Source organism: Staurois parvus, unplaced genomic scaffold, assembly GCF_062004578.1.
Source record: "Staurois parvus isolate SC_StPar_1 unplaced genomic scaffold, SC_StPar_1.0 ptg001045l, whole genome shotgun sequence".
NCBI classification, from domain to species: Eukaryota; Metazoa; Chordata; class Amphibia; order Anura; family Ranidae; genus Staurois; species Staurois parvus.
Genome location: NW_028318841.1, coordinates 3,335,282 through 3,479,460, shown reverse-complemented (window position 1 = coordinate 3,479,460; position 144,179 = coordinate 3,335,282). Strand labels below are relative to the sequence as shown.

The 144,179-nt window shown below is 42.0% G+C and overlaps 2 protein-coding genes across 2 annotated transcripts in view; one reads left to right on the top strand and one right to left on the bottom strand.

The window, feature by feature from the left end:
• The window catches only part of LOC149440926 (interleukin-13 receptor subunit alpha-1-like), a 148,231-nt gene extending 134,348 nt beyond the window's left edge, over positions 1 to 13,883 (top strand). Inside the window, exon 11 of the mRNA XM_089657958.1 lies at positions 4,240 to 13,883. Within this exon, the coding sequence (XP_089514084.1) occupies positions 4,240 to 4,344 (105 nt within the window). The 3' untranslated portion in view covers positions 4,345 to 13,883. The remainder of the gene's footprint in view (positions 1 to 4,239) is intronic.
• Positions 13,884 to 34,755: 20,872 nt separating this feature from the next.
• Positions 34,756 to 143,834, bottom strand: LOC149440925 (interleukin-13 receptor subunit alpha-1-like). The gene is made up of 11 exons (XM_089657957.1): positions 143,508 to 143,834; positions 97,443 to 97,582; positions 92,442 to 92,586; positions 85,350 to 85,470; positions 76,049 to 76,093; positions 72,229 to 72,413; positions 63,935 to 64,080; positions 50,867 to 51,008; positions 41,135 to 41,231; positions 39,125 to 39,188; positions 34,756 to 36,737 (listed from the first exon to the last, which is right to left on the bottom strand). The coding sequence occupies exons 1-11, from the start codon at positions 143,581 to 143,583 to the stop codon at positions 36,639 to 36,641; spliced, it is 1,260 nt and encodes a 419-aa protein (XP_089514083.1). The 5' UTR covers positions 143,584 to 143,834; the 3' UTR covers positions 34,756 to 36,638.
• Between the last annotated feature and the right edge of the window lie 345 nt (positions 143,835 to 144,179).

The window sequence follows — 144,179 nt, the reverse complement described above, 5'->3', positions numbered from 1 at the left end:
AGAACAAATTAACCTCAAATTGGCAGACCTAGAAGACCGCTCCAGGCGGAATAATATCAAATTTTGCGGAATTCCGGAAACTATCACTATGGACGCCATAGTGCCTTACATACAACAATACATGAAGCACCTCATTACCTCTCTAACAGATGTGGAGCTCGCTATAGACCGTGCGCACAGAATAACAAAACCATCATTCCTACCGGACGCAATACCCACGCATACACTTCTACCACGTGAAAAAAAAAATGATAGCTGCAAGAAACACTACCTCAATACCATCAGCTCAAGCGAATATAAAATTATTCGCAGACCTATCCAAAGCCACTGCTCAACTGCAAGAAACTTGTCACCATTACAAAAGCGTTGCGGAACCACAAAATAGCTTACCAATGGGGTTTCCCCACAAAGCTCATTGTTAAACAGCAAGGAAGGCTCTTTACAATCAAAACTCTAAAACTCCTGAAAACATGGAACATCATACCAGTGGACTCCCACCAATCCACCTCTACTCGACCACAACAAATGGACGCAGAATGGTCATGAACCAGTAGTCCCTAGCGTTATTCATCACCCAACAAGCTGGGTAACTATTCACGAATCACTAAAGGCTGGCCGATGGCCCCTATACGAAAATTTCTAAACCCCAAGTTTCTTGTCAACATGACTTCTCTCATGAGTCATGTACGTTTAAAATCCCCCGTTACACAGTAGCAAAATGTGCTATACATTTCACTTGTATTTTCCACAAGTTCTTTTTACCCCTCTACCCTCCTACCACCACCAGTCGCTCAAGTCAACCCCTCTTCTCTCAAAAATCTGCATTACAAGATGGAACGCCCTCATCAAACCAGCAACCACATCAAGCGCATTACTCCTTCTCTATGGAAACTTCCCACCTACAGCAAAAGGTAACCTACCTTTCTACACAATCTATGAATTACCTCGCTCCAATCTCCATTACTCTAGACCACAATCAACATTCCACAATTCCTCGAATTTGGAGACTGAACTCGACCCTATTGAAGAATCCAGATCACAAGAAACATATATTGGATGCTCATAATATGTTCTTTGACATAAATGAATCACCTGAGATCTCGATACCTACACTATGGTCCACTTATAAGGCATACATGAGAGGTATTCTTATACAACTAAATTCCCGTATCACCAAACAAAGAAACCAACAAATTGACGAACTCCTCATCTCAATTAAAACAAAAGAAGAATTAAACAAAAAATCCCTAAATCCCACAACTTCTGCCCACCTCACAACAGACAGAAACAAACTCAGAACCCTACTACTTTATAAATATGACCTCAACCTTCAAAAAAACGAAAACTAAATTTTACTCCCTTAGCAACAAAGCCAAATCCCTATTAACCAAAATGATTAAACAACGACGCCTAAAATCCAAAATATCTTCAGTTCATCACCGAACCTCACATACCTTAACCACAAACCCACAAGAAATAGCCATTGCCTTTGCGACCTATTACCAACAACTATATAACCTTAAAAATGACTATGACACTATCCAACCAACACCAACGTCCATACAATTCCTCCACACAATTAAACTCCCCCAACTCTCTCCATCCCAACTTGACGCTATATCCACCCTGATCTCTCCCACAGAAATAGAAATTACCATCAAAACGCTCCCTCTTAACAAGTCTCCAGGTAACGACGGATATATACGAACGAATTTTACAAACAATTTGCCCCTTACCTATCACCATACTTGACTAAACTCTTTAACCATGCAGCCACCACCGGTACATTCCACAAAGACATGCTACAATCGATAATAACGAGTATTAACAGACGGAACGCTATCAGATCCCTTTGATATTACCAATGGTACTAGACAAGGCTGCCCACTATCTCCCGTCATATTTGCACTACTCATTGAACCCTTAGCCTCTAAACTTAGGGACGATCCGATATTCTCCGGCATCAAACACCTTAATACTGAACACAAAATTAGCTTATTTGCAGACAACATCATATTGATGATTACCCAACCAAATCCCTCAAAACAATCCGCACACATCTTCAACAGTACACAACGGTCTCTTACTACAAACTTAATGAGCCCAAATCCTCAATCTTAAATCTCCACACACTATATCAAACCTAGATACTACTTGCTAAACAATTCCCTTTCTCCTCAGAAAAAAAAAACATCCTCTACTTAGGAATCAAACTCACCGCAACAACAGACCAATTATTCACCTCAAATCACAAAAGACTACTTGAAACTATACCCCAAAAAATTGCCAACCTTCGTACCTCAGAACTTTCTAAATTAGGCCGAGTTGCGACATTAAAAATGTACATCCTACCAAAAATTCTATACATTTCCCGCACACTTCCCATACCAGTTCCTAATACTTTTTTCTCCAAACTACAATCGATTCTCACCAGATTTTTATGGAACTCTAAAAAACCGAGATGTACCACCAATCTCTTAATACAACCACCTTCTAAAGGAGGCGCAGGCCTCCCACATCTAAAATCCTACTATAATGCTACTCTTCTGGACCAAATATATTTTTGGTGGAACCCAACCAGAGAAAAAATCTGGTCTACTATGGAAACCTTACCCTTCCTTCCACTCAAACACCAAAATTTATTTCTAATTCCAACAATTTCACAAACAAACTACCAACTAAAACATCCATGCATCCAAGCCGCTCTTCAAGCCTGGAGCAATCTTTTGTCCATGGAATACACGGATCCCAAACAAATCCTTATCCCAATTGATATACTACACTCCATTACAACCTCTCTAGATCTATCTCAATGGGAAAAACGAAACATACATAAAATAACAGACCTCTATAAAGACCACACCCTACACTCATTTCAAAATCTCCAAACCAAATTCAAATCCCTACCACTGAATACTTCACTTACTTACGAATCATCCACTGTATGCAAACAAAAAACATACCTCATACCATACAGATTCCAACTACAGCCCATCTCTTCTTTTCCAGACCACAATATCCAGGTAAAGGCATTTCCACTTTCTACAAGTACGTAATGGACCTACAATTCGTTCTAAAATCTACCTCCCTATCCAATTGGGAAAAAACCCTTTCAGAAACAATTACGACACACACAAGGAACACTACGTTTAACTCTACCTACAAATCCTTCCAATGCAGTTCGCATTGGGAATCATACTTAAAAAATCTCCACCAATGGTACCTAACCCCTATCAAACTAGCCATCTATTACCCAAACCATTCCCCCTCTTGCTGGCGACAATGCGGAGACATAGGCTTCACACTACACATATTATGGGCCTGTAAATCTATTAAATCCTTTTGGAACAGTGTTTTCCAACTAATCTCTGAAGTATCCAAAATAATGATAACCCCAAATCCTTCACTCTCGCTTCTACACATTAGGATTGAAAAAATCCCATATAATTCTCGTACCACCATTGTCCACATACTTTTCACAGCAAAAATCAATATAACTAGATTATGGAATACCACCACCCACTGCTCCTTCCCTCAAATCTCTAATTACTGATCTTAACTTCCAATGCAAAATGGAAAAAAAGATTGGCTCTTCACAACTCCACCCAACATAAATTTAATTCCCAATGGTCTAACTGGTTACAAAATCAAAACTGCTAAGTAAAATCCTGATATCTCACAAACAATTGAATTACCCATCCATCTCAGACTGGTACTCCTTCCCCTACCCTCCTCATTATCCCCCCCTTGGTTAATACCCCTTTACCATTTTCTACACCTCACCAAGGTTCAGCTTAAACCCAAGTCTACCTCTGATGCTAATGCCTCAACCCCAATTTCAACCCCAGCCAAATGGTGGGGTGAATCCTTACCAATGTTATACTGTATGAGTATACTTTCTACTGAACCAAATTATATCATTTTGTTATGTTATTGAAATTCTTCAATAAAAATTATTGAAATTAAACACTTCATGAACTCTTCAGAACCTGTTGTACAGAGACTTACCAACAAAGAGTCTCTGTGTATGATAACTGGACATACTCCTGATTGGCAATCAGGGATACCCTACAATACTCAATCAGTTGTTTTGGACTGTAACTAAATCTGTTTAAATAAATGTATAAACATTGTTAACGTTCACACTGTTCATGGAAATTTACTAATTTTTATTATCCATCTCTATTAACAAATATTACAGCATTTACTGTATTTTCTCTTTTTTGTTTTAACTTACAGCAGTGGCTAAAGAATGGCAGAATTGTATACAATGAGCCCAGGAAGGAGGAGATATGTCCTGTTTCAATGTTGGAAACCCCTCTAACATCCCCGTCCATGGAATAGCTCTACGTTCTTCAAACAAATGGAAAATGTGAAGACAATTTCTATTCTGGTCTTTAGGTTTACATCTGATGACAGCTGAAAGTTAAACACAAGCTTTGTTGTGACTGCTCACATGCATGGGTTTTGGACTGTGGACCCAGGTGATGAAGAAAAGAACTCCACTTTGTGTATTTATATCCATTAAGTAGAGCTAATGCTCATGACCTTTTATCAACAGCTGGGGACGCTTTCCTATGTTCAGCATCATTTTGTCACCTTCTGATGGCTTTGTGTTACGAAAAGCTGATAAGGTAGCCAGTCTCAGTACTTGAGGTCATGCCTGCTTATATACTATAAAATACTCAGGAAAAAATGTCTGGCCACCTCTATTCATTTTCAGATGAATCCAACAGCAGAAATTAAAGAGAGGTGTAGAATTTGCTAAGAGGAAACACAGGACACTATAGCTCTGGTAGCATACAGCCATCTTCTCTTTCTCAACGGGCTCATGGCTAGTATACTGTACATATTATACATACTATTATACATAGTGTATTGTACATACTGTACTGTCTATTGGTGACTTTATATATAGAGCAAATAGCATACTGCCCCCCAGTAGCACATTCCTGCTATTACTTTCAGATACAAAATAGGGTTCACTTAGAGGGTACCTTGGGTGGAAAGGCTTTGTCGTCCAGGTGTGATATCCAAATACAACCTTGCTTGAAGAAAAATGTTTTCACTAGTTCAAGGGAGATTAAACTTGATATAAAAATGACCCCCGTGGCAGGGCTTCCTTCCCCCTGCAATGGTTAAATGCTCATTTTTGCCCAGGGTACCATTTAAAAGCACTTTCACTTACTTTATCCTTTGTACCTGCCTCTTCCTCCTCTCCATGAAACTTGTCCCCCGCAGCTGCTTTTCTTTGGCATGTTGTCTATTTGGTCACACTTTAACATTATCAAGGTAGGACCAGCAGTCCTGCATTATAATTGAGGACACAGATGGTCTAGATAAGTAACAGTGCATTTAATTGGTACCATAGGCAAAAACAAGCAATTACATTTGCTAGTGTGGGGGTGTATTTTTTTTTTAAATTTCTCCAGAATCGCGCTTTAATAATTCCTTTTTTTTTTTTTCATAATTTTACCCCAGTTCATTAGATTTGCAAAAACCCTCTTCAAAAGTTGTGATTTTTTTCACATTAGTGTGTGCTACATATATTATCAGCAAAAGTTTACATTGTACAATGCTGTACCTGAGCAGAATAGTAGAGAATTTGTAACAGATGCTGCTGATAAGCACAGCATCTTCTGAAACTAACCACCACTCATCAGTTTTGTATGTTGTTTCATAAAGCTTTTCTTAGAATTTCCATTATATGAATCTCAGAACTGTGGTGGGAAAAATTGCCTTTTTATATGTGAAATGTGTACTTTTTTGACAAACACTATTTAAAATTTACTGTGACCCTGCAATGAAAAAGGTTATTACTTTACCTGTCCCGCTGCTCACACTGCCAGACTTTGCTGCATTAAAGATCTAGGCTTGCTGAGGATTAATCAGCATTCAACACATCATGTATTGTCGAAATGGCAGTGTCCCTTGCTGCACTTTGTTATTCCCTCCACCAGCCCCTGCACCACTACAGCACAAAGTAGTGATGTAGGGTTTGGAGGAAGGAACCACAGAGCACACTGGAGGTCCAGACATCCAAAACATCCAAAAGAGAGACGAAGATCTTTCAGCAAGCTTAATTCTTCAGTGCAGCAGAGGTCAATGCCATGGTGAAGGGAGGAGGTAAGTAGTAATCATTTTCTTTGCAGGGATGTCTTTTTTGGTTTTAAAAGAGAAGTTTGGGAATTGGGAAAAAAAAAACTCACCTAGATGGCTGAAGCACCGAACCCAGCTGCAGTTGTCCCCCAATGGCTGTACACCAAGAACTGAGCAATCAAGGACTACTGATTGCTCCATTCTCAGTCTTCACTGAGCAGAGAGCCAGTGACTATCAGTCTCACTGTAGTTGTGGGCTGTGCAGGGGGCAGGAGTGGCTGGCTCAGGCTCTCAGCTGCACTTTGAGAGGCTGAGCCATCTGCCTGTCAGGCTTCTGGGTGGATCCTGACATATAGACTGGACTGGCTCTATGACATATAGACTAAAGATTATGCAAACAGCCTGGTTGACTACACAAGCTGACATTGTGTCCATGATGAATCTATAATGAATGATGCTCACATTTATACAACCAAATGGTGTATCACAAAAAATACCCAAGGAGCACCTACGTTCCTGTAAAAGTAATTTTGGAAATTAACAACCAATTCTCAATAGTGCTACATGTACTAGAAAAAAAGGCTACATAGCAAGAAAAGCTAAGTTAAAAAAATGTTGATTGGTTGGATGGAAATTGTTGCTGAAATTCCTTTTACTGTTCATAGTGCAAAAGGGTATTTGCTACTATTATGTGGAGTTATAGATTAGTTATTGTTATAAATCCCAGAGAATGTCAAACTAAACAGAGGAGCAGGTAATCATCCCAGCTATGTGTATGATTTATATTAAGAGAGTATGGAATCTTTCATTGTTAAATTCTCCAGTTTCATGCCTGTCATTCCAGTGGTTTCAATAGTCACTGGTCTGGAACAGATATGCGGGTCAGGACTTCAGTCTGCATTTAATCTACATGTCTGTTCTTGGTCAGCATCCTAGGAATCATTAAAACCAGAGACAGCCAGGCATGTTTTTAGAAAGAGATCAGTAGCCCCTGTTTTCCTCTCAGTACTGGTTTACATTACAGTGAACCTGTGTTCAGACTATGGATATTCAATTATTTACCTATCATTAGTAAGCTATTAAACAAGCCCTCATGTAGCTGCAGGCACTGTGGAGCAATTCATTTTCAAACTTCATAGCAGAAGCACTGAAGTTGAGAGAAGTAATTCTCTCAACAGTTCTGCCCACCCTGTTTTACACTGCTGGAGCACCTGTTTACATTAGAGATTAAAAAACGAGAAGGCTGCTCAGTTACTGCTGGGAGGGGGAGCAGAGCTGGTGAGGTGATTGACGTAGACAACTTCAGTGCTTCCACTGTAAACTTGAATGAATTTTTCTACAGTGTCTGCCTCTACAGAGGTCAGTGAGGAATTGTTTTTAAGCTCATTTACTGTTGGTTAAGAATTTTTAGATGTTTTATTATTCATAGTATGGCAACAGAATCAATTTAAACACAGTTTGCACATGTGATTATCCAGATTCATAACAATTGTAAAAATTTAAGCTATTTCAAGCACTATCAAGCAACTTGCAACCATGAAATGTAACTCTTGATGGTAGGTCACATAGATTTTGGTATATTGGTGAAAAACTGTTATACAGTGGTTTAAATGTGGAAATTGCCATGTTAATGTTCAGCTTTAGAGCAAAGACTGCTGCAGAGCGTCAATTAACTTGGTAATATGTGTAGTTGGTGAAATGTGAATGTCTGCCCCATAACAGCCAATTATGTTCTTTTTTCTACTTTTAAACTGCTCTAGATGACGACTAGTTTGGTTTTATGTCTGCTCAAACCTTGACTTTATGATGTGTACTGTTATGTTTATAGGAGCAATATAATTAATCCAAGATCTGGCACAATTCTGACAAACAATACTAATTAAAGTGGTTGTAAATGCTTACGTTTTTTTTTTACCTTAATACATTCTCTGTATTGAGGTAAAAAATCTTCCATGATCAGCTCCTCCCAGCCTCCCCAAACACTTCCTCGAGCCCAATCTCAATACAGTGTTGTACTGCTCTCTCTCCTATGTAGACATAGAGGCTGTCAATTAAATCCTGTGAGGAGGGAATGGGGGCAGGGCTGAGCATGTCTATAGACACACACAGCCCAGTTTGGGATTAAACCCCCATGTATGCCACTTTAGGAAACAGCTTCCAGTGGTGGCACACACAGAAGAGGAGGAGCCCAGAGAGCCTGCGGGAGACCCCAGAACAGAAAATTCAGGCCTTCTCTGTTCAAAACCATTGCACAGAGCAGGTAAATACAACATATTTGTCATTTTATTAAAAAAAAAAAGCATTTTTAATATTAAAGTCACTCTAACTTATTCAGACTTGCAGGCATGTTTGACCCAGTTACTTGATGCCAAAAGTTGATTTCATTCAGATGAAATTACGACAAGCTGTAACTATCAGGAAGCTTCTAAGGACTTTGTTCTATGTGTAGTTGTTTACATGTAATTGATTCAATGAATATCGAACTCTTACAACATGAACTGCTTGACTAGAAATTTAAAGGGTACTCCACTTTTGTGAGAAAAAAAATGAGCAAATAAAAAATTCTAATAATTTAGCGTTTACAATTGCGACTCAAATCATATTACAATTGAATGTTATTAAAAATGACCTTTCCTTTTCAATCTGCTTTGCTTTAATTTTCTGTAAAATGCAATATGGCTACCTGGAGGTATTCTGTACAGAACACTCCCTCAAAGTATCATTTCCTGCTTGTGTAATTAGTTTACTGATTTTCCCAGAAGTCTGCACTAAGATACAAGTCAGATTTTTGGCATCCCCTGCAGCAAAAATGTAATTTTTTTGTAAAATACTCCCAAAGGGAAATTACATCTAAAGGGATGCAGACTTTTCCATTTTCCTGATTAGTTCCCTCCAGGTGCAGCAGCTGGTTAATAATTAATCAGTCACTCCCATACAGATCTTTTCCGTACATGGACACAGGAAGGCAAACATCTACTTCTTCAGAATGACAAAGGGTATGAACCTGCAACAAAGTTTGTTAAAATCCTTGCAATATACATAGATCACCCAGAGGGAAATGTTTATTTCTCAACAAAAGTGGAGTTACTCTTTAAAGTCCCTTTACTCAATTATGTATACATTGAACCATAGAAATATGTTTCGTGTTAATGCATTTTTTTTTAAAGATAGGCAGTGATTTACTAAAGGTAGGTTCACACTTGTGGGCATAAAAAATACAGGTAAAAACACATATGCATTCACCTGCTTTTACATGTGTTTTATATGCATTTACCTGGGGGTTTTTTTTTTGTTTGTTTTTGTGTTGTTTTTTTTTTTGTACATATCACATTTAGCTGCATTTTATTTTTGTGAGTTTTCAGAAAGCCAGGAATCTGTCACTGTACAGGTCAATCATCTACCAGTCATCTATTTGTTTTCTTCTTTACTTAATGCTGCATTGGTTTATTATGTGTTTTTGATAAGTTCAACTGCTTTTACTTGTGGAGTTGATTTGAAAAATGCAGACATGTTGCAGTTTTCCGCACCACTTTGCCCTGCAGATGGCAACTGTGTTAAAAGTGTGGACTGAAGACATAAAACTATTGCTGAGAGCTGTATTTTTGTTTGCAAAAACTCAACTCTCTGCTCAAGTGTGAACCTGCCTTAAGGTCCATGCATGATGGCTTAAAAAAAAACAAAAAACGCTGCTCTTAGAGGCATTTAGCATTTTTTAAATGCTTCTAGAAGAAGCTAATGGTATCCTATGTGTCCATGCACATTAGATAGTCTAAAGGCGTTTTTAGAGGCAGAAAAAGAATTTTTGGCATAAAAATAGCTAAATGCTCCTAAACACTGCTAATTGCTTCTAAACGCCAACCCTCTGCATTTTTTTTCTTCTAATGCATTGTTGTAAAAAATGCTTCTAAGCACTTATGCTCCTAAACACTCTTAAATGCTGCTAAACGCTAGCAACAAAAATCACCTAGGTGATCGCAGCGGAAGTGGGTACCTGTCAAATTTGGGTACCAATCCCTAATGAGGAGCGGGGGATTAAGCTTTAAAGCGGAATTTACCCTTTTGGGTGGAGCTCCACTTTAAGTATGACATGTTTATTTTTAAAAAATTCCTTTAGTATCACTTTAAGTATAACTACTGCTATAGTCTCCAGGGGTTCTTATTCAGATGGCAGTCACTTACTGGACTTTTCTGAGCTTAGTGCCAGGAGCTACAATATCACTTTCACGTTTAAAGGATTGCAAAGTTTTAAAGTAGAATATTTTATACACAATTACATTGGTCCACCACACCTCTCCACTTCATCCAATCAGAGACTGCTTTGCATTCATTTAAATAATAAAAAGCATTCTCTGAGAAATGCCCATGCTGAGTGGCTGGCCAGCTGCATTCCCAATGCAGCATGGAAGCCGCTTGGCACAGGACCCAAAAATTAGCGGAGATCACTGGAGCAGTGGTGTCTACTTCATTGATCTCTAGCTTCCAGGTATGGTGTATGCCGAGTTATATTGGTCCAAGCAGGAACAATGTAACTGTGTTTGAATATCCATACCTGGAATTCATCTTTAAAGCAGTTTCAACTAACAGCTAACGCTTTGTGAGTTCTAAGATTTCCCAAGTGTGTCTTTTGTGGTTTGTTGGTCTCACTTTGCAAGATTGAGTCTAGCTTCAAGTGAAAATAAGTTATTATTGAATTTTGGCATGTGCAAACTAAATCCTTAGACAGCAATATGGGATTTTTAAAAAATGTTTCTGTGTATTTTTATTGCTCCCTGTGCTAGCTGCAGTATGCAGAAATGCTGCTCCAAATTAGGACACAAAAGTTTCATAAATTGATATGAGATATTCAACAGGAGAAATAGAATCCCACACAACAGAAGGACAGATCTTCATCCTATCTCCCAATGCAGCCCTTAATAATGTTTTCATTCTCTTTTTGTAAAGCAAACCATATTGATAATCCTCAGACATTTCAATCACCATATCCTGACAGTTTTATCAGGGTTGGGCGATGATCATCTAATGTCTATGGATACCTTATATTGATGATTATTATTATACAGGATTTATATAGCGCCAACAGTTTGCTCAGCGCTTTACATTATAATGGGAGACAATACACGAGACAGTACAGTAACAATACCATTCAACACACAGGGGGTTTGAGGGCTCTGCTCCTTGGAGCTTAGAGTATATTGAAAAGTTTATTGATTATATACTGATTAGCTTAGGTTTATATTGAAAAGTTGACTGCACTATCACAATAAATCTTATTTTAGCACTTTTCTTATTAGTCTATGAGAAAAAGCAGTGGTATATGTTACCTTTACTGAAAATAGCTTGAGTTTCATTTAGTTCAGCTTGCACAATCCTAAAATAGGGGTTATATTTTTTTTTTTTGGCTGGTGAAAAACCCATTCTCAGTTCAAAACACACTGCAGTTGCTGTCAATGTTAACAGCGCCCCAAACACAGCTCACAAACACAGTGCGTTTGCCTGCACCAGATCGCATGGTATAAATGTACCATGTGATCTGGTTGCAGTGTGTTTCCATAAGTAGTGCATGCACTACTTTCGGTGCGATGCAATGTGAATGGACTTAAATTGCACGTAAATCAGTCAGGAACATGCAGTTTGTACCTTTGCAATCCATAGTGTGAACCGACCCGTTACCGTGGAAGTGATTGATTCAATAAAGAGAAACTTTACACAAAAAAATTTTATGAATTAGGCAAATAAATGGTGAATTTTATTGAACATGTACCCCTGTTGCATCAGTATGTTGATTAAAGCTACTGAGCAATTTCTAGGGCTTCTCATTCTGTGCTTTCACAATCATTGCTCAAACAAATTAAGACACAGTTGAGAAGTTCAACTGTACAAAATTATGGAAGTTATTTTCTTAGCACTGAGAGTTAATCTTCTACTTAAAGCTGCATTAAACCCAAAAGCAAACATTTATTGCAGCTTGTCAGTTCTTAGATGTGATGGCTGCATTAGTTTCCTTTTTTAAACTTTTTTTTCTTGTTTCTTCATCTGGTCATCCAGCCAGTAAGTCTGTTGTTTTTCAACAGAAAAGCTCTCTTGCAGTTACAAGGATGGGACAGACTATTTAACACTGGCAAGCGTGCCTAAAATGATTGAATTTTCGTTATTTATGTAAAACCTTTATCCTAAAAAGAAAAAAACTGTTTGCTGTACCTGATTATAAAGTATTGGAGTTCACCTTCAATTTGTTAGTGTATTCAAATCTGCCAGTCCATCTAACACTCCCCCCCCCCCCCCCCCCCCAGATTGGCATTGCTGCTGTCTAAATGTTCCCCCTGTGCTCATCCAAAGTGCAGGCACTCTAATACAGGAGTTTTGTTACTGGCCAGATCACCACAGAAAAGCAGGGTGAAAGAAAGAAAACGGTTTCAGGTACCACATCTAGTGATTGGTAAGCTGCAATATATTACATTTTTGGTTTGGGGTTTAATACTGCTTTAAGGTATTATGGTTATTCTGCAGTAACATTTGATGGTCATTTAGTCATTGGTCAACATACAGTAAAAGGAAGGGCATGGCATTTGATAATTAGCAAAATGTACATAAATTTGGGTGATACTTTCACTAAATCCAAAAGCCAAACTACAGTCAGATATAATACAAATCACAGTCCTATTCAGTTATGCTCAGTAAGTCCCCTACATACGAACAGTCAAGTTGTGAACTTTCCGGCTACATTCACACCTCCTAAAAAAAAATAGTGATTTTTAGGAGTTTTTATATGTGCTTTTTTGAGCATGTTTGCAATTCTATACAGACATTTTTAGAAGAGTATTACAGACATTTTACATGTGTATTCAAGTTTCAGGCTTTTTGTTTTAGCAATGGAAATCACTAGGAGGAAGAGATTAGTTATTATAAGCTAAAAAAATGCTCCAATCAAGCATTGAAGTTTATGGGGGACAAAAACACTCAATTCTGCCTGAAAGGTAACTCATGTACTTTTTGGAGCGACAGACATTTTGTTACAGGCAACAGAATGCTCAGATGTGAACATGGGTCATTGAGATGAATAGGATTTTACTTGTTGAGTGTTTTTGAGCTTCAAGCTACAATTTACAAAACACTCAAGTGTGATTGGGGCCTCAAAGATGCAAACATCATGCAAACACACTCCCAGCGCACTGAACAAAAAAAAACTGAGAGATCACCATACCAAGACAAACTATATTAGTGCAATTATCTTCGGCACTGTGCCTTTGTGTTCCGACAGAGGGACTTCCCCTGCCAGAACACACTGATCAGCACTTGCAGCCATTGCCTGCGAGCGTTGAGCTTTGTTGGACGAATGTGCTCCCAGAATATAACTCGTTTGTAAGTAGGGGGACTTCTGTAGTTTCTGTCCATTTGGTGTCCAACCACAGGATGGGGTGGACTGGTGAGTAAGCTGTAGGAAACCAGTCTTGCAGTGCTTTGTCAGGGATGCTAGATCACAGGAGTGGCTGACCAGAAATACAACTATTTTTGGAGGTAAAACAGTTCACAAATATGTATATAAACTTTGCCTGGAGTTAAAACTTCAAGCAGCACTTTAAAAAATGTTCGCACATTTTTACTTTATTATTCCTTTGTAAATAAGTACTTTTTAGGACAATGTGTTTTGCATTTGTTTTAAAATGACGCTCTTTATAATTACACACAGACCATGATGTAATTGCTGAAAATGTGAGATGTATATATTCTGTACTATCTGAGCTTTTAACACAGAGTTTATGATAATAAAGTATCTATTTTTCTCATTTGCAGTTATTACAGTACTATTCTTTAACTATAAATACATTTTGGAAAATACTACATGTGCTTGATGCTGGAGGGCATAAAGAAAAAAGCCCGCACTCTGCAATGAAAACAGGCAAATAGATGTGCATCATTGTTGTGTCAATGCCCCTTATAGCTGCACAACTTATTTATGCCAGTAGGTGGTTGCACTACTTATTAATGCAAGTTTTTTTCAACCTGAGCAGCAAGGGACAGACTGACATTACTCAGGTTTTATTTATCAACCAGGGGCGGACTGACCATTTGGAAACTCAGGCACTGCCCAAGGGCTCGGGGTCAGTAGGGGGCCCCATGAGATGCCCCTGGTACCTTTTTTATAGGCTTTTTTGAGTTTGGGCAAGGACACAGGGGCCCCATGATCCCCTATTGCCCGGGGGCCCCATGAGTTGTCAGTCTGCCCCTGTTATCAACTATCAATTTTTTTATACATAAAACATCAGAAAATCCTCAAATGAGCTGAAAAACCAACACCCCTTTCAATGCTCTACACACTATGGCCAGCCTGTGCGGAAGCCAGTTAGCCAACCAGTGTAATTTGGGACATGGATGAAACTGGAGAACATACGAAGTCCATGAAGACAGTTTCACTGGTATATCAAAACCATTACACTGTTTCTGCAAGGCAAAAAGGTTAACCTCTTAAAGCTGGTTCACACCAGATGCAGACCAGTAAATTTTTATTCTGCATCAAAAACGCATGGATAACGATCAACATGGATTCCTATGGCCCTAGTTCACACCAGTGCAGTGCGTTCCAGAGCAGGAAACAAAAGTATAACATGTTGCGCTTTTTTTTTTTGTATGGAACGCACCTGGAATGTGGGAAAATGCATCAAAAATACTGGAACTCGTGTCCTCAAGATGCAAAAATGAAAAAAAGGGGAAAAACACACTAGGATGCATAAAAAATGCACTGGAGCACATTAAAAACATTCAGGCAGAAACGCATCCAGAACACAGAAGGTGTGGTGTGAATTGACCCTTAGGCTAGGTTCGCACTATTGTAGGTGGTTGTAGGTGAAGGAATCGCAGTTGTTCCCACACCTGCAACTACCCACAGCCAAAATATGCTGCTCTTTACAGACGCGTGGGGCTGCCATTCTTCCTTAATAGCACCCCCACACATCTAAAATTGCAGCACATGTGAGCATCTGTGGGGCATCCTCAAACGGAAGGTGGTAGAGCGCAAGGTCTCTAACATCCACCAGCTCCATGATGTCATCATGGAGGACTGGAAGAGGACTCCAGTGACAACCTGTGAAGCTCCGGTGAACTCCATGCCCAAGAGGGTTAAGGCAGTGCTGGAAAATAATGGTGGCCACACAAAATATTGACACTTTGGGCTAAATTTGGAGATTTAAACTTAGGGGTGTTCTCACGTTTGTTGCCAATGGTTTAGACATTAATGGCTGTGTTATTTTGAGGGGACAGCAAATTTACACTGTTATATAAGCTGTACGCTGACTACTTTTACATTTTAGTAAAGTGTCATTTCTTCAGTGTTGTCACATGAAAAGATATAATGAAATATTTACAAAAATGTGAGGGGTGTACTCACTTCTGTGAGATACTGTATATGTAAAGCATTGCATAAATTGTCTGTGCTAAATAAGTACCTGTAATAATATATAATATAAGTGTAGCAATGTAAAGGGGTAAAGAAAGATATAGATTATGTAATGTGTACCCATGTAGCATATGGAGGGACTCTTAACTAGCATTTGTCTGGACTGATGCGGTGGGTATATGGGGGCAGGGCTGAACCAGCTAGGGGTCTGCTTTCCAAAAAGGGGTCATTTGGGGGGGTATTTGTACTGTCTTGGCATTTTAGGGCCTCAAGAAATGAATAGGCTGTCAGTACATCAGGATTAACCAATTTTCAAATATATATGCCAGGGTTTCTCAACCAGAGTTCCTTGGAACCCTAGGATTCCTCCAGGGGTTGTTAGGGGTTTCTTGGGCAATGAACAATTTCTGCCTGTTAAATACACTATATTGCTAAAAGTATTGGGAGGCCTGCCTTTATATGCACATGAACTTCAATGATATCCCAGTCTTGGTCCACAAGGTTCAATATTTAGTTGGTCCACCCTTTGCAGCTATAATAGCTCCTGGGAAAGCTGTCCACAAGGTTTAGGAGTGTTTCTATAGGAATGTTTGACCATTCTTCCAGAAGTGCATTTGTGAGGTCAGGTACTGATGTCGGACGAGAAGGCCTGGCTTGCAGTCTCCGCTCTAATTCATCCCAAAGGCTGATATATCCCATAGTTTGTAGATGCTATAACTTTCACACAAGCCAATTATTAATATACACTTATTGGGATTTTACCAAAGACATGTAGCAGAATACATTTTGGCCCAAATTTATTATTACATTTTATTTCTTTATTCATTTCTATAGTAAAAAATTAACAACCCAGTGGTGGGTTCAAATACCACAAAAAAAGCTCTGTTTCTCTGAATAAAAAAAAATGATAAAGAAAACCTATATCATTTCATTTGGACATGATTGAGGGTACAGCATTGCATGACCATGCAATTGCCAGTTAAAGTAGTGCAGTGCTGAATAGCAAAAATTGGCCTGGTCATGGGGAGGGGAAGTAAAACCTTTCAGAGTGCAAGTGGTTAAAATGGTTATAAGCCCTTAAAATACCCAGTGAAGCGACTGGCCTCAGGTGATACACAGAGATGAAACAAATCCTTCTATATAAGCTGTACCTGTTTATCTGCAGCCTTCTCTTCTCTACAGCCGTTCAAAGTCCAGAATTTTATAAATCAGGTTTGAGCTTTCAGAAATCAGGGGCAGAGAGCTGAAGTTACACTCTGCAGAGCTCAGTGAGGAGAGCTCTGAGAGATGACTGGAGGGAAGAAACAAGCCCCCCCCCCCCCTTTCAAATGGCACACAGGATCAGAACTGAGGCTGTCAGCCTACTGGAGGTCCCTTCCCTGTCTCAACTTTTCTCTTGGTGTCAGGAAAACTTTCAGAGCACTCAGTGCTCTCAGTTGAGTGCACACTATAGAGAACTATGCATTGTTCAATGGTCTGACCTCTTTAAGTTGATGGTCAGTGGAAATAATGCGTCTTACAATCGTGGTCATTGGGAAGAATCCTGCTCTTACAAGAGGTGCTACTGGGATGTTTTCTGAGTGGCAGAACTTTCTCCTTAATCAAGGAACCCCTTTCAACCTCTGGAGGAACCCTAGGACTTCACATAATCCTTGTTGAGTGCCCTGGTGGGTGCATAGAATTAAGAGGCTGCTGGAGTGAGGGGCAAGCTGGAGTGAGTTGGCTGTTCCAGAAGTTATGTTGCTAAGAGTGAAGAACATTATTACAAGAGTATGAGATGAGGCCTTGGCAAGACATCTCCGGACTTCTGTGCAGAAGCAATAGACATTGAGACATTACAAATGACAAATGAAAGTTCTTGAGACAGTTTCATACTAACAGTGGTGCTGACGTCTATTATTCCTCTATTATAGACTTGTTATTTATGCCAGGCACTTGAATATTACATCACCTGTAGACACTGTTGTTGCGTACATGGCCTCAGTGAACTGTTTGCTCAGTCTTAGCCTACGCAGAGTCAATGATCTTCCCCTTTTGGACTCTGAAGTAAACCCTATCAGTCTGTGTTTGTGCCTTTCTTGCCAAGAGGGCATTATTTGCCACACCTATGTAGGGTGAGCTGAGGTTGCGATATTGGAGTGTCTGTAATAGTGGTATAGCCTTTTCACTCCCTGTTTCAGTTGGTTTTTATATGCACAATTTAGTTGGTAAGATTACACATTATATAACCTACATAACAAGGTACTGTAGGTTATATAACCAATACTAATGTCTGGGCAACTAAGAAAATTATTATTGACTTAGGTACATAAAATTAATATGACAATCAAACATTTCGGTAAGCAAAAAACTTAACCACTTACCGACCGCAGATAGCCGAATGACGGCTGCACTGCGGCCGGCCAGTTCTGGGTGGGCGTCATATGACGTCCTCCCAGAACCCGCTCTCCTGCGTGCCCCTGGGGGCGCGCACCCGGCGATCTCCATGATCGCTGTGTCCTACAGACACAGCTGATCACGTGATGTGGTAAAAGGCCAATCACAGCGGCCTTTTACCACGTGATCAGCCATGTCCAATGACACGCTGGTCACAGGGAAATGCAATTGCCAGTTCTCGGCTGCACTTTCCTCACGCTGTCAGATCGTGAGGAAAGTACTGCTGAGAACCTGCAGTTGTTAGAGCAGGGATCAGCACTGATCATCAGGGCACTGATGATCAGTGCCCTGATGATCGGTGCCCAGCAGTGCCACCCACAAGTTCCCCCCACCTGTGCCCAGCAGTGCGCCCACTAACTCTGCCCACCTGTGCCCAGCAGTGCATCCACCTGTGCCAAGCAGTGCACCCACCTGTGCCACCCAGCAGTGTCACACAAGTGTGCCCACCAGTGCCACCCACCTTTGCCCAGCAGTGCTGCCAGTCAGTGGCCAGCGATTGTGCCAGGCAGTGCCACCAGTCAGTGTCACCTATCAGTGCCGCCTATCCGCGACACCTCATTAGTGCTGCCTATCAGTGCCGCCTCTCAGTGCCCGTCAGTGCTGCCTCATCAATGCACATCAGTGAAGGAGAAAAATTACCTGTTTGAAAAATTTTATAATAGAAACAAAGAAACTTTTTTTTTTTTTTTTTTCAAATTTATGGCAATTTTTTGTTTATAGCGCAAAAAGTAAAGTGCCCAGCGGCGATTAAATACCACCAAAAGAAAGCTCTATTTGTGAGAAAAAAATGATAAAAGTTTCATATGGGTACAATCTTGCATGACTGCGCAATTGTCAAAGTGCGACAGCGCTGAAAGCTGAAAATTGGCCTGGTAAAGAAGGGGGTATAAGTGCCCGGTAGGCAAGTGGTTAATAAAAATGATATTGTACATGGAGAAATGAACACAGGCACAGTTTAAAAACATGTCTACTGTAACTCCTACATGGTTCGATTTTCGAACGATTTTTTGTTCGAAAATCGGACCTAAGAATAATCGGCCGATTTTCACTCTGTTGGTGAAGCAATGGCACCGGCTGATTTTCGTAGTTTCTCCCAATTTCATTTATCGGGCATGCTGAAAAATTTGTGAAACACGATTGATTTTCTAAATCATTGGTGGCACCATCGGATTACAGAACGAACCATGTTTTCGATGTTCGATCGAAATTAGACCCATGTATGGCCTGCTTAAGTGTATCTGGTATTGTGCTGGGTGTGCAATCAATTGTGCGCCATCAGCACTGTGACTGAGTTGTCACCTACAGCTCCTGGTCATGGTGTAAAAATCAGGAGCCAGTAGGAAGGGTTCCACAGTCACATGAATACTGTGACAGCCAATCACAATGATCACATGATTGAAAGACTAATAAAACATTTACCACCAAATAAAGGTGCAATTTGTCCTTAAAAGGGATTCACTAAGGGATATATTAAAAAATAAAAAGTGCTGTATGAGTGTGAGAAACATTTGCACAGCTGCAAAGAAAAATTGCAGTATTTTCTCTGATATAATCATTTCTAATAATCATAGGTGTCATCTAGTGGCCAAAATGCAGTATTTTTCTAAAATACCTCAATTAGGAAAATACTGCATTGTGGCCACTGGACGGAGCTGACAATCTTAGGACATATTAGCCTAAATATGATGATTGTTTTGGTTGTGTAAATGTTTGTTACATTCACGCAGCAATTTTTTTTATAAACAGATATGTATAGTTTTAACAACACATGCCAACATTGCAAAACTGGGTTCACTTGATAAGGTGTGTTTTTGCCTTACATCAACACAACAAATTAATCAAAGCCAAATCTTATGGGACAAACAATATATAAATACAATATATCCAGCTGTACACCAAACCTATTTTCCCCTTAATAATTCCTCAAAGATCCTTACCCTGTCCCATCTACAGCCCAACTTCAGGCCTTTCCCTGGGTCTATTTCTCCCAGCCAAAAGGTCAGCTCTCATGAGGTAGCAATTTTTTTTAAAAATCCCCAACAACACACTTAGACCTTGTTTACACCTGTTTTGCTCTTTGGAGAGCGATCTGCATCCTATAGCATTATATAGGCAATGGGCAGGCATTGTATTGCCTGCATGTGTTGTGTAAGGCTGTGGGTCAGTTGTAGCGCTACCCCATTCACTTATATGGGGTGTGTTAGGCGTTATGTAAAGGAGTCCTTAGACTCCATTTGTATAGGTGTTTAGCCATGCTGTGAATTCCAGTGGCAAGCTCCTACTGATTTCTGTTGCTGAGATGCACTTCTGTGTGTGGATAGCTGCAACCACTGAGCTTGTACACTGTGGTGACAGGCTGTTGGGGGCTGCAGGTATTTGTGACTGTTTACACAGCGGTGATAGTTGCTGGATGCACGTTGAGCGCAATGCACATGCAAAAAACTGATGACTTTTTTTAGTATACTGTAATGCTGGCTTTGATTAATTACAGCCGACAATTATTGTATACTGAGAGGGGGGCTCCCATATAGCCCAGAGAGACTGGACATGCTACACATGTCCTGTGTACAGTGAGGCCCAAAATATGCAACTAGTTAAACAAAATGGACTTTATTGATGTACAATTATTGTTTGTTGGCAATTTTGTCTCACCTGGAGTTATGGTGGCCATATGCACTTTGATTCTTTTGTCTGATCCATGTTCGATTTGATCAAAATGATCAAACCTCACAATCGTATAGCCATAACTTCCCTTTCAGTCGATTTTTAAGTTTTAAATCAGATTAAACAAACTGAGTGAATCAGACAGGGCAGAATATTATCCATCGTTTAGCATCAAATGGCAGCACTGTGATGTTTTGTTCATGAATGCCATAGTATTTTAATTGATCAGATTATGAAATAACATGGTGGAAACAGAAATGCAATTGATGACTTACAGTAATAAGTTAACTATCACTTGAAATCCACTTCCCTGTGTGCCATATCAATGACAGAGGTTGTCAACTATGGATCGATTGTTACTACCATAGGGGTTAAATCAGAAAAGATATCAATCATTTATCAAAGCATGTACGGCCACCATTAGGGTGTTGTATGTCTGAGAATTGTTGATTTTTAAAATTCAGGAAAAAAATAAAGATTATGTAGGAAACAAATAACAAACAAGCAAAGACAGCGAAGTCAAAAGTTATGGCTAAAATACATGTCCAGACTATAGACTTGCGAAAAAGTCAAAATAAATGGCAATCAGGGTAGTCCTAAGTAGAGAAGATTGTTGCTGCCACCTCGTGGTCTTTACCAATCAGTACAAGCACAAGTTTGATTAGCGTTTTGTCTCAAGGACAGGAATAGAGAGAATATACACTATATTGCCAAAAGTATTGGGACGCCTGCCTTTACACGCATATGAACTTTAATGGCATCCCAGTCTTAGTCCATAGGGTTCAATATTGCGGTAGCCCACCCTCTGCAGCTATAACAGTTTCAACTCCTCTGGGAAGGCTGCCTACAAGGTTTAGGAGTGTGTCTATGGGAATGTTTGACCATTCTTCCAGAAGTGCATATGTGAGGTCAGGCACTGAAATCAGAAAACAGGCCAGTCTCCACTCTAATTCAACCCAAACGTGTTCTATCAGGTTGAGGTTAGGACTCTATGCAGGCCAATCAAGTTCTTCCACCCCAAACTCACTCATCCATGTCTTTATGGACCTTGCTTTGTGCACTGGTGCACAGTCTTGTTGGAACAAGAAAGGGCCATCCCCAAACTGTTCCCACAAGTTTGGAGCATGAAATCATGCAAAATGTCTTGGTATGCGGATGCGGATTACTGTACCACGCTTGAATTCACTGAGCTCCTGAGAGCGACCCATTCTTTTACAAATGTTTGTAGAAGCAGTGTGCATGCCTAGGTGCTTGAGTTTACACACCTGTGGCCATGGAGGTGACTGGAACACCTGAATTCAATGATTTGGAGGGGTGTCCCAATACCTTTTGGTAATATAGTGTAAATGGAAACCTGTGAGCAATTATAAATTACCTTAAAAAACTATCTATTCAAATCTAAAAAGTGAAAAGCTGTCCACACCTACACATACTCCTATAAATATGCTAAATGACATAAATCATACAATAACCATTTCTCTCAAAAATACATAGTGATATAAAAAAATATAAGCATGAAAAAAATTCCAATATGAAGAGGACAATAAAAAAAAAAATGCACAAAAACTATGAACTAATATAGTGCATCTCCACAGCGTGATCCTTTCATCTCAAAAGACTTAAGCCGTAAAAATCTTCCTTTTTTCATATATAGTGCATGTTCCCCAACACTGACACCAGTTGTGCTCTCACCTGAAATTTTTGACTTCACAACCAAGTATGGTAAAAAATAGCTTGCGTCCTCTAGGTGGACATGTATGGATGGTATGACATCTACCAAGATTCTCCTTCACTGTTGATTCAGCTCCTTCCTTCTTCAGGATACTCAGTGTGCACTGGTGATTAGCCCTTTCTGCTAATCACCAGTGCATACTGAGTATTCTGGAGCCTTTTTGGATCTGAATGGAGCTAATATCGTCTGGACTTTTGTCCTTTGCTGACATCTAGTGGTGGAATTGAAAATTGATCCTCAATTAAAATCCTTTTTCCCTACATTTTCCTTGCTACTTGAATTGCAATATTTAACAGATGATATCTGATGCCCATTATATCCTCTACAACTGTTTTGGATGTGTAGGCCAATTAAGATCTTTTTTAGGTCATTTTCTCCTAGCTCCATGAGCTTTCACATCCAGGACTGCCTTGGCAGTAGAAATTTCCTCAAATCACCCCTGAAGAAGCCCGTGAGGGCAAAACATGTAGGGAGTAACTACATTTACCTAACCAAGTTTGAATGTCAGTTAGTATTCTTAGAACTGAAATTGTTTTTATGTTGCTGTATTTCTTCTTTTCTTTGTGTTTTTTACAAAAATACGAAATAAACATTATATAACTTTTAATGTGTGGTATTCATATCCATGCACCCTGAAAGTCCCCTCTTCTCTATTGAATATTTATTTTTAAAAAAGCCAGGTCTTGTCAAGAGACACTCACCGAATGACAGTCTCTTGCTGGTAAGTAAACATGGCGGCGTGGTCACTCAGTGACATGTTTACTTACTAGCAAGCTGCTGTCATTTGACAAGTGTCTCTCAGTGGTGTTCAGCAGGCGATGGGTGATTTTGATTTTTTTTTTCATGTGGGTCGTCAATCATTGTCATTGACACTGAATTTACATTGGGGACATTTTTTTTTTTTTTATTATTATTAAATAAAGGACTTGTCAAAAACTGTCTTTGTGGGGTTTTTTTTTTTATTTTGACATTTTGGGGTGGAAAGAGTAGGAGTCCTATGTTCTCCATTCACATGAGGGGGCAGGATCTGGGAGCCTCCATGTTAAAGGTGGTTTCCAGATTTCGATAAGCCACCCCCTCAACCACCGGGCCAGTGTTGTGGGGATCAGGCCATTGTCCTCAACATGAGGACAAGGTGCTTTTACAGGGAGCCCCCCTCCCTCAACGACCCTCATATGTTGAGGGCATGTGGCCTAGTATGGTTCAGGAAGGGGAATGCTTTCTCGTACCCCCCCTTCCTGGCCTGACGGGCTGCATGCTCAGATAAGAGCCTGGTATGGATTTTGGGGGGACCCATGCCTTTTTTGTTTCTTTTAATTTTGGCATGGGGTTGCCCTTAAAATCCATACCAGCTATTTACTGTACATTTGTTATTTTGTCCATTCTAAAATTCAAATACATCTAATTCTCCGAAAATCTAAATTTCGTCCAAAAGGCTAATGGTAGCTAAAAGTAACGCACATGTCTTCCCACATATGAGGCCTCATATAGGTGTGTCCTGTTCCATGGAGATGCAAATGTATGTACTGGAAGCATCATTACGGGTTAAAACCCCTCTCTGGGATAATGATGGACCCCCTACCAACTCCTCTAACTGATTGCTGTGTTAGAATAAAAAGTCGGGGTCAAAGGCTAGGATCAGTGTGTTTGAGGGATCAATTATACCTGTGGTGCCTTCTGAAGAGCGATAAACCATAGATCTCTCTTCACAAGGCACAAAGGCCTGAAGTGATTGCTGTGCTTTGCCATTCCTCCAGGGAGCCTGGGACTATGGGAAATGGTTCCAATACAGAGCAGGTAAGGGAATTAATTCCATCACTACTGTGCTTGATCAGCTGCCCTGATGTCTCCATAAAGAGGTCCTTTTTTCCTGCTGATTTGCTGCCCTTATGTCTCCATAAAGAGGATCTGTTTCCTGTCCAATGCTATCATATAAAAGCATCCCCATTTCCCCCGTACACACCTGAATGCAAATGTTCACGTAGGGCATGCACATGTCAAGAAATGTGAATTGCACTATTGATATGACGGATCACCATGAACATCGAAATGGGAGCAATAATTCTTGAGTGACCATACACTGATAATCTGTAAAGGCTTTTCAAGTGTCATCAATGGACAATTTTGGGTATTTGCGCAAATTTAAGGCCTGACATGTTTGATATTTATTTAAACTAAAACTTATTGTAGAGAATTATGTTTTTCCTGAAAATGAGCGTTTGATAAACAGTTGCACAGATAAAGTGTGAAAAAACAATTGAAACTACCACCATTGTGTTCTCCAGGACCTCTATTGTTTTTAACCACTTCAAGTCCGGACACTTTCACCCCCTTCCAGTCCAGGCCAAGTTTCAGCTTTCAGCGCTGTCACACTTTGAATGAAAATTGCATGCAATACTGTACCCAAATTAAATTTTTATAATTTTTTTGAGAAAGAACTTTCTTTCAGTGGTATTTATTCACCAATGGGATTTTTATTTTTTTGCTATATAAATGAAATTTTGGAAAAAAAATTGTTTTGGCCTTGTACCACATGACCTCTGTGATCATTCACAGAATTCACAAGTAGCAAACAATGATCTCAGGAAGTGATATCTTGTTTACTACTATTCATGCATGCTGATGGCATTCCCCCTCTGATGATGTGCCATAGCACGAAAGGCCTCAGGAGGAGCCAACAGCACGTGTGACTTTTCTGCACCGCCGTGACCACAAGCAGGTCCGGCGGCTTCTTACTGTGCCGGGTCAGTACATGTCTTTTCTATTGCTCTAATACTGGCAGTATATGCATACATGTACCCCTGGTTGTTACTCTATCTGTGACCTAATAAATCTATTTGAAACCTACTACACTATTGGCACTCCCTCTCTGTTTTAACCCTCTCTCTGAGGGTTTCAGATCTATAGCAGCTGGTTCCTGGTGCACCTTGTATCCAGAAGAGGGAGCTCATCCACCTTCACTTACTGGCTTTAAGTGTTCTCTGGACCTTGCTACATATCACTGCACCCAAGGCTGATGATCGACCTGGGAGGGATGGTCCGTGTGTCTGGCTGATTACCTGATAGATGGTCATATACATGCGCATTTTTAATGTGCGGTCGGTGAGTGCGCATTTTATCTATACGGTTCCAGTCACCTATTTTATAGAGAAGATTCTCACTGCAAGTTTTTCTACAAGTTTTTTTGCATTTATGGAGAACTCATGAACTTAATGCTCACATATTTGTTCACATACCTATTTATATGTATTACAGCGCTGCACTATATATTTTTAATACTTATGATATGAGGTCTGGTGATTTCTTTGAGTGTTCTAGCAGCTGATTACAATGAGCGCTCGCTATATTTCCTTTTAATTTTGTCTTGTTTACTACTGTTCATGCATGTGATCACTGATTGACCAATCAGTGATCACATGAATTGGGATCTCACACAGCGGCCCCGAACAGCGATCTGTGTGTCTGGTGGACACAGCTGGCACAGATTGTGGTGCTGTGTGGTTCCAGGGAGCACACACAGGCAGTGGATGCGGGGAGACGTTTAGAAACATGCACCCACATCAGCAATGCTGGACAGAAAGAAGTTAAAGCTGAGTTCCAGGTATGGCAATTTTTGCATACCGTACTTACATTGTTTCAGTTTAGACTCAATTTCACTGGGCCGCATCAGCATTATGGTTGCCCTCAAAGGTACGGTTGTATCTGTAAGACTAGATGTCCAGAGCACCGTACTCCCCTTACATCAGATGTCAAGAGCCTCCCCACCAACAGAAGTCAAGAGTCTCCCACCCTCCCTTACATCACAGTGCACCCACTTGCCTTGTGCCGCTGCTGGGGCAGAGCTAGGAAGAAGAAAGTGCAGGGTCTGGAGAAGGACTGAAGTCACCTGAATGCTGAGACCAGGGGAGGTGGAGATGAGGGGGTGCTGCATCAGCATAGAGAGACGCAGGATCTGTAGGAGGAGTTCTGTCCTCCTTTCTGTTGCCAGCTGCTGAGTCAAGGTGGGGTTCCACGGCTGAAAGAGAAGTGAGAGGGCCACTTGAAATGGACTGGAGGGCCATATTTGGCCCTCGGACCTTGTGGTTGATACATGTGCTCTAAAAGCTGCAAATCACTGAAGCTGAAGCAGGCACTGTTAATCCAGTGATCTCTACCAGCTTCTGGTTCCCATGCTGAGTGGCTTTATTCTGAACACAGGAGGTCAACCGCTTGTCACAGGCACCATTCTCAATTAATATAAAACATTCTCTGAATGGACAAGGTGGAGAGTGTGATGTCACTGCCCTACAGACCTACCTCATTCAATCAAAGAACTCATTGAGAAAATGCAAGGCATTCTATGAATGGTGCCGATGCCAAGCGAGTACCCTCCTGTGTTCACAGTGCAGCAGGGCAAATGCTCATCATGGGATAGTGGAGTGGAGATCACTGGAGTAGCAATGCCTATTACAGTGATTTCGAGCTTCTAGAGGGATCCCACACGTAGGGAAAGGATAAGGGGGTGAGACAGAAGGGGCTAAACTGTGCAAATATAAATCCAATGGGTTTCCTGTTGGCATACCCTTCTGGATGGCTACCATGTCTTTCTGTAAAATGTCTGGTAACTGAATGGTTGGTGATATCATTTAGTACATGTAAATGGTAACAACCAGGGCTTTGTTTTCTCAGGGAATAAGTGCAGGGACTCCCCCACTTCCAAGTCACCTCTGATCTCCACCTTTACCCACTTCTGAGCACCATTTCTTGGTTATACTCCCTATCCACCTCCCAGTACTACCCCTTTTGGGGAATACAGAACCAAATATAATTTTGTGGTGCTAAGTAATTTGTATGAAATTTGCTAATAATAACAAGAAAAGCAGTAAAATAACACCCCTACAGCAAACAGAACTAGACCCCCCCACAACAATAAACCTCCTAGCAATGATAGATCCTTCCAGCAACAATAGATCACCCATCAGTCGGCATCTAAAGAGCCACCAGCAGCTAACAACAATAGACCAGTTCCCTCAACAGTAGATCCCTTCCAGCAACAACTGACCCCCCCCTTCCCCAGCAATATAAGATCCCCCATCAGCAACATTAGACTTCTCCAACAACAACTGATCACCTGCAACAATAGAGTCCACCCAGCAACAATAGATCCCCAGCAGTCAGCAGCAATAGACCCTCCAACACACAGTAGCACCCCTTTCCATTACATACATTTAGTGCTGTAACCGTGTTCCCCCATGTACTTGCTGAATTAAAAGCCCTGGTAACAACATACTAAGTGGTATTACCAACCATCACTATATGACCATTTGCTTTCAGTATGTTTTAATACTTATGTCACATAAGTGGCAAATGGTTTAAAAATTGCCTAAGTAGACAAATGACAAATTACTGCTGGACATGATAGGGTTAAACACACACTGCTAGAGAATATTGCAGATATCACTGCACAAGATCATGACAGTAAATTCTGATTTTGCCAAATGTCAGGATGTAACAATGAGAAATGAGACTTGGAATGACAGCTGGTTATGAATAGAAAGGGATATCTCAGGTGTGAATATTCCATAGTGGAGTAGGGCTACAGCTGGCATGAGAATGATTACACTGTATTACTTTATGTACTTAAAGTGTTACTAAACCCACAACAGTAAAATCAGCCTATATATGCAGTAAAGCATGCTTGTTATACTCACTGAGGAACCTAAGGGGTTAATCCTCTGCATTGTGTAAAAAGGCTGTCTGATCCTGATTGCCCTGTTCCTCCTCTTGTTTACATGACCACCTCTTATCTCTTATAAGATAAGACAGACTGAACCATAGGCATTTTGCACATGCTCAGTTTGGTGTGTATAGCTAGAGAGGTTTTTTATTTCTTGGGAGAGTGCATGTGCTCAGCACAGGGTCAATCAGCACTGTCTAGATAGAGTTCAGGGGTTTTGCATTCACCTAGAGCAAAAAGAAAACTCCTCCTAGAAGCTTTAGTTAGTGCTTGGCTGAACACTGATAGAGCAGTCTTGTGGCTTCTAACTTCTGATGAGAAAAGGTATTTAACAGTATATATTTACTAAAATAATTGCATTTCCATGTTCTGTGTACTGTGGGAGACCAGATATAGTGAACACAGGGTCCTGGGTTTAGTAACACTTTAAAGTGGCTACGATAGTTAAAGTATTACTAAATCAAGGACCCTGAATTCACTCTATCTGGTCTCCCACAGTACACACTACATAAAAAGCAATTATTTTAGTAAATATAAACTGCTTTTCTCATCAGCAGTTAGAGCAGTCTCATGACTTCTATCAATGTTCACTGGTAAAGCTGGTTAAAGCTTGTAGGAGAAGTTTTCATTCTGCTCTAGGAGGAAGCAGAACCCCTGACCTCTGTCTGTACAGTGCTGATTGGCCCTGTGCTAATCACATGCACTCTCCCAAGAAAAAAAAAAGGAGGGGGGCAACGGGACAGGAGAGGCCACTAATTCATTGAGTTTGGAAATTAAACTTGTGCCAATGCCTGCCGATACCACTGTCAGAGAGAACATCCCATTAAATGTTTTGTGTTATTGTTCTACAGAATAAAAGGATATTAAATAAATAAGAAGAAACAAAAAGGTCAGTCTTAAGTACATACACAATGTGAAGATAAAATAAGACAATTGTGTAGGCTGCCATTGCTGACCTTTCTTCTTTTTTTGAGAAGGCTATTTCTTTTGTTTGATTACATACTACAAGTAACATGACACATGTAAGATTCCAGGACTGCTGTTGACATGCATAATAATGATGTTTCTGCTTTGTGGCGGTGCTGTGTTTCTCTCTTTTCTGGAACAATTGTTGCTCCGGCAGAATGAGCTACTTTCCTATAGACTCTAGTATGGAGAGGAGTATTTGAGCATGAGTCCGCCTAGAGTGAAAAATTCTGCTTCGGCTTGTCCCTTTGCTGTCATGCTGCTAATGCTTTTTGAGCCACTGACCTGAATACACATACTGTAGAACAAGGAAATATTACATTCCTGAAGAGTTAACTACTTTAGAAATATCCTTCTGTTAACCACCAGGGCTGCCATCAACTTTAGGCCTATCCCCCCCCCTCCCCACCCCTACTTGACCACCAACATTCCCTTCCACTGAATCCTCCCACTGGCCATCCCATGTCCTCCATTCCATGTCCTCCTCTAGTCCCATCTCCCCCATCCCATGTCCTCCTCCAGTCAATTCTCCTCCATCCCATGTCCACCAGTCCCATGTCCTCCATTCCATGTCTTCCTCCTCCTCCAGTCCCATGTTCTCCATCCCATGTCTTCCTTTACCAGTCCCATCTCCTCCTTCCCATGTTCTCCTTCAGTCCCATCTTCTCCATCCCATGCCCTCCTCCCCTCCAGTCTCCTCCCACCAGAAGAGGGGCGCAAGGTGACAGGTGGGGGGGGCAGTGAGACAGGAGGGGGGAGCTTCACAGGAGAAGATTAGTGGGACAGAAGGGGGGCAGCATGACAGTCAAGGGCAGTGGGATGGGGGCAGTGGGACAGGAGGGGGGCAGCATGACAAGAGGGGAGAGTGTCACTCACTATGTGCTCACACACACCTTGGGAAGCACCAGTCCTCTCAGATCTCATCTGTCCAGCAGTGGCTCCTCCAGATGGTATCAGTGGAGAGGATCTGGTGCCAGGAGGGGTAGCTGAACCTGTGTTCTATCACCACCAGGATCTCAGCTGCAACAAAGAGTGGGCGGGCTCCTGTACTCTAACTTCTTCCTTTTCTTCCTCCTCCTTCATGGGGCCCTCCACTGGCACCACCTGGCCTCACCCACCCACCACAGCCCAGTGCACACTGGAGTTCCTGACCGGAGCCTGCCTGACAGCTGGCTCCAACCGCTCTTTGCATACACCTGGGATCCCCCCACCATCCCCCCCCCTTTGCAGCCGGTCCGCATCTGCCAACAGCTGTCCCGTGTTAAAGACCTGACTGGTCTGGGCCCCTCAACCCCTTTATTTGTGTATTGCCCCCCCCCTCAATGACAGCCTTGAGGGCAACACAATGGATTATAGGTATTACATTCTTTCCACTAATAGACCATATGCAAGTGACTGCTGTCTGTAACAGAAAAAAAACGCTCTAGAAAATTAGTGACTGAATTTACTACATCAATGCAGCTACTGTACATCATCTGATGTCATAAGAATTGCAACATTTCCCTCACAAAAAAAGAACATTATGAGCAGAAAGGAAAAATATATTGTCTTTACACACATTTTAGTTCCTCAAGAAGTAGAAAAAAGGTCTTTGAACAAATTCAAAGAAATTCTAATAATGTTTTGTAAAATGTTCTACTGGTAATTCTTTAAACAGGCAATTCTGTTTCAGCAAATTTAGGTGAGAAATATAACATTTGTCCTTCTGTCTTTTTAGGCCATTCTAATACCTGGACAGTTTATTGCTGGTTTCACAATACTCAGGAGATGAATGACAAAACAATAGTTTCAGTTCACAAAAACACAGATCTACATTTTTGCTTTCAATCAGTTTCAGTTAATTTTTTCTTTAAATAATACAGATTTCGCCAAAAGAATATTTTTACAGTGTGCAAGTGCTTACAAACATATGGAACATGGAAACATTGTATATCAGTATGTATTCATCAGCCATGCCTTTGAGTAATCATTTGCATTTTTTCCTCCAAGAAAACCCTACATATTTATGATGACTACTAAAAACTGCCCCTCCCTCTGCCATAGGGTCAAGCATTCTGATTTGGCTGATTTAAATATAGTTAGCACTAATGGTTAGCACTTCAGCCTGCCAGTACTATGGTCATTGGTTCAAATCCCAACCATGGCACCACATGCTTGGAGTTTGCATGTTAAAGAGGTAACACCAGCCAATACAACAGCATAGGACTGTTTACAAAGTCATAGAATGGCCAGTGCTGGTAACCAAAAATGAGGTCTTGTAGCTTGTGAAGGCTATAACCACAGCTGCTCAATAAACCATAGGAGACATATGTGAATAGAACAGTAGCTGATACTGAGCACTATTGGCATAGAGCCAAATTAAAAGTATTGAAAATTAGCAAGGATGATGACAATGTTATGCAGAGTAAAAAAGAAGGATTTTATTGTCCACTTTAAAGGAAAAAAACCATTGTTCATAGTCATATGTCCAATGTAATTGAAGGAAAAAGTGAGTGATATAGCCCAAATGTGGTCAATAAAATTGGCTTACTGCTGAGGAAATAAGTACATCCAGAAAAGGGTGCAGGAGGCGGTGGAGAGGAATCCTGTGGGCTGCTCTGCTGGAAGATAGGTTGTCAACTGTGAGAAGGTACCACTCACAGAACAGGATGCTGCCTTTGATATCCCTGGAACTCAAGGACCGAAAATTACATTGACAAAGCACGTATCTGTGCAAAACGCATCCACATAGCAACCAGGCACTCTGGCTTCTCTGTCCATCTGTCAGTGTCTATCTGCCAGTTTCTGTGCTTCACTGACGTCTTTTCTGGTCCTCGAGATCCGGGGATATCCAAGGCAGCATCCTGTTCTGTGAGTGGTACCTTCTTACAGTTGGCAACCTATCTTCCAGCAGAGCAGCCCACAGGAATATTTTGGTTTGGTGTGTATTCCTAGAGGTTTTTGTATTTCTTGGGAGAGTGCATGTGATCAGCACAGGGCCAATTAGCACTGTCCAGACAGATGTCAGGGGATTTCCATCCTCCCAGAGCAGAAAGAAAACTCCTCCTACAAGCTTTAGCTAATGGTGGGCTGGACACTGATAGAAGTCACAAGACTGCTCTAACTTCTGATGAGAAAAGTATTTAGCAGTTTATATTTACTACAGTAATTGCACTTCTATGTTCTGTGGGAGACTAGATATAGTGAATGCAGGGTCCTGGGTTTAGTAACATTTTAACCAGACACAGCGGGCACTGGGTTGTGGTGGCGCACACTCCCATGGAGCGCGCACAGGCAGTGAATGTGCAGGCCGCTTATAAATGGCCACCCGCTCCTGCACTGTTCCCGTCCAGCCGTTTAGGTACTTGGGCCAGATGGGAGCAGTGCAGGAGCGGGTGGCCGTTTATAAATGGCCTCCACATTAAGTGCCTGTGCGCGCTCCCTGGGAGCGCACGGCACCGCAATCTGGCGCACACTATGTCTGTGTGAGGTCCCGATTTGTGTGATCACTGATTGGCCAATCAGTAATCACAGGAACAGTAGTAAACAAGATGTCACTTCCTGACATCATTGCTTACTACTTGTGAAATTTGTGAATGATCACAAATGATTCACAACAGCCTTGTACCATGTGACAAGCTGTGACCAATCACAGCTCACACAGTATTTCTCAATGGCTGCAAAAATGCAGCCAGAGAGAAGGAGAAATGATTGCTCTAACAGCCTTTATGGGTGTGAAATCAATCAGTGTAAAAAAAGAAAAAAAAAATCTTCATCACCCCCCACAAGTGGTGCAGTGTCACTATGGTGACACTGTACTGCTAGGGTGATGGTATGTAAAAACAAAAACCATAAATAATATAAAAAGGTAAAAAAGTTTTTGAAAAATTATAATTTTTGGTTATAAACTAATTTGGGTTATTTTTTTTTTTTTTTTACTAAAACGATAGATGAATACATTTTGGCCAAGATTTATGAAGAAAGATTATTTATTTGCAAAATGTTATAAGAAAAATCCTTTTGTTTTTCAAAATGGTTGGACTTTTCATTTATATAGCAAAAAAAAATAAAAATCCCAGTGGTGAATAAATACCATCAAAATAAAGTTGTACCTGTCTCAAAAAAAATGCTAAAAAATTCATATGGGTACAGTGTTGCATGACCATGCAATTGTCATTTAAAGTGTGATAGCGCTGAAAGCTGAAAATTGGCCTGGACGGAAAGGGGTAAAAGTGTCCGGACTTGAAGTGGTTAAGGGGATTCTATGGTCACAAAACACACTTTCATTTTACAACATCAGCTTTGTAATAGCAATATGAACATGTTGTTAGACAATTCCATATAAGCTTACTTGAAAAAATCTCCTTTCATGTTGTGAGTGCTGCCTGTCTGCTGACCATTTCTTTCCACAACTTCCTGGATTTCCAACATACTTTGCAGGTTCTCCTTTATTGTTTACTTTCCATTTCTAAGGACTACATATCCCATAGTAACTTGCTGGCTGCAAAATGTGATTCCTGTACTGACTCCACCTCCTGAAACTCCTCCTCTCATCACCTCTGTAGTTCAGAAGGCAGGCTCTGTGAATTCTGTGACACAGCTTTGCCTACTCACAGGGCATAGGGAATACGTTACATAAGTAAAGGTGTGGGGATCTTCCAAAGTAATTAATGATCTTGAAATGCTGCAATTTTCCAAAGTAAGTTTACACACTTCGAGATTGTTCAGATTTAGGCCCCTTATGCACAGTAGGACTCTGTTTTGATCACCAAGGGATCTGTCCGCTGATCATCTGATGATCAGAGCAGAGCGGGTGGATGACAGATCTGTGTCTGCTTTGTTTCTGCAGACATGGACAGAGCCACTTTTACATTGGACTGCCCTCTGATCCAGTCTACCTAGACAAGGGGTATCCAACCTTTTGACTTTCCTGTACCACATTGGAAGGAGGAATTGTCTTGGGCCACACATAAAATTCACTAACAATAAGGATAGCTGATAGGCAGAAGTTGGGCAGATCACACGTTAACAATCACTGATATAGATAATGTACCTATCTGAGTAATAAAACTTAATTTTGTTGTATTATTTTTATTAAAAAAGTAAAAGAGGGCAACATAAAACAAGTGCGATATTTGGTACTGTTTTTTATAAACTAACGCATTGATATCTGTTTCAATGGATGTAATAGCAATTCTTTATGAATTCTCAAGGTGCTCATCAGATATTTTGGTTCTAATTTTGCCCTTCATGTGCTTCATCCTTGGAAATAGTTGCTCACAAATTTAAGTGCTGCCAAAAACCGATGACATGAAGGCGTGATTGTGAAGAATGGGATATTTTTCTTTGGGAAGATAAAATCTATAAAAGTCCAGTAAAGAGGCAATGTCAGGTTTTTCTTTTGGACGCATATGTTCGCTAAGTGTAAACACATTTTCAGAAAAAATTCCAAAAACAAATCAACATTTTTTAAAGTGAGTTTATGATTATGTATTGGGCCGCATTCATAGCTGACTTGGGCCAGCTTGGACACCCCTGGCCTAGACAGAGGAGGACAAATCCCTTTCTGTTTTTTTCTTCTTTTTTTTTTAGCAGACCAGATCAGAGGTAGGCTGGTGCAAATGGACAATGACAATCGGACCTGATCTAACTCTTCGTGTGAAAGGGGTTTAATACAGTAGGTGTAGGCTAGAAATAGTTGAATCAATGCAGAAATGAATATAATGATTTTAAATGTTGATACGCTTTAAATAGCAAACACACACAACAGAGTTTCTGACATATTTCTTTTTATTTAAAATTTTTTTTTATTTGAAAGTGATTTGTGTAAAAAAAAAATAAATATTCCTGCAGTTTTATTAAACATAAAACACAATAATCCTTAATGACAATGTATAATGTGTGACATTTACAAAACTATGGAATGTAGTTGACACATCACTTAGAAAGTTTGATTTTCACACAAGCAAAATTAAATTGACAACTTTATATGTCCATTCCATGTAATCTTAATACAGTGTCAGCCTGGGTTCACATACGTGCGGCTCGGTATATATCACATGTGATTCGCACAGGAACCGCACCGCATTGCTGTGCAAATCACATGCGATTTGTGTGCGGTGTGATCAGAGCCACACACTTTGTATGGGTCTATTCGCACAGCACCCGCACCAAAAACATGCAGGACCCATTTTTTAGGTCCGCACTAGAATCGAATCGCATAGGTATTCACACCTATGCGGTCCGATTCTTCACATCGCACCGCGTTATGCGGTCCGCTTTTGGGATGCTGTTAACTTAACGTACACACCTGCAATGGTTCACACGAATGAGGTGCAATTCTGATGCGGTGCGCAAAAACATATCTACAGACAGCGCTGAATAAAAAGTGCAGATTTCCAAGGGATTCTGCTCAGACATTCTTGGGTACAATGTTCTGGAAATGTGCTTTAAATGTTTGTGTTTTAAAATGTTACTCTCTGTACTTTGATTTTGCACTGGATGGGTTTAGCAGAAAGCCAGGGGTTTATGTTACAGTGGAAACTCTTGTAAGAATCCCTTTAGAATAGCTCCAGGGTTGCCCAGCTAAAAGAAGTTCCTATGGCAGATCCTGAACATACAGGATGGGTTAAGTCTGGCCACTGGCTTGGCAAACCTTGTATGATGTTCAAAATCACAGCCCATCAAAGGAAGTATTAAAGACAACCATACCATGTAACATAGGCATCCTGCTTTCACCACCAAACCAAAGACAATGGACAAGTTGCCCAAAGGTGCTCAAAGCAGCCCACAGACACTACCAGAGACATGAGTCCTTCTGGCTAAATGCAAGAATATCAGGTTCTCAGGCCTGCATAGGAATTACCTAGTGACTTACCCAAGGATAATTATACAAAACATGATGTTTCTAGTTTGTTTGGAGGACAGAGGTAATGTTTAGTCTTGGTTACCAGTGTTTTACGATCATGCATTCAACAGACCTTCTTCTCAGTGCTTAAAACATGATCAAAATACGTGGTGCACAGGCAAGCACCGATACAAGAAAGGATTTAGTCCTTATACACACTGGACGTTTTTACAGCTGCTCTTTTTGGCTTTTGATGTTTTTTCCTACAGCCAGTAAATTCCCCAGCATGTTATCCTATGTGTCCATGCACACATAGACTGAAGTCAACGTTTTTTTTTGCAGGGGCGCTTTTTGGAAGGAAAGAAAACCCAGAACTAATGGGTTTCTAGAGGAGTTTTTTAGCTGTAAAAACTCTCTAATGCTGAAAAACACGGCAAAACGCGGTAAATGATGTCAAACCAGCATTTTTGAACTTTTTTTGACCCAAAAAATTTTGGGGGGTAAAAAAAAACTATAAAAAATGCGAACGCAAAAAAAGGCAAAAAAAGTGGTAAAACGCTGCTAAACGCTAATACAAAAATGCTAACAAATGCTGAAAAACTCACATTTTTAGCGTGACTTTACACAGCTAACATTACCAGCGTTATTGAGACGCCCAGTGTGCATAGAGCCTTATGGTTGGTTTTCTTCTCCTTTTGGAGATGGTGTAGAATCACTCATCCTTACATCTGATACAGACTTCATAATAATGAACTTAAGTGCAGAGGAGAACATAACTCCATGATTCTCAAGTCAGTGAAAGAAAGTCCTACACACATTGTGGAGGGCTTTCTATTAGATATACAGGGCAGATTTCCTCTTTCTCGGTCTTACTGTAGACATTATGTACATCGCTTTTTAACCATTGCTAGAAAGAAAAAGGGGACACAGTCAAGCATTCTGGCAATAACTGCATAATTTGTAATAGAAGTTAAAGCAATAATAAATACAGTTTCCTGTTAATGTATATTCATAAGGAATTGAAACTGCAACTTCCCTCAATTTTTTTTTAGGGGGGGCGGGAGGATTAACAGCTATTTCTCAATCTTCACATTCAGATGATACCATATGTTCAGTTGCTGCTGTAGCGTGCTATAATCTCCCCAGCTATGGGTTGCCAGATGGCCTGTGGCTTCTCTTCAGAATATGTGGTGAAGGTGCAAGTTATAGTGATTGTAAGAGTTAATTTGTTTTAAATAACAAACATGTTATACTTACCTGTTCTGTGCAATGGTGTTGCACAAAGCAGGCCTAATCCTCTTCTCGGGTTCCCCACAGGTGCTCATGGCTCCTCCCCTCTTCTGACCACCTCCAGAACAAGCTGCTTGCTATGGGGGCACTCATACAGGTTCATTCCTTAGCTGCACTGTGTGTGTCTATTGATGCACACAGAGCAATTTTTCACCCGCCCCCTGCTCTCTCTCCAAAGGCTGTGATTAATAATAGCTCCTGATGCTGCCTCCATGGCTGGTGAAGAGAGAGGGAGCATGGAGAGACCAGCTGCTCTCAAAGCGCTGGATTGAAATCTGGCTCAGGTAAGTACACTGCTCAAAAAAATTAAAGGAACACTTTGAAAACACATGAGATCTCAATGGGGAAAAATATTATGCTGGATATCTATACTGATATGGACCGGGTAATGTCATAGGAACATAAGGATGCTTCATCGTTTTATGTAAAATGAAAATGATCATCCTACAGAGAACTGAATTCAAAGACACAACAAAAATCAAAGTGAAAAAGTGATGCAGCAGGCTAGTCCATTTTGCTGAAATTTCATTGCAGCAACTCAAAATAATACTTTAGTAGTTTGTATGGCCCCACATGCTTGTATGCATGCCTGACAATGTCGGGGTATGCTCCTAAGGAGATGACGGATGGTATCCTGGGGTATTTCCTCCCATATCTGGACCAGGGCATCACTGAGCTCCCAGACAGTCTGATGTGCAACCTAGTGGTGTCGGATGGATGGAAACATGATTTCCCAGAAGTGTTCTATTGAATTTTGGTCAGGCGAGTGTGGGGACCATTCAATGGTATCAATTCCTTCATCTTCCAAGAACTGCCTGCATACGTTCGCCACATGAGGCCGGGCATTGTCGTGCACAAGAAGGAACACAGGACCCACTACACCAACATAGGGTATGACAATGGCTGCAAGGATTTCATCCTGATACCTAATGGCAGTCAGGGTGCCATTGTCTAGCCTGTAGAGGTCTGTGTATCCCTCCATAGATATGCCTCCCCAGACCATCACTGACCCACCACCAAAACGGTCATGCTTGACGATGTTACAGGCAGCATAACATTCTCCACGGCTTCTCCTGACCCTTTCATGTCTGTCACATGGGCGAACCTGCTCTCCTCTGTGAAAAGCACAGGACGCCTGTGATGGACCGGCCAATTGTGGTGTTCAGTGGCAAATGCCAATCAAGCTCTATGGTGCCGGGCATGAAGTTTGTTTCTGATTGTTTGGTCAGAGACATTCACACCAGTGGCCTGCTGGAGGTCATTTTGTAGGGCTCTGGCAGTGCTTATCCTGTTCCTCCTTGCACAAAGATGCAGATACAGGTTCTGCTGATGGTTAAGGACCTTCTGTGGCCCTGTCCAGTTCTCCTAGAGTAATTGCCTGTGTCCTGGAATCTCCTCCATGCTCTTGAGACTGTGCTGGGAGACACAACAAACCTTCTGGCAATGGCACGTATTGATGTGCCATCCTGGAGGAGTTGGACTGTCTGTGCAACCTCTGTAGGGTCCAGGTATCACCTCATGCTACCAGTAGTGACACTGATCCTAGTCAAATGCAAAACTAGTGAAACACAGTCAGAAAAGATGAGTAGGAAAACAATGTCAGTGGCCTCCACCTATAAAACCATTCCTGTTTTGGGGATTGTCTCATTGTTGCCCATCTAGTACACCTGTTGTTAATTTATTTAACACCAAAAACGCTGAAACTGATTAACAACCCCCTCTGCTACTTAACTGACCAGATCAATATCCCAGGAGTTTAATTGACTTGATGCTATACTCTGATTAAAAAGTGTTCCTTTAATTTTTTTTAGCAGTGTATACCTATAAACTACATCTATGTAAATAAACAAGGCTCACTGGATCTAGTAGGTGATCACGGAGCAGTGCAAGAAATTGATTTACTTATTTCTCAAATATGCAAGGCTAGGTGATTGTTTTGGAAAATCCCACCAATGTTACAGATACAGCTTTCTAAAAAATAGTTTCTTTGCTGTAAATGTTTACCTGTAAATCTTTCGGAAAAATTCTTGAAGGATCTGGAATTTGAGGGCAGAGGAGGGCCTTCAGTCTGTGTAAAGAGAACAAGGATTGTGAACACAAAAAACTGCCGACAGTAAATTAATTTTTTGTATACTTTTAGACTATCTACAGTGGTGCTTGGACATCCATAAATAACTGCAAATTAAAATACTCATTGGTTATTCAAAGCCAATCACAATAATTTAATTTATTGGAGTTATCAGTCCTTATCAGCAAGTTTAAAACCCAGCCTGGGTGACAGTCATGGCTCCCTCCATACATACAATGGAGGAGTAAGCGTAGCTACTCTAGGACAGGAAGTGCATTATTCTCAAGATTGCTAGGTGAAAACTATTGGAAGGAATAAGAGGCCATGTCTAAGAATTTGCTGATGAAAATATTATCATTAGTAGTAGCAAACATGGATTTATGAAAGACAGTTCTTGCTGGACCAACCTTTTAACATTTTATGAGGAGGTAAGTTGTAATTTGGATAGGGGCCTTTGGATGTAGTATACCTAGATTTCTCTAAGGTATTTGATACGGTACCCTATAGATGCTTAATCTATAGATTAAGGTCTTTTGGCATTGATGAGATTGTATGTACCTGTTGCAGTAGCGCGTCCGGAGGGTGGTGATTAAATGGTATATTTTCTGAATGGTCTGGAGTTAGGTGAGTGGTGTACTCTAGGGCTCTGTTCTGGCACCAATTCTGTTTAATTCTTTGAACACTTTTCTGGTTTATAGACTATTGATATTATTATGTTCTTATTTGGCGCTTGATAATACCCCACATTCACTTGCATTTATGTAATACAGATTATTATTGGTGACATAATTTCTCATTATAAGCATTTTCAGCACTGCACTTTTTATTGATTGATGTTCACTAGGTTTTAGGGTTCCTACATTGGTGCATATGCAGCTGGTTACACTTTTTATTTATATATTTATTTATTTATTCTGTTTTGAGCGCTCACTGTATTCTTATTATTCTATTTGAAATTTTAATTTCAAAATTTAAAATTCGAATGTCAAAATTCAAAATGTTAATTTTAGAAGGTGGTCATATTCTTTCTATTTTATTCTATTCTATTTGAAAGTAGACTGCTATATTCTCTCTATTTTATTCTATTCTATTCAAAATTAGAATTTTGGAAGATGGCTATATTGTATTTTATTCTATTCTGTTTTTGTTTTATTCTTTTCTATTCAATCCTGTTCTTTTTTTCTATTGTATTCCTTTATTTTCTATTCTATTTTATTCTTTTATATTCCTTTCTATTCTGTTCTATTCTATTTTATTCTTTTATATTCTATTTTATTCTATTCTTTTGTAGTCTGTTCTACAAATCAGCCTAAATAGGAATCATCATCTCATTTTTATTTTCTATTCTCTTCAATTCTGTTATTATTCTATTCTATTATTTTCCATTCTAAATTATTCTGTTCTATTCTTTTCTATAAAGCAGTCTAAGTAGGAATCATAATCTTATTTCACTTTTATACCTTACTGTATTTATTGCAATATGTTTCCATTTCAAATTCATTTTCAAACTGTAATTCATTTTTTTATTCAAATTTGGAAAATGTGTTTCGTTATAACTTATTCCAGAATCCTTGAAATTCATTACTGTTGTGATTTGGAATCTCTGATACATCCAAATTAAGAAAATGTTATCCAAATTTTGATTAATAATTAAACGAATTGCATGTCTATTCTCTGCAAGCTCTACCCTCCCACTGTCTATGCTACATTTCCTGCCAGGTCTTTCCATCTGCTCTTTGTTTCCTTCCAGGTCTAGTTCCACATTCAGTTTACATTGGCTGCCCCCAAGATTAGTTTTAGTGAAACTAAACTCTGAAATAATTCCTGACAAGGCAATAATGCATAGTGTTTTATGAAACATTCAAAAAGCCAATAATCATTCAGCCTGAATGAACCCATTCTTGGATGAGCACATCTCTGCTAGTTAAAAAAAAAAAACAACTTACGTTCCCATATGGACAAGTAGGAAAACTGCTGCTATTATCACTACAATTGAAATGATGAGAGGTAAAATTATAGATGTTAATCCTACGTCAGCTTTCCCTAGAAAACAACCAGAAACAAGCAATTCAAAATCTACATACAAGAAATATACTGTGCTATTAAGAAAAAAAGATAATCCAAACTTAGATTCAAAAGTAGATCTATAAAATATTAACATCATTAATATTGAAAGATGAAAGATGTTTTATTATTACCTTTCACATTTAACACAATACATTAAAGAATACATTTAAGAGAATAATTTTGAAATGGTACTGAATGACATTAGTCAGTTTATGGAGGAAAATGTTCATGTAAACAGAATTGCTCAGTTAATCTGCAGCCACAAATACATACAGTATATCAAGAAGATGTGATGCCGGCAAAATATTTAGAGAATAGATCACGGCATGAAAAACACTTTTTCTTTTATTTAGTTTTTTATTTGTTTTAGCAGCAAAAGTCTTACATTTTGTGTTATAACTGGGAGATAAATTTTAACAAAGATAAAATTTGCTTCATGTTAGAAATGTATAGCCTCAGGGAAAACTTTTTCCTGTTTTGGGTACAGCATGGAAGGTTTAAAATTTCAGTTTTCTATTGCTGTTTGTGTCCCTAGTTAGGACATTAGTTCTTAGTATTCTAATATCCATTGTCATTAGGAGAGGAGGTGTGGGGAAATGTGTACATTACAGATGTCATTGTACAGGCGTCCATTGAATCTTCCAACAGGAACAGGTTGGTGGCAGCTGTCAAAAAATATTGGATTTCCTCTTTTCTTTACAGATATAACGTAAAAAAACTTTAGTTGGTGTTCCACTTTTAAAGTTCTCTAGTAGAGACATGGGGGTCGCTAGCACACGGTACATGCCCTGCATCTCTTGCTTGGTGTGCCAAATCGTAATATTGCTACCACCCCGTCAACATGTTGGTATAGGGGTATCCATATTTGTTGTGTACAGAGGAGCAAGAGGAGGGCAGCCTTAAAGCAGAGTTCCACTCACCCTGTCAAAAAATAAAAGTCAGCAGCTACAAAAACTGTAGCTGCTGATTTTTAAAAACCAGCCACTTACCTGTCCCTCGGTCCCGTGGTGTGTGTCCCCACAGCCCGTTTCACTGGCCGTCCTGTATTCCAGGAGGCCGGCATCTTCAGTGTGGGCACCTGACTGTGATAGCTTGCGGCTTCAAAGCCGGGTATCCAGGGCGCATGCGCAAGTAGCTCTGCGCTTCATGAATGGTCCTGTAGTCTTCTGGGACCTGTCACATGTCCCACAAGACTACATGGAGGAAGGGAGGGAGGACACCTTCTGTTTCCGATCGCCTAGGCGATCGGACCGGAAGTGGGAGAGGGTACCTGTCAAATTCGGGTACCCGCTCCCCCCTGCCCCCCAAAGGTGACAATCCTTAATGGGGAGTGGGGGAGCAGTCCTTAAAGCAGAACTTCCCCTTTTGGGTGGAGCTCCACTTTAAACAGGGCCCAGCCTATCATGACACTCATCCCCAACATGCTGCACCCATGCTTTCCTACTGGCAGGAGTGAGGATAAGGAACTGAAGAGGCTGGAGCAGGGACGGACTGACAACCCATGGGGCCCCCGGGCAATAGGGGATCATGGGGCCCCTGTGTCCTTGCCCAAACTCAAAAAAGCCTATGAAAAAGGTACCAGGGGCATCTCATGGGGCCCACTACTGACCCCGGGCCCTCAGGCAGTGCCGAGTTTCCAAATGGTCAGCCCGCCCCTGGGCTGGAGGGATGGTCCGTTACGCTACCAGAGGGGTAAGCGATAGTGTGTGTGTGTATATATATATAAATATATACACAGGCGTACCTCGGTTTATGAATGCCTCGGTTAGCATAATTTTTGGTTTCCGAATGAAAATACATTGAAAATAATGACTCGGTATACAAATTTTTCACAATATGAATGGATTAATTGGTTTTCAATGCATTTACAATTTTTTTTTTAAATCATGTCCCTATGCCTTTAAGGTGCACTTTATAAAGAGCTTTGAACAGATAAGACTTTTTTTTCTTTTTTCTGACCTCCAGAACAGATTAGTTGGCTTTCAATGCATTTACGAATTTTTTTTAATCATGCCCATTATGCCTTTAACCACTTCCAGACCAGACACTTTCACCCCCTTCCTGACCAGGGCAATTTTCAGGTTTCAGCGCTATCACACTTTGAATGACAATTGCGCGGTCATGCAACACTGTACCCAAATGAATTTTTTACCATTTTTTTGAGACAGATAAAGCTTTATTTTGGTGGTATTTATTCACCGCTGGGATTTTAATTTTTTTTGCTATGTAAATGAAAAAGTCCAAAAATGTAAAAAAAAAGTGTGTTTTTTATAAAATTTTGCAAATAAATAATATTTCATCATAAATCTTTGCCAAAATTTATTCCGTTATCTTTTCAGTAAAAAAAAAATCCAAATTAGTTTATAACCAAAAATTATAATTTTAAACATTTTTTTTACATTTTTATTTTATTTTTTTATATTAATTTTTATTTTTATTTTTTTTTTACATACTGTCACCCTAGCAGTACAGTGTCACCACGGTGACACTGTACTACTTGTGTGGGGTGATGAAGATTTTTTTTTTTTTACACTGATTGCTTTTACACCCATATAGGATGTAAAAGCAATCATTTTTCTTTCTCTCTGTGTGCATTCTTGAACTCATTGAGAAGTACTGAGTGAGCTGTGATTGGTCACAGCTTGTCACATGGTACAAGGCTGTTGTGAATAGCCTTGTACCATGTGACCTCTGTGATCATTCACAGATTTCACACGTAGTAAGCAATGATGTCACAAGTGACATCTTGCTTACTACTTTGCATGTGATCACTGATTGGCCAATCAGTGATCACATGATCGGGACCTCGTACAGAGGTCCTGTCCGACGATCGGTGTTTCACTGTGTACGGAGGACACAGCGGGCACCAGATCGCAGTGCTGCATGCTCCGAGGGAGCGCGCACAAGCAGGGTGCGGGGAGGCCGTTTATAAACGGCCACCCGACTCTGCACTGCCACCGTCCGGCCGTTTATATGCAACTGCCGGTCGGGAAGTGGTTAAAGTGCACTTCATAAAGAGTTTTGAACAGATACAACTTTTTTGACTTTTTTCTGACCTCCAGAAAGGATTAATTGGTTTTCAATGCATTTACGAATTAATTTTTAATCATGTCCCTGTACAGTATTTATGCCTTTAAAGTGCACTTTATAAAGTTTTGAACAGAAAAAATACTTTTTTTTAAAAGAAAAATGTTCTGACCTCCTGAATGGCTTAATTGGTTTTCAGTGCGTTCCTATGGGAAACTGCGTTTCGGTTTATGAATTTTTTGCAATACGAAAAGTCCCGCAGAACGCATTAAATTTTTAAACTGAGTTACGTCTGTGTGTGTGTGTGTATATATATATATACAGTTGTGTCCAAAATTATTCAACCCCCAATGCTGTAAAGGGGTTTAGGGACTATAGTGTACATTTGGAATTGTATTCAGAATCAAATCCTACAAGGACGTTGTAACTACCCAAATGCAACTAAAATGACATCAATTGTTTATGTAATACAGTAGTAAATGGTTCTTATGTGGTTTCTTCATTGCCACAATTATTCAACCCCTTAAAGACTACCACTCTGAAGAACAGAGGTTCATACAGGTGCTTTCCATCAGGTATTGAAAACACCTGTGGATGTCACCGAGCAGCAATCAAGCATAATAAGCACCAATTAGGCAGCTTTAAAATGACTGTGATACTCAGCTCCTTCTAGACATTTACTGGTGTGGTTACAAACATGGTGAAGGCAAGAGAATGGTCCAGGAAGACAAGAGAAGAGGTGATTTCTCTTCACAGGAAGGGCAATGGCTATAAGAAGATTGCAAAGATGTTAAACATACCAAGAGACACCTTAGGAAGCATCATTCGCAAATTCAAGGCAAAGGGCACTGTTGAAACGCTACCTGGTCGTGGCAGAAAGAAGATGCTGACTTCGACTGCTGTGCGCTACCTGAAGCGTAGAGTGGAGAGAAGTCCCCGTGTGACTGCTGAGGAACTGAGAAAAGATTTGTCAGATGTGGGTACAGAAGTTTCAGCCCAGACAATAAGACGCACACTGCGTAATGAAGGCCTCCGTGCCAGAACTCCCAGGCGTACCCCCTTGCTGTCTCCAAAGAATAAGAAGAGTCGACTGCAGTATGCCAAAAGCCATGTGGACAAACCACAAAAGTTGTGGGATAGTGTTCTGTGGACTGATGAAACAAAATTAGAACTGTTTGGGCCCATGGATCAACGCTATGTTTGGAGGAGGAAGAACAAGGCCTATGATGAAAAGAACACCTTGCCTACTGTGAAGCATGGTGGAGGGTCAATCATGCTTTGGGGCTGTTTTGCTTCTGCAGGTACAGGGAAGCTTCAGCGTGTGCAAGGTACCATGAATTCTCTTCAGTACCAGGAGATATTGGATGGAAACGTGATGCAGTCCGTCACACACCTGAGGCTTGGGAGACGTTGGACCTTTCAACAGGACAATGATCCCAAGCATACCTCCAAGTCCACTAGAGCATGGTTGCAGAGGAAAGGCTGGAACATTTTGGAGTGGCCATCGCAGTCACCAGACTTAAATCCGATTGAGAACCTCTGGTGGGACTTAAAGAAAGCAGTTGCAGTGCGCAAGCCTAAGAATGTGACTGAACTGGAGGCCTTTGCCCATGAAGAATGGGCGAAGATACCCGTAGATCGCTGCAAGACACTTGTGTCAAGCTATGCTTCACGTTTAAAAGCTGTTATAACTGTAAAAGGATGCTGTACTAAGTACTAAGATTGAATGTCACTTGGGGGTTGAATAAAACTGATAATGCTGTGAGCACAGAAAAGACATTTGTGGTTATTTCATTATAACTGTTATGTTATATTTGTCTGACCTACAAGTGCCTCTTTAATGTAAATGTAAGCAAGATGACTGAATGATCAAAAGCAATGTCAAACTGGCCAAAACACTCAATTTCAGTGGGGGTTGAATAATTTTGGACACAACTGTATATATATATACACCCACAGTGCCTTGAAAAGTATTCATACCCCTTAAAATTTTCCACATTTTGTCATGTTATAATCAAAAGTGTAAACACAAACAAGTCACTACTGCGCTGCTCTTCTGATGATAACCCCTTAGGCTGGCAATTGGAAATGGAAGGAAGGATATTGCAGCTCACCAAAAACTCCACATGGTGGCAGAAGTAAATCTGAACAGTATGACAGAAGACAGACAGCGCACAACCGCCCTAGTGTAATTCCATTTATTAAAGGTAAAAAGGCATAAAAGTGATTGCACTCACATGGTACAATGAGATTGAGGCACTCTCAGTGTAATAGTATCCTCTATATCTTCCTAGTATCGTGGGCATCAATGTGGTCATCAGCTGGGGGCTGAGCAGCTCCTCTGACAACCAGAATGACATGTCGTAGCGTTCCGTCACTACTGTGCATGTGCCCGGACCAGCTGGCAAACACTCAATGGATACTTCTCACAACTACAAAAGAAAAGGATGAGGACGTGGTCGCTATGATGCATTTTTGATGCGTGGCCTCCTTTGTCAAGTCACACCCACCTGCGGCCCCCAGTGCCTCCTATATGATCCTTTGAGCTGTTTTACAAAGAAAAATGGACAAAACTTTCACTCCCTAGATGTGCACAGCTAACAGAGACATACCCCAAAAAAGACTTGCAGTTGTAATTGCAGCGAAAGGTGGTTCTACAAAGTATTGACTCAGGGGGCTGATTACAAAAAGCACGCCACACTTTTCAGATGTTTATTTGTAAAAAATTTTGAAAACCATTTATCATTTTCCTTCCACTTCACAATTATGTGCCACTTTCTGTTGGTCTATCACATAAAATCCCAATAAAATACATTTACGTTTTTGGTTATAACATGACAAAATGTGGAAAATTTCAAGGGGTATGGATACTTTTTTAAGGTAGTGTGTGTGTGTGTGTGTGTGTATGTGTGTGTATATACCTCAAAATAATTAAAGGGACACATTAGTCAGAGTATAGAATCAAGTCAGTTGAACTCCTTGGATATTGATCTGGTCAGTTAAGTAGCAGAGGGGGTTTTCAGATGCTTTGGTGTTAATTAAATTAACTACAGGTGCACTAGATGGGCAGCAATGAGATGACCCCCAAAACAGGAATGGTTTTACAGGTGGAGGCAACTGATATTTTTCCTACTCCTCTTTTCTGACTGTTTTTCACTAATTTTGCATAGGGTCAGTGGTAGCATGAGGAAATACCTGGTCTCTACAGAGGTTGCACAGGCAGTTCAACTCCTCCAGGATGTACACACACACACACAGTATATACTGTGTGTACTGCTGTGCTATAAAGGGTGGCGGCAGGGACGTATTTAACACAAGGCAAACAGGGCACTTGCCTAGGGCAGCACTTACCCCCAGAAGAAGGGAGGAATGAAGGGACACGCACACCATGGGAACCAGGTGGGATCCTAGAGAGGCTGCTGGCTGCTTGATGGTGTATGACCCCCTGCAAACTGAACAATGCCTTGTACAGTATACTTCTAACTAAAGTGCTTTTTGTCTCAGCAGTTGCCCATTGCTAAATTACCCCAAGTATTTTTTAATGTATGTTACTCTAACATTTCATATTCCTGATATGTGTCCATGTAACTATGTACTTGTATTAAAAAGTATTGGGATGCAGATTTGAACTTACTGTTGGATCCAGAGGATTGGCAAACTATATGGCAAGCAGTAATTAAAACCTTTTTAGAAATTTTCCAAAAATGAGTATATTCCTAAAGTGCTGTACAGATGTTAATACAACCCAGCACGTATAGGCTGATTTCTTCCAAATTATTTTTCTATTTCTTTCTGAGGGCCGTGGCTTTGAAGGCACCATGACCCACATGTGGTGAACAGACTTTAAGGATCAGTAATGTAATTTGCTCCTTAATGAAAAAAAAATCCTAAGAAGCTTTTTAATGAACAAACGGATACCAGAAATTTCAGAGAGTGCTGATCACCCATGTGTTGGCTGCCACCAGATTAACAATAGCCAGAGCATGTAAACCCCGCACACAAAGCTTCAAGGCAGTTAAAAAAAGGCTTATGGATATTATGATTAACAAAAAACTTACAGGCTTTCTGGTAGAATCTCAGTCCAAATTCCTCCAGATTTGGCAAGCAGATTTTGGCTACTCACAACCCCAAGGATTTAATCACTCTCCCCTATCACAGCGTGAGGAGAGTACTGCTGATAACCGGCAATTATCAGAGAAGTGATCAGCACTGATCCTCAGGGCACTGATCATCAGTGCTCTGATGATCAGTGCCCAGCAGTGCTGCCCACCTGTGCCTAGCAGTGCCACCCACCTGTTCCCATCAGTGCTGCCTATCAGTGCAGCCTCATCAACGCACATCAGTGAAGGAGAAAAATTACCTGTTTGCTAAATGTTATAATAGAAACAAAGAAAAAACTTTTTTTTTGTTTATAGCCCAAAAACTAAAACACCCAGCGGTGATTGAATACCACCAAAAGAAAGCTCTATTTGTGTGAAAAAAAATTATATCAATTTCATATGGGTACAGTGTAGCATAACCGCGCAATTGTCATTCAAACTGTGACAGCGCTGAAAGCTGAAAATTGGCCTGAGCAGGTAAGGGGTTAAAAGTGCCCAGTAGGCAAGTAGTTAAAAGCTTATGTATCACCCTGGTCACATCGGGTGTGACTTGGCATGCGATTTGCATGCCATATGACTTGCAAATCTTATGCCAAGTCGCACTCTATTGTCCACTATTAGAGCGGTCATATTGGTACAGTTCCAACATGGTCGGAGCCACATCGATTTCTAAAGTAGTGCATGTACTACTTTTGGTGAGATTTGCATAGACGTCTGTGTCAGATGTCCTGCAAATTGCACCTCAAATCAGCAAGTCACCCAATTTTGAAATCGTGTGACTTCACTGTAAGTCGCATGATTTCCAAATTGGCTTAATGTGACTGGGGTGTAAAGGTAAAACTTTTTTGTTTCATTTACAGTAGTGGAGGATTTTGGGCACTGATTCACAAAAAGAACATTGGGGAACTGGAGAAAGTACAGAGAAGGGCAACCAAACTGATAAGAGGCATGGAGGAGCTCAGCTATGAGGAAAGATTAGAGGAACTGAATGTATTCTCTCTTGAGAAGAGGAGATTAAGGGGGGATATCATCAACATGTATAAATACATCAGTTCATATAGTGAACTTGGTGTAGAGCTATTCACCCCGAGGTCATCACAGAGGACAAGAGGGCACGCTTTACGTCTGGTGGGAAAGAGGTTTAATCTCCAAATACGGAAAGGTTTCTTCACAGTAAGACCTGAGAAAATGTGGAATAGACTCCCTCAAGAGTTGATTCTGGTATGCTCAGAGAATTACTTTAAAAATGCCTGGATTTTTTCTTGGATACACAGAATATAACTGGTTACTAACATTTATAGGTAAAGTTGATCCAGGGAATATTCGATTGCCTCTCGGGGGATCAGGAAAGAATGTTTTCCCCTGCAGGAGCAAATTGGATCATGCTTTGCTGGGTTTTTTGCCTTCCTCTGGATCAACTGTGGGTGTAGGATTATAACTTTTTACTTTTTATTAAGGTTGAACTGGATGGACTTTTGTCTTTTTTCAGCCAGACTAACTACAGTATGTGTAACTATGTAACTATTTGACAAGTCATCATCAGGTCCATTGGTGGGACTATTAAATATTTTGAGGACATTCAAAATATTTAAATGCAAATGCAAACATTGTTTCCTAAACAGTTTCATTTTCTTTTCTAAGTTCATGTATAACCATATCCTTTTTTTTAGTTTTAAATAGAAAAGGGGAAATGCTCAAATCTGTCAATTATTAACAGTTATTTTTTTGCTGTCTGTGTCTCCATTGGAGATATTTCCCTTCACTTCCTGTCCCAAAAACACAACAAGAAGCACTACACCGTGGGAGAAACTCCTGTCTAAGACCATTGTCACCTCCTGTTTTGGATTTCCTATTGCTTAGTTACTTAAGCATACTAGTTAAACCAGTGACATATATATTAACTTAATGCTGGTGAAAGGGAAAAACCAATAGGTCAGTCTTCAGTCATTCAGGTCCAGAGTGAGTCTAAACTGCTCAATGAGACTGATAGTCATTTATATGACACCTTGAGTTTCAGTGGTGTTTTTAGTGCAGGGCTCTGGGCACTGAAAGTAAGTCTAAACAGCAAAGTTTTCAAATGTTTTCCTAACATTTAGGGCTGGTTCACACCAGAGCTATTGGACCCTTAATTGTCCTTCTTAACAATTAAAGCCTTACTGCAGCCACAATGTTTTTTTTTCATTTTGGAACCCAATGGGGACCCATGCAGATTGTCTCTTGTTCTGGTGTTCCAAAATGACCTTCATATTTAATTAACTGGGAACCCCCCAAAAATTGATTGTGGACCCTCATTTGAAGAGTTCTGCTCAGAAGAACCACTGTTCTTAAGAACATATAATTCTAGACATGAAGCAATTATGCAATGCAATGCAAAAAAAAAAAAGCAGAACAAAGGCCACTACAAAGGCCAATGCAGGGCCGAGATCAATAAATGAAAGTACTACACACTACGAACCCTTGCAGAGGAACACACAAAATAAATACCTTTAAGAATCTCTTCCTTACTCCAGTCGCTCCAGATAAAGCTGTTTTCATCAGTTAACAAAATACTTGAAAGCTTTACCCGTACTTTAATTGTGTATGTAACATCAGGCTGAACAGTAAGAGTCATGCTGCTAAGAACCATCTGGAAAATCAAATAATCAAGTCTTTGGTCATTTAGAATATATACTGTATCAATACTGAATTACTACTGTATGTAGTCCCAATTTTTCTCCCAACTACCCTTTCTTATCCATATCACATTGACTATTAACACTACGTACAGTAGCTTGAGGAACAAAGGCACAGTGGCTAAGTGGTTAGCACTTCTTCCTGGCAGCACTAGGGTAGCTGGCAGGGCTGTCTTTAATATTGATTGGACCCTAGGCACTTTTTCATCCCCATCATTAAACAGGACCCCCTCCCTCACACTACGCCCATCATTACACAGAATCCCCCTCCCTCATACTGCTCCCATTATTACAAAGTTCCCCCCCTCCCCCACCATTATGCAGGATCCCTCCCCCATACTTCCCCATCATTACACAAGCCCCCCTCCCCCAGACTATCTCCATCATTACACAGGAGTCCTCACCCCATACTACCACTAATTATTACACAAGACCTTTATCCCACATCAGTACATAGGACCACCTTCCCTATATTACCCCCATAATTACACAGGACCCTCTCCCCTATACTACCCCCATCATTACACAGGACCCCCTCCCCCATACTACCCCCATAATTACACAGGAACCCTCCCTTATACTACCCCCATCATAACACAGGCCCACAGGGGGTGGGGAGGGGGGTTATTGTTGAGAGTGGAGAAGTGAGGAGGGGATTATTTGTTGAGGGTGGAGAGACAGGGAGGGGGTTATTGTTGAGGGTGGAGAGGTGGGTTATTTGTTGAGGGTGGAGAGGCGGTTAACGGGTTTATTGTTAAGGGTGGAGAAGTGAGGAGTTGGTTATTTGTTGAGGGTGGAGAGATGGGGAGGGGGTTATTGTTGAGGGTGGAGAGGTGGGGAGGGGGTTGTTATTTAGGGGGGAGAGGTGGGGAGGGGGTTATTGTTTAGGGTAGAGAGGTGGAGAGAGTTTGACAGATACAGTCCAAAGAATAGTAGAGCTGCATGGTCTGAACTCTCTGCCCATCCCCCCACCCACTCAGCTCAGAAGGGGGAGAAGGAGAGTTGTTAACCCTGCAGGCTCTGCTCACCCTGAAATAGAAACTGGCACGGGTGGTGCAGACAGACCTGAACAGGTCTATCGGCTTGGTTAATGTGGCACACACTACAGCCTGAGCAATAGGTTTATTTTCTCGACTGAGGCTCCAGTCTGTGTTAGCTCCTGAACTCCAGCATTCCTACTTCTTTGATTACGGAGTTCAGTCAGTATTGAGTATTCTTGTTTGCCGCCTGCCCTGACCTTTGACATGAACCTGTTTTTAAATGTGCTAGTTGACTTTGTACTATGCTCTGGTTCTAACCCCTGGTGCAGATCTGGTGGCATGTAATTATTAATACTGTGCACTTTGTGCCTTTTTAAGGGCTCACACCCTATACAACATGCAAATAGAACAGAGGGAAACTTCCAATTATTATCCTTGACGATAACATTCTTCTGAACATTGACATTCTGGAAAAAACTTTTACTGTGATTGACAAAATATTAAAGGATAAGTTCACCTTTTGGGAAAAAAATAATAAATGCACATATTTCTGCAGAAACAAAAATGCGGATTTATTTTTTCCCACAGGAGCCTACAGAGCATTGCACCCATGATCAGTGGATTGTAGGTGTAAAGTCAGGCTCCTGCAGACTCTCAGTACAGCTGTCTGCCCGTACCTTCTGTACGGACAATGTCAGGAATGGACTGGCCAGCAATGGTGGGACTCACCTGCCTTATGGGCTGCAGTACCAGGGCTGGCCAGCGGGTGCTCCCAGCAATCAGAGACTCAACCTTGCAGCCAGCCAAACACCTAAAACTGCTTATACTGATGTATTTAAGGGATGGCCAGACCTGCAGACTCTGCCTTGGTGTTTGTTTCTCCTGGGCCCTGTATCCTGTTCCTGCTCCCTGTTCCTGTCTGATTCGTTGCTGACCCTGCTCTGATCCCTGGCTTTGTCTGACCATTCTCCTGCTCCTGATCCCTGGCTTTGTCTGACCATTCTCCTGCTCCTGATCCCTGGCTTTGTCTGACCATTCTCCTGCTCCTGATCCCTGGCTTTGTCTGACCATTCTCCTGCTCCTGATCCCTGGCTTTGTCTGACCATTCTCCTGCTCCTGATCCCTGGCTTTGTCTGACCATTCTCCTGATCCCTGGCTATGTCTGACCATTCTCCTGCTCCTGATCCCTGGCTTTGTCTGACCATTCTCCTGCTTAACCCCATACGCTCTGACCTCCTGTTGATAATCCCGGCCTGCCTGATGACGCTTGCATTGTATGTACTGTTATCTGTGGGTGGTTTGGTTTGGTTCGTTTGCACTGTTATGTTTTAGTATTGCACTGCGTTTATGTATTGTTAGTGTTAATAAATTATATTTATAACATATCTGAAGCCTGCGTTTCCCTGCGTCAGTCACATACCTCTGGTCACACCCTGGAGCCCTGACATTACACCAAGGCCAATCCTGACCAGAAGTGGCTGCACAGGGAAGCCATCTTGGTTTGTTGATGGGAAGGATGGATCTTGATGAGGTTGTGTATTTATATCTGCTAGTGTTTGATGACAGAGAGTATGCTTATCAAACTCTGAAGGAGTATCCCAGGGATGAACTGCTAGAATGTATACGGCTCGCTCATGTTCTAGTAGATCAGGGCACAGAATTCTCTGAGGTGCAGCCATTGATTCAGATTTGTGCAGAGTTGGTTTCATCTGGTACCCCCGAATGCAGGGATGAATTTTTGCCGCCATTTAGTGCCGACCAGGTAGAGTCCCTGGTATGGTTATTAGAGGATGGTGTGGATTGCTTCTTGTAGCATTATGCTGCATGTTCACCACAGATACTAAGAGATTGTATAAATGCAGTGCAGTCTTTGGTCAGACAGGCTTTGTGTAAGCTGAGCTTTGTTCAACCCATACTGCAGACATGGACAGATTTGTTGCACCCAGCCTCAGTCAGCTTGCAAAAACCCAGTCCTGCTTCTAATCTATTTCCTCAAAGCTCTATTCCTGCATTCCCAACAGCTCCTCCTGCCCTGCTATCTACCGCATGTCAGTACCCTGTTCCCACTCGCTGCACCTATCCTGCCTTTAACCCTGTAAAGAAGCCCTCTGTAGCAACTGTTCCCTCCCCTGTTCCATCCTCCAGCTCTTCTCTGTCTCCAGCTGCTCCATTCGTTTGCAGACCTGCGTTTACTTGCAGTGCTCCAGTCCAACCAATACCATCCTGCCAGTATCCAAACCGGTGAGCCTGCCGTCTGAGAACCTGCCTTCCGTGGTTCAGCCTGGTGCCTCGGCACCCGCACTTCAGCCTGATGCCTGTACCCAGCCTGATGACTGTACCCAGCCTGATGCCTGTACCCAGCCTGATGCCTCTATTCAGCCTGATGCCTCTATTCAGCCTGATGCCTCTCTTCAGCCTGATGCCTCTACCCAGCATGATGAACTGATCCAGCCTGATGATCCTATTAGGCCAGTTGACTCGATGCCCGCTGTTGATCCAGATGATCCAGTACCTGATCCGGTGCCCGCTGTCATGCCAATTGACTCAGAGCCCGCTGTCGTACCTGGTGACTCGGTGCCCACTGCCTTGCCAGATGACGCGGTGCCCGCTGGCGATCCAAATGACCTGATGCCTGGTGACCCAGTGCCCGCTGTCATACCTGGTGACCCGATGCCCGCTGTCGAGCCAAACGATCCAATGCCTGGTGACCCGGTGCCCACTGCCTTGCCAGATGACGCGGTGCCCGCTGGCAAGCCAAATGACCTGATGCCTGGTGACCCAGTGCCCGTTGTCATACCTGGTGACCCGATGCCCGCTGTCGAGCCAGACAATCCGGTACCTGATGACCCGGTGCCCGCTGTTGTGCCAATTGACTCAGAGTCCACTGTCGTGCCTGGTGACTTGGTGCCCACTGTCTTGCCAGATGACGCGGTGCCCGCTGTTGAGCCAAATGACCTGATGCCTGGTGACCTGATGTCCGCTGTCCAGCCAGACGATCCAATGTCTGAACCAGTGCCCGCGGTCATACCAGTTGACTCGGAGCCCACTGCCTTGCCAGATGACGCGGTGCCCGCTGTCGAGCCAAATGACCTGATGCCTGGTGACCCGATGCCCGCTGTCCAGCCAGACGATCCAATGTCTGACCCAGTGCCCGCGGTCATGCCAGTTGACTCGGAGCCCACTGCCTTGCCAGATGATGCGGTGCCCGCTGTCGAGCCAAATGACCTGATGCCTGGTGACCCGATGCCCGCTGTCCAGCCAGACGATCCATTGTCTGACCCAGTGCCAGCGGTCATGCCAGTTGACTCGGAGCCCACTGTCGTGCCTGGTGACCCGGTGCCTGTCGCTCCGCCTGGGGGTCCGGCGCCCGCAGCTCCGCCTGGGGGCCTGAGACCTGTCGCTTCGCCTGGGGGTCCGGCGCCCGCCGCTCCGCCTGGGGGCCCGAGACCTGTCGCTCCGCCTGGGGGCCCGAGACCTGTCGCTCCGCCTGGGGGTTCGGCGCCCGCCGCTCCGCCTGGGGGCCCGAGACCTGTCGCTCCGCCTGGGGGTCCGGCGCCCGCTGCTCCGCCGCCCCGCCTGGGGGCCCGATGCCCGTCGCCCCGCCTGGGGGCCCGATGCCCGTCGCCCCGCCTGGGGGCCCGATGCCTGTCGCCACTCCTGGGGGCCCGGGGCCCACCGCTCCGCCTGGGGGCCCGATGCCTGTCGCCCCGTCTGGGGGCCCTATGCCTGTCGCCCCGCCTGGGGGCCCGGTGCCTGTCGCCCCACCTGGGGGCCCGGTGCCTGCCACTCCGCCTGGGGGCCCAGTGCCTGCCGCTCCGCCTGGGGGCCCGGTGCCTGCCGCTCCGCCTGGGGGCCCGGTGCCTTCCGCTCCGCCTGGTGATCCGATGTGCCTCTGCCCGGAGTCCAGCCCAATGTGCCTCTGCCCGGAGTCCAGCCCGATGTGCCTCTGCCCGGAGTCCAGCCCGATGTGCCTCTGCCCGGAGTCCAGCCCGATGTGCCGCTGCCCGGAGTCCAGCCCGATGTGCCGCTGCCCGGTGTGCCGCTGCCTGTAGTGCCGCTGCCCGTAGTGCCGCTGCCCGGAGTGCCGCTGCCCGATGTGCCTCTGCCCGGTGTGCCGCTGCCCGGTGTGCCGCTGCCCGGTGTGCCGCTGCCCGATGGGCCGCTGCCCGGAGTCCTGCCCGGTGTGCCGCTGCCCGGAGTCCTGCCCGGTGTGCCAGTCTTTGATATCCTGCCAGTTACCAGACCCGGGCGGTGGAACATTTTGCCCAGCTAGGACTGTTTGGAGCGTCCTGAGGCCGCTCTATGAGGGGGGGGTACTGTCAGGAATGGACTGGCCAGCAATGGTGGGACTCACCTGCCTTATGGGCTGCAGTACCAGGGCTGGCCAGCGGGTGCTCCCAGCAATCAGGGACTCAACCTTGCAGCCAGCCAAACACCTGAAACTGCTTATACTGATGTATTTAAGGGATGGCCAGACCTGCAGACTCTGCCTTGGTGTTTGTTTCTCCTGGGCCCTGTATCCTGTTCCTGCTCCCTGTTCCTGTCTGATTCGTTGCTGACCCTGCTCTGATCCCTGGCTTTGTCTGACCATTCTCCTGCTCCTGATCCCTGGCTTTGTCTGACCATTCTCCTGCTCCTGATCCCTGGCTTTGTCTGACCATTCTCCTGCTCCTGATCCCTGGCTTTGTTTGACCATTCTCCTGCTCCTGATCCCTGGCTTTGTCTGACCATTCTCCTGCTCCTGATCCCTGGCTTTGTCTGACCATTCTCCTGCTCCTGATCCCTGGCTTTGTCTGACCATTCTCCTGTTCCAGATCCCTGGCTTTGTCTGACCATTCTCCTGCTCCTGATCCCTGGCTTGTCTGACCATTCTCCTGCTCCTGATCCCTGGCTTTGTCTGACCATTCTCCTGCTTAACCCCATACGTTCTGACCTCCTGTTGATAATCCCGGCCTGCCTGACGACGCTTGCATTGTATGTACTGTTATCTGTGGGTGGTTTGGTTTGGTTCGTTTGCACTGTTATGTTTTAGTATTGCACTGCATTTATGTATTGTTAGTGTTAATAAATTATATTTATAACATATCTGAAGCCTGCGTTTCCCTGCGTCAGTCACATACCTCTGGTCACACCCTGGAGCCCTGACAGACAGACAGTCCAGGAAGATCAATGAACTATGGCATTGCTCACCAGTGCCCTCATGCCCTCACGGTTCATTGAAAACTACAAGCTTTCTGCCACAGTGGCAGATGGTACATGTAGTTTATTCATTCACAGATCTTTGTGCATGAATGACGTGGCTTGTGTGGGTGGAGCCCCACAAAGCCATGCTCTTTTTAAAATGTGACAGTAGGTATTGGGGGAGGCTCGGGGGGGGAAGGTGGGGGTGTTGGTGTAGGAAAGATTAGAGGAACTGAATTTATTCTCTCTTGAGAAGAGGAGATTAAGGGGGGATATGATGTATAAACACAGTCAGGTCCATAAATATTGGGACATCGACACAATTCTAACATTGGCTCTATACACCACCACAATGGATTTGAAATAAATGAACAAGATGTGCTTTAACATGGAGGCCCGGCGGCCACCTGTTATATCCACAGGGTTAGTTCACACTATACCTGGATGTTATTTTACTACTTATCACAATTTGGATACCTTGAATGTTTACAATAAAGTTCTTTTGATAATCTACTACACTATGGACATCCTTCCCTTAACTCCCTGAGAGGAGTACTTATTTTCAGACCCAGGCACCATACCAAGAGGTGGAAGATTTCCTGTAAACAGGCAGTTCCTTCCAGCCAGTCCCTTTGAGGAAACCTCTGGTTACCTGGATCTTGTTCTTCTTCATTGAAGTCCTGTCATCACACGGAAGGGAGGATTGCCCAAGCTGACCAGACCTTTGACCAGACCTCTGATGAGGGATTTTATACAACACTCATACCTTATTTATTTCTGGTGAGTGCGCATTTCTATCATTTCCCAAGGAGCACCACCAGTACCTCCTAGTTTCTACGATCACAATTCATAGACTTTATGGACGTTGTTTGAATTTATTTTGAATTTATTTTTAGTTTTACATATGATTTTAGCGCTGCACTAATTTTATATCATTTGATTTACTGCATATATTGGTTGCTTTGAGTGCTTAGCTGCTTTTAGGATATAGCGCTCACTACATATCTGTTTGTTTTATAAATTCAGTTGCGGCTGCTAACCAACACACCCCACAATTATTATGTGCTAATCATCCACATGCATAAAATATCTTACCACAAAAATGTTTATACTATGTTCTCCCAAGTACTAAATCACAGTGCATAAATTATGGGGTGTGTTAGCAGGTGCAACAAAATTTACGTATTAAAATTTATGACTTGTGTGAACACATTTGTTTGTCTGCAACCGCTAGACACAATATTTGAGTATACACAATACAGGTTTATATATTTATATATATATATATATATATATATATATATATATAAAATGCCCTTCTAGTTTAGATAGGGGGAGATAGTGTTCAATTGATAGAGAGGAGGGCTGAGTTGCAGCCTGGGTGTAATAGCCAGAAGGTCAAATTGTGGTCAGGAGTTGAGAGCCTCTGCAGACCAGCCCCTCTGGAATTTTCCCCTGCACTAGGGCTTTGGAGGAAGGCTGAGTAGTAGCACTCAAGGGATCCTGACCAATCCCCAACAGGAGGTTGAAAATGGGCCAGGACACCCAATACAAAAGTGTTGGAGCCTGCTCAGTGGCGGGAAAGTTTGGGTGGAAAATAGTGAGGAAAATGTGAAGCTAAAGGAAGGAGGCTGCGAGGAGGCCCAGTGAGATGGGGCCTACCTGCAGGCCTGGAGCTGGAAAGGAGGAAAGCTCAGAGCTTACTGTCCCCCAGATCGAGGACTACCTCAATGGCAAGAAAGGAGCGGCCCAGCTGATAACAGCCATCAGTCCACCAGTGGTACAGGAGAGGATCTGAGTGAGTACACCATCACCCCCTGGACAGATAGGGAAAAGAGCACTCTGGTGAGAAACCAGATTTGCTGCCTATTTGGGACTGTCCACTCTTAAAGTAACAGATGCCAGATTCCCTGTTCAGGCATACCTCCATATTGCTGGGTCAACTGGAGAAGTTCATCCAGGGTCTGGGGTGGTACACTAAAGAGACTCTGGCTATCTCTGCAACAGAGTATGCGCTGAAGTGAAGGATTATAAGTCCCAGGAAGTTGTCCTCAGTTCATCGGTTCCCTTGGGCATCCTGTACACCCCGAACCCTATCCCCTAAACAAAACAAAAACCTCAAGGACTTATTTCTGACACTGCATGCAAGTCTTGGTGAAGATGTGTGATGCCTGGCTGTGCAGGACTATAGGGGGACCCAAATCTTCTAGCAGCTCCTAAGGGGGTAGTGCTACATATTTATGTATATGTGTGTGTATATTTATATATATATATATATATATATATATATACACACAGGTGAAACTAAAAAAATTAGAATATCGTGCAAAAGTTCATTTTATTTCAGTAATGCAAAAGGTGAAACTAATATATGAGATAGACTCATTACATGCAAAGCAAGATAGTTCAAGCCGTGATTTGTGATAATTGTGATGATTATGGCTTACAACTCATGAAAACCCCAAATCCACAATCTCAGAAAATTAGAATATTGTGAAAAGGTGCAATATTCTAGGCTCAAAGTGTCCCACTCTAATCAGCTAATTAAGTCATAACACCTGCAAAGGGTTCCTGAGCCTTTAAATGGTCTCTCAGTCTGGTTCAGTAGGAATCACAATCATGTGAAAGACTGCTGACCTGACAGTTGTGCAGAAAACCATCATTGACACCCTCCATAAGGAGGGGAAGCCTCAAAAGGTAATTGCAAAAGAAGGTGGATGTTCCCAAAGTGCTGTATCAAAGCACATTAATAGAAAGTTATGTGGAAGGGAAAAGTGTGGAAGAAAAAGGTGCACAAGCAGCAGGGATGACCGCAGCCTGGAGAGGATTGTCAGGAAAAGGCCATTCAAAAGTGTTGGGGACTTTCACAAGGAGTGGACTGAGGCTGGAGTCAGTGCATCAAGAACCACCACACACAGACGGATCCTGGACATGGGCTTCAAATGTCGTATTCCTCTTGTCAAGCTGCTCCTGAACAACAAACAACGTCAGAAGTGTCTTACCTGGGCTAAAGAAAAACAGACCTGGTCTGTTGCTCAGTGGTCCAAAGTCCTCTTTTCTGATAGCGCAACTTTTGCATCTCATTTGGAAACCAAGGACCCAGAGTATGGAGGAAGAATGGAGAGGCACACACTGCAAGATGCTTGAAGTCCAGTGTGAAGTTTCCATAGTCTGTGTTGATTTGGGGAGCCATGCCATCTGCTGGTGGTAGTCCACTGTGCTTCATTAAGTCCAGGGTCAACGCAGCCATCTAACAGGAGATTTTGGAGCACTTCATGCTTCCTTCCACAGACGACTTTTATGGGGATGCTGACTTCATTTTCCAGCTGGACTTGGCATCTGCCCACACTGCCAAAAGCACCAAAACCTGGTTCAATGACTGTGGGATTACTGTGCTTGATTGGCCAGCAAACTCACCTGACCTGAACCCCATAGAGAATCTATGGGTCATTGCCAAGAGAAAGATGAGAGACATGAGACCGAACAATGCAGAAGAGCTGAAGGCCGTTATTGAAGCATCCTGGTCTTCCATAACACCTCAGCAGTGCCACAGGCTGATAGCTTCCATGCCACGCCGCATTGAGGCAGTAATTGCTGCAAATGGGGCCCAAACCAAGTACTGAGTACTTATGCATGCTGATTCTTTTCAGAGGTCCGATATTGTTCTATTTACAATCCTTGTTTTATTGATTGCATGTAATATTCTAATTTTCTGAGATTGTGGATTTGGGGTTTTCATGAGCTGTAAGCCAAAATCATCCCAATTATGACAAATCACGGCTTGAACTATCTTGCTTTGCATGTAATGAGTCTATCTCATATATTAGTTTCACCTTTTAAGTTGCATTACTGAAATAAATTAACTTTTGCACTATATTCTAATTTTTCGAGTTTCACTTGTGTGCTTGTGTGTGTGTGTGTATGTATATATATATATATATATATATATATATATATATATATATATATATACACACACACAGTTGTGTTCAAAATAATAGCAGTGTGTTGAAAAAAGTGAATAGAGCTCAAAATCCTTCTAATAGATTTTATTTCCATACACACAAATGCATTGGGAACATTACACATCCTGTTCCAAATCAAAACATGAAGAAAAATATATCAAATTTGTGTTGTTCCTCTAAAAAAAATTGAAGAAAAGTGAATATTAGACTGTTCACAAAAATAGCAGTGTTTGTATTCTTCTTTACAAACTCAAACATTCACTATATAAACTGAAAAATGTTTGAAGATTTTGTTTTCCTTTGAATCACTTAATTAATATTTAGTTGTATAAGCACTGTTTCTGGGAACTGCTGTACATCTGTGTTGCATGGAGTCAGCCAACTTCTGTCACCCCACAAGTTTTCTATTGGATTAAGATCTGGGGATTGGGCTGGCCACTCCATAACGTCAATCTTGTTGGTCTGGAACCAAGATGTTGCACGTTTACTGGTGTGTTTGGGGTCGTTGTCTTGTTGGAACACCCATTTCAAGGGCATTTCCTCTTCAGCATAAGGCAGCATGACCTCTTCAAGTATTCTGATGTATTCAAACTGATCCATGATCCCTGGTATGCGATAAATAGGCCCAACACCGTAGTATGAGAAACATCCCCATATCATGATGCTTGCGCAACCATGCTTCACTGTCTTCACAGTGTACTCTGGCTTGAATTCAGTGTTTGGGGGTCGTCTGACAAACTGTCTCTGACCACTAGACCCAAAAAGAACAATCTTACTTTCATCAGTCCACAAAATGCTGCACCATTTCTCTTTAGGCCAGTCAATGTGCTCTTTGGCAAATTGTAACCTCTTCAGCACATGTCTTTTTTTCAACAGTGGGACTTTGTGGGGGCTTCTTGCAGATAGCTTGGCTTCACATAGGCGTCTTCTAATTGTAACAGTACTCACAGGTAACTTTAGACCTTCTTTGATTTTCCTGGAGCTGATTGTTGGCTGAGTCCTTGCCATTTTGGCTATTCTTCTATCCATTTGAATGGTAGTTTTTCGCTTTCTTCCATGTCTTTCAGGTTTTGGTTGCCATTTTAAAGCATTTGCGATCATTTTAGCTGAGCAGCCTATCATTTTCTGCACTTATTTATATGTTTTCCCCTCTCCAATCAACTTTTTAATCAAGGTACGCTGTTCTTCTTAACAATGTCTGGATCGAACCATTTTCCTCAGAATTACAGAGAGAAATGCACTGTAACCAGCATGTACAACATTTGCTGCCTTCCTTAAATAAGGGCAATAATTGCCACCTGTTTTTAAAAGAATGAATGACCTCACTAATAGAACTCCACACTGCTATTATTTTAAACATGCTCCTTTCAATTAGTGATTCAATTACACAGAATCAGCAGCATGCATGTCATGACTGTTGGGTCTGTTGGATTTCTATTACTCTACTACACCTGCTAGTAAATTATTTGCTGTGTAGAAATATCATTTCTACCAAAAACCGTGATTGATCAGGTTAGTGATGTCTGACTGCTATTATTTTGAACACAACTGTATATAGCGTGGCATTGTCACTTTTCACTTGGTTTTTCATTCCTCCTTTTCTCCTTTTGTAGTAGCTGTGCTTCATACCCCACATGTTCTTTACTGACCCTAGTCAATGTTCAATGCAACATTCCCTAATTAACTCAACTAGGTTGGCCAGGCATACATCAGCAGGGTGATACTCCATAATAGGTGCCCCCTAATGCTTGTCAGTTTTCCAGGCTTACAATGCCTTTCAACGGAATTCTGGGTTCTGCAGTCCTCCCTTTTATCTTCCACAGCAATTCCTGCATCTTCCTGAGCATGCTGAAGCTCCAGAACCCAGCATCCCCCCTTATTTATATTACATGGCAGATAGGCTGGGTCCAAAAAGCCCAGAAACAGAGGTGCCAAACTTCCTTACCCTGGGCCAGCCAACTGCCTAACTAACATACTGTAGACAACCTGCCTACAAATTATATAAAGGTGCTTATTAAAACTGCAGAGGCAGGACATAAGAAATGAATGTCTGTAGACCTAAAGTAAGCAACTTCAGGACTTTGTATAGACAACCACCCAGGTACATACCAATGATCTTTCTGATAACTCTACTTGGGGTTGATTGATGAAAGAGCAACAAATACAAAGCTATATTGGTTGTTTAAAGGGTCAGTCATCAGGTCCAAAATTAGATATATTAAAGGTAGTTAATACCTGGCTTTTTATTTGCCTTGGTGGGCTCAACAGCAAAATATGCCTGATACTTTCCAGTCTACATTGGAGATTTAAATGATCCCTTCTAACACCTCTTGTTGCCTTCTCCATAAATTTAATAATAAAAGACAATAAGGAGGTTGGGTTCCCTTAATAATGGCCCCAGCAGGTGTAAACCCAGGAACTGAAGCAGAGATTTCAAGTAGTTTACCTCTCCAGCATCAGCCAAAAACTTAATATCAGTTTGATATAGGAGGATTACAATGTCAAATTTAAACTCAATTTATCTACATAGTTTGTTCAGAACATGCCAGAACAAGCAAAGCAAGACAGCAAATGAGATAGAGAGATTAAGCAAAAGAGAGAGAGCAGGACAGATTAATCAAGTGTGAGAGGCAGAGTAAAGAAAATAAGAGGAAAATTGAGACTTAAGGCAAAGAGCTTCTGCTTCATGCCTAATGAAGTATATATCAAGGGTACACCCTCTAATAAATTCAATTTTAAAAGCATTATACTTACATTATATGATTCTGTATGCCCATTGGATGTTATGAGTAATAACTCATATTCTGTGTACTCAGTAACTTGTGATTTTTCCCATCTCACATATAAACTGTTATTTGAAGTCCTGTTTGCCTCAATTATTTTTGGAGGTTTTAATTTTGCTAAAACAAATGTAAAAAAATAGATATAACTAATCTTTATAACTGTAGACCTTACCTGTAATAAAGTATTTAAATTATTAAAAGAGACTTGTTTACCTTGTGTTTGCACGGTTATCCAAGTGACCATGCAAAGGGTGCTCTGACAACCTTGTACTCACCTTACCTGCTTTCCCTTGGCACCACACACCCAGCCCTGACATTACTGGTACAAAAAACAGCAATATCTCCTGCGCATGAGTGTTTGGGGCGGTGGAAACTCTTCATATGTGACTGCTTTTCTATGTGGCACAGGGATGCTTCAGACTTTGCTGCCCTCTTACGACTAGAGTTGTCCCAAATAGTAACTATGAAATCAAAAACAAGAGGGCGCACCAACCTAGTGCATTATACCATGTTACGTTTAATAATAATCCACATAATATATACTCACAAACCGTGAAGAAATTACTGCATATCAAGTTACTCATCTGTAACATGGTAATACATCAGGCTCAGCGTACTCCAGAGCTGAGGAGAACTCCGACTGGGATCCTAGTCAACTTGAGTTTTTCAAGGGCTAAACCCTCTTTATCACAGCCAAACCAGTTCTGATAAAGAGAGTTTAGATCTCGAAATGCTTAAGCCAGCTATGATCCCAGTCAGAGTTCTCCTCAGCTCTGCAGTACTTTGATAGATTACCGTACTATGGATCAGTAACTTGATATGCAGTAATTTCTACATGGTTTTTTAGTATATTTTGTATGGATTATCAATAAACGTCATATGGGATAATGCACTAGGATGGTGCGCCCTTTCTTGTTTGTGTATTTGTAGCTAAAATTACTTGTGTCAGCATCCTGGAGGAGTAGTGATGTTACTTTAGTCATTTGACTGTGCTTAGGTCTATCGACTGGCCTCTAGATCTGACCACTGTCACAGAGGAGGTCACAAGTCCTTCCATATCTGTGTTGGGTCTTGTCACCAGCTACAGAGAGGAAAGGAGTGAGAGGTAGCACTAGTAAGTATTAGGAGTGGGAGGTGGGCCTTTGTAGAAACTCTCATTTTATCTGCATGGCGAGGGTGACATTGTCTCTTTAAAGCAGTGGTTCTCAACCTTTCTAATGCCGCGACCCCTTAATACAGTTCCTCATGTTGTGGTGACCCCCAACCATAAAATTATTTTCGTTGCTACTTCATAACTGTAATTTTGCAGTGGGAAGAGTAGTGCCACGTCATTGGTGTCAGTGGGAGGAATAGTGTCCCATCACTGATGTCAATGGGAGGAATAGTGCCCCATCATTGGTATCAGTGGTAGGAATAGTGCCCCATCATTGGTGTCAGTGGTAGGAATAGTGCCCCATCATTGGTGTCAGTGGGAGGAATAGTGCCCCATCATAGGTGTCAGTGGGGGGAATAGTGCCCATCATAGGTGTCAGTGGGGGGAATAGTGCCCATCATTGGTGTCAGTGGGAGGAATAGTGCCCCGTCATTGGTGTCAGTGGGAGGAATAGTGCCCCGTCATTGGTGTCAGTGGGAGGAATAGTGCCCCGTCATTGGTGTCAGTGGGAGGAATAGTGCCACGTCATTGGTGTCAGTGGGGGGAATAGTGCCCCATCATTGGTGTCAGTGGGGGGAATAGTGCCCCATCATAGGTGTAAGTGGGGGGAATACTGCCCCATCATAGGTGTCAGTGGAAGGAATAGTGCCCCATCATTGGTGTCAGTGGGAGGAATAGTGCCCCATCATTGGTGTCAGTGGGACGAATAGTGTCCCATCATTGGTGTCAGTGGGAGGAATAGTGCCCCATCATTGGTGTCAGTGGGAATAGTGCCCCATCATTGGTGTCAGTGGTAGGAATAGTGCCCCATCATTGGTGTCAGTGGGAGGAATAGTGCCCCATCATAGGTGTCAGTGGGGGGAATAGTGCCCCATCATAGGTGTCAGTGAGGGGAATAGTGCCCATCATTGGTGTCAGTGGGAGGAATAGTGCCCCGTCATTGGTGTCAGTGGGAGGAATAGTGCCCCGTCATTGGTGTCAGTGGGAGGAATAGTGCCCCGTCATTGGTGTCAGTGGGAGGAATAGTGCCCCGTCATTGGTGTCAGTGGGAGGAATAGTGCCCCGTCATTGGTGTCAGTGGGAGGAATAGTGCCCATCATAGATGTCAGTGGGGGGAATAGTGCCCCATCATTGGTGTCAGTGGGGGGAATAGTGCCCCATCATAGGTGTAAGTGGGGGGAATAGTGCCCCATCATAGGTGTCAGTGGAAGGAATAGTGCCCCATCATTGGTGTCAGTGGGAGGAATAGTGCCCCATCATTGGTGTCAGTGGGAGGAATAGTGCCCCATCATTGGTGTCAGTGGGGGGAATAGTGCCCCATCATTGGTGTCAGTGGGGGGAATAGTGCCCCATCACTGGTGTCAGTGGGAGGAAAAGTGTCCCATCACTGGTGTCAGTGGGAGGAAAAGTGTCCCATCACTGGTGTCAGTGGGAGGAAAAGTGTCCCATCACTGGTGTCAGTGGGAGGAAAAGTGCCCCAACATTGGTATCAGTGGGAGGAATAGCGCCCCATCATTGGTATCAGTGGGAGGAATAGCGCCCCATCATTGGTATCAGTGGGAGGAATAGCGCCCCATCATTGGTGTCAGTGGGAGGAATAGTGCCCCATCGTTGGTGTCAGTGGGAGGAATAGCGCCCCATCGTTGGTATCAGGGGGAGGAATAGTGCCCCAACGTTGGTGTCAGTGGGAGGAATAGTGCCCCATCGTTGGTGTCAGTGGGGGAGGAATAGTGCCCCATCGTTGGTGTCAGTGGGGGGAGGAATAGTGCCCCATCGTTGGTGTCAGTGGGGGGAGGAATAGTGCCCCATCGTTGGTGTCAGTGGGGGGAGGAATAGTGCCCCATCGTTGGTGTCAGTGGGGGGAGGAATAGTGCCCCATCGTTGGTGTCAGTGGGGGGAGGAATAGTGCCCCATCGTTGGTGTCAGTGGGGGGAGGAATAGTGCCCCATCGTTGGTGTCAGTGGGGGGAGGAATAGTGCCCCATCGTTGGTGTCAGTGGGGGAAGGAATAGTGCCCCATCGTTGGTGTCAGTGGGGGGAGGAATCGTGCCTCATCGTTGGTGTCAGTGGGGGGAGGAATCGTGTCTCATCGTTGGTGTCAGTGGGGGGAGGAATCGTGCCTCATCGTTGGTGTCAGTGGGGGGAGGAATCGTGCCTCATCGTTGGTGTCAGTGGGGGGAGGAATCGTGCCTCATCGTTGGTGTCAGTGGGAGGAATAGTGCCCCATCATTGGTATTAGTGAATCCAATGATGGGGCACTATTCCTCCCACTGACACCAATGATACTTACCTTGCTGACCCCTGCTCCAGCCTGGGCTCGCTCGCTCCCTCCCTCCCTCTCCCATGGTACAGACACTTACCTGTCAGCTGTCTTCCTTCTCCAGCTGCTCTCCTCCTCTTCACCCGCTCGATCTTCGCGGTGCCGCTCGGCTCCTCCTCTCCAAGCTCCACCTCCTCGCCGGTGATTGGCCGCCTGTGTGCCTCACCTGAGCTACAGTTCCGACGGCCAATCACCGGCGAGGATTGATCCCGAGGGTGTGTCCAGATGACAGGGGCGGCATGTCATCCCGCCCACACCTGGAGACGGATAGAGCAGCGGTGTCTCGGTTCCTAACACCATCGGAAATATGTGTTTTCCGATGGTCTTAGGCGACCCCTGTGAAAGCGTCGTTCGACCCCCAAAGGGGTCGCGACCCCCAGGTTGAGAACCGCTGCTTTAAAGTATGAAAGGATTGCTCATAGCAACTCATGAAATTCTACATTTATCTGTCAGGTTAGACATGGGTAATATAGATGCTTTGCCCCAAATAATTAGAACAGAGTTTGAAAAGAAAGTACCACAGCAGATATAAATAGATGATTTAGACCTGTTTCACATGGATTTCAGCTTTTATAAGAGCATTGTCAACAGCAAGCTTTAATGAAACTTTCAGCAAACTTTTGCAAGGTTTTGGCAAACTTCAAGCTGCTTTCTCTAACTTTGTAAAGCTCCCTTAAGCTCCTGTTTGGAAATGTTATACACAGATCTTAATGGGAGTACTGACTGTGACTTTAAACAAGCTGCTAGCAGACTTCAGCAGGCTTAAACAGGCTTCAAGTAGTGATGAAGCCTGCAAGCAGCTTGTTTAAAGAGGCAATCAGAACTCCCATATGGATAACATTTAAAAACTGGAGTTGAATGATGCTTTAAAAGCTGCAACAAAACATACTGAAATGCTTTGTAAAATCTTGCTGCACACTGCAAGCTGACGCCTGTGTGAAATAGGCCTACGTTGAAGGGTAGGATGAAGCTTACTTATCAGTGGGTCAGCAATATTTCAAACCCTGTGTCTTCTACATCTTTATAAACATACTTTATAATTAGTTCTGCAATTGTATTGCACTTTAAACACAAGACAAATCATTGATCTTGGCATTAAATTGTTTGTAAAGGCTCAAGGTTTTTTATCTTCATACACGGAATGCATAGAAAAACCTTCTGTGTGCAGCAGTGCCCCCAGCCCCTTCAATACTTACCTGAGCCTCATCGCGATCCAGTGATGTGAACGACAGCCTCAGCTGTCCTGGGTCTCTGCCTCCTCATTGACTGAGACAGCAAATGGGAGCCATCGGCTCTTGCTGCTGTCAATCACAGCCAGTCAGCCAATGAGGAAAGATAGGGGGTGGGGCCAAGCTGCAGCTCCGCGTGTGAATGGACACACGGAGCAGCGGGTGCCCCCATAGCAAGCTGCTTGCTCTGGGGGTCCCCCGACAGGAGGAAGGGGCAAGGAGATCCTGCGGGGGACCCAAGAAGAGGAGGATCCAGGCTGCTCTGTGCAAAACCAGTGCACACAGTAGGTAAGTATAGACATGTTTGTTATTTAAAAAAAAAAAAAACAATCTTTAGAATCGCTTTAAATGTTTAAAGTGCAACTCCAAATAAAAAGCTAAATACATAAATGAAATGAATATAAGTGACCTATTCTAGGGAAAGGATTTGTATTACTGTTCAGACATTCCTGTAATTCACACACAGCTGCCACATGGATGACTCCACTATTCCCTATTTCAGCTTTACACTTTCTTGTTCTGAATATAGACAGATTAGATCATTCTGGTTTGTTGTCTAGTTGGTGGCTTGAACACAGGGAGGTGATATGGGACGCTACAAAGCTGAACCAAAAAATAGGAGTGTCATATGCATAGCTATGCAGTATGGCAGATTTGTGTGACAACAAGAAGAATAAAGAAGCTTCTCCAGTGCCCTTTCCTGACTTCTGGTTATCTGTGACACTAGAAAGAGTGGCTTCTATCAAAACAACCAGTTGAGCCTGGTAATTCCAAAAGAACATAAAAGACAAATGATCAATGAGCCCCGTGTCAATAATACATAATGAATGAACATTTACTGGCAATGACCAGCAAAAAATAACAATAATAAATAATAACGATTCAATAATAATGATATGGATAATGATGTTGTTAATCACCAAAATAATGTTAAATGACTGAATGAAATAAAAATCCAAGTTTTCAGAAACAACAGAGAGCCAACAATGGAACCAAAGAAGTGTTCACTGGCAGGCCAGGATAATACTACAGTCTTAGCAAGGTCTATGTATATATGGTCTTGCTTGGTAAGGGCAGAATGTAACCTTGGCTTGAATTGATTTGACCAATTTTTCTGTGTTGTATTGAATTGCATTAGGTTGTTATTGTTTTGTAGTATGCTGACATCTGATGGGGGTTTCTGGCAACTATAACTTGTTTACCATATTATTTTGATATCTCCCTATGCCCACCACTCCTGCTTAATGCTAGTTATTTTAGTCCTAGCTAGACTCTCACCACTTCTTCTATGTTCCCTCAATCAATGTTAGTTATTCACAAAGACAGGACTTAGCAAAGTCATTATCCTCTTACACTTCTTACACAACTACTGAAAACCATCCTCTGCAATTAGCTGAAATATATTTGCATTGAATTCAGAGGCATAATAAGAACCTTTAGGGCCCCTGTGCAAGAAACAAAGAAGAGCCCCCTTGATCTGAGCCCGGGGCCCTTTCCACTGCTCCTGGGGCTCTTTACAGAGTTCCCCCTTACATTAGAGTCCACAGAGTTCTCCCTTACATTAGAGTCCCCCTTACATCAGAGTTCCCAGTGTTCCCAGAGTTCCCTTTACTTTAGAGTTCCCCTTTAAAGTGCATGGAGGAACTGGAGGAACTGATGCAAAGGGGAACTGATGCAAAGGGGAACTCTGTGCACCCTGATGTGACGGTGAACTCTGCAGACTATGGTGCAAAGGGGGAATGCTGTGGACTATGGTGTAAAGGAGAACTCTGATGTAAGAAGTTGTCTGTTCTCCAGAACCCCCCTTACATCAAAGTTCACAGAGTTGCTCCTTACCTCAGAGTCTGCAAAGTTTCCCCTTGCACTGTAAGGGTCTATTCTGCTTACTCTAAAGGAAAGGGCAATTCTAGGAGCTCTGATTTACGATGCAATGCTGCTAGCTTCGATTTAAGGTGGATGTGGAGGGGAGCCCTATTGACCAGAGACCCCCTTATATCAGACTTACCCTTTACACCAAAGTCTGCAGAGTGAATACAGTAAAATAAAGGGGTTCATTAATATAAGAGGGGAGTGAAGACACTGATATAAGGGGCAACATTTATATTAGGTGTCCACTCTTACCTTAGGGTGTCCACTCCCACCTTACATCAGTGACCCCCCTCAGAGTAACTGACTGCCCCACAGATTCTGCGGGTTTTTGTTTCTAAGGCTGGTTCACTCAAAATCTTGTGCACCAGTGCATGGTAGCCAGTCAGCCTCTAACCTCAGCTTGTTCAGGTAAGCTTTAGCAATAAAACCTGGAAGCTAATTTCTATGCAGAAGTGCATGGGTTTCGAGTGAACCAGCTTTAGTGAATAAACCCCAGCGTAACCTGGAGCTTACAAACACTGACTTCCTGCAGTTGCCTGCAGGCTTAGTCTTTTGGTCCTCCTCTCCCCCTGAGCCCCCTCTTTGCAGTTGCTTTCAAATTTACGGGAAAGATGCCAAGTGCCATGTTGTCACTGTGCACCTAACCAGTAGCCCAAGCCCAGACCAGCTGAGACCGAGATGATGCTAGCTCAGTCGATTACTAATCGGCCAGCTCCAGAAGTGCGCATGTGCAGTTCTGAAGCCAGGTTTTAATGGTTGAACTGGATGGACTTTTGTCTTTTTTCAGCCAGACTAACTATGTAATTGGCTAAGTAATTGGCTACTGGTCAGGTGCTCCGTGACATTTTGGCACTTGGACCTTTGCGACCCTGTTAGTTCTGTCACTGCAAGGAATTCAGCTTTAATTCGCCACTGAAAAATAACTTTGAAGAAATAGTCTAAATGCCTGAGAAATCATGGGTATGCATGGCATCTAAGGCCAATAAAATGCAGGGTTTCCAGCACTGAAGAATGGAAAAAGGTGTAAAAAATGTGAGACAAATCAAAGAGAAGAAAATGGCAAAATCATCAGCTTTAGTGAGCATAGTTTCAGCTGAATGTGAAGGAAAAAACTATTTAAAATAGTGTGCCTGAAGGAGAACTATGAATGGTTGGCAAATTTCTGTACCACTCTTAACTGAGAGCCAGCAGAGACTGAGCCGGTGCCAACACCTTAAAGTCACTCACTGCGTTCCTGACCATGCCCCCCTGCCCAAGCTGTGCTCAGCCGATTGCTAATTCAGTTGTGCTTTGGAGGGTGGGGAGGTTTGTCTGGTGCGCAGTGACATTAGGGCGCTTGGCACCTTGTCTGTAAATTTGAAAGTGACTGTAACGAAGGGGCACAGGGAAGAGGAGGCTTGGGCTACCCCCCACAGTAGTGGAACACCAGGGCCTGTTTGCAGGTGTGACCTTTGCAACCCTGGTAGTTCCACCACTGGTTGAATTCAACTTCCATGTCTTATTGAAATGTTAATCTCCCTATGGAAGGTGCTAAGTCAGCAGGTGACCATACTGTCTGGACTGGGTCTAAGGTGGTATGTCAATGCATAAAGTAGTATTTGAAAGATAACACAGGTCCCACATTTCAATCCTCACAGGTTCCCCTTAAAATTACATAACTACCAGTGGAGCATTTCATACAGACCTCAAACTTACCTATCTGATTAGCACTTCCATAATATATATAGGGCTTTATACTCTTTGATGTGTCTGTAACTGCCATTGCAAACATAACACTGTCTTTAATGCTCTTATTAAGTTGGAATTGGCATCCCACAATCTTCAAGTTATTAGAGGAAAAAAGCTCACAGGTCCTTCCAGTTTCAAATAAGTCCCATAACCTGAAAAAAAAGCAACTAACATTCAGTATAACACTGAAAGACTTTTGTAAAAATTACAAACTAAAACAAAATCCCAAGTTTAATACTTTCTAACCCCTGAATTCCTACCGGAATTCAGAAAGCATTACCATACTGTACATATGTTTTACATTTAAAGATCAACTCAAGCAGCTTTATTATAATTGAATAGAGTAGAGCAGGACTTAGAACCTCTGGCCAGTTTTCATATCTTTCTGTGGGCCCATGTCATCCTGAATGCCACTACACTTAACCTTCCTAAAGCACCACTACAAAACATAGTACCACACTACCTACCATGTGTTGTGGTGCATTGCTAACAATGGTGCATAAAATGTTTTAGTGCAATATAGTGTATAAGCCATGTTATAGTGCTTTACCGCAATGCATAATAACATGCAGCATAATGGGCATTAGCATGTGTACACAAATATGTAAATAGATCCTACAAAAGCTGTCACATCAATTCAGTTTGGTTGGCGGCTGCAATATCAAGCAGTCATACAGCAGTCTGATAATTGATATAAAGATTGCTTGGGGTTGTAAAGGCAGGTAATATTGCGTGCTGCTTTAAAATAATGCCCAGGATTGTGGTGACTGCATTATAGTTAACTCTTTTAAGTTTTTTTCCTTTATTTTCACCTTGTGATCCTGCCAGTAACACTCACTTGAACAGAAAGTGTCTTGAAACTACAAAACAACAAAAAGGTACATTTTTAAATGGTATACTGCATTTATTTGGCCAAAAAAGGAAAAGCTTATTGTTAGAAATTAAGATGTCGATTTATGAAACTGAGATCAGCTATGATCATGAGGATCGCCGCTGATCTCAGTTCATTAGCAGTTTATGAAATAGAGATGATCAGCGGATAATACGTTTACTGTTGATCATCTCAGCGTTCTGAGAAGCTGTCATTGAGGTGCAAGGAAACAGCCAGTTTATGAAGATGCGATGACAGCACTGGCGATCGGTGTAAGAATTCTCCCTCCTAGATACTCCAGCCAGAGAAATTGGGAGGAAGTGTATAGACTTCCTTCTTTCTCCTTGCCACCAAGACAGTGAGATCAAGTACATCTCACCTGCATTTCATAAGCCCCTAAACAAGCACTCAAAAGCTGCAGTCCGAAACACAATATATACATTGCATTTTTATATTTATTGCATTTATTTCCGGTACTTATATAGCACCATCAATTTACATAGTGTTTTACATACATATATTGTACATTCACATCAGTCCCTAACACTCAAGGGGTGTACAATCTAAGGTCCCTAACTAACATTCATACATATATATAGGCAGTATATACAGAGTGCTCAGCATAAATGAGTGCACCCCTTTTTAAAAAGTAAGATTTTATTCAGTATCTCAGTGAACACAAGAACAATTTCCAAAATTTTGACAAAACTGAGTTTTATAGAACATTTGTTTAGCTTGTCAAATGAAAGTAAGTTGAATAATATAACTTAGATTACAAAATCTTCAGTTTTACTCAAATTGGTTGATGCAAAAATGAATACACTCCACAACAAGAACTACTACATCTAATATTTTGTATGACCTCCATGATTTGTAAGGACAGCACCAAGGCTTCTAGGCAATGAATGTACAAATTGGTGACATATTGCAACATCTATCTTTTTCCTTTTTTCAAGAATGACCTCTTTTAGAGCCTGGATGCTGGAAGGATAATGATGCTCAACTTGTCTCTTCAGAATTCCCCATAGGTGTTCGGTTGGGTTCAGATCAAGATACAGACTTGGCCACTGAATCACTTTCACCCTGTTCTTCTTCAGAAATGCAACAGTGGCCTTAGATGTGTGTTTCGGATCATTGACATGTTGGAAAAGTGAGCAAAAACAAAAGGGCACAGAGTGATGGTAGCATCTGCTCTTTCAATATAGAGCAGTACATCTGTGAATTCATGATACCATCAATGAAATGATCCCCGACACCAGCAGCACTCATGCAGCCCCACAGAAGGACACTGCCACCACCATATTTCACTGTAGGCACCATGCATTTTTCTTTGTACACCTCATCTTTGCGACGCCATATAATTTTGAAGCCATCAGTTCCAAAAACATTTATCTTGGTCTCATCACTCCAGAGTACAGAGTCCCGGTAGTCTTCTTTTTCAGCATGGGCTCTGGCAAATTCTAGGTGGGTTTTTTTGTTCATGGGCTTTAGGAGAGGCTTCCTTCGTGACGACACATATGCATGCCTTTCCTCTGCCGTGTATTGTGTCACAGGAAACAATCACCGCAGTTTGGCTTTCTACTTTTTTAGCTAACTGCAGTGAACTTGCATGGTGATTTTCTTCAACCCTTCTCATCAGAAGATGCTCCTGTTGAGGTGTTAACTTCCGTGGACAGCCTGGACATCTCTATGAGATGGTTGCAGTTACATCTTTGTTAAATTTTTGTATCACTTTTGCTACAGTATTCTGACTGAAAAGTAAAGCTTTGCTGATCTTCTTGTAGCCTTCACTTTTCTTGTGTAAAGAAATTATTTTCTTTCTCAGACCTTGTAACATTTCTCTTCTATGTGGTGCCACTGCTGACAGCATGAAATGGGAAGGAATTTTCTTTAAGTAACACCCTTTTATAATCAACTGTGTGCTGGGCTCCTGTTTAATGAATAATAAGACTCACCTGTAGTTGAATTCTTGGTAAGTAGGATTTTGTTGTCTAAAATTTAGCTTTGCTCCTAAGGCTGGCCATACATTATACAATTATCTGCAGATTTTTGGTTTAGATTTACCAAAAACCATATAATAGGAGGACAAACCTAAACAACACTTTCAGTTGTATCCAATTAGGCAGGCCCTTGCACTACATAGTTGAAGGTAAATCTAAAGGAAATTGGGCAGAAAATCTGCAGATAATTGTATAATGTATGGCCAGCCTAAGACTTTCATTGGGGTGTATTCATTTTTGCAACTTGGTCATGAATGAATTTATTAGGAAATATACTTTTTTGTGTGTGCAAATTAACAAATCTTGCTTGCAATCAATGGCCTGAATTTGTGGGAGTATTTTGTAGTATAGTGTCCCATGGAAAATGTTGATTCTGAGAGGAAAGTAAAGGTTTCCTGACAAATCTGTTGGGGTGTACTCACTTATGCTGGGCACTGTGTGTGTGTGTATATATATATATATATATATATATATATATATAGTGATGGAACCACCAGGGTCGTATATAAATGTATATAAATATATACATATATTTATTTATTTATATAGAGATAGATAAAATAAAGGGTTGTCTTGTCTATATTTGTGGGTGGTGAACTTTAACTTTTATTTAGTTTTTTTATTGAGAAGTGTATTAGTTTGTGATTGGTGTTTCACTTTCACTTTTATATTAACAACACTGTAATCTAGATCTCACGAGATTACAGATTAGCATTAACAGTTCCTAAGTGTTCTGAATGTTTGAAGATCATGTCTCTTCTCCTAAAGAGAGCTGATGTTCACAGGTTAATAAACAAGCACACAGAGTAGAAGGTTTCAGGCTGAGAATGCCGGCAATGTGCTCAGCACTGAATTACCACTGCTTCATAAACGGACACCTAAATACACTTTAAATGAAATTTATAACTAAACTTACTCTGCCAGTGTATACATTCTTTTTGATGTTGAGGTGTCCTTCATCCTAAAATATAAAAAAAATATATAACGAAATTACCAGCAAACATTTTTTAAGTCTACTTGCTTGAAATACATTTTATACATTACTGAGTGCCCTATAAAAAAAAGTGCTGTTTTTTGTGAGCAAGTGGATATGTTTAATAATTACTATTACTTACATCTCTACAATCCAGCATTCACAGATAATTCCCCATATCTCTGCCACTAGTAAGACCCACTCTTCAGCACAGATACCTCACTCCCTAGTACCCATGTCTCTAGTGAGATCTGCACCCCAGTACACATACCTCACCTCCATTAACCATGCCACTAGTGAGATCCGCACCCCAGTACACATGCTTCACCCGCATGAACCATGTCACTAGTGAGATATGCACCCCAATACACATACCTCACCTCCATTGACCATGCCACTACTGAGATATGCATCCCAGTACACATACCTCACCTCCATTAACCATGTCACTAGTGAGATCTGCACCCCAGTACACATACCTCACCTCCATTAACCATGTCACTAGTGAGATCTGCACCCCAGTATACATACCTCTCCTCCATTAACCATGCAACTTGTGAGATCTGCACCCCAGTACACATACCTCACCTCCATTAACCATGTCACTAGTGAGATCTGCACCCCAGAACACATACCTCACCTCCATTAACCATGCAACTAGTGAGATCTGCACCCCAGTACACATACCTCACCTCCATTAACCATGTCACTAGTGAAATCTGCACCCCAGTACACATCTCATCCTCATTAACCATATCCGTAGTGAGCTCTGTACCCCAGTACACGTTTCACGACTATTAACCATGTCAGTAGTGAGATTTGTACCCCAGTACACTTACGTCACCTCCATTAACCATGCCACTAGTGAGATCTGCACCCCAGTACACATACCTCATCTCCATTAACCAAGTCACTAGTGAAATCTGCACCCCAGTACACATCTCATCCTCATTAACCATATCAGTAGTGAGCTCTGTACCCCAGTACACGTTTCACGGCTATTAACCATGTCAGTAGTGAGATATGCACCCCAGCACACATACCTCATCTCCATTAACCATGCCACTAGTGCGATCTGCACCCCAGTACATATGCCTCACCCACATGAACCATGTCACTAGTGAGATATGCACCCTAATACACATACCTCACCTCCATTAACCATGTCAGTAGTGAGATCTGCACTCTGGTACACATGCTTTACCCCATTAACCATGTTACTAATGAAATCTGCACCCCAGTACACGTCTCATCCCCAATAACCATGTCAGTAGTGAGCTCTATACCCCAGTACATGTTTCACCCCCATTAACCATGTCAATAGTGAGATCTGTACCCCAGTATGCATGTCTCACCCCCATTAACAATGTCATTAGTGAAATCTGCACCCTGGTACACATGCCTCATCCCCATTAACCATGTCAGTAGTGAGATCTGCACCCCAGTACATATACCTAACCTCCATTAACCATGTCAGTAGTGAGATCTGCACCCGGTACACATACCTCACCCCCATTAACCATGTCACTAGTGAGGTGCACACCCCAATACACATACCTCATTCCCATTATACATGTCTCTAGTGAGATGTTCACCTCAATACATTATATCTCAACCCCATTAACCATGTCACTAGTGAGATCTGCACCCTAGTACACATCTCCCCTCCATTAACCATGTCACTAGTGTGATCTGCACCCCAGTACACGTCTCCCCTCCATTAACCATTTCACTAGTGAGATGTGCACACCAATGCACATACCTCACCTCCATTAATCCTGTCACTAGTGAGATATGCACCCCAATACACATACCTTACCACTAGTCTACATGACAGATCTACTCTTAGCTTCAAGACTCTGCTGCTGTGACTTGCCATCTGGTACAATGCAGGAGTAGAGGACACACCCCCAAGAATACAAGGCATTTTGTGACTGGACAAGGGGAGAGAAGGGGTATATGAATAAGAGGTCCACCCTTTGTCTAATCACAGAATGACTTGTGTTCTGTGAATAGAATACAGGACATTTTTCAATGGTTGAATGAGGAGGAGGGTGATGTCTGCATCTTCTTCCTCTGGGTGGCCCCATACCAAGCTATCTGCTATGGAGGCACCTGTCCAGGGGTGTTCCCGAGCCAGGCTGTCCACACACACAGCCTGGCTTGGCCACACCCCCTGCTCTCTCCTCACAGGCTTTGACAGCGGGAGCCTATGGCTTTGCAGTGCTAGGACAGCGCTGAACTGTGAGTGGTGCTATGTAAATGTTTAGGGGCTGGGGAGGGGGGAGTTGAAGAGTTAATGGAGCTTTTCATACCTTAATGCAGGGAGTACATTAAAGTAAAAAGATGTTTTGAAGTTAGAACCACTTTAAAGTGAATAACTCTACACAAAGTTCACTATATGGTCCACTTCTGCATTTACACATGATGATCATATCCCAATCAATTGGCTCTTATGAAGAGAGAATCAATTCATCTGCTCATCAAAGCGTTTAGGCACGGTGATTTTTTTGATATACAAAATAATACAATACACCTCAATACAATACTAATCAAAAAGATACAAAATTATGTCTCTAGGCTATCGATAAAACTGGTTTGAAGCACAGTTTTATATGGGCTACATTTTTTTAAATAATATATATCATAAGAATAAATTCATTTTGTTATCTAAATTCATATAAAAAGGCATAATAATAAAATTCCTAGGTAAGAAGATAAAATATTTCCAAGGTCAGATGATAACTAGACATTTTTAAAGAGAAACTAAGGATCGGGCTGCAGAGTTGCCTCTAAAATCCTAACAAGTGGCCCTAGAGTACATGTGCCATTAAACAAAACTCACTAGGCATAGCATTCTCCAAGTTCACACATGCTGGACCTTAGGATGTGCTGCGTTATAAGACATTGGTATCTGTTAAAGAGTGCAGAATGTGCATTTAAAAAATGTAACACCCGGGCAAATGAGTGGAGAACACTTTGAACATAAGCCTAAGTATTATTTGAACTCTATACATTTTATTTAAAGACCATTGAACTCCAAGGAGTTAGTTTAAAGGATCCATTATTAATACTAATCTGTTTGTAGTGTGTATTACATTTTTGCAGCCATTACCACCTATTGTGTGTAGTCCCTGCTAGGGACAAAATACATTGATGAACAGAAATAGAAAATTAGTGGAGTATGATTACACTGCAGGGGAGGACTGACAACTCATGGGGCCCCTGTGTCCTCGCCCAAACCCAAAAAAGCCTATGAAAAAGCCAATGAAAGGTACCAGGGGCATCTCATGGGGCCCCCTACTGACCCCGGGCCCTCGGGCAGTGCCTGAGTGCTCGAATAGTCAGTCCGCCCCTGTTACACTGTATACTTTTTATGTAAAAATAATCCCGGTCAGGGTAAAAGTACATTGGTTAAGAGACGGAGTGTCATAACACTGTTTACTGTATATGTAGGAATACTTGTGGCTTATCAGTTCTTAAAGTGACTAATCTGAAAGTGAGAACTTTTACTTACGGCTTCTGAGAGCCAGATTGTTTGCCATTTTCTAGATGGGTATAATGGAATTTCTGGACAAAATCCTACTCTCTAGTACAAAAATATGCTGTTTTTAAAGAACCATAATTTCAGCTACATTTATTGCAAGAAATCTCAGAGTGAGCGCACACATAGTGAAAGCTGAAATCTGTCTTGCGCTAGGTAGACTTGTAATGTAAACTATGAGCTTATAGGAAACAGCAGCTCATATGGAAATGTTCACTAGTAGGAGGCAGGATGGTGTCAAAGATTCTGCAGTTTTGGGGGCTCTGATCTTTTTTTATGCTATGCTATCAGATATCATAATATAAATAATAAAAAAAATCCCTGCTCTGTTAAATATCACAGAAGACGAAAAAAAAATCACACCATAGAAAAATAAGTAGAGCTGCTACCATCTATACGTGCAATCACTATACACTTTAAAAAACAATCAATCAGATAAAAGTGAAGCACTCCCCTCTACAAACATAAAAGTAAATATGAGACAGCAAAATATTACAATAATGCAAAAAAAAAAAAAGTCCTAAATAAAGTCCCAAATGTTACACACATGAAATATAAATTGACTAAGTAAAAGTCCCATATACAGTCCAGTATAAATCTTTACACAGTCTTGATCTGGCAAATAGCCTGTAAACTTCAACAATTCTTTAGTGTATATGAAGCCCCTTTTTTTGTGATTTACATGTCTAGTACATGCTGAGGACTGGAGAGCTGGAAACGATATCTGCATGCTGATCGGCTGGCTGCACTAAAAAGCACTTATTGACCTCCTTTTAAATAATGAGGTCTGTGTTATAAGGTGAGGAGACATCTTCACTGTGTGTGGTGGTGGGCACTGTAAAATTGATGAACTTCACAGGCTATTTGCTAGATCAAGATTGCTTAAATATTTAAATTAGCATGTGTATGGGACTTTTGCCAACCCTAGGTTCATACCTAAGCATTTTCTGCAATGTTTAGCAGAAACGCAGTACAGTCCCTTTAACATGATTTCCTATGGGACATGTTCACATCTGTGCGTTTCCACCTGGTGCGTTTTTTGTAAAAGGGTCAGGGACTTTTTTGAACACAAAAAGTTGCATTTTTGGTTTTATAGACTGCAATGGAAATGCTGCAGAAAAGCATGTACTACGTTTTGCTGTGTTATTGATGCGTTTTTGATGCGTTTTGTATTTTAAATCTGCCTAGCAACAAGGAAAAAAAATGCAAAATGCATCAAAAACATGGCAAAAACACATCAAAAACACAGGTGCAAAAATGCAAAACGCAATGCAGAAACGGCTCAAACGCAACCTGCATATGTCTGAACCTAGCCTTAGTCACTTTATATTTCACATGTGTGGCATTTGGGAATTTATACTTTTAAGTTTGTAGCATGAAGTGCTTCACTTATATCTGATTGATAATCAGATAACTTTGCAAGATATGGTAGATGACAAGAGGAAGCTCAATTCTTTACAAACCTTTTGGCAGATAAAATAGTTCCTGTACTGAGTTTTATAACTCTCTTATTAGCTGACTGGCTGGATTTGCCCTTTAGGACAAAATAACACTTAGGCATGCCAATGTTGTGCGTTCATGCACAGCAGGCCCAGCCTGGCCAAAAATTGGCTGCTCAGTCTAAAATGCCCAAGCCTGTTTTTTGTTCCAGTTCGGGCCTGATACACAGGGATTAATGCACATTACAGCATGCATTAATATGTGCTACAATAAGGGAGCCCATTCAATATGATTTTTTTGGGCAACACAGTGTATCACCCAATTCCATACATGGGTTGTGGGGTGAGCTGCATTGTGCCGTGCTCTACTGCACAATCAATGAAGTGCCTTTCACAATGAATGGTGCCACAACACACTGCAAATACAGTAGAGCATTCTACTATTCTAGGCATTGCAGAAACGCGTATTGACTTGTAGGTTTTAGCACACGTTGCTGCAACGTGCAAGTATGAATGGGTCCTTAAGATTTCCTACAGTGTATATAAAGAAGCTCATTGTGATTCATGTATTTGCCACAGTCTTGCAAATTACTAACCCACATAATTTTCCTATCAGCTCATTTTGACGTCAAAAGGCTCTGAACTCTAAAGCCCCTACATGTTCCAACACAGTAAGAGCTCGTTCTACTACTCTACACGCCAAACACAGGCATGAGGCCAACAAAAGTGGATGGGGGTATATACCGGTAATGGGATCAGAAACAAACTGACAGGATAGAAATATAGAAGCAACTACCTGTGGCTTGCAAACTCTAAGGGAAATATCTTTAAAGTGTTACTAAACCCAGGACCCTGCATTCACTATATCTGGTCTGCCACAGTACACAGAACACAGAAGTGCAATTAGTTTAGTAAATATAAACTGTTAAATACCTTTTCTCATTAGCAGTATATAGCAGTTTTGTGTTCAGCAGAGCACTGTTTAAGGCTTGTAGGAGGAGTTTTCATTTTCACCTGGATTGTCCTATGAGGTTGCAAGACCCCTGACCCATCAGAAATGGGAACTGATGAACAGGAAAATAATTTAATTATTTCTACTGCTTACTGGTTGTATTTGCTGTATCTGCAAGTTGCTTCTGAAGTTATATTCTTCTTTTATTTTATGCTCTGTTCAATGGCATGTGGAGCTCCATTTTTAATTCATATGTCCCTTCAATAGGCCAAAAAGTTGTATTGAAATGGTGCAATGATTTTGTCAGTAAGCCATTAAAGTTATAACTTATTTTTTGTAATTTTTCATAAAAATTATTTTTAGGGAAAATATGTGAGCAATAACCTCTGCCTTGTGCTGTGGGTTGAAGCTGTAACAGCTTGAACTCTTCTGGGAAGGCTGTTCATAAGGTTTAGGAGTGTGTCTATGGGAATGTTTGACCATTCTTCCAGAAGCACATTTGTGAGGTCAGGCACTGATGTCGGACGTGAAGGCCTGGCTCACATTCTCCACTCTAATTCATCCCATAGGTGATCAGGTTGAGGTCAGGAATCTGTGCAGGCCAGTCAAGTTCCTCCACCCCATGAACTTGTCCAAAATGTCTTGGTATGCTGACACCTTCAGACTCGCCTTCACTGGAACTAAGGGGCAAAGCCCAACCCCTGAAAAACAACCCAACAACATAATCCCCCCTCCACCAAACTTTACACTTGGCACAATGGCAAGTCAGGCATGTACCGTTCATCGGATTGCCAGAAAGAGAGCCATGATTTGTCACTCCAGAGAACACGTCTCCACTGCTCTAGAGTCCAGTGGTGGCGTGCTTTATGCCACTGCATCTGACGCTTTGCATTGCACTTGGTGATGTACGGCTTGGATGCAGCTGCTCAGCCATGGAAACCCATTCCATGAAGCTCTCTACGCACTGTTGTAGTGCTAATCTGAAGGCCACATGAAGTTTGGAGGTCTTTAGCTGCTGACTCTGCAGACAGTTGGCGACTTCTGATCACTGTGTACTTCAGCATGCGCTGACCCCGCTCTGTCATTTTACGTGGCCTTTCACAAACATTTGTAAAAGCAGTCTGCATGCCTAGATGCTTGATTTTATATACTTGTGGCCATGGAGGTGATTGGAATACCTGAATCCAATGATTTGGAGGGGTGTCCCAGTACTTTTGGCAATATAATATGTATTTATATATATATATATACAGTATATAGGCAAATTGCTTAACATAAAGAATCTAAATTAAAGAAATGCTTTTAGTACAGGGAATCCTATCTGGCAATGTGTTACTATGCCATTGAGGCCTCATGGGGTGCAAGCAACATTTCAGCACCTAATGTATGATCTTTTGGAGGGGCATCTTGATGACATGATGGTGTTCAGTTCCATTTGGGAAGAACACATGTAATGTCTGGATTCCATCCTGTCCTGTAATAAATCTTCAGACTCACTGTCAAACCCTGTACAAGTGCTTATTTGCCTTTATTCAGGATGAATATTTGGAATACATTTTGGGCAATGGTAAAGTGAAACCTGAAATGGCAAACATTAAACATTCTTAGAGCTCTAGCACAAAAAAAGAAGTTTGTTACTTTCTAGGTCTTCAGCTAAATACTACAGAAGGTTTATTTATGATTTTTCATAATCACAGCACCACATACTGAGACCACGAAAAATGAAAAAAGCAATCAAATATTATGGAGTACGGAATGTGAAAAATCCTTCACTAAAATGAAAGATATTCTCTGTAATGACCCTATTCTGAGAAAAGAGATTCTTCGAAGCCTTTTATTGTCCAAACAAACTCTTCTGAAGTTGGTTTAGAAGCTGTTTTAAGAAAGGAATTTGATGGGAAAGACCACTCAGTGCTCTATAAAAGCAGACAATAGTTTCCCAGAGAAATAGATACGCTGTCCTAGAGAAAGAATGTCTGCCTATAGAGTTGGCCTTGGAGTCTCAAAGCTACCATATTTTATGGCAGGACTTTTCTGCTGGTAACAGATCCACTTCTGTGACTTAAAGTGTGTGTTACCCCAACATTTCATGTTTCTGATGTGTGTCTGTGTTACCATGTGCTTGTGATAAAAAGTATTCTGTTCTCTTTGCATTGCTTCGTTTGTGTGAAATACCTGGTGATCCTGCCAGACCCCCCCCCCCTGATTACCTATGTCAAACTAACCATGCAAGGGCATGGAAGCACATCCATCCCAATGTGGTCAGTTTGCTTCTTTGGCTACTTGAGAGAACAGCTTGCCTGTACTCCAGTGGTCAGACCTCTGCTGACATGGCCCTTTTGCCAAGTTCTTCAATGGGAAGATCAGTGTACAGCTGTCCCTCTGTATCCTGCTGACATGTCCCGTTGTCCAGCTACTCACAGTGTATTTCTTTCTGCATTTTACACAGCACTGCATCTGTACTTCAAGCTGCTGCCACACACACCCCTATCGCCACAAGGAATCTCTAAGCCTCTTAATGCAGCAAAACAATGATCATGTGATCACTTATAAATAATAAATTATATACTATATACAAGGTATACAAGATAAAGGTTCACGTATACTTTAACTCCATGAAAGAAAATTGTCAGAGTAACCAGGTGGTGTCTAGCACTGCAACTCTTTCAATTTCCTAAACAATATAGACCCGGTAAAGAAAATAAGAATGCTGGTGATTTGTTTCATTATGAAGTTAGTTGATGCCCAGTATGTCAAGCTATATAGTATGCGATAATACAGTATTTTTAGAAAAGGTTCTCTAATGAGACATCAGGGGTCTTTAAGACCCCTAATGCCTCACCTGTCTTCCACTGAAGCTAATGGAGCACAGATCGTGCTGTAAGTCACACCCCTTACAGACTGCACTACATGCCAAAGTGGAAGAGATGCTTATAGAGCTGCCACTGCTGTATCTGCTATCAGTGTCGAGTGGCTTATCCAGTTCAGATATGGGGCCTGGGGATATATTACCACATTACACTACTTTAGTCATAGGAGTGGTTGTGGGAACTCTACCCCACTGAATTTTTAGGTATTAGTATTAGGTATCAGTAGAACTTTGAGATACTTTCTCTTGGACCACCACTGTTTCCGAACACGGACATGTACGTATTTCTGATTCTTCGCTAACCTCTTTTTTGCAAGGTGCAGTTCTTGGTCTAGTTCTGATCCCTACTGTGTAATGTCACTATGTTCTGATTATTACTGCTACCACCTGCCTATAATTTGGGTTCAAGTATTCTATCTGCAAATCTTCTGTTTACGAACCAGTAAAAGATGCGGTAAGTTGTGTTGGGTGGAGTATTTGGTCCAGATTGCCAAGTGCACTTTACATGTTCCTGATAATGCCAAACGCAGTGGAAATTGATTACAGCTGTTTGTTCATCACCTAGAAAACAAGCAAGTTATAATTTTTATTTATAGTTCAGCATTGTAAAAAAAAATTTAATTTGCATAAGTTGAGTGATGTCTTTTGTTTTTTAACATAAACAATTAGGTCATACTTAGTCTTTGTTAGCCACGCAAAACTAACACTGGACTAACTGGCTGAGGTGTCAGTAGTGGCATTTGACAGGTGGCAGTGGTGTATTTATGTAACACAAAAATAACCCCTCCCCCGAGAGAGCCTGCCATTGACCAACAACATCCCTGCCCCCCCTCTCCCCCCTGAGAGAGCCTTCCACTACCACTGCCCCCCATACACCAGCCACAATCCGCCACGGCAAGACAGAGAAAGACATTTGCCTTCACAGCTCCGGATATCCCTGGGAACAAGAATGGGGTAGTGCATACACCGTCATGAAACCCACAGTCTTTCTCGGAACCCACCAGGACCCCATGCCGGGTGTGTCCCTTCTTCCGTCCCTTCTTCCAAGGGGAAGTGCTCCCCCCCCTGAAAAATGCTGCCCTAGGCAAATGCTTTGTTGGTCTTGTGGTAAATACACCCCTGACTGGTGGTGAGGAGGCAATCTATCGCCACCTCACCATCTGTGTAAACCCTTTTACTTGAATGGGCTGCATTCCGTGGGGACGGGGCATAAATCCTGCCATGGCCATGAAGTTAGGTATCATGGCCGTGGCATATGTACACCTCCAATCACTGCCTGTGCAACTTAAGGGGGAAAAGTTGAGGAGTGGCAAAAATGTGTTTTTACCGCCTGCTAACCGCAAGTGTAAACAAGCCCTATGAGATTAGATGTACACTATGGGATTAATTAAGACAAATAGACTTTTTTCACTTTGACTTCCATCATCTAATCTTGTGCAAACAAAAATGTTGCTTTTTTTGCATGACACACTTTTCAAACACACTTTTCTTGCATGTGTTTGAGTATTTTTTGCAAAGTGAAACGTCATTACGATCACTATGCTTTCAGACAAATTCCCTTGCAAATGCAACTTCCCTTGCAAAGTGAACAGCCCATTTGCCTTTAGTACATCAACCTTTATATGTGTAAAGGTTTGTGGACACCTGACAATCACACTGTAGTGGACCTGTTGGACAAACTATTACAAAATCATGGGCAGAAACATACCCCCCTCCCCCACACCTTTGCAGCCTCCACTCTTCTGGTTAGGCTTTCTAAGAGATTTGGAAATGTGTATTTGGGAATGCATGTCCAATCAGCCATAAATAGCATATGTGAGCTCAGGTAATAGTGTTGCTCATAGTTGGCATTCCAGGTCATCCCAAAGGTATTTTTTAGGGTTTAGGTTTCATCAAACTCATCAAACCATTACTTTATGGACCTGGATTTACATACAAGGGTGCAGTCTTGCTGTAACAGAAAAGGCCTTCCTGAAACAAATGTCACATGTTTTAAACGGTTTATAATGTATTTTTATGATGCAGTAATAACAGTACCCTTCATTGGTTCCCCAACGTCTTCATTATGGGAAGCTGCCATTCTCTCAGAAACATTGGTCTTATGGAACTGACTTGAAAACAATAAGACCTGTCTTGAGCTGGCCATACACTATGAGGTTTTTCATTCAGGCAATGAGCTGAACAGAAAAAAAGCTAAAACCACAAGGTTGATGGAGGAATACGGCCCTCACCATTACCCAGGACATTGTATTCTGACAGCGCACCTGCTCTCCTTAGAACAGCCTTTCTCAACCAGGGTGCCCAGGCACCCTGGGGTACCTTCAGGCTTCTTCAGGGATGCCTTGGCATAATGCCCAAAAATTGTATACAAGCCAGCAGGTGGATCAAACTTGCTTTTTAGTACACAAAGCCAAAGGTTTCATTGTGCACTTGTATGACCTTCTAGCTGCCAGCATCCTAACAACCTATGACATCATCAGTTGTTAAGGAGGATGTCGGGTGCATTCACATCATCCTTGTTTGGCCCTCCCCTACCCCTCTCCATCAGCACTGGGGTCACATTAGCAAAGTGAGGGAGAGAAAATGAGACACACTGGAATATTAGTCAGTACCAATGTGCAAAGGTGTATTTGCTTTGGGAGAATAAATCACCTCTGATGTTGGGTGTACTGGATGTGTGTAGAATAGTTTTTTACATTTTAAATTGGGGTGCCTTGAGAGTGCAGAATTTGAAAGGGTGCCTTGAGATTATCCATAATTTTAAATGGTTCCTTGAGATTATACACAATTTTAAAGGGTGACTTGACTGAAAAAAGGTTGAGAAACACTGCCTAATGCAGGCCATGGACGGTTCGTTTATAGGACAATTTTTCATCAAAAAAACGAAACATCGGTCGTTCTGTAAACCGATGTTGCCACCAATGATTGCGAAAATCGGCCGATTTTCACAAATTTTCCAGCATGACCGATAAAAGAAATGAGGAGGAATCGTGAAAATCAGCCGATGACATTGCCCCACTAACAGTGCGAAAGTCGGCCGATTATTCTTTCGAACGAAAAATCGGCCAATAAACGAATTGTCTATGGCCTGCATTAGAGTACACTGATTGGCGGCTGCATCTGCTGATGGAGAAACATTTTCCAACTTGTCCATTTTAGCATAATTTGATCAACTTCTGTTAAGCAGGGACAATAACAAACTGAGTGAAATTCATCCAGTTCCTGATGAATCAGCTGGATTTCGATCATTTGATCATTGTATTTTCAGCTTAAAGGATAAGTTGACCTTTGGGAACATGTTACATGTTCCACCAATTTTTAGAGTGGAACATGTAACATGCTCCCATAGCCGCAGCAGCACCCGCCACCCCCCCTCCCCCCTCCCCCTCTGACAGATAGTATGGGGAAACTTCTCCGCGTACTATCTGTCACATTTAAAAACAGCACAGCCGAGCGGGGCTCTGCCCACATGGCCATGTCACTCATTTGTAGTGCTCTGTGAACGAGTGCCTACAAGTCCCCACAATGCTGTGGAGCGCCATGGTAGTTCATTGAAGCTTCCTGTCAGAATATTTGCCTGACCGCACATTCCGTATGTCAAGCAGAAATTCTGACAGATCTGCAGGAGAGCTGCATAGCATCAGTGATCTATTGATCCCTGATGCAATGCTTTCCTGGCTCCTTTGAACAAAAATAATAAATGCACTTTTTTTTACCTGCAAAACAAATGTGCATTTATTATTTTTGTCCAAAAGGTGAACATATCCTTTAAAGCGGAGTTGCACCTAAAAAAAATAAAATAAAAGTCAGCAGCTACAAAAACTGTAGCTGCTGACTTGTAATATACAGCCACTTACCTGTCCCTCGGTCCAGCGGTGTCTTCACCACCGCTGGTTTCACCGGCTATCTTCTCTCCCTGGCACCAGCATCTTCATTATGGGCACCTGGCTGTGACAGCTTGCGGCTTCACAGCCGGGTGCCCACTGCACATGTGCGAGTAGCGCTGTGCTTTGTGAATGACCCCGTAGTCTTCTAGGACCTGTCACGTGTCCCAGAAATCTACAGGGAGGGAGAGGAGGCGGACAACTTCCACTTCCAATTGCCTAGATGATCACCGCAGAAGTTGGAGTGGGTACCTGTCAAATTTGGGTACCCACTCCCCAAAGGTGCCAATCCTTAACCGTTTCAATACCGTGCAATTTTACACCTTCCTGCCCAGGCCATTTTTCAGGTTTCAGCGCTCTCACACTTTGAATGACAATTGCGCGGTCATACAACATTGTACCCAAACTAAAATTTTATCATTTTTTTCACACAACTAGAGCTTTCTTTTGGTGGTATTTAATCACCGCTGGGGTTTTTATTTTTTGCTAAATTAACAAAAAAAGACCAAAAATTTTGAAAAAAAAACACATTTTTCTTTGTTTCTGTTATAAAAGTTTACAAATAAATAATTGTTCTTCGTAAATTTAGGCCGAGATGTATTCTGCTACATGTCTTTGGTGAAAATAACCCAAATTAGGATGTATTTTTTAGTTTGTAGGAAAGTTATAGAGTTCACAAACTATGGTATAGATCTGAATATTGATCAATCCTGAAGTACTGACAGCCAATCTAATATCTTGAGGTCCAAGAATGTCAGAACAGTACAGATATCCCCCAAATGACCCTTTTTGCAGAGTAGACAGTCCGACGTACTTCATAAGAGGCATGGCGAGTTTTTTGAAGTTGTATTTTTTTGTCATAATTTTTCGGAAAATGAAAAAATTAAAAAAATTATTTTCACTATTTTTTTTTACATACTGTCACCAGTGCAGTACAGCGTGATCATATAACTGGCATGGCGGTGAACAGCGACACTGACTGGTGACAGTATGAAAAAAAAATATATATATTTTTTTTTTTTTTTTTTTTTATTATATTTAATTTTTTATTACATTTTTTTTTATTTTTTTTAAGATTTTTTTTTCATATTTTACTATGACCAAAACAGTACAATGTTACCATAGTAACACTGTACTACTTTGGGGAAGTGATCAGTATTTTTTTTTTTTTTTTTTTTTTTTACACAATTTGCTTATAGCAAAGAATTACTTTGCTATAAGCAAGCATTTACCTGAATGAAATCGATTCATTCAGCTTTTTTTTTTTTTTTTTTTTTTTTTTTGTGCTTCGCTGTGATTTGGTCACAGCTAATCACATGACATGTGCATGTGATTAGCTGTGACCATTCACAGCTAGGCACTAGTATACAATGGATGGCATCATGAATGAAGCCATCCATTGTATACAACTGTCATGTGACCTGCTGTGATTGGTCACAGCAGGTCACATGGTACCGGCAACGGGAGCTGGTACTCGGATCTGTCATCGGCCGTGTCCGAGGTGCACGGGCGGTGACAGATCGCACTGCTGCGTCGCTCTGCAACCGCGCAAACCGCGCATGTGCGGGAGCACGCCAAATGGCGTGCACCCGGAATACAGGAGCACATTTCAAGCCGCCAAACGGCCATTGGCCGGGCGGCTAATGGTTAATAGGGAGCAGGGGACAAAGGCTTAAAGCGGAACTTCCCCTTTTGGGTGGAGCTCCGCTTTAACTTATCCTTGTGACCACTTTTTTAATTATCAAAGTGATTTTTCAACAAAATAAAACATGGACACATGGATAAATGGATGCGTGAGTTTGCTTTAGAAATAAATTAAATAGCGTAATCACTTTGTGGTACTCAGATAAAGTTTACTTCCACTTTAAAGTTGGAGAAAACAAAGCCCCTCTAAATGTCCAACTGGCTTCATGGCTAGTTGAAAACAGCTTGTCGACACAGATCCAAGATTTCCTGTTGTAAAAGAAAGTGAAAGTGAAATCTTTCCAAAAGGGGCCCAAACAGGAATACAACATGAAGGGGTCTCTAACCCTTCCTTACTCTATCCAAAATATACGTTTTGCTGCAGTTGGACTTTAAATGATCAAACCACTGAGGACTGCAAAAAGGAAAAAGAAGGCCGCATGTGACACAAAAAAATACCAATCTGGCGTGCCTGGATTAGATTAAAGCTAGATTTAGAATACAGACAAGTAAAAGAAACATTTTGCAAATGTGCATTTGAACAGATAATGAAGATAAACTATAGATAAGTAAAACACGATATAATATGGCCAGTAGATATGTGTGCAGACATACAGCATTTGTGTTTATGTGCAGTTAGCAAACAATTCCAGTGAACAATTCAAAATTCAGAAGAGACATCTGTGGTCCAGAGTCTCGGAATCTGTGCCATACACCAGTTACCGTATATACTCGAGTATAAGCCGACCCGAATATAAGCCGAGGTACCTAATTTTACCACAAAAAACTGGGAAAAACTATTGACTCGAGTATAAGCCGTTGGTGTCAGTGGGGGGAGGAATAGTGCCCCATCGTTGGTGTCAGTGGGGGGAGGAATAGTGCCCCATCGTTGGTGTCAGTGGGGGGAGGAATAGTGCCCCATCGTTGGTGTCAGTGGGGGGAGGAATAGTGCCCCATCGTTGGTGTCAGTGGGGGGAGGAATAGTGCTCCATCGTTGGTGTCAGTGGGGGGAGGAATAGTGCCCCATCGTTGGTGTCAGTGGGGGGAGGAATAGTGCCCCATCGTTGGTGTCAGTGGGGGGAGGAATAGTGCCCCATCGTTGGTGTCAGTGGGGGGAGGAATAGTGCTCCATCGTTGGTGTCAGTGGGGGGAGGAATAGTGCCCCATCGTTGGTGTCAGTGGGGGGAGGAATAGTACCCCATCGTTGGTATTAGTGACACCAATGATTGGGCACTATTCCTCCCACTGACACCAATGATACTTACCTTGCTGACCCCTGCTCCAGCCTGGGCTCGCTCGCTCCCTCCCTCTCCCATGGTACACACTTACCGGTCAGATGTCTTCCTTCTCCAGCCGCTCTCCTCCTCTTCACTCGCTCGATCTTCGCGGTGCCGCTCGGCTCCTCCTCTCCAAGCTCCACCTCCTCGCCGGTGATTGGGCGCCTGTGTGCCTCTCCTGAGCTACAGTTTCGGCGGCCAATCACCGGCGAGGATTGATCCCGGGAGTGTGTCCAGATGACAGGGACGGCATGTCATCCCGCCCACACCTGGAGACGGATAGAGGAGCGGTGTCTCGGTTCCTAAGGCAATCGGAAATATGTGTTTTCCGATGGTCTTAGGCGACCCCTGTGAAAGTGTCGTTGAAAGGTTGAGAACCGCTGCTTTAGAAGCAGCGCCCCCTGCTAGACATCTGCAGGCGTTGACTCGAGTATAAGCCGAGGGGGGCGTTTTTCAGCACAAAAAATGTGCTGAAAAACTCGGCTTATACTCGAGTATATACGGTACTATCGAGGACTCAGGAGGCTGGATTGAGCAAAGAGATCCTGCCATCAAACTGAACTATTTCTTTGCAATTTAAAAAAGATGTGTAGAGAAATATGCAAAAACAAAATTGATGTGATATCAAACATTGGACAAGCAGAAATAATTACATAACAAAACACATGTGCATTTGAACAGATATTACCTGGTGCCAGCTGTACAGTTTTGTTGAGTGTTTCTATTGCCAGGTTATTGCACTCAGTTTTAACATGAAGAGAGAGTTTATCATTCATATCAAATGTCTTGAATCCTGAAATCTCAAATCCCCAATGTGGTGATAAACCTTCCTCCTATTGATGTTAAATTATAAAAAATGGAGCTTTGTCAAACTCGAGTACCTGCATTATTTTTTTTACTCACTTACAAGTGATCAACAATGATAATAATTGAACAAAATGCAGTATATTGCAGCATACATATGTTAAATGGTCCAGGTGGCTTACTATAATTTTTTTCAAGCGAACAACATTTTCAACAAATACAGAAAATACCTGTTGATCTTGCCAGAAATGCAGTGCTCTTGTCACTTTTGGATTGCACAGATTATCTTCCTTCCTAGCTGCCTTCTGTAAATTACGAATTGCCCTGCTCCATGTAATGGAGATGAAGAAATACAGACATATTTGTAGTCCCTATTAAGAGCCTAGGGTGACAACCATAGCTCCCTCCATGGATCAGTGGAGGAATGATATAGCCTGATATTTGCAGGCTTACCAGGTGAAAATAATGCAAAAAAAGCTTAAAAATGTAAAATAAGTGCAGCCAACACACTAAGGATTAGTAAGCTGCAATATCCAATACCAAAATGAGGATGAGTGGCATTTGATTTGTGTATTGTACAGTATATGAAGAAAGCTAAATTATATGGAATTATTTCCTATAAGCATATGAGAATTTGCTACAGGGTTATATGGCCATGATTAATCATCTAAAAGCGATATTAAACCCAAAATTAAAATGTAATATGGTGTAACTTACCAATCATTAGATGTGGTGGTTGCATTAGTTTTCTTTTTTAGGCTTTTTTCCCTCTGTTTTGACCTGGTGATCTGGCTAGTAACATACCTCCTGTATTAGAGTGCCCCCACAGTCTTGAGGAGGGGAGTGCTATATGTGCTAACAGATTTAAATACACTGAAAAACTGACGTCAAACTCCAGCTAAAACCTTATAATGCGTTGCAGCAAAGTTTTTTTCCTTTTTGGGATAAAGGTTTTACATACAAATATACAAACAAATAAAAGCTGATCATTGTAAATACTCCTACTAGTGTTAAATGGTTTGTCTCATCTCTGTAACTAAAACATTCTGCTGGAGAGTTTGTTCTTTTGAAAAAGTTTTACTGGCTGGATCATCAGGTGAAAATGAAGAAAATACAGCTTAAAAAAGAAAATAAATGCAGCTATCACATCTAAGAATTGGTAATCTGTTATATAAAATTTGTTTTTTTGGTTTAATACCACTTTAAAATGGAAATGAACGTACAATATGTACTTGATGTTCCTCCACCCAGCCGCTTTCCCGTTTAAAAAACCCAGCCTCCAAATCCAAACTTCAGCATTCTCTGTGCTTGAGCTTGGCCACATTTTTGCAACATCTTTTAGAAGATGAGCCAGCCTGTAGCACACGCTCATTGCTATTTCTTATCATCGCTAATATATGGGCTTTCCCAAATAGTACCACAATAATTGTATGGATTTTTAAAATATATTTTTGCATATTTGGCTGCCTATATTTAAAAAAAACTGAGCAGGGGTTTATTAAAAGTATGTAGTACCCTCCTAGTCAGGTGCTAGGATAGGTAAATTTAGTTTGGACGTACTGTAGTCGATGGGGTTAATCTGTTCTGTTAGGAAAATGTAGTTTGTGTCACTGTACCCAGTGAGGCTGGAATTCTGGGGTGTATAGCTAAGTATTAGTGTAGATAAATTTAGCTTTAGCCCATTGTAACCAGTGGAGCTGGGTTTGATTATCTTGGTCTGGTATATGTTACGGAGGCTGTATGATTGAACCCTGTTCACATGGAGGAGCTCTGGTTAATAGACGTGGGAGCATATCAATCAGCAGCTTAAAATGTATGTAGCCCCAGCCAATCCTGGGGGATCTGGCCCAGAGAGTTCTGGGAGAACTCATAAATACCCTGGGGCAGAGAGCAGCCTCATTTTCTTCAAGAGGGAATGATCATCGGTAAAGGGGCTCGTTTGCCCTTTCTGGGCATTTTACCATGTGATTGTTGAGTGGAGGCTCCAGCTGGGAGGCTGGAGGGCCTAGAGTCACTGTCTGCTGCTAAAGGCTGGCTGGAAGGGCTGTTGTCTGAGGATGTAGTCTGGTACCACTGGAAGAAATTGCCTGCAGGATACTGGTGGAGGCCACCATTTATCCAGATGTATTCTGTGAGTGCAGGCGGGGTGAGATCCTAGTGATTGAGTGCTGTCACCCATCTTATGTGGTAGATGGTCAGCCGTGTATTTGCTAAGAAGTTTTGTCCTGAAGAGCATAGTCATCCCCAGCCTTGTGAAAGTGCTGTTGCTTGGACTGTTCACTAAAGAAAGCTCATCCTCCTCAGTACTGTACTGCAGAACCTGTCCATTATCTGCTACACAGGATCAGTGTTCATGGTTTCTTCAGAATCATGCTCAGTGTCCTCAAGTTTGTTTAGCAAGTTATTGGAGTATCCAACTTTCCCCAATCCCCATCTCAGTTCAACCTTTTTTTTAAACATCAGATCCAACAACCCTGGACTGTTTCTTGAGCCAAAAGAGTGAAAGTGTATGTGTGTCTGGCTGCATGGCGACTACTGGGAAAAGGCAAATAACCAGCGGTTCCTAGCAGGTAGCGCTACAAGTCTATCAAATGTCCCTGAAAATGTACATAAGCATTATGTAAGTGTACAAAATAACCATAATGTTTTTGTCAACGTAAATCATATCTGTTAACTGTAGCTAAGCATCAATGACCTCTAGGCACAAATAAATTAAAAATACATTATAACATAGTTTGTGGGTTTTTTTTTTTTTTACGATTAACTAAAAGTATTTTTTCCTTTATAACATGCTGGCTTAAATCTCATGGGGACTCCACTGATGAGACATTCCCAAAAAGCTTTCCAGTAATGTCTAAACATCACGGCCAGTTTAAAGTAAGTTATTGCATTACTTGTTAAGACCTTGTGAGATGGCAGAGCTGGAAAATACTACGAGATGAGTACACAAGAGATGTTGGCATGTGATTTAACCCACTGGTTAAACACAACATTGAAGGTTTTATCATCAATTGCTCTTTAATAATTTTATATCTTTCTTCTTTTTACCAATATTCCATTCCTTTCTTCTCTGGCTACTAACTAGGAACTGGGCTGTACCCTGTGTGTGCCTATGGCTGAAAAGTTGCCATTGGCTTGTTTTGAGAAAACCAATGCTTCTTTTTGACCTAGGCTTTCCTAAATAGTCCTCTAGCTGTTGCCCACAACAATGGGCAAATTATCTCTGGAATGTGGCTGAGATGATTTCTCCCTAGTGGTACTTCAAGCAAGATCACTGGATTTACTACCTGCTCCCTTCTGGGAAAAGTACTTCATTTCACAGACACACAGGCATTTGCTAAACCAGGGGTCTCCAAACTTTCTAAACAAAGGGCCAGTTTACTGTCCTTCAGACTTTGAGGGGGCCGGACTGTGGCCAGTGAGAGTAGAAAATGTGCGGGCATCAACGGGAGTAAAAAATGCCCCATCATTGGTATTAGTGGAAGGAAAAGTGCCCCATTGTTGGTATTAGTGGAAGGAAAAGTGCCCCATTGTTGGTATTAGGGGAAGGAATAGCGTCCCATCATTGGTGCCAGTGAGAAGAATAGTGCCTTGCCATGGGTGTCAGTGGGAGGAATAGTGCCCTATTGTTGGTATCATTTACAGAAATTGTGCCCCAAAGTTGGTGTCCGTGGAAGGAATAGTGCCACATCATTGATGTCAGTAGAAGGAGTAGTACCTTGTATCAACGGAAGAAATAGTTCCCCAAGAGCAAGATAAAGGCAAGAAAAGGGACACATCCAGCCCCCAGACTGCAGTTTGGAGACCACTGAGCTAAACAGTGACTAGAGCCCAAATCTAGAGATCCTTACTGTTTGCATTCTGAATTTGCAGGGTTTACCTTGACAATCATGTGAGCACTGTTTGCTAATAGCTCCTGGCTGCAAAAAGTAGCAAAAGTGGAAGAGATGTAGAAATATAATGGGCAGATGAGCACAGCATAGATAGACATAGTGGGGTTTATTTACTAAAGCTGGAGAGTCCAAAATCAGACTCCCTTCTGCATAGAAACCAATCAGCTTCCAGGTTTCATTGCCAAAGCTTCATTGAACAAGCTGAGGTTAGAAGCTGATTGGTTTCTATGCAGAAGGGAGTCTGATTTTGGACTCTCCAACTTTAGTAAATAAACCCAAGCGGTCCCCATTGGTGAGAAGAGCCTAGGTCTCATGCAATGTAAATTCAAACCCTGGTGCAAGTGAACAGGATCTGTATTAATTCATATTGAATCAGTTGCAATATTCCCAATGCACACATTCCCGTAGATGGCTGTTCAGTATTGATAAGTGCTGCAGTGACCACAGGCTGGGAACCATAGACACTCAAGGCGAAGGAATGTCACCAGCACACTAAGGATTCCTCAAAACGGGTCCAATGCTTTATTGTGTGGTCACATGTTACACAAAAAGGCAACATTTTGGAGCCACAAAGGGCCCCTTCGTCAGGTCCGATGAAGGGGCCCTGTATGGCTCAGAAACCTTTTTGTGTACCATATGACCAATAAGCAAAGCTTTGGGCCTGTTTTGAGGAATCCTTGGTGTGCTGATGACATTAATTCATACTGAGTCTGCAGACACTGTGTAAAAAGTAGAAGCACTGCACTATAAGATTCAATGTGCCCTGCATGCAGAGTATCTGTTCTAAATGCATTGTGCACAGTGGGAGCATTGCACCATAAGGTTTATTATGCTTTGCTGTCTGTGTTGAAAAGCTCTCCACTTCTTGTGTAAAATGGAACTACCTAGGCAGGCTCTAGATGCCCATTAAAATGTCCTTTAGGACAACTTTATGGTAGACTATAACAGTACAGTAGAAAGTTAACACACAAAGATAAACATTATCTAATTACCTTTGCTTTGTATCCATTTCTTAATGATATCATTTCTTTTAAATACTTTAATGAGCAATTTGCACTTGAAGGCTTCCATTCCCAAAAGAAATTAAATATCCCCTTTATTCCAAAAGTGATATTGTCTGAAGAGGAAACATCTGCAAAGAAAACCAAATAAGATGTGAGCTGATATTACTAAGAACAAATAACAATACAAGACACAATTCATTCACACTTCATCCACTGGTGAGGAAACACATATGGGAGACATGTCCTACCTTCCTAAAGATTTATTTGGCATTCTAGCAATGCTTGAGCATGCCAGGCTACTCTTCTCTGTAAAATCCAGAGTAGAAAAGCAATTTTCCTCATTTTTTGGCCTAACTTAGGTGTACTCACACAAAGTGGGCAAGTTGCCTTTTGATGGACATTTAGCTTTACTGTGCCTTGTGTGACTAGCTATGATGTCTGATCTGTGAGACTAAGGCCAGCTTGGCACCTGGAGGACAGGAGTGGCACCAGCTAGTTATTCTAGGTGGGGTATGCAGTTGCTGCATACCTTTTGACACAGTGGATTAAAGTGAAACTCCATCTAAAAATGTAAAAAAAACATCAGCACTCCAGCCCCTATAGCCCGCATCCCCCTTACCTATTAATTTTTACTTAAAAAAAGCCCTTCACATATATTTTTCCTGCAGGCTTCTAGCAGATCTGGTGATGTCATGGGAGCTGCCTTTTCTTCTTCACTAGTGATGAGGGGCATGTATTCTTCCAGTGACTCTCATGTTTCATAAGGTTGTGTGAGCACTGCTTATTCCTGGAGTACTGTGAGTGTAGCCAGCATGATGATGTGCCTCCAGGGAATGTACTGTATCAGTGACAGGTCGGGATCAAAGGAAATGACCAGAATGAGTGACATTCTGCCCAAAGAGGACCAGCAATGCTGGACAGGAGAAAGCGTACAGAGGGTAAGTACAATTTGAGAATTTTATTACAGGGGAGGGGGGCTTAAAGTGATATTAAAGGTAATTAAAAAAAACAAAAATAATAGACCTGACATACCTGCTTTGTGCAAAACTTTTGCACAGAGCATCCCCAATCCTGCTCTTTTCAGGTCCTGGCCCCTCCCTCCTGTCAAGTGCCTCCACAGCAAGCAGCTTGCTATGGGGGCACCTAAGCAGTGTCGCTCCTGAGCCCCTGCTCTGTGTGTCTATTCACACACACATAGCTGTGGCTCGATTCCACCACTGCTCTCTCCTCATTGGCTCGCTGGCTGCAATTGACAGCAGCAGGAGCCTTTGGCTGTCTCAATCAATGAGGAGGGAGAGTTCCGGAGAGACAAGGTTCTCATGCACATCGCTGGATTGTGGTGGGGCTCAGGTAAGCATTAGGGGGGCTTGGGGGACTGCTGCACACAGAAGGTTTTTTACCTTCATGCATACAATGTATGAAGGTAAAAAACCTTGAGCCTTCACAACCACTTTAAAATAATTGAAAGTGGAGTTCCAAATTAATTGCACTGTGGGCCCTTGGCTGCTTTTATTTAATGAGTCCTCACTAGTTTCTTCGGATTATACATAAGGGTCAGTGCATGCAGATATTTGTGGTTTTTTTTTTTTCAAGCATGTTTGTGAAACATGTCTGCATGATCCAGAAAGTAGTGTCCAAATTTTGAATATCATATACTCTTTGCAAATTAGCCAGTACAGACTGCCAAAACATCTTTAGCTTTTTCCAAGAAGAGACACTACCCCTGGTAATGAAACCTATCCTCCAGTAGTACCTCCCATAACATACTGAGACGGTACGTTGGATTGCATATACCTGTGCTAAAGATCAGTTATCTGCACTGTTATTAGACTGTGCCAACTTACATAAAGACATTCTACCCTATCACTGTGTGCAACTGTTCCCTACCAATACAAGGTACCTAAGAAAGGTCCCACCTACAAGTTTGATAAAACTGAAATGACATTAACACATTGTTGATGGGCTGATGCCTGTTCTCTGGGTTTCAGTATGATTATGCAAATGCTGATAACATGGTGTATACAGTATTTTTACTGCTAGGATCTGAGTATGATTTAAGGTCCTGCTGCCCTTACTGAAATTTATGACAATGCTAGGAAAGGTAAGGGTACCGCTTTGTTCCTGACTCAGGTTTGGGCGTGCCCATTATTGTCACATGATTGTTTGATCATTTAAATAAAATATTAGCTAAAAACAATACGAAGAATAATTGTTGATAACCTTGTGAAAAAAAAATACTAAACACTTAGAAATCTTGGCTTTAGCATCTCTATGACCCCCTCTGAGACAAGCACTCCAGGCAGCTTCCTATTACATTTTGCTCTTATTATAATCTTCCACTGTCGTAATGATTCAGAAAAGCTGCCCAAATGCATTCTACAGTTAGCAGGCAGACAAACCAGAGTGAAGTTAAAGTGGGACTTTACACATAACAGCTTGATAAAAAAAAATGTTCTTTAGCAAGGAACATACATTCCACATTAATAATTATGCTACCAAAATTAGTGTGTGCTGTAAATTGCCTCCAGCATTGCTCCTATTTCTCCTTGCTGGAGGCTGCCATTTTGTAAAGCCAGGAGCCACTGAGCAGCAGTAAATCTTTAGGCTATCAGCAGATCAGCCTCTACATTTTTGGCAATATGCTGAAAAGTAGAGAGCATGTGAAGAGCAGGGTGAGATGGTGTATTACTGGACTTTAGGCACTTATTTGTAATGTTTTACATACAGTAGCTATCCCTGCAAAAGGGGCCAGCCTGAAGTGATCCAGCAGGACTTAATTGTTTTAATAAAGTTCCACTTTAAGCTGCTCAGATTGGCTGGAATGAGGCAACACTGCTAACTAGGGGACTTCAGAAAGTCTTTAAAAGTCTAGTAATAAATAAATTATATAAAAGCTGAATTAAAGATGAATTTAGTAGACTGAATTTGTACAATAGGAAGGTTTTCCAAGATTACATTAGAAGTTAATTATAAAATTTTACTAGAGATAAGGAGTTGCAATCTAAAAAAATGTCTGAAATCTCACAAATGACATTATTAACGTCTTTCAGTGAACTTCCCGCAAAGAATGGTAAGAATTCTGCTTGCAGCTGGCAGCTTGTTGTACATATTTCAGGAAATCTCACAGCTGGGAAATGTATCAGTAAGTAAAATGAGCTAAACTGCACATGTACACTGAGCTCTTTATTTCCTTGGGATGATTTTTTATCATACTGTGCTCTGTCATGACAGCAAAACAAAACAAAAAAACCTCAATTAGTATCCAACTTACTAGAAATGCTTTATATTTAGGTTTGTTGCTGTTTTGGCCAAGTGTTGTGCAGCCAAAAATAAACAGCTTAATACAAATAAACAGTTTATAAATGAGTTTCAGCTTAAAGCCCAACTCCGGAAAACCTTAAAATGATCCCTTGGAGTGGGGCTGAACTCACACTGCAAGGGTTAATTGCATGTTTAGTCTAGGGGAGAGTTAAAGTAGTAGCAGGGGCGGACTGACCATTTGGAAACTCGGGCACTGCCCGAGGGCGCCCGGGGTCAGTAGGGGGCCCCATGAGATGCCCCTGATACCTTTTTCATAGGTATTTTTGAGTTTGGACAAGGACACAGGGGCCCCATGATCCCCTATTGCCCGGGGGCCCCATGAGTTGTCAGTCCGCCCCTGAGTAGTAGTAAAGTCTTTTGCTTAAGTTGTACCTACAGGCAATCCTATACGAAGTCTTCCCTGTAGGTACTGTGAATATCTCCTAAACTTGCACTGTTTATACAGAATGCAGCCAGTGACGTCACCAACGCATAGGGTCTGAAGGAACAGCATTGCCATGCCGGACATTCAAAGCCATACAGGAGCCAAGGGCATCATCGTGGCTCCGCCCATTTATATGGTCGGAGCCCGCGAAACCCAGAAAGAAGATTGGGTGAAGATGGCAGCACCAGGGAGCCATGACAGCGCTGTGCTGGAGGTAAGTCTGTCATAATGTAGTAGCATGCTGTGGATATTAGTATGTTCTGACTTAAACCCGTAGGAGCCCATTTTTTTTCTCCAGGCGGTTTACTACCCTTTAAAGCACTTTTGCTTCCCCAATCCTCTGTTCCCCCAGCAGATGACTCTCACCTGTGCACTTGTGGCGTACTGTTTCTTGCGTCATCACTTCTAGTGCTATGGACCCTGCATTGTTCTTGACGATGTCAGGATCTTAGACCACTGGGCACTGCAGTCTATCAGCTCAGAGGAGTAGAAGATCAGGTAAGCAAATCTTCTTTAACTGCTTCCTGTCCCCCCTATAGCAGAATTATTGCTACAGGGCAGCATGGGTGTGCAAAATCACATGTGTATATACGTGATTTCGCATTTCTGGGTGGGGGGCATGCACAAGGTGTCAACGTGCCCTACCCATGCCGCCATTCGTGGCCGCGGCTGTCAATCACTTACTCACCAGCGCCCAGTGATTGCCAAGCATCTCCGATGGGGAGGAGAACTGTTTGTAAACAAAATAGTTCTCCTCCCTGTCAGCACGCACACACTGCTTTGGATGGCTGTGAACAGCACAGCCATCCAAAGCAGTGTGATTACAGTGAAGCACTAGGACACAGCACACAGTGAAACAACGCACAGTTAACCCTTTGATCGCCCCTCATGTTAACCCCTTCCTGCCCAGTGCAATTAGTACAGTGTCAGTGCTTTTTTTGTAGCACTGATCACTGTTTTGGTGTCACTGGAGATGTCAGTGACACCAAGTCAGTTCCCCCCAGTGTCAGAATGCTCACCGCAGTCCCGCTATAAGTCGCTGATCTCCGCCATTACTAGTAAAAATAAAAAATAAATCCCAGTATATATACCGCCATTTGTAAACGATATAAATTTCACGTAAACCAATTAATTTACAAACATTGGGATTTTTTTACCAAAGACATGGAGCAGAATACATTTTGGCCTAAATTTATGATGAAATTAGACTTTTTACATTTTTTTACTGGACATGTTTAATAGCAAAAATTCAAAAATATTTTTTTTTCTCAAAATTGTTGGTCTTTTTTTTTTATAGCGCAAAATATAACAAACGCACAGGCAATCAAATACCACCAAAAGAAAGCTCTATTCGTGGGAAAAAAGGACATGCATTTCATTTGGGTGCAGCATTGTATGACCGTGCAATTGTCAGTTAAAGTAACGCAGCGTCGGAACGCAAAAAATGGCATGGTCAGGAAGGGGGGTAAATCCTCAGGAGGGCGAGTGGTTAACAAGTCCCCTAGACCTAAACATGCAATCAACCCTTGCATGGCACGTGCAGGCCTAACACTGATGATCAGAAACAGAGCGCTTATCACATCAAAATTCAAACACCGTCGCTAGTACCGGCTCCAGTAGGTCACATCAGCTACCTGCTGGAGCCGGTATTAGCTTTCGTGTTTGAATTTTGATGTGATAAGTGAAGGCCCCCTTGACCTTCCTCCCTCCTCCTAGGGAAAGGGAGCCTTGACTGCTGGAAGCTTGGCAGCTACGTGGGACTAAACCTAAAACAGGGATGTTAAGTGGCTATGATAGGATTGGCCACCAAGATATGAGGTGACTGGGTGGAGCCTGAACTATAGAAAAAGGCCACACGGGGCACGTCTCACTACTCTGAGGAGATTCAGACATCACAAGAGTTGCCCACCGTTGCCAGCAATTGATATTGCTTTAAGGGGTATGCCCTCAAGTTTAATTTTGGGGTCATTTCAATGCCTGTCTGGCACTGATGGTGAAGACAGGCCTCTTTGGTGTATACTGGCTAATTATAGATGGATTTCACTGATTCACTTGAAAGGCTGCATACATGGATGGACTTTAATTTTGTTTTATTGTTTATGTGTTTGAGATAACACTTTATCGGCTACACTTTTATTTAGTTTATTATTGTGTTTGAGAGAACACCTATACTTCAGACAGAGCTGAAAAGGTAGAATCTATGTGTGCTTTGTGTATTTTCTACAGATATTTGCAGGAAGTCAGGGTTCAACTTTGACTCTGTGTAGGAGCTTCCTGTGATAAAGACCAGTCACAGCTGCTCTATCTCCTTGTGCAAGGTGGCTGGTCTTGTCTCTGCCCCCTCCTGTAGTTTTCTGCAGAAAGCCTTTAGTGCATGGGACCTGCTGGGTCCCTCCCAAAGCTCTGCTCTCCGTACAGGCTATGCATAGCACAGTGAGGATGTCCGTGCTACCTGTACAAGGTAATATCTGGACTTTCAAAGACATTTGGTACACATATAATGGATTTATGTCCTCTGTGTCTGCTGAGGAATATATTTAAAGGAAAGTAGGTGTACCTGTAGCTCAGCTTTTTATGTATCCTCAGGCAGCAAATAACTATTCCAAGAAGAATGTTTAGGTCTTATTCATACTTGAATGATTTTCTGCTTGCAGCTCCAAAAGACTCAACAAGACAAATGCAATTCATTTAAATGGCCCCTGTTGACATCTGAGTGTTCTGTCGCCTGTAGTAAAATGTCTGTCACTCAAAAAAGTACATGAGCTTATTCTTGGCAGACGGAAGGCAGATTAGGCCTCACAGAGTTCAATAGGAATGCCTTTTTTGATGCTCGTTTATAGGTGCAGGCATAGTTTGCTTTCTCTGCTATAGGTGGTGCTTGACTGCTGCGGTACCACAGCTGGAAAGGAAGTCAAGAAAAACCTAGTATTTCTATGGTTTCCTGGCCCCTAAGGCAGCATTTTTGTTGAATTCAGGTGACCCCTGGCAGAAGTGTTGGGTTAACAGAGTAATTTTAAGTCCCTGCCCCCAGGCTTTGGCGCGCTTTTGCAAAGTGGTAAGAGTATGGAGAGAACACCTGCCTGTTAGGGAAAGTGATTAGCTGCAGGGAGAGGTTCCTGATGAATAGGGACAGGTTAGGGACACGCCATCCTTTATCAGTGGCCTCCCCATTGGGACCAGACTGGCCAGGCCATATTTCGCCCTCTGAGACAGACGCTGTTGGTGCATCTTACTTGCTGCATTTCTGAATTACACAGAACTGTGAGTGTTACCTGGTAAGTCGTTCATCAGCTGGGCTGTTTGTAAGTTGAACATTCTCTTCAATACAATTTTGAGTTATCTGCACCCAGACTCATTATTGTCGCATTGATCTGCACCTACCCACACATGTTCTGCTCAAACAGCAGCCCTCCACTTCTCCTCCCCCTAGTGCTTCCTATTGGATAAAAGAAAACACCTGAAGCTGTAAAATGCTTGTAATACACTTCTAAAAATGCCACTCAGGTGTGAATGTAGCTGTTCAGACTACAGAGAAAAATAGTAAGAAAGCAAAAGTAAGTCAGAGAGTCAGCTCAACACACAAACCAAACTTCTTTCATTAGTAAAAACTACTGAATTCAATTTTATTGAATTGTTTTGGATAAATGCTTTATTGTCAGGACGTCTACACAAACACCAGTTCTAAGTCTTTCACTGCTGTACTAGGGTTTGCAAGTTTCACACAGCTTCAGAAATACTCTCTGATGGTTCCCATGACTCCCCTATTATTAATATTAAGTATTATATTTGGCTGCACAAGCAAGATCCCAGGCATCCTTTAGATAAAGCTGAGCTCCAGGCAATCCACAATATACAGCTGAAATACATACACCAATCAGCCATAACTTTGTGACCACTGACAGGTTAAGTGAATAACATTTATTATCTGGTTACAATGGCATTTAAAATCATGGTATATATTAGGCAGCAGGTAAACATGTTCTCCCTGAGGTTGATGTGTAAACAGCAGAAAAAATGGGCATTGCATTTTTTTGTGTATGTGGCTGCATAGCCGCAGACTGGTTAGGGTGCCCATGCTGACCTGTGTCCATAGTCAAAGGGCCTACGATGGGCACATAAGCATCCGAACTGGACCACATAGCAATAGAAGAAGGTGGTCTGGTCTGATGAATCATGTCTTCTTTTATATCATGTGGATGCTCAGGTGTGTGTGCGTCACTTACCTGGGGAAAAGATGGTACCAGGATGCAGTTTGAGAAGAAGTTAAGCCAGGTGGAGGCATTGTGATGCTTTGGGCAGTGTACTGCTGAGAAACCTTGGTCCTGCCATTCATGTGGATGTTACTTGGCACATACCACCTACCTAAACATTGCTGCTCACCAAGTACAATCCTCCATGGAAACAGTATTCCCTGATGGCAGTGGCCTCTTTCAGCAGGATAATGTGCCCTGCACACTGCAAAAATGGTTCAGGACAGGTTAGAGGAACACAACGAGTTTGAGGTGTTGATTGAGCTCCAAATTCTCCAGAACTTCGTTCAATCGAGAATCTGTGAGATCTGCTGGAAAACAAGTTTGATTCATGGAGGTTCCACCTCACAATTTACAAGACTTAAAGGATCTGCTACTGATGGTTTGGTGCCAGATACCACAGCATACCTTCAGAGGTCTAGTGGCATCCATGCTGCGACAGATCAGGGCTGTAGTGGAGGCAAAATAGAGACCCACTTAATATTAGCTGAATGGTCAAAAAGCTATGAAAATCGGTGTATATGAGTTTTACTTGCCAAATTATTTGCATTTCTGTTCATCCAGTCCTGAGATTTACACAGCTCTGAATAAGGAAAGAACAAACAGAGAGCGCACAGGCCTAGTGCATTACCATAAAATATGTTAAATAAAGTAGGTGTTGTACTCACAAACGACAAGTCAAGGCACGTCATAAAAGAACAGCTTGGTCAACACAGCGCTTAGTAAGAGTCCGCCGTTTCCTCCTCAGTGGCTCTGAGAAAACGGCAAGTCCTCGAAACGTGTCAGCCTATTGGATGTTTACACTCCCTATTGCGGAGCAAAATGGAGAACCGCGGCTCCCCGTGTGCATGAATGTGACACCTCCCCCCTCAGGTGGTTGCATGGGAGGGAACTACAATTTCCCTCCTGACGCATCCGACCTCTGCCCAGAGGTTCACCTTGGGTTGACAGGTTGCCATTGCACTGCAGGAGAACCAGGTTCCTTCTGTTGTGCCGACCAAGTGACTGGTCATGGGGGAGCACCAGTCGGCTGTGACTATCCGGATATCGTGGCGACTGCCAGGGTGCCCACCTGTTCACAAAACACTTCTGCTCAGGGGTGTCATCTGCTAACATATTGAGATGTAGCTTTTTGTCGAGGTAGAGAATGAGCTTTCCCTCTCCCATCTCCTTCCTCTGAACCAGGACTACATCTGACCCGAAGGTAGTGGCGCCTGTATGTACCGGAACCGGACAGGCGAATTCTGGAACTCGCTGCCTGGATGGGTCCACAGGTACCTTCATCCAAGATTACCAGTCCTCTTTACCTGCTAGCATCCAGGACACCAGTTCCGTCAGTTTCCGGTCTGCTAAGTCAGTCACGGGTCCAGCTGAGCCATGATAGTTGCACCCATGCACCTTACCGTAGCCGGCTGCGCCCAAGACTGACGAAACCTGCTTCTTGGCCTGGGGAGTCAGCCAGGCCATAACTGCCTCAGTCTCCCCATTCCCAGACCTCTGGGGGTCTCTTCCTACCGGCGGTTCCCAAAACTGAACCACTGACATGCATCTCTGGCAGTTACCATTCTCGACTGTCAGACTAGGCATGGGCAGTTTGTCCCTGACTAGTGACAGGGGCCCGAGTTGCTCTTCCCAGACAGGGCCAAACACCGCAAGGCCCCTAAAGTGGGCAACTGCACCCAGTCCCATTCCACAGTATAGGCCATTCCTGACCCCTGGGAAGGTGGTTGGTGCATTCTCAACCCCAATTAGCTTTCCCGGGAATTCAGGCAAGCCACAGGTGAAGGCTGACTCATCCTGAGCTTCCTGGGTTAGAGATGGTGGCCCAGACCCTCTGCTTAGGTCCATGATGGTTATACAGTGGGCCCCTTCCGGATGCTTCACTACCTCATGGCTCCTGGGCATGGGGTAGGCCACAACCACAGGGATGGCGCTCAGTTTTCCAAGGTCCTCACAAAGTCTGGTCATCTGATCCTGTTTGGGGACTGAGACTACCGGGGAGTCCCAGACTCTAGCTGACCCCTGGATTCCTGACGGCGCCATTCCCTCTGTCTCTTTGGCCTGTTCAGTCTGCACCTCCTGTGAGATGAGGTTGGCTGAAGGCATAGGGGAAAGATACACCCTGCCGTCCACCTCATGAACAGCACAGTGAGCTCTCCCCAGGTTTTCCTGAACTCTGACACCATCTCTCATAGGCCTTGCCAGCAGCTTCTGTACCTGAATGGAAAGGAGAAGTGATTGGAGCTGAAGGCCGCAGCCCCCTCTCGGAGATCCGCTGATCAACTCCAATGAGGCCCCTCGCACTTCCAATCCAGGTGTGCTGTCACTGCCTAGGACACATGTTTTTCTGCCTGGTGACACACCAGGACAGGTCAGATCATATGACATGCTTTCAGTCTCACTGTCAGGCCTTTGTTTACCCTTCTCATCAGGGTAGCTCACAGCTATCTGGCTGCTGAGGTCCATGTGTGAATTGCTTTCCAGTGCTGCCTTACACGTGGAACTACAAGTCCCAGCCGGCTGTCCAGTACCATGCCCGGACAATGGCTGTGCGCTTATCAAGGGAGAATCCTCAGGGCCTGGGCAAGGAACAGGCCTATCCAGACCATCCCTTTGCTCAGCCCCCAGAGATTGTACCTCTGCCCCCTTCACAGCACTGTGGATGACCCCCAACAATGAAAATGCGTCATTTTTATCATCATGACCATCATCATCATTAGCATTACCAACATTATCATCAACGTAATTGACATTATCAATATCAGCATCATCGTCATCATTATCCTCATCGTTATTGACATTACCAATATCAGCATCATCGTCATCACTATCATCATCATTATCAACAGTTACATTTATAATATCAATGACACATGAGTTCAATATCTCCCCATGCAAGGGGATTTCTTCTCATTCTCCAGCTAATGAAGAATCTTTATCTTTAAGAATCTAATGAAGAAGCCACCCCACTCCATTCCCAACCCCCTCCCTCTGTCCATCCACAGGTTGCCCAGACATTACCCAGACATCTGCACACAGTACCTTAGCATGTCCAGAGAATTCCAGGGGGGCCTTCTGGGTATTCTCGGCAGGAGTGTAATAGGACACAAGAGTACCCAAATCGGCACCCAACAAAACAGGTGTGGGAATTTCATCCGAGACCCCCACCTCCCTCATCCCCCTTCTTGCACCCCAATCGATGAATACCTTTGCACAGGGTATGCATGAACGGGTCCCCCCAACTCCTGTGAGGGTAAGGAACTTTCCTGGGATGAGGTTCCTTGGCTTAATCACCTCTGGCCAGATCAAGGTGGCTTCTGCTCCGGTGTCCCGGAAACCAGTTACAGACCGGTTGCCCACAGTGAATGGCTGCAAGTTGGCGGGGGTTACCCGCATCTTCCTGCGGACAAACAGCACGGAAGAAGAGTTGCTGGCCGGCTGGCCAGATGATGTCATCTTCTTCTGCTCAGGACACTGCGTCCTAAGATGTCCCACAGGTGAAACATCTGCAGTTGTCAGTCAGGAATGGCTTGGCCCCAGGTGCTGCAGGTGTTGGTTGAGGAGGATCTTGACTCACCGGCGTAGGAGGGGTTGCTATGGATGATTTCCCTCCTTTCCATCCATTTGGGGGAGCCTTACGAGGGTCAGACACCCGCGTGTGAACAAAGGTATCTGCCAAATCGGCTGCAGCTTTAGCAGAGGCTGGTTCTCTTTCTAAGACAAACTTTCTGACGTCTGCCGGGCAGATATGCAGGAGTTGATCTTGTATCATGAGATCTTCTAAAGACTCGTAGGAATCAGCTTTCAGTCCTTTAGTCCACTGTCGGAATGTGGTGCGTAAACGACTCGCCACATCCGTGTAAGAGTCCCCAGGTCCCCTTTTCAAGGACCTGAACCGCTTGCGGTACACTTCCGGGGTCATCTGGTACTTCCGGATGATGGCATATTTTAAAGCTTCATAATCGTCGTCCTGCCCCTCTGGCAATTCAAAAAACACATCCAGGGCCTTGCCTCGTAGCCTTGGTGTCAGGTACCGAGCCCATTGAGTTGGGGGCACATGGTACTGACGGCACGTTTTTTCAAATGACAGTAAATACGTGTCAATGTCACTATCCTTTTTCATCACTGGAAACTTGGCTGCTGTGCCCACGGCCAGAGTTGTGTCCCTGTGCTCTAGGGACCTGGGGTTCTGCACCTGTCGCTGTGGTTGGAGCCTCACCATCTCCAGCTCGTGCCGACGATCAGCTTCCCTCTGCACCGCCTCGCTCTCAGCCCGGCGTTCCACAGCTTCTCTGTCAGCCTGGCGTTCCACAGCTTCTCTGTCAGCCTGGCATTCCGCAGCCTCTCTGTCAGCCTGGCATTCTGCAGCCTCTCTGTCAGCCAGGTGTTCTACAGCTTCTCTGTCAGCCGCTGCTTGGCGTTCCATGAACCGCAGGTATGCCTCAGGATCTGCCTCCTTCCTGCATCTGAGGAGAGCCTCTGCTGGTTATAGGCACTCCGGTGCTGGCCCGCTCAGGCGGTGGTGTGAAGATAATATTTGATGATACTCCAGTGTCAGTCTCTGTATGCCTCTCCGGCAAGGACGTCTCTGAGCCACTGGGATCGGATGTAGTGGGAACCCCATCATGGTCAAGTTCCCCCGAGTTCTGATCTGCTCGGATATCATACTCCAGTAGGTCTGGAGTGAATCAAATCTTCACGATTTTTGCGACCGACGTCCATTCCTCGTGAGGTACATTCTGCCCTCAAATCACCTTTTGCTCATTTTCTCGTATTCTGCTTCACCAGGCATAATTGCAAGCAAAGATAGAATAGAAAGTAGAAAAAGGAAGGAGCTGTTGCTATATGTCTCCCTCTCTCTCTCTCTCTCTCTCTCTCTCTCTCTCTATCTATCTATATATATAGATAGATATATATATACAACAAATAGGCACTGCTTGTTTCTAAGGACTGTTTCTGGAAAGGTTACAATCCTTCAGTGCAGAGCCAATTTTTTAACACTGCACTGAAGCTCTTAATGCAACTATCCCACATACGCTGACAACCAATATGTGACGGCATGGCGTCAGACCCCTGATCTTCTCACCAAACTCGTGACCGAAGGACTAGCCAATCTAACACCGCAATGTCATGTGTGTAACAATGCCATGCCCAGCTGCACCCTGCACAGCGATTTTCCAGCTAATTGGACCACAATCGACATACCTGCAGCCTGGGAGCGTTTGCTACTGGGTCAGGTTAATTCCGCAATTAACCCTTCACACTGCCACCACCTCCTTTTTGTATAGAGAAAGAGGAAACTCAGCAATACACTAGGATGATTGGTTAATCGTCGGTATACCTCTATCTCCACAGACAGGTTATACAGAGGGTTAAACACTCATAGTAGCGCTCTTCAGCGGCAGGGATTTGTAAGTCACATTAAAGGGCTATAGAAACAGTTCAACACTTTCAGAAAGTAAGATTTATTACTAAAAGGGCAAAAGGGTGCAGCAGAAATATTTACAGAAAAAAGATGTGACATATATATATATATATATATATATATATATATATATATATACATATATATACACAGAGCACAACAGCACATCAAACAGATAACACAAGTTTAGGTAAATAAGTACTTGCCAAATAGATGCCTGGGGTTAAGCAGTTTCAAGTCTGATGAGCTAAAAAGGGATTTCTGTGTCTGGACTGCTAGTTTCGTTGGTTCATTGCAGGAGACTCTGCTTCTCTCACTCTGTGAGATGTTAAACGCAGAGGGTCCTCACTTCTCTGTCTACACACACAAGATAACAGCCTCTTTTTCCTACTCAAAATCAAAGAGGTGTCTCTTACAACAGAACCCAATTGCCTTATTTAGTCAAAGGATTGTTAGGCAGGAGCTCAGCATCATAGACTGATTGCATTCCTGAGGGAGGGGAAAGGAGGGGATAACATTAAGACATCTTAACACAGTGAGGACTGTGCCTGGCTCTTGTATGCACGATTGCTACACCCCCCCCCCCTCAGGTGATGGCATATGAGTTTAAGAGAAATACCAAAATGCAGACATTTGGAGCAAAATGGAGAACTGAGCCTCTCCTTGTGTGCATGATTGTGACAAAGTTGACTGCACAAACAAAATAAACCAATGGTAAATGAGTCCTCTAGTCTACCTGAGATTTCATTTTTCCAGCAATGAGGAAGATCAACAAGTTGGAGAGAAAATTAAACTAGTCACTAAATTTCTGTGTGCTCAGCTGAACCAAAATTAACATCCTTGGACATTTTGGACAATGGCAGTATCTCTCTATTATTCACTGAAATGAAGTACAATGGGAAAAATTTCTCTATATTCCAATGTTATGAGGACAACATAATTCAAACATCATGAATTATATTATCACAAAAGCAATTATATTATGAATGCTAACTCTAAAAATATGTGGACACTTCAATTTATATCGATGCACTCAAGACTCAATTAAAGCTCATTTATTTTGGGGTAAAAAGGTCTAAAAAGTAACACCACTGTTTTCATATACAGTATATCACACTATACGAAAAGATGTGATTATGATACAAAATGTATTTTTTAAAACGGGTTAGTTCATAATATTCCATATGTTTGTTTATTTGTAATCAGTAGTGCTAGAAATATATGTGTGCGTTATAATGTCACCATATTCAAATAGTTTAAAGAGTGCAAATGATCTTGAAGTTAATTGCTGTCTAAAATTCAACTCTGTATAGAAGAAAATTTAAATTTTATTGCTGCTACCATAATTTAGGTAATCACCAGACCCTCCAATGTGTCCTATATATTTTATATAAACTGACATAATTGTAGCTGTGTAGGAAAAGATACATTTATTCTATAAGGGTTAATCACCAGTGTTAGAAATATATGTGTGTGTTATATACTGCAACTCCCTCCTCACTGGCCTGCCTCGCCGCTGGCTATCCCCGCTTCAGTCGATCCTGAATACGGCTGCCAGACTCATTCACCTTTCCAACCGCTCTGTTTCTGCCACCCCCCTCTGCCAATCCCTCCACTGGCTTCCGATTGCGCAACGGATCAAATTCAAAATCCTAACACTGACGTACAAAGCTGTCCACCATACTGCCCCGAACTACATCACTGACCTAATATCCAAGTACCGCCCAGCACGCACACTCCGCTCCTCACAAGACCTCCTTCTCTCTAGTTCCCTGGTCTCCTCCTCCCATGCCCGCCTCCAGGACTTCTCCAGGGTGTCACCCATCCTCTGGAACTCCCTGCCCCAACCCATCAGATTATCACCTACTCTCCTCTCCTTTAGGCGCACCCTGAAAACCCATCTCTTCAGGGAAGCCTACCCCATCCCCTGCTAACTTGCTGACCTCCTCCACTCTTCCTACCACTCCATCCCCCACAGCTATCTCCTCCTGTACCACTATCCCCTCCCTCCTAGATTGTAAGCTCGAAAGAGCAGGGCCCTCAATGTTTTGCATTGTATTGGTATTGTTCTGTCACATGTTCTGTCCCCCTTTGTAATGTACAGCGCTGAGCGAACTATTGGCGCTTTATAAATACCGTATAATAATAATAATAACGTAACCATATTCAAATAATAGCTTTAAGGGTGCAAATCATGTTGATGTATTTTAATTGCAATATCTGAAATTCAACTCTGTGTAGAAAAAAATGTTCATCTAATTGCTGCTACCATAAATTAGAAAAATCACCAGACCCTCCAAGGCATCCTATATATTTTAGATAAACTGACATAATTGTAGCTGTGTAGATAAAGATACATTTACTCTATAAGGGTTAATCACCAGAAAATTAATTTCCCAGATAAACTCAGAGTAGATATTTCTGGTCCTAGGTTGCCTACTGATGGCCAAGTGATCTAATGCGTAGGTCAACACAGGGTTGATGATTATACTGACTCACCAATCAGAGAGAGATTGCACCTTCTGGACCAGGTCAAGAGTGTATTATTTGCAACAGGATAAAATAGCAAGTCAGGTAGACAGGAAGGAGACTAATCAACACACATCATCAGATGTGACCATCAAGAGAGGATACACGCCCATCATCTGGACCAGGGGTGTCAAACTAGCAGCCCTCCAGCTGTTGCGAAACTACAAGTCCCATCATGCCTCTGACTTTGGGAATCATGCTTGTAGCTGTCAGTCTTACAATGCCTCATGGGACTTGTAGTTTGGCAACAGCTGAAGGGTCGACAGTTTGACACCCGTGATCTAGAGAGACTCATCATCTGAGGAATATCATTTTGATCTAATCAAACCACGTCATCTAGATCACATACTTCACTGAAGCCAGGGCACTCTGCTTAAACCTAAGTATTTTGGGAAAAATAGCTTTTTGGGGAAGACAAACTTCACCCATTAATCAGCAGCCATCTTTGGGTCTGGTCATCAGCCATCTAAACGACTACCTAGTACCCTTGGAGGGTAACTATTATATATATTTTCTTAGTGATTTTTTCTTGCTTAAATTAATAGGCCAATTGAAACAGCCTTACTGTACTATTCTTCTCATGATCACATAACTGATTTTTTATTTTTATCTTCACCCCAAGGTAGAGCAATAAAAGGTAGAATCATACTGTATAATGATCATACACCATGATCACAGGGCAATGAACCAAAATTCAGACTCAAACCTGTCTCATAAAAGCTTGTGTTCTCAGCTGCATTGATGAATGCAAGAACACAACAAATACTATTGCTGTCTTTGTTCCCAATTCAAAACATTGCATTGATGTGTGCTAGGGAAAAATTTACACATGCTGCATTTTTGCAGTGCAAAGTAGCACATAGAATTAAGTAGAATTAAAAAAAAAAAAAAAAATTTTCAAGCTCAACATTTTTTCTACTTCCAGGAGTTAGACTTTAAGCATATTTCTCAGAAGCTTTAACACATCATGGAAAGTTTGACTGCAGCATAACTGATATTTATAACTTAAGAATTCTTGTTTTTCAGCATACCTTTTAGCATACCTTACCTGACTTTCCTAAGCAAACATGTAATTGCCAGGTTCATGGACAGGGAGTTTTTACAACACTTTTTTTCAACACTGTCCTGCAGTAGCATTATAGAATTGGTTGCCATTAATCAATTTGACTGGGCCATTTGGAAAAGATTACCAGCTATCTACTTTTTTAAAGGGAAGCATGGATACCGTTATACTGTGTCCTGTAGTGACGTAAAGGTCAGCGGAAGCCATCTTGAATCACAGCGGAGGATCAGAAGATCGACACTCCCAGAAGTGTTGGTTTTTGTTTGGTTTAAGCTGAAAACCCTCTTCTAATCCTATTATTACAGAGTTTCTCCAACCTTGGAGATAATCACCACCATTCCCAAAGCTAATCCACACTTATACCATTATCATGTATTGTTATTAGCTGCCCTGTGTTGATATTGGAGTTGCAGGCAGGGTGATTTTTCCCAATCTTACCCAGTAACTGCTCTTAGGCAGGAGTTTTAGTGTAAAAACTAGTTTTCCCTTAAAATGGACTGAAAAAAGCTTTCATGAGTGTCGTCTTTAGATGAATCATCTGTATAAATCAACACATACTAATATCTAAGGAATATTTACACAAGTGAAAGATTTCACACAGTGGCCATTCAGACCTTTTTTTTCTGGGATTTTTCTAAACATTTTAAATAGCTATTAATAATTACAAAACATACACATTTACATTAAAACAAACATGTCGGGATTGAAGAGGTCATTTCTATTGCTCAATTGTAAGCCAAAGGCTCAGAGCTACAGTGGAATTCTGGGCTAGCAGCAAAAATACTATTTATTTTTACCAAGCTGGACTGTAAACACCTTAAAGCGGAACTTCACCCAAAAGGGGAAGTTCTACTGTTCCTCCCCTCCTTCAGATTTGGCATATCATTTTTTTGGGGGGTAGTGGGTACATGCTCCCCCACTTTCGGTGAGATCGCCACAGCGATCTGAGCAGACGTTCAGCCCCCTTCTCCCGCCACAGCCTTCTGAGATATGTCAAATGTTCCAGAAAGCTGTAGGACCAATCAGATAGCTAGCGTATGCACAGTGATTAGCAGGCTAGGAAGCAGCAAGCTGTCACAGCTGGCTGCCCACAGTTAGTATTCCGAAGCTGGCCGGGTGAGGACACCGCTGGATCCTGGGATAGGTGAATGTATAATTATTACAGTTTTTGTAGCTGCTGATTTTTACTTTAATACAGGACTGAAGAACCTCTTTAAATGGTTGTTTGAGGAGAGGGACGTGCCTATGATAAAGCAGTAAGAGTGAGGATGACTAATAAAATACCTATGTTTAGTTTCATTTCCTCGATTAAAACACCTCTTGACCCCTTTAGCAAATACAGATTTTATAGACAAATAAGAATGGGCCTGCCATGTTTGAGCTTTGTTTAATATCTGTTTCTGATAAGACATCAAAACATCTTACACCGAGTTCCAAATTATTATGCAAATTCTATTTAAGTGTCACAAAGAGTAAATATTTTGTTTTTCAGTTTAACTCATGGATGGCATTGTGTGTTAGGGCTCTTTTGATCACTGAAAACAATCTCGGACACCTGTGATAATCAGATTGCCGGTGAGCCCAATTTAAGGAAAAACTACTAAAGGAGGGTGTTCCACATTATTAAGCAGAGCACCATTTTCAAGCAATATGGGGAAGAAAAAGGATCTCTCTGCTGCCGAAAAGAGTGAAATAGTTCAATGCCTTGGACGAGGTATGAAACATTAGATATTTCACGAAAACTTAAGCGTGATCATCGCACTATTAAGAGATTTGCGGCTAATTCAGAGCACAGACAGGTTCGTGCAGATAAAGGCACATTGAGGAAGATTTCTGCCAGATCCATGCATCAGATCAAGACAGCAGCTGCTAAAATACCATTACATAGCAGCAAACAGATATTTAAAGCTGCTGGTGCCTCTGGAGTCCCACGGACATCAAGGTGTAGAGTCCTCCAGAGTCTTGCAACTGTGCATAAACCTTCTATTCGGCCACCACTAAGCAATGCTCACAAGCAGAAACACTTGCATTGGGCAGAAAAATACATGAAGACTAATTTTCAAACAGTCCTGTTCACTGATGAGTGCCGTGCAACCCTAGATGGTCCAGATGGATAGAGTAGTGGATGGTTGGTGGACGGCCACCCTGTTCCAACAAGGCTGTGACGTCAGCAAGGAGGTGGTGGAGTCATGTTTTGGACCGGAATCATGGGAACAGAGCTGGTCGGCCCCTTTAGGGTCCCCGAAGGTGTAAAGATGACCTCTGCAAAGTATTTTTTTAGTTTATGACTGATCACTTTCTTCCCTGGTACAGAAGGAAGAACTATGCTTTCCGTAATAAAATCATCTTCATGCATGACAATGCACCATCTCATGCTGCAAAGAATACTTCTGCATCAATGGCTGCTATGGGGATAAAAGGAGAGAAAGTCATGGTGTGGCCTCCATCCTCCCCTGACCTCAATCCTATTGAGAACCTTTGGAGCATCCTCAAGCAAAAGATCTATGAGGGTGGGAGGCAGTTTACATCCAAACAGCAGCTCTGGGAGGCTAATCTAACATCTTGCAAACAAGTTCAAGCAGAAACTGTCCAAAAATTCACAAGTTCAATGGATGCAAGACTTGTGAAGCTGCTATCAAATAAGGGCTCCTATGTTACAATGTAACATGACCTGTTAAAATGTTTAAAAAGTTAAAATGTTGTTAAAAGTTTGACTGAAATCGCTTTTGATTTCAGTAAATATGCTGCAAACACAACAAATGACAATTTTCAGTTCTTTACAACCTATAAAGTGTTTTGAAACTTACTGTGCGTAATAATTTGGAGCCGAGCATTGTAAGTTTTTTATGTTTAAAAAAAATATGGTTATCATTAGGAGGTTTGTTCAATTAAATTTGAATTGTACTCTTAATAGTTGATAACATGAGAATTATGCTGACTGTTATTTACATCAATTATTTAGGTAAATGAGAAAAATATAATTTGCATAATAATTTGGAACACGGTGTAAATAGATTTTCTACCTTAAAGTGACTGTTACTTAAAAATGGTATAGCCTTCAAAAATCGCAAATATGTGTCTCAATCTACCCAATTTCTGAATGTCCAATTGTGCTGATTGGGGAAAGCTTCCGCACTTCCTAGCGATTGCTCACCTCCTCCCACTGTTTGCTTGCTCTTTACACTTGCCAGCAGCCTAATGTGTTTTTTTGCTTTTTTTATGACTCAGGCTCACAACACACATTAAGATCTAACTGTACAATCTCTGTTCGAATTACCAACAAGTATATAGTGCAAGGGTCTAGATCAGGGGTCTCCAAACTTTCCAAACAAAAAGTCAGTTTAATGTCCTTCAGATTTTAAGAGGGCCAGATTGGGACATCTTTGGTGTCATTGGGAGGAATTGTGCCTCATTGCTGGTGTCATTGAGATGAATTGTACCACATCATTGGTGTCAAAGGGCCCCATTGTTTGTGTCATTGGGAGAAATTGTGTCCTATACTTTGTGTCAATCGGAGGAATTGTGCCCCATTGTTGGTATCATTGGATGAAATAGTGCCCCAGAGCCAGATAAAAGCAAGTGGAGGGTTGCATCTGGCCCCTGGGCCACAGTTTGGAGATGACTGGTCTAGATAATTGTGTACAGATTGATTTAATATTTTAGGTAGGTCCTTATAGTACATCATTTAAGAACAACTAAAGTTGATTTACAGAGATTGGTCAGACTGGAATGTATGGGAAGTCTTAGGTCCCTTTCACTCAGGAGATCAAAACAGGTCCACCTGTCAGTTTTTCAGGTGGACCTAAGCAGATGGTACCTGAGGGTACCTCCAATCCAATCCAATCTACTAAAAAAAATGGAAAGGGATCTGTCGCCCTCCATCTGGTAGGATCAGATCATAGGGCAGTCGGGTGTAAACGGATCTGCTGCCCATAGAGAAGATTGGGCTGTGTCTGTGTCCAGTCTGCATAAACAGAGTGGACACGGACCTGTCTTCAGCCTACTCTGCTCTGCTCTGCTCAGCAGGGATCAGAGGACAGATCCCCTGCTGAGCAAAGCAGAATCCACCCTAATCCCATCATCCTGGCCTACAAGGGCTCAGGTGTTCAATCACTTGCTGCCTGGACGTAAAAAAGTACAAAGCATTAGAAACTGTATATACTCAATACTTCAATGCTAAATCTTTAGAGTTAGGCCTCATGCATACTGGACATTGCTCTTAGAGGTTGTCTGGTGTTTTTGTTTTTTTTCCTGCCTCTAAATGCCCCTGCATGTTAGTCTGTGTTCATGCACACATAGGCATTTAGAGGAGTTTAGAGGAGGAAAAAAAAAACACTGTCAGTGTGTCTTGAAGCAGTGGTGTTTTGACAGAAAAAACGCTTGATGTGTGTAAACATGTCTAAATGCACTAGGCAAGCTTAGCACTTAAGTGTTAATTAATTTCAATGGCCAGAATAAATTATTATCCTGGCCAATAGAATGAATTAACACTCAACTGTTTGACACACCTAATTAAGCCTAAACATGATATGCATGTTTACAAACTTCAAGCTTTTTGTTTGCCAAAACACCACTGACAGGAGGAAAGGCATCTAGGAGACAAAGCAAAAATGTCAAGTGTGGATGAGGCCTTAAAATATAGCTAAAGCCAAAGCATTTCATAAAGCACTGGACAGAGCTAGAAAGAATTAAAATACCTCTCTGGTTCTTTTTACCCTCTGTGTCCCAATAGGGAGAATGACCTTAATTTTTATTTCCATAGAAACAGGAAGTAAGTAGAAATCTCTCAAAACTAACATTCAACAACTAGTATCCGCATTGGAAAATTAACCCTCTATTCCTATCCTGGTGACTACTATACATTTTGGATTTTTCCACACTGAATAGCCATCAGGACAAACAGCAAATTTCCTCATCAGGAGCCCGGCAATAACAATGTAACAAGGCTAGTAAGCCTTCAACACTAACCAAAACTAAAAAAAAAGTTTGACTTTATCTAAAGTTTAATCTGTCCTGTAAACCACATTCTATGTGACCTACAGGGTCTATAGTTTCTATACTGCTTTAATCATGTGCAGTGATGTGTGCCTGCCAATAGATGTTGGAAAGCATGCATTGCATAAGCTAGATAAGTGAAGGTTCTGAACAGTTATTCAACAAAGCTGACTGACTTGCAGGATCAGGTTATGGACATGTAGCACCACCCTGGCAGGAGTTGCTGAAGATTTGTGTTCCCCTATAGTTCTGCAAAGCCAGGCTTGAATTCCGGAGACAGTAAACTGTCATTGAGCTTGGCTGGAGATTTTATTAAGGGGTTAACAACTTGGATGGGGTAAGGGGTGAACGGGATGCCCAAGGAACAGTGAACAGAGGACAAATTCCTTAGCAACTATATACTGTACAAGTCCATAGAAGGGTTTCTCTTATTGGACAGTTCTACAGCCTCTCCCACTGTATCACTCCAGACCCCACATAAATCCACCTCTTATGCAGCTGCCTGAGGGAATCCCTAGGCAAAGGGATCCAGTGCCTGCCACAATAAGTTGAACAGTCCAAGGTAAGGAGCTAATCAGGTTTCCAATCAGAGTGCTCTTTTCCCCTTAACTGGCCCAGGGGGTGTAGGATTACTCTCTCCTGTGGGCTGGTGTAGGTAGGTGACTATCTTCAGGCCTTCTGCTGGGCTGGCTCTTTTCTTGGCTCTACAGGTGGTCCTTACTCTGGGGGCCGGTGAGGCTGAGTGGTCCTCCTTTCCAGCTTCCTTCCTGTAGGTAGACCTCTTCCCACTGGGCCCCTCAGGCTCCTGCATCTCAGCTTTCCTCACATCTTCCACCCAAACGCTTCTGCTGCTGAGCAGGCTTAGTCATACTTAAGGGCTGCTCTGGTCCGATACCAATCCTGCTGCTTTGGGATTGGCCGGAGTTCCTTGAGTATGCAGACCAGCCTCTCCTCAACCCACCCACTGCTTTTAGAATCTTCTCCAAGATTCTAAAGCAGGGGGAGGTATCAAAGAACAGATCTGATGAGCTTCTCAGCTCTGACCCAAATTTGACCCAGCTGACTACTGCCCAGGCTGCTACTCAGCCTTTTGGTCTATAAAAAAATCAGCTAGCTCCCCTAGCTAACTAGAAGGGTGCTACAAACATGTTGTGCACATTAGAATGTCATTGTACTGAAAGTATGTATAAAGTGGCCTGTATGTCATTGTACTAAGAACAGGTAACCAAGAACCTGTCCAAGGACCAGTATGTTATTGCAGGTATCATTTGACTTATTCAGTTTCTGTGGTGCATATACACTAGTATCTGTACAGTACAGAATGCAGAAAGAGTTTGGTAATCACTATAATAAAGACTTAACTATGAAAAACAAGTTTGAAGGTTGCAGTTACTTTAAAAGCACCAAACTGCACAAGGCTTACCACAAAGCTCCAACTTCCCCTTATTTGGAGGGACTGTCCCTTTTTTAGAGCCACTTCCCTCTGCCCCCCTTTAGTTGTCTCTCTTTTAGATCTGATATGTAGACTTCCATTAAAAAATGCACCAAATAACTACCAGAAGTATTATACTACTCTAAATCTTTAATTCATCATATTAATGATAGCATTTGTTTCTTTAAAAATGTAGTATAAAAGAAAAAAAGGGGAGATAAAAATGAATTGGGGGTCTAACAAAGCTGTTGGCAATTTTCTTGATATGATGGATTTCAAGTGCGTAAAGGACCTCACACTTTTCTTCTCAGACTAGCTAAGGATTGCTGCAAACAGGTTATTCTGTCCCAAGGCATCTCTGTACTACTGACATGCCTTCCAGCATTCAGATGAAAGAATCACAACACACTGGGGCTCCCCTCTCAACGTTAAAGTAATAAAGTAAATCATTTAACTACAATACTCAGTAAAAAATGTTTTCTATTCACTGGCCTCAGTAAGCAACTAGGTAGGAAAAAACACAGAGGGTCCTGAGTGCCACAAAATAAATGTCAGAAGGTAATATGCAACTCTTGGCCCACAAGTTGGGCACCAAGGGTTTATTCAATATTTTTTTTGTGTGACTTGTTATGTGACTTTGGACATCAAAGTTGCATGACAAGTCATATCCCATTTTTTCCAATGATAACTATTCATATATCATAAAGTTGCAGAGACTTCAGAGTAGTTCTTGCATTACTTAAAGAAAAATAATAAACAGCACAAATCACCACCTTAATTCAATACATAATTAGAATATAACTGTTAATATAAATGTGATAAAACTTAAAGGTGAAAGGATTGCATATTAGTGTGATACACACATTCCTAAACACATATCATATAAAGTGTCCAAAATAACTGAAATTCAAGAAGAAAAGTCCTTTCTCCCCAGTGCCAGAAATAATGCTTCCACCATCCACCAGTGAGAAAACAATATCAACCGCACTCACCAGATATTGGTGAGTATTACGCCTTTTAGGATTGTTTTGGGCTCCTAAACCCCCCTTTTCCAGGACCTCCAAGACTCCTTTCCACCATAAGATAAAGGATACTCCTCCCTTCGCTCCTGCCTTCTCCTCTATCAAACTCCACAGCAGTGCGGGGAAACAAAATTTATAACAATAGTGTGATACTGCTAGTACTCTGGAAAATGCTAAAAAACATATGCCAGACCACTCACATTTCTCATGATCAAAAACAGTGTTTTATTGCCTCAGTAGGCTATCACAAAATCCACAGCTTCCACATAATTCATAAGTTTGGGGTAGATATCACAATGCACGCTTCATTGAGTTTTATACACATTGCAGATTCCTGCGCAGAACAAATCTGCATGTGATACTAGTGTTGTGGTGTGAACAGGGCACATAGAGAACAATTGATTTTGTTGTGCCCTTGCAGAACACGTGCAGAAAAACTGCCTTCCCTGCACCATGATGTGAACAAGGCTAAACTGACAATTACTTGCTTATACAACACTGTATACAAATTCATTTTATACCATTTTTGAGACAGATAGAGCTTTCTTTTGGTGTTATTTAACATCTAACTCCAGGACATTAGCGACCTCCTTCACACCCCTCTAACTAACTGCTGGTATAAAAAAAAACACTGTGCCTTTGATCCATGAAATTGCAGGATGGCTTAGGAACATGTGTCTGGAAGCAAGCATGAGGGTCTAAATTTTGATTTTTGCCTCTTGAAAAAAAAAAATCAGTTTCCCTTAGGGCTCATTCACACAGGCGGCCAGGGGGTGGTAAACATATGGGGTTGAGCTGTGGTTTTACTCCCCCTGACCACCCACCTAAAGAAGGACATGCAGTCTCTTATGACTGTATGTCATGGCTGCAGCGAAAGTTAAACCTCATGTTGCATTCAGTAGGCAGTACCACTGTTGAATGCAACCAATTTAAGTGTAAAGGACCGTGCCACAAGCACCCTGCGACCATGCTTAATGCACAGGGATGTGGCGCAGTGGATCAACCTTTTTGAGGTTAAAACAGGCAGGAGGAGGTGACATATTGCCTCCTTACCACCTTTCCAGTGCACTCTGAAAATTTGTCCACTGCAGATTTCTTTACAGGTGGGCAGCAAGGGCTGCCCCATGCAAGAACTAGGCCTTACTTTCTGATAAAATAGAAATACCAGGACAGTGAGAAACATTCCCAAATTACCCCTTTTTGAAAAGTAGACTCCCCAGAGGTAATCTCATTTCTTGCCACAATTTTTTGCAAATTAAAAAAAAAAACTGGTATTGAGAGGGTTACAACACTGAGCTTGGTAGTGGTGCACTAGATACCCGTCATACAGAGGGGTTAATATACTGGTGACCTACAGTGGCAAGGTGGAGATTAAGGGGTTAAATTTGCAGGATAAGGGGGGGAAAGGGTCAAAACCATTCACAAACTTCTACATTCTTCCACTGTTGAAAAAGGAAGGGGAGTGTTCAGCTGTTTAAACAATAGCATGTGATTGCTATTCACAAATCTCAGGAGGTACTAATCCCCTTGGATTGGCTTGGTACATTGACTCTGTTTTAAGTATCAGTGATTAGTGGATGGGATGGTCATATTTGAAAATGTATCCAGTGCCAATCATATTGTCTACCTTGGTAGAAAAGAAGTGAAAGACCTGGAAACCGAATGGCTAAAGTTGTCCCCAACATATAAAATGGAATGGATGTATTTAGTAATATACAGTAACAGAGTGAATAATAACTAGAAAAGCTACAATTTCTGGGGAAATTGTGTGAAGTGTTCTTGCCTCCACCAGTAGTCTACAACTGGAGTGGGCGGAGTAACTGGGTGGAGTGGCTTGAGTAACTGTTGTGGGGTTGGAATGGCTGAAGTAACTGTGAAAAGGTTTTGTCAGCTCCCACTCTAGTTTTGAACATTCCGCCATTCATTCCTATTGGACCAATTTCACCACAAAAACGCCGATATTTCGTGAACCATTCGGCGAAACGTTCCACAAAGTAATAGCACACCAATCTGGAACAATCCGCACGTTTCGGTATATTACTGTCTATGTAGTGTAAAAACTGTGGGAGGAGTTAGGGTGGTAAATTTGGCTATAATAATAAGAATATATGTGAGATAACAGTAAGTGGTCTTGCCATGCAAGAACACTTAATAACCAATATTAAAATGTGATTTGGGGATACAGGACATTGTTTCCCAAACAGACTGTTATAACAAAACGTGAGATTTACGGTAGTGATCCAGAAGGTGGATGAAAAAGCATCTACAGAACAATGAGAAATGAAGGAGAGTCAGAAGAAGATAGTAGAGGTAAGAGCTCTTACCCCTTGGTCTACCATTAAAAAAAAAAAATGTAACAGTGTTATAACTAATACTGTACATTTGACTTCCAGAACACTAACTAATGGCAAAATTTGCCTTCTGAAAATGGGTTTAAATTTTGCCCCACTAACAAACTTAAATTGTTTAATTGTATCTGAATAGATTTGTAAAATCAAGCACAATAAAACCATTTTATTCAGATAAAGCTTGTGAAAAACGCTGTCAATAATTGTCTGATAAATCATTGCATAATGTGCTTAAGACAGATTTGGCAAGGGATGATATGGGTCAGAATTGTTTGTTGACCCAAATCTTTCTGAACTAGACAAAAAACACCCAGCAGACCTAGAATAAGCTGACAAACGTAGGAGCACAGTAATCCTTAATTGTGATAAATACATAAAATAAAAAGTCTTAGCTTATTGGCTGACTCCTCCACATTTTTACCATTACTAAAAGACCTTTTACCCACGCATAAATTGGGGATACAATAATTGACTGACTGCACTCATAGCAAGGGTATTACTACTAAAGCAAAGAAAGGGCTTTTACATATGTTTTTCTTCATCATATTCCCTACTTCTTTAAACTGCCAAAGGTCCACCAAAGATGCCAAAGGACCTAAAAAATGCTACTTGTCAGCCTATCAGTGCCATCATGAATAACCTAACCTGTTGCTTCTTAGATTACATTGATTTAGTCTTAAAACTCTTAGTTATGGCACTTCTGGCCTAAATAAAGGATTTTGGTCATTCAAACTCTAAATAAGACTTCTTGTGTTTATAACTTGTGACATCTCCCTGTACTTCATTGCCACACCAAATAGGCCTATCAGGATTGCAATAATGTCTTGCAAAAGTACACACATTGCATTATCCTCAAGCCAGTTTCCTCTTAAAAGTGACTATTTTATCTACAATACAATTGTTTTGGTTTTGTCGATAATTTTAAAATTCAAACCTTCAGTACTCCCATGGGGGCACATTAGGCCACAAATTATGCAAATGTATTTATTATTTATTGGGTATATGGAGGACTTAAAGTGGTTTTAAAGACTTAATTTTTTTTTTACTTTCATGCATACTTTTACCTTCATGCATTATATGTATGAAGGTAAAAAACCTTCAGTGTGTAGTAGTCTCAACCCCCAATACTCATCTTAGCCCTATTTTGGTCTAGCGATGTGCAAAGGAGACGCAACCTTCCTGGCTCTCCCTCAATATTGGCTGAGACACATCAGCGGGAGCCAATGGCAATTGTTAATCACAGCCTGTGATGTGGGGTCGAGTTCCACTCTGCTGTGTCTTTTGGATGCAGAAAGCTGGGCTCAGGAGCGAGCATGTACCAGTGCCCCCATAGCTAGAGGCTTGCTCAGGGGGAAGGAGCCAAAAGCACTGACAGGGGACCTGAGCACATGTTTGTTATTTTAAAGACAAGAACCTTTAGTATCACTTTAAGTATCAGAGCAAATAATATCTTTGTCAAGCATCTGGGCTTTTATGGACAATGTACTGATTATGCAATTATTATCTGGCAAGGTAGTGTGAATTCTGTGAATGGTTTTTTAAAATGTTTTAAAGCAGCGCCTTTGGGATTACATTCACTTCTGTAATTGAAAAATGACTTGGGAGTAAGGCATGATGCAGCAGGAAATATCTGTTACAAAACTCATTCTAAGCCAGCACCTGGAAATTCTTGTATACACCAGACTAGTTGCCATCACTTTCAATGGAAAAAGTATGTTTCCTTTGAGCAATTTTGTAAATAAATAAGAATTGCTCTTCTGTAAGGTCTCATGTACAGTACACTGCTGCTCCTAAATGTGAGTTTAGGAGCTTTTGGCATTTTTTTACCAAAGCCCCTAAACTCAACTCAGTAAAATTAGAGTTTAGCAGAAGCAGCATTTAAGGGCAGTTAAATGTTCCTCTCCTGAACGCAGGAGAATCACATTCAGGAGAGAAACGGTTTGGCCAAAAAACGCAAAATGCTTTTAGCACTTGGGCATTTATTCATTTCAGTGGCAAGTACTCTGGCCAATAAAATGAATAAATACCCAAGCGAAAAATGCAGCTAAACGTGGGTAAACGCAGCTAAATGTGGTACTGTTTACACAAACATTTGCCACATCTAGCATTTTTCATCGGCCAGGAGAGCTTGGTGTCCAAAGGAGCTTCTTGTAGCCTAAGGGATGTTGAAACCAAAAATCATATCCTAAAAGATGATTATTGAAAAATGGATATTAGCAAAAAATTTTTATTGAAGGCTATAAGAAATAATACCAGCTTTATGTAATCCCCATTAGCTAAAGGACACAAAGCTGCTACAACTTTCCTGGACAAGACAATGGAGGGTCTCTCATTTACTATAAAATTTAATAATGGGCACTATACATTCTACAACATAACTGAAAAGAACTAGGAGACGTTACTTAAAGTGGTTGTAAAGGTAGACAGTTTTTCAGCTTAATGCATTCTCTTTAAAAAAAACCCTTCAATATACAGCTCCCTCTAATATTTACCTGAGTCTGACCTCAATCCAGCACCTTGCCCAAGAGCAGCAGCTCTCTGCTCTCTCTCTCCTCACTGGCCATGGAGGCAGCAGCGAGAGCCGTTTGCTCCCACTTCTGTCAATCACAGCCAATGAGCAGAGAGGGGGAGTGGCAAGGCCAGGACACACAGAGCACGGCTTAGGAACAGGTAAATATAACATGTTTAGTTTTGTTTTCTAAGAGACTTTAAAATCACTTTAATGACCCTAAACAACAGCAATTACTATGTAGAGTAATCTTTCAATAGGCAAGAAGTATGAAGGCCATTACTGCCCCTGTAACAGGAAAAGTGTGGCGTGTATTTGTACTCAGCCCCCTCTGGGTCAATACTTTGTAGAACCACCTTTCGCTGCAATTACAGCTGCAAGTCTTTTTGGGGATGTCTCTACCAACTTTGCACATCTAGAGAGTGAAATTTTTGCCTATTCTTCTTTGCAGAATAGCAAAAGCTCTGTCAGATTGGATGGAGAGCATCTGTGAACAGCAATATTCTCAATTGGATTTAGGTCTGGACTTTGACTGGGCCATTCTAACGCATGAATATGCTTTGATCTAAACCATTCCATTGTAGCTCTGGCTGTATGTTTAGAGTCGTTATCCTGTTGGAAGGTGAACCTCCGCCCCAGTCTCAAGTCTTTTGCAGACTCTAATAGGTTTTCTTCTAGGATTGCCCTGTATTTGGCTCCATCCATCTTCCCATCAACTCTGACCAGCTTCCCTGTACCTGATGAAGAAAAGCATCCCCACAACATGAAGCTGCCACCACCATGTTTCATGGTGGTAATGGTGTGTTCAGGGTGATGTGCAGTGTTAGTTTTCTGCCACACATAGCGTTTTGCTTTAGGCCAAAAAGTTCAATTTTGGTCTCATCTGACCAGAGCACCTTCTTCCACATGTTTGCTGTGTCCCCCACATGGTTTCTTGCAAACTGCAAACAGGACTTCTTATGTCTGTCTTTCTTTCAACAATGACTTTCTTCTTGCCACTCTTCCATAAAGGCCAGATTTGTGGAGTGCATGACTAATAGTTGTCCAGTGGACATATTGTTCCACCTGAGCTTTGGATCTCTACAGCTCCTCCAGAGTTACCATGGGCCTCTTGGCTGCTTTTCTGATTAATGCTCTCCTTGTCCGGCCCGTCAGTTTAGGTGGACAGCCATGTCTTGGTAGGTTTGCAGTTGTGCCATACTCTTTTCATTTTTGGATGATGGATTGAACAGTGCTCTGTGAGATGTTCAAAGCTTGGGATATTGTCTTATAACATAACCCTACTTTAAACTTCTCCACACCTTTATCCCTGTCCTGTCTGGTGTGTTCCTTGGCCTTCATGATGCTGTTTGTTCAAAAATGTTCTCTAATAAACCTCTGAGGGCTTCACAAAACAGCTGTATTTATACTGAGATTAAATTACACACAGGTGGACTCTATTTACTAATTAGGTGACTTCTGAAGGCAGTTGGTTCCAATAGATTTAAGTTAGGGGTATCAGAGTAAAAGGGGCTGAATACCAATGCACACCATGCTTTTCAGATATTTATTTGTAAAACATTTTGAAAACCATTTATCATTTTACTTCCACTTCACAATTATGTGCCACTTTGTCTTGGTCTATCACATAAAATCTCAATGAAATACATTTACGTTTTTGGTTGTAACATGACAAAATGTGGAAAATCTCAAGGGGTATGAATAATTTTTCAAGGCACTGTATGTAATACTATGTGCATGTATTCAGTAATCACTACTGTATTTATACTGATCTCAATTAAATACATTTATGTTTTTGGTTGTAACATGACAAAATGTGGAAAATCTCAAGGGGTATGAATACTTTTTCAAGATACTATATGTAATACTATGTGCATGTATTCAGTAATCACTACTGTATTTATACTGAGCTATGAAGTAGATGGCAAAACAGTGGCGCATACACTAAAAGGCACCATGCACAGTTCACAGCAAGTGTTTTGGGAAGTCTTATTTTTTGATCCTCCATTTCATCAGCAAGATTTTACAGAACAGGAAATTCCACAAGTATATGGAGTGGCCATGTGCATGAAACCTTAAAGGAGAAGTAGGATCAAAGCTATTTTGGCCATACTTCTCCTGTGGGCTTCAGGAGTGCACCTAGTTCTGCACTCTTGTGACCTGTTTTTAACGCTTCTCAAACTCTCCCCAAACGCTCCCAAAATGCCTATGCGCGGTTTTGAGGTGGTTAATAGGCATTTACCAAGCATTAAAACCACACCACAATCTCCTATAATGAAGTTAAATGGTATTAACACTCCGCAGCTGCCTCGCAACTGTGTCGCAACCGCGTCACAACCGCACCGCAAACGCCTGCCATGAGTGTAAAAATGACTGTAAACTCAACTGCCTGTAAACGACTATGTGTACATGGACACATAAGAAAACATTAGAGGGAGTTCAGGGGCTGCTGAAAAAAATGCTGAACAGCTCCTGAACGTCAGTTTAGCAGTTGCAGTGTACATGAGCCCTAATCAAAGCAAGAGCCAGCAGTGTAGGGAACACATCGGGTTAACAGTAAGTAATGCCCTTTGTGCTGATTTTGTTTTTCTGTTGACTAAGCTAAGACTTTAAAAGGGCTTTGAAAAATGTTTTCAAACTAATATTTTGTGCCTTAATAACTGGAACAATTCAATCAAAAAAGCTTGAAGGTTTTCTTGTTAAATTTTGCCAGATATAGCATACATAGGCATAATGAGGCAGTCCATCTTTTCAAGTCCCTTAGCAATTAAGGAGCAGATGGAGGATATTTTTAGCAACAGGCAGCATTTTATGGCAACTTCTTCTACATCATTGCTGTCAAAAGCCCCCCCTAGAGGATGAAGCACCATGCCATGAACACATATACAAGTTGGGTGCATGCCAACAGGGGAGTGATGGCGTGCCTTGAAATGTAAAAATAGGCAGGGGAGATCCTTTCCTCGGTAGGGGAATCCTCCCCTTGGATAAGAAAGTCTATACTTGGTTCACACATAGTAAACACCCTCTGTGTAGGCCATTTGGTACCATATGTAACAAATTGTATAGAATATAAAGTTCAGGTAAGTTTACGTAAGTGTAACTGGTTTCTCATATAGGAATTCTAATATATATCTTGAAGCCCTCTCAGAAACCTATTTTAATTCTAACTTTCCAATAGGTTGCAATAATTTCCCTTTGGGATTAATAATATATTCTGAATCTGAAAGCAATGGGCAAGGCATTGTGGGTTTGTTTGGGATTTGGGGATATGCCTATGCTTTGAGTAGTGGTTATTTTATGCAAAGTGATGTAAGGATACAGGGGCACATCGGAATATGCATTTACAGTAATCGGGGGTATAACTGCCAACATCTGCTGACACCTGTTTACTCAGGCTACATAAATTTGTTATACTGCATTATTGTATTATAAGTCATCTTTCTTTTATAGCAATAAAGAGCTCCTAAAATAGAGCTCATAAATGAAGCATTGTTGTTTCATCCTCTCCACCATGCTGTTTTTGAAAAAAAAAACACAGACAAGGATTAACAGGACTGTGTACAAAATAGTTTCAGTGAGGCCATTATCTTTGGCATTCCACAAACAGCATACTTAAAGCAGAGTGCCACCTGAAGAAAAAATTAAAAGTCAGCAGCTACAAAACCTGTAGCTCCTGACTTTTAAAATAGACACTTACCTGTCCCTTGGTCCAGCGGTGTCCGCACCACAGCTGGTTTCACTGGCAATCTTCTCTCCCTGGCGCTGGCATCTTTAGTGTGGGCACCCGCCTAGGCGATCGCAGTGGATGTGGGAGCGGGTGCCTGTCAAATTCGGGCACCCGCTCCCCAAAGGTGCCAATCCTTAATGGGGAGTGGGGGACAAAGGATTAAAGTGGAACTTCCCCTTTTGGGTCGAGCTCTGCTTTAAATGTTCTCATGTTATGTCAACTTCAGCCAATTTTGTTTTGATTGGATGGTGTGGGGAAAGGTAAATCCCTTTTCAGTTTTTTTGTTGAGGCCCTATGTGTCCATGGGATAACTCTCAGGTGTTATGCTGTTTCCCCACCAGCCATGGGTGCCGGCTACCCCTAGAATCCATCAGCTCTCCTAAATTCAGCTTGAAAATGAATGTGAAGCAACACACCGCTGGTCCATTAATGCGTTTTGCTGTCTACCTGGCCTTTATCGTATCAAGAAAGGTCGTGGGTAAAGTGACTGAATGCTTCTGAACTAATAAAGTTTATTTTTGAGTTTGATGAATTAGGGGAGTGCAGCTTCACAATGTTCTGTCTGAAACCTTATACGGATATATCCCCCACTTTCTGTCCTTCTACGTTGTTGCCACCAGACAGGAAGTGAGGAAATATCTGCAATGAAAACACATACAATAAAAAGCCTTGACCCAGTGACAAATCTTGCCTCAGAGGAGAAAGTGTCGGCTGTGCCATCTTTTAAAAAAAAAAAAACGCTAAAATAAAATCAACTCAAAAACATAACCCTTCTGTTCAGTTTATAGTGTTTGAAGAGATAACCTACTGTATATTTATTCAGTATTTTTCTCTGCATGCAGATCGTTTCCTATGAGTAAACTGCAGATGTTTAAGAGGATAATACACTAACTTTTCTTGGCTAAGAACCACAATAAGTCCTCATGAACACTTGACGTTTTTACAGCTGCTGTATTTATGGCTTTTGTCATTTTTTTTTCTGCAGCCAGTAAACCCCCCAGCATGTTATCCTATGTGTCCATGCACACAGACTGTAATCAACGTTTTTTGGCAAGGATGTTTTTGGCTGGAAAAAACCCCAAAACTAGTGGGTTTCTAGAGGAGTTTTTTAGCTGTAAAAACGCTCTAATGCTAAAAAACTCTGGAAAATGCGGTAAAACGCGATAAAAAACCTCTAAAACCGCAAACGCGGAAAAACACCACTAAACGCTAATGCAAAAACACTAAAAAAAAAAAAAGCTGAAAAACGCCTGTTTTAACATGACTTTAGACAGCTAACATTACCAGCATTATCAAAACACCCAGTGTGCATGGAGCCTAAACCATTTCAGTAGTTTAACCGCTTACTTGCCATCCTATAGCAGAAACACTGCTATAGGGTGGCAGAGCTGCCCAAAATCACATATATATATATATATATATATATATATATATACATATACATGATTTTGCATTTCCGGGTAGAGGATATGTCAGCTGTCGATCACCGGGTCCCGGTGAGCACAACTGGAGGGAGCCTTGAGCAGTGTATTCTCCAGGAACAGTAGTTCATCCTGTTGCTGCTCATCTATTTCAACAAACCTGTTAAGGCCTGAATGTACATTTTTTCTTTAAAAACCTCCATTACACCATGCTGAGTACACATGGAGCAAGTTCACAGCTTGAATTGCATCATGAAAGGAGATTATGTGCTGTACTGAGACAGGCATTTTAGTGGTGATAACATGAGGAAGAGAAGTGGTGGAGTTGCGTAGTTGGATGCGTGTTTACCATATCTTATATAATTTTCCATAAAATGAACATTGTTTTATATCATGTGATCATTTAAAAGCTTAAATCCAGAAAAGCCTTTAATACACACTTACAATACGTATACTGTATTTAAACTGTGCTACCTGCCAACAGATTTGTACTTGTGTTCAGCCAGTCCTGTGATCCAAGCACCCTGTCAAACAGCATAAGCATTTCAAGGACCTCGCCTTTTATTAAAGTAAGTCTTTTCTAATGTAAAATAGATTGAAGTAGTCACATGTGATGCTAACAATAGGCAGGTGTGGTCGTAAATCACATTCTAGATGTACTATACTATTCTTAGAGGGTGAACGCTTATATTGCAAGTTAGCCCATACCTGGATTCGTCCAGAATCTTTTTTTTTTACAGCATTAGCCTGTTGCCACCATGTAACACATTTTGAGATAAAATTGCTGCAGCGCTACCCCAGTCCTACACTACTCCTACACTAGCATACCCCAATATACCATCAGGTTCATAAATATACAAATAAATAGTGTTGCATATCCAATTTAAAGAACTCTGTGTATAGAATAGAATAAACAAAAACTTATATAAATCATCCAAACTGAACTCTAAAAGTTCCAAACTAAAATGTTCTATAGTGAAACATAAATTGATTTATAAAGTGAATCCCTGAAATGTGTGATTATTTTCAATTATCACATTAAATGTTGTGATAAATATAATGACCAAGGAGGCTATTTGTAGCCAAAAGAAAATGTGAAAATAAATAAGTGAATCCCTGAATGTGGAATTTTTCAGATTATCACATTGATTTTATTGTGCGGTGATTAAAAAAGGCAAATAATAACCAGAAGACATAAAATTTGTGATATCACAACAAAGGTGATGTAAAAAAATTATAATAGTAAATAAATAGATCAAAGTGTCAAGTAAAAAATGTCCAAGAAGGGTAAAGTCCAAAGATATGTTGAAAGCACTGAATATTTCCAACGAATCAGATAGTGATGGTGTTAAATTCGCACGAAAAGCAGAAGGAAATTATCCATAATCAGCTGAATTGCCCCTCACCTCATTGAAGTGACCCAAAGGGCCAAAATGCCTGTTAGGAATCAAGAGTAAACATCCATGGCCTGGGCTCCCCTTCAAAGATAATAGGACTCAGCGGCGGTGATATCCCCCTCATAGGTAAGTGGAAGTACAGCAGGATCCCCCTCAGGGATGATATAGTAAGACTCAGCCAACTCACATCAAAAAGCAGGATAGAAACAGAAAGAGATCTCCCATAGTGTAATACTGTTTAATAATGTTTAAAAAATGTATAGCCAAATGCCCACTCACTTTTGTTAAGCATATACACAAGCTGAAATAAACTACATGCTATGGTTGTACTTGCATGGGCGTTTAGGGTAAAGCAAGATGGCGACCATGCTGGAACTACGTCACCATGTTCCTACACTTTGCGTCATGTTAACACGTGACATCCTCAGGGTGTGACACATATGTGCGCTGGCAAAAGAGTGGGCTTTACTGGCCATACGCCACACATATGCATCACCGGGCAGCTGATGTTTCTGTGCTGAGAGCGTGCTCACTGTCAAAGACCGTTCTTGGTCTGAACTAACATTTAATAGCTAGCGGGACTAGCACCCAATCATGTGATTACTGACAGCGAATCACAATGATCACATGATGACCAAACCTTCCTGCCCCAGGCATTCAGAACTGTTTAGAAGGATGCTGGAGCGAGCAGGAAGAGGTTAAACTAACCAGCACAGCTTGCTCACTAACCTATCTCCCAACTTGCTTATTGGGCAATAAAGAAACATCATAATTTTGATGAGGTCATCACTCGGCACTCCCCTCCTGTCTGCGTACTTCCACTGCTAATAAGCACAGTCACAGCACTCCCCTTCTTTCATTCTAAACCCTGCCTGTTTAAAGAATAAGTATTAGCTCTAGAGTGGGCTCTTGTCTTATGATATGTTCTGATTTGAGCAACATAGTTCATAAGGCTTACCTTAAAAAATAAAAAGGGCTAAATGCAAAGTCCAGTACTTTTGGAAGTTATTTCATTTTAGCCTACAATTAAAAGAGTTTGCATTGAATGTTATGTGTGAGGTGATTATAGCCGTATTAGTGCATTTGCGACAGGAACAATTGAGTACTGTCCGTGATACTTTTTTTATTTGCACTAACATACAATTTTGAGGACAAGCTTTCGGGGAATGTCCCCTTCTTCAGGTCTAAGCAGTACACTCAAAATTGTATGTTAGTGCAAATAAAAAAAGTATCACGGACAGTACTCAATTGTTCATTGTTATGTGTAATATTTAATGCATAGTTTGCCTTTTAACAGTTTATTGCTAAAAGATCATTTTCAGGATTTAGCAATATGTTTCTCTAGTTCCTCTCTTTAACCTCTCATTACACACAGCTGGGTGCCCCCCCACCACCACCTCTGCCGGCTGCGGCCTATAGATCTACATGGGTGGGGGAGACCCCAGCTGCATGTATTAAGGTAGCTAAGGAGGGAACTAACAAAATTTCAGCACATATTTCAATCCTTTATGTTGACCACAATCTTAGAAGGTCAGATGTTTGCATTTAAAGTGTAACTAAACTGTCTCAATAAACATAATCTATTTTTAATCTTTGCTGCTAGCCTTTGTAAATAGGTAGGAAAGTATATTAAATTTACTTGTTTTAACCTTTTTTTTTTTTTTTTTACATTTCTTCAATTGTTTCCTGGTTTCTGGTCTAGACTAAAATGATGTGATATATCCAAGGAATCTTCATGGGTGTTTTTTTTTACTTTCATCTGGAGATGGATGGAAAGGCTTTCTCAGCTGATAACACCGTCCTGGCTGCTAAGGTCAGATGGATTCCAGGAAGCAATTATTACATTAATCATCTGCCCTTTCTCAAGATGGCAGATGTGTTTTGAGACATGGATGGATGGATGGATGCGTGAGTTTGCTTTGACAATTTAAAATAAATTAAACAATGCTTTCAGTTCATGGTGCTCAGATACAGTTTGGTTCTGCTTAAAGCGGAGCTCCACCCAAAAGGGAAAGTTCCGATTTAAGTCTTTGTCCCCTGCTCCCCATTAAGGATTGGCACCTTTGGGGAGCGGGTACCCAAATGTGACAGGTACCCGCTCCTACTTCTGTTGCGATCGCCTAAGCAGAGCGGAAGTTGACCCCCCTCCCCTTAGTCTTCTGGGACACGTGACAGGTCCCAGAAGACTACTGGGCCATTCACAAAGCGCAAGCCTTCTCGCGCATGCGCAGTGGGCACCCGGCTGTTAAGACGCAAGCCAGGTGCGCACACCGAAGATGCCGGCGCCAGGGAGGGAAGATGGCTGGTGAAACCAGCTGTGGTGAGGACACTGCTGGACCAAGTGACAGCTAAGTGGCTGTATATTAAAAGTTGTCAGCTACAGTTTTTGTAGCTGCTGACTTTTATTTTATTTTTTTCCAGCTGGAACTCCGCAATCAGGAATTTCTGATTTTATCACATCTAAATATGCCACTAACTGCAGAGCAAAATACACAAAATAGTTTCACTTTAATGAAGACAGTCAGCAAGAAAATGATTGATGGAAAGAACTTTGTACTCTTACTGGAAGAATAATTAGGTCTCCCACAACAGATTTGAGCTTTTGTTAGACGCCAATGACTCATTTTTCGCTTGCCCTTATACCCTGCCTTTGATAATTACTTCTGCTAATCATACTGCATTCCTCATAAAATAAACAAGGCCTGATTGGGACATTGAGGTGAAGAGATATTGCAGAGTCTCTAGAGATGTAGGAAGTGACTCATAGATGAATTTCACACAGATATAAAATGTTGTCTTGTGAGCAGTAGCACTGAGGTTGTGAGGGGAAAGGGCAGCACTAGAAGCGAATAAGGCCCAGCTAGCTGCAAATATACTGTAAGACCTCTTTCACATAAACGTTCCGATCGAGTCCAACTGCCCTTTTTTCAGGCAGACCTGATCAGAACCTTCATTCTCTTCTATGGAGTGGCGGGTTAAAACGGACATGTGTCTGTTTACACCTGCCAACATTCAATCCGACCTGCAAAAAATGGACAGATGGGGATCCAAGGGCATTTTGGATTTTTAGCATGCAATTACTGCCAGCGGCTATGACTGCTAGCAGTCATCATTGTGCACTCCCGGGAGGGACGGCTTCCTCAACTCCCCTGTCAGGAGAACACAATAGCTCTGCAGGAGGGATTCCCCCATCAACACAGTCAGTGTTGTAGGAATGAAAATCGCATAATCATAATGGCCACCCTAAGGGCTTGTGGGAAGGTGCAGCGCGGTGCAGGCAGTAAATACACAGTCCGGTCGTAGCAAAACGTGAAGTTTGTGTTCAACAGAATGCCAAAGTTGCAGACACCCTGGCAGTAGATTACCGCTAGAGAAATATCTGACAGTTCAATGTACTTGGAAGTGTAGGATGAGAGGTTGCTGACAGCATCTGTTTCAGAGAGTGAAGAACAGTCTGGCTGGTCTGGATCCAAATGGGGAAGCTCCTTCCAGGACAGCAAGTCCCTAAATATTTTCCTCCTCTTCAGGAACCTTTCCCTACCACTAGTTACTTTCCTTGACCACTTGCCCTCCTGAGGATTTACCCCTCCCCCCCTCCTGACCAGGCCATTTTTACCATTATGGCACTGTGTTACTTTAACTGACAACTGCGCGGTCATGCAACGCTGCATGCAAATGAAATTTACGCCCTTTTTTCTCCACAAATTGAGATTTCTTTTGGTGGTATTTGATCACCTGTGCGGTTTTTACTTTTTGCGCTATAAAAAAAAGAACGACAATTTAAAGAAATAAACAATATTTTTGACTTTTTGCTATTAACCGCTTCCATACAGGGCACTTTTACCCACTTCCTGCCCAGGCCATTTTTCAGGTTTCAGCGCTCTCACACTTTGAATGACAATTGCGCGGTCATACAACACTGTACCCAAACTAAAATGTTAGCATTTTCTTCACACAACTAGAGCTTTATTTTGGTGGTATTTAATCACCACTGGGGTTTTTATTTTTTGCTAAATTAACAAAAAAAGACAGAAAATTGTGAAAAAAAAACACGTTTTCTTTGTTTCTATTATAAAAGTTTGCAAATAAATAATTGTTCTTCATAAATTTAGGCCAAGATGTGTTCTGCTACATGTCTTTGGTGAAAATAACTCAAATTAGGATGTATTATTTAGTTTGTAGGAAAGTTATAGAGTCCACAAACTATGGGATATATCTGAAAATTGATCAGTCCTGAAGTACTGATGACCAATCTAATTTCTTGAGGTCCAAGAATTTCAGAACAGTACAGATATCCTCCAAATGACCCCTTTTTGCAAAGTAGACAGTCTGGCATATTTCATAAGAGGCATGGCGAGTTTTTTGAAGTTGTAATTTTTTTAAAATTTAATTTTAAAAAAATTATTTTCACTATTTTTGTTTTTTACATACTGTCACCAGCGCAGTACAGCATCATCATATAACTGGCATGGCGGTGATCAGGGACACTGACTGGTGACAGTACAAAAAAAAAAATTTGATCATTTTTATTTATTTATTTATTTTTAATTTTTTATTATATTTTTTTCTCTTTTTTTAAGATTTTTTTTTTCATATTTCACTATGACCAAAGTAGTATAATGTTACCATTGTACTACTTTGGGGAAGTGATCAGTATTTTTTTTTTCTTTGCTATAAACAAGCATTTACCTGATTCATTCAGGGTTTTTGCTTTGTGCTTAGCTGTGATTTCGCCACTGCTAATCACATGACACAGCTGGGCTGTGATTGGCTCAGCTTGTGCATGTGATCGCTGTGACCATTCACAGCTAGACACACTTGTATACAATGGATGGCATGAAAGGAAGCCATCCATTGTATACAACTGTCATGTGACCTGCTGTGATTCGTCACAGCAGGTCACATGGTACTAGAAACGGGGCTGGTACACAGATTTGTCGGCCGTGTCCGAGGTACAGGGCCGGTGACAGATCGTGCTGCAAAGCGGCCCTGCAGGCAGGCGCAATGCGCTTGCCTGAAAGGACGCCATATGGCATCCACTCGGAGGGACGAGGTGTTTTGCTGGCCACCTTTGTGCTATTGGCCGGGCAGAAACTGGTTAAACATGTCCAGTAAAAAAAATTTAAAAGTCAAATTTCCCAATACGTGTAAATGAATTGGTTTACGTGAAAGTTATAGCGTTCACAAATGGCAGTATAGATACTGGATTTGTTTTTGTGGGACTGCGGCAGGCATTCTGACACTGGGGGGAACTGACTTGGTGTCACTGACAGCCCCAGTGATACCAATACAGTGATCAGTGCTAAAAAAATGACACTGATATTGTACTAATGGCACTGGGCAGGAATGGGTTAACATGAGGGGCGATCAAAGGGTTAACTGTGTTCTGGGTGTGTTTTACTATGGGGCCGTGTGTTTGTGCTTCACTGTAATCACACTGCTTTGCATGGCAGTGCTGGGCACAGCCATGCAAAGCAGTGTGCACAAGGTGACAGGGAGGAGAACTGTTTTGTTTACAAACAGTTCTCCTTCCCGTCAGAGATGCTCGGAAATCATCGGCCAGGACCCGTCGATCAACAGCCGCGGCGGCGCCCCCTGCCCGGAAATGCAAAATCACATATATATATATATATATATATATACGTGATTTTGCACACCCGTGCCGTGTAGCAGTGTATCTTCTATAGGGCGGTCGGGAAGCTGTTAACAAGCGGGATCTCTCTTCATACACTAGCCACGCGACCCAAGTGTATCAAAACCTAGGGGCCAGGGACCTAAATAGACCCTGCTAACCCAATATGGCCACAATTGGTCACATGGTTGCAGCAGATCCAACCAGAATGCTGCCCCACTGATCTAGGAAACCAGAGAGAAACATTATTTCTCCTGGAGTTCCTCTCCAAGCTGAGGTGCTACTAGGTTGACCGCCACCTGCAGTGGAGAAAACAAACTGCACCTGCCTACAGGCTTGTTCAGATGGGTGCTGAGGCCCGTTGTCCATGCTGAACTGCTTTTTGCTGCATGTGGATTCCACCCCAGGGCTGCATGTAGGTAACCTATAGAATTGGATGCAGACTCCGCTGCTCACCAGACATATCAAAATTTGACATGTGGGCAGGAGACACTGTGCGTTACGATCCATGAACCCACTCCTGCCAACATGTCATATTTTGATATGTGACTGTGTCTATGCAGCTGCTGCATCCACTTCTATATAGGCTGCCTGCACGTAGCTCCAAGGAGGATGCAGATGCAGCAGAAAGCGACTCCGCACAGAGGACTGAGCATCAGCACCTGTCTAAATGAGCCTTTATGGTGACCACACACATATCAATATGATCATTCAGTGTGATTAACTGACTGAACTAAACAGAAATGGACTTTGCTGTTGGCAATGTTGTTTGAATCACCAAAGTGAGTGCAGAAATCCAGATAAGACTGCTCACATACTATATGTATATTTAGACGTTTCCCTGAAGTTCAGCTTCCACAGCTTCACAAACTTCAAAAAAGCTGAGGGCTCATTTACACTGTCACCTTTTAATGCATGCATTGCAACATGCTAAAAACTCATGTGTTCAACTTCTCCATAATAAAAATAGTGTCTGTGCTAATCTCTGCTTTGCAATGCAGTGCAGTGTGCTCCAGGCACGGAAACCAAGCTGTCACTGGCAGCTCTGGGTCTTGTACAAATGATCAGGAGCTGGGAGGAACAGCTACTGATCACGTGATCAGTGTTTGTAATTACACAGTGACAGTGATCATTCAGTAAAACATATCCCTGTACTCTCTTTCTCCTTTTAAATGGAGAAAAATATACATAGTATCTTTTTCCCTTGTTTAGGAAAAAAGTTTAAAAAAGTCTGTGTTTAAAAATAAAACAATAAATAAAGATAAAATAGCTGTATCAGGGATTGATGTAGGTTAGTGTTAGGCCTCATACACATGATGAAAAAAAAAACCTTTTCAGAGCAGTCGCACAATAGTCTGATTGTCAGTACACAGCTTTCGAGAGCCAATCACAGCAGTTCATGTAAAATTATCTGAAGGGATGAGCACGAAAATTTCTCGTAAGATAATACAATGAACAATTTTTGTTTAATCAGTACAGTATTCTTTTGTAAAAAATTGAGTGATCAAGACCACGCATGCTCAGAAATGAAAGAATACATTACAATACATTACATCATGCCGGGAAGTCATATTCTGTCTTAAGAGAATTTTTGTAAGTCTAGTAACCTATTAATTTTCAATATGAGAGTAGCATGCAAAAAAAACACCGACGATCATCCCTCCGATATTCTCATCATGTGTAATAGGCTTTACACCCCAGTCACATCAAAGCCGTCAGTTACAGTGAAGTTGCACGATTTCAAAATTGGGTGACCTGCCGATTTCCTCGCGATTTGCAAGACATCTGATACAGATGTTTGTGCAAATCGCAACAAAAATAGTGCATGTACTACTTTAGAAATCAATGTGGCTCTGACCAAGTCGAAACCACACTGATATGACCGCTCTAATAGCGGACAATAGGGTGCGACTTGGCATACGATTTGCAAGTCACCTGGCATGCAAATCGCATCTGATTTGACCAGGGACTTAGGCTGGGTTAAAACCTGTGAGGGGTGATTGCCGCTGCAGGACCGCACCTGTTCCCACAGCTGCAACCCACCCACAGAATAAAGCGCTGCCACTCAGGAGATGCATTCGGATGCCATTAATCCTAATCGCACCCCTACGCACTGGAAATTGCACAGCACTTGTGGCTTTTGTGTGGCCAGTGTTTTCAAAAATGAAGCAGGGACCTTTTTCTTGTGTTTTCAGGAGGCACAGAAGTCCATTCAAATTAATGGGCTGCTGTGCCTGAGCAAAATGCGGTTCACTGAGCCACACAAGTGTGAACCTAGCCTTAGGCTATATTCACATTGGTGATTAGCGCTGGTGCGAATTGTAGCAGCAGTTGCCCCTGCAGCTCTCAGCGGGTAGGTGCAGCCGTCGGCCCTGTTCCCTATAATGACAGGTCGCTAGCGGCCATACCTATTCACAGCTCTCTACACAGACAGCGATTATGTGTGGTGATTGCATGCAGTAATCATTGTTGGATGCTCTTTGCATGCATCTAGCAGCAATCACTGGCTGTGCAGAGAGCCGCAAATAGGTGCAGCCACCAGTGACCTGTCATTATAATGAACAGGGCTGACGGCCGCACCTACCTGCTATACTTTTTTGGGCTATTTTTCCTTTGATAATAATAAAAAAAAAAAAAAAAAAACAGGAAATTTATCACCAAATGTAAACCTGGATTTTCCCTGGAAAAAAAAGGTATAATTCACCTGGATGCACTTGCGATGATATGTACAGTTTTAATGACACATGCCAAAGTTACAAAACTGCAATCAGGCATTAAAATCTGTTTTTCCTTCAGGCATTAGGTAGTTAACAGCCCTTTCACATATCTTTAATGAATTACTCCCAGTATTAAATAAGACCCCCCATCATTAACTATTACAAGCGAAGAATGAAATGAAAAGTAGGTAATAGTCATCGCATTTAACTGGACTTGTTCTGTAATGCTGAAGATATTTCGCAGCTCATGGCAGCCACTTGTTCACTTCTAATGAGTGCCAGGAACATAACATTGACACAGATTAGAGTGGAAGAAGTTCTCTCATCTCCATCTACACTTATCTATACTCCTATCTTCTAAGGAACACTGGATGCAATACTGTTACCATAATCTGGTTTATTGTCTCAACATTTACTGTAATGTCCAATGTAAACTCTGCAACTGCATGAAATTGCCACTCAGTAGTGCGGCATTTACAGGGTTGAATCAGGCAGTAAGTAGTGGGCAAAACTCCTCCTCACTGCCTGTCAAATTCCTCATTGGATCACTCTTCAGAGGGCACTGCACATGTAAACAAGCCTTAACTCCCATGTTTTTATACTCCAATGAGTCCGATAATTTGGATTATTTGTCCTCAGGTGAGCTGTAGGGCAGGGAATGACCTGACCTGCAGTTCACTGTAGTACATAAAGTGAGAGTTCAGAGTTCTGGTTAGAGATGAGTTCCAAGCTCATCTCTAGCACTCAGCATTACAGAACAAGTCTAGCTGAATGTGGCTAAAGCTGACCATACAGTGATTGGAAGTTGTCTGATTCAGCAGGGACTAGCTGTATTTCAGTCCCTATATGGCTGTCCCTACTCAATAGAAATCAGTCTTTTGATCAACTCCTGTTGAAGGGACATGTTAGAAAATGTATCTTGATCATCATTTTCACCTCTGATCAATGTATTCTGACAGCAGTGGGTCCTACCGTCAGAATACAATTACTATAATACAGTGGGGAATTCCTTCATCCACCTTGCTTGTGTGGATGGAGGAATCTGTTTGTTTTTTTTCCTGCCCTCCAGTTGAATACAAAAAAACCTATGTATGACCAGCTTAAAGCGGAGTTCCATCTGGGAAACAAATAAAGTCAGCAGCTACAAAAACTGTAGCTGATGACTTAAAATACAGCCACTTACCTGTCCCTTGGTCCAGCGGTGTCCTCACCACCACTGGTTTCACTGGCCGTCTTCTCTCCCTGGTGCCGGCATCTTTAATGTGGGCACCCAGCTGTGACAGCTTGTGGCTTCACAGACAGGTGCCCACTGCGCATGCGTGAGAAGGCTTGCGCTTTGTGAATGGCCCTGTCACGTGTCTTATAAGACTACGGGGAGGTAGGACCACTTCCATTTCCGATCGTCTAGGTGATTGCAGCGGAAGTGGGAACCTGTCGAATTCGGGTACCCGCTGCCCAAAGGTGCCAATCCTTAATGAGGAATGGGGGACAAAGCATTAAAGCGGAACTTCCCTAAAGGTTGGAACTCCACTTTAACTACTACTAGTTGTGACATGACCTGGGAAATTCAGAACCTTCACACAGACAACATAAATAGTATAATTGCCTGAATTAGAAATCGAACACTTGATGGGTCACTGACCCCATGGACCTTCTAATTTTGTTTCCTAAAACATGAACTAATGTCAAACAAAGATACCATACAACACACTAGAAAATCACAATCACACTAAACTGATGTGAATGTATAATATATATGTGTCAAGGACTGTGTAAAATTGACGGTGCTATATAAGTACCTGTAGTAATAATAATAATGTGTTACAGTAACTTGTACTCACCATTCCTAGAAGCTGTAGAAGCCACAAAATACAGCATTAGTACGGTCAATCCTAGGTGACAGAGACATGTTTCCATTTCTGGGTTAAATTCAGATTAGAAGTCAATATCTGAGCCCCAAACAACTGAGCAGTCCTGGAGTCTTTACTGTTTTAGAAGTTTTTGCACAGAAAGAATAAGGAAATGTTCAATTTCCAGGAAAACACGCTTCCTCCTACAGTGTGTCCACCCCTTTCCTCCCACAGGAGTGGAAACCAGCCTCCTACAGAAAAGACTGCCAGAGCTGTCAAAATCCAAAACACAGCAATTCACTTCTGTTTGCTGGGCAATGATTTCTGAGTGCAGAGATAAAGCAACACTGGCTTGCGTGCACACAGACTGATCACTTCAGTCTAATCAAAACCACAGATCTTGTGGAAACACCCATACAATCATTTCCTCAATGTTCCATACTGGTGGTGAGAGTTTATTATTATTATTTTAAAGAATAACAAACCCTAGAGGGAAGGCAAAACTTGAAAAATTACTTAGGAAAAAACAATCAACATTTCGGTGCTGTCCCACTGTATTATTAACTAGATGACATTACACTGAAATAAAGTGCACTTGTTTTTTATATACACATATATATATATATATATACACATATATATATACACACATACACACACCCT

Excerpts from the sequence above, each read along its gene's own strand:
- LOC149440925 (XM_089657957.1), bottom strand. The coding sequence starts at position 143,583 with ATGGAAACATGTCTCTGTCACCTAGGATTGACCGTACTAATGCTGTAT. Across the intron at positions 97,583-143,507 it reads TTCTACAGCTTCTAGGAATG|ATGTTTCCTCTTCAGACAAT; the intron begins GTGAGTACAAGT and ends TTTTCTTTGCAG. Across the intron at positions 76,094-85,349 it reads ACTTACCGCATCTTTTACTG|GATGAAGGACACCTCAACAT; the intron begins GTTCGTAAACAG and ends TTTATATTTTAG.